The following is a 127,606-nucleotide window of genomic DNA, read 5'->3' as shown; positions in this document are numbered from 1 at the left end:
TAGACCTTTTTTTTTTAATTTAAAGCGTGAATGAATGATGCTGTGAAACAATATCAAGTCGAGAGTGCAGAACTTTAACTGATCTTAATCAAAGTCTACAAAGTCAACCAGGATAAGGTGTATGCCACATAGAGCATGACGCAGAACACACCTGGGGGCGGTACTCCCCACGAGAATAAGATTGTATGTTAAACAAGAAGGCATGATAAAGACACCTCGTTAAAACTATACTTGGTTTGTTTGAGACATTGTTTCAGAAACATTAGGCATCTAACTACAGTACAGGCCTTCTGCATGAAGAGGTTATCTTCACCATCCTTGAAATGATGGACTTAATTTTTGGCATTTCAGCTTTTGAACCATATTCAAGACCTTACCCATGGGAGTGTTTTTTACCTAATGCCTGAAACGAAGTTCTTCCAATTAACAAGGGCATCTTGTTTACTGATTAATGGACCAGATTTAGCTCTTAACAATACAAACCTGGTTAAAATTAATATTGAAGCACAAAACTGCGCTTGTCCAATTTACAATTCCCACTGGATTGGCGACAATTTTTGTGGTATACTGCATGGGGTTTACTTTTCAGTTTCAGATTTCATGAGGCCGTTAAACTTTAATATTATCTACAGCACTAAAAGTCTCTGCACAGAGTGATGTAAGCCTCATATAACATCTCAAATACCATCCAATCCGCTCCATCGAACTTCATTTTAAAGAATCAGTAGTGAGATGATCTAAGATAATAGGAAAATCCTAAGTACCACAAATATCGTCATGCACTTTCTAAAAAAAATCACAGAGAAGTGATGAAATGGCATGTAAGTATGTAGGTCCCTACATGTTTGATGTTGGTAAGCCTACAAATGTATTAGAATTATCATTGAAATAACACAGTTCCTCTTTAGAAAAAAAACTGTACTTAACATTTATATTATTATACTGCCATTTTCGGTTTATGGTTGTTAAAATTTCCAATGATTATAAAAGCACTGGTAGTGGTTCTTTAACATTATATAGGCCTGGGTCTAACGGGGAAACTGACGAATATACACAGAACACACACTGAACTGATTGTTTCAGATTATGAAATTTGGATGTGGATTGTGATTTATTTTTTTTTTTTTCCACCAATGTAATTAACCTCTGCAATTCTAATGTATAATTTTATCATATGTAGACATTACAGAGGGAGTTGCTATATTTATGTTTATTAACACAGCCCCATAGAGTTATCAGTTATTTCATGTAATGAAGAGATAAGACCATGATAATTTTATTTATTTATTTATTTATTTATTTTTTTATTTTTTGCGTTCCACACGTCTGGGTAAATGTTGCATGGTCCTTCATAATTGTAGACATCGGTCTTTCACGGTCGGGCCTCATGTCAGTATAGCGCAGAGCACAGTATAGTAGGGTAAAACTGGTACATAGTGGTTCAGGTGTTACGAGACAAACCTGACAGGTGCGTGCGCGCGACTTACTGCACATTTAGTTTGTATGCGCGCGACATACGTAGCAACGGCGACGCGCATTGGGAAATAAATAGCTGTGGGAAACTGTGTGACATATACATGCAAAAGGTATGAAGTAAATTAGAAATCGCTTAGCCTTGCATAGAAAAAGCATAATGCAAAACTGATCTGTACCGATATCAGCACTTCCCATGGCCTACTTGCATTGTGAAGTACATTTTTTTCCGTCTTGGGTCTGGAGTCGATCCGACCCGTTACTTCAAGGATCCAGCATACATAAAGCCGTCAGAAAAATTCTTGAGCGTGTCGTTTAGCACCAGTGAAATAAATAAATGCAAAACCTAGACTATACATAAATTGGGATATATCTTACCTTCTGAGTTAGACTACTGCCGCCATACTAAAGGTTATGGCTGTATATTTATAGTAATTGACACACACAAAAAAAACCCTGCGAAATTCAGAAACTAGTAAATGCCTATGGCCCAGCAGCTGGGAAATAATCCCATACAGATTAAGTAACTATGAAGGCTTATCCCACACTTTATGGACCCAATTAGTGACAGGCTTGTTCTTGTTTTGTTCGGACTCACTTTAGTGGTCAGATACTGAAAAGTTAACGAGGGCCGGATGTTACTTTTTCTGTTTTTTTTTTTGTATAAACTTTCTTCTACCACAGACTGGATAGTGGTGCTTGGAACACAGAGCCCATATGTATGTATATATACATATATATATGTTGTGACAGATCTGGCTTGTTAAAACAAAATGCTAAAAAGTAAATATAATTATTAATAAAAATAATGAAGAAAGGAATAAAACATTACCGGTATTCATAAATATTGATTTGATTAAAAATCATCACTTTATCTGATATATACGTAAATTTTATCTAAATTACTAGGATTTCTGTTATCCGTTACCTCTTAATCAGCAGTGCAGATAATGTTATGTTTTAAACACTATTTCCTTCCTCAGGTGGTAGAATCTGACTTACTTTGCTGAGGTTAAGAGCCATAATAATGTCGTATTACCAGGTAAGATTTTAGTTGTCATTTTCATTTAATATAATACTGTCCTGTTGAATAATATTTATTTATATTTTGTATTTGGCTTCATTTTTTGTGTATTTCTTTGTTGAGAGAGGGGACAGGGCCATTCATGCTTTCGGCCTAAAAACATATACAGGATTATGTGTTGGTATGTACACATATCCTGGTGTCTTCCATGCACTTTTTAAAACCTATGAACAAGGTTAAAACAGTTTTGAAATATTACAGAAAGCTTAAAGCTCAACATTAGTTTATTTTTTCATGGTGACAGTTCTATTTGTTGAGAGAGGCAAAACTTCTGTATTTGATATTATTTGTTTCAGTCTAACTATCCCAGTTACGGGTCACCATATGGAGCTCCTCCACCAAGCTCTGGTCCACCTCCACCCCCTGGGGCATACCACTGGGGTCAGCAGTGGACTGCATACAGTGTCAATCAGTATCCACAGGGACAAGCATTTGGTTACGGAGGTATATGTTCCAGTCTCTTTGTTTCTTACTTCCAACCAGAGGCCAATAATGGTGACTGAAATATTCATGCAGAAATGTACCTACCCTAATTTTTCAAGCTTTTTGCACATGAAAGAGCAACTTTTAATGCAATGTATGCACATTGTTAATTGTTTTTTGTATTTATTTATTTATTTTTTTTAGACAAAACTACACTGGTTAGATTAGACAGTTTCAGGGCTTAGCAAAAAGAATAGTTTTAGCAGTCAACACAGGATAATGCCTTCAGGATATGCTTGAACAGACTCCTTGCAAACATGCAAAAAGGTTGAAGAATTAAATAATTAATTTTGCAGACATTTCTTCAGCTTTTTATTTTTTTTTTATCCTTTTATCGGTGATGTACATGATATAATGTTGACCATTCAAACTTGACTTAAGTTTGTAATATTAAATTTAATTCTGATGTATTTTTGATACATTTTTCTGTAAGTTAAGCTGTTCTGTTGGCTATAATTGCATTGATCGCACTGATGCATGGCATATTAGTACTTAATGTTTTTGGAATGTATTCTGTGTTATAAGGTTATAATGTGCCAGCTGTACAGCAAATTCATCAACAGAATTATCCATGTGCTCAGGTAAGGACATTTTGTTGTGAAATAACCCTATTCAGTCTGATAGATTACTAGAGAAGCCACTCACAGGACTCAAAATCCAATCCTGATTTTGTCAGTTTTCCTTCAGGCATGCTTTTTTCCTCCAGATACACTGGTTTCCTCCAAATACACCAGTTTCCTTAAGGCATGTTGTTTCTCCGGACACAGTTTCCTCCGGTCACTGTTTTACCTTAGGTACTTTAGTTTCCTTCTGGCACTTTAGTTTCCTCCAGGCACTCTACTTTTCTCCAGGCACTCTAGTTTAATCTTGACACACTAGTATAAAAAAGTGCCCCCCCCCCCCCCACAAAAACAAAGACTTTTAGAGTAGGCCCTTTTTTCAGTAGTTGGTTGGGTTACCCCCAACATAGATATTTTGAATGATGGCCAGAGTGTGTTTATATGTGTAATGGAATATTGTTTATTCTAGGAGACTCCAGTCCAGCCTGTTGCCCCAATGCCTGTACCAGTGTCGCTGTCTCTGCAGGCTTATGATCAACACCTTCATCAGTATCAAATGGAGATGCAGGAACAAATGAAAATGGTGGGTTTGAGCAATTTATTTTTCATTATGTTATCCTATTCACATTTGTGCACTTACATGTATGTGTGAGTGTACCATATAAGTGGTAGACGACACTCATGTGGATGTTCAGGCAGTATGTCTGACACTTGTCACATCTGTATGTCACGTGTGGGAAAGTTTGTTAGTGACTTGCTAATTAGAGGACATTGGTTTTCTCCCCTGCCATCGTGTAAGTGAACAATTCTTCAGCATGGTGTGAAACAACAACAGTGTGTTGGAGAAATGAGGGACAGTTGATTCTTGAAAGAAAAAATTGACAAGGCATGGAGCACTGCGTCGATTCTTTTTCAAGATACAACTGTTCCAAATCGTTTTTTCTTACTTAAACGTGTTTGTGGTAATGTAGCAACTATCAATTATTTTTCAAGAATCACGCGGTGCATATAAAAAAAAATGTTACATCGCATTTAGCATCAATGAATGCTCCTTTGTGCCGACTTTGTTTTTTTCGCATTTTTTTTCGACCGCATTTTTTCGCATAGATGAACATATTATGTAGTATGGTTTATCTTTCATGACAATGTTACAAGAAGTTTTTATGTGAATCAGCATTAGAACTTTTAGCCAATGGGAGTCCAGTCTTTTGTACTATATATAGGTTACTACATGAGCATACACTGGGTGTGTAAGATTATGTAATGGAGCAAATCCCATTCTCAGTGCATGGCTTAATAATATGAGTGACCTTTGACACGCAATAAATTACAACACATCTGTTTGTCAGTGGATTTTTTTACTGTTCATAATTCTACAAAAGCTGTTTATAACATGACGTTAGACTTTATACTCTTGCCTTGTATCCATACATGCTACAGAAAAGGTAGACAACCATTCCAGATTGCAAAGCAATTAACTGAAACAATTACAGTTGGCTTACTGCCATAAGTAATGAGAAAATAGCATGTATTTCTGTTTCATGCTGTGATAGCCACAGATTCATAACCATTTTTCTCTTCTTTGTCCCTTGCAAAGACAAATGCATTATGCAGTTTGGTATCAGGTTATATCGAGACACCTTTCCCAATGCCTGCCTATTCTTGAAAAAGAAGCGGTCAGTTAGACAAAGGACTGACATCACAACAAACTTTTAAAGTCGTCTAAAAGTAGAAGATTGTATGATCTTCCCGGATAGCTCAGTTGGATATCAGAATGTTTTAGAGCCTGTTGTTCGTGGGTTGGAATCCCGCTCTGCCATACACTACGCGAAGGTGCACTCAGGTGGTACAAGTCATCGCCCTTAACCACTCACACGACTAATGCTCAAGTGGGGATTCTTGAAAAATAATCAACTGCTAAAACAATATAGCAGCAAGTGTTTAAAAATGAATAAATGGTACATTTTGGAGCTGATGATTTACTCTCTGCATTGGAACTGCTACTTAGAGATACTCCCCAAAATAATGTTAAATTTTATGGAGTTTTACGCCCTACTCAAGAATATTTCCCTTATACGATGGTGGCCAGCATTATAGTGGCCAGAGGAAATCAAGCAGAGCCCAGGGGAAAACCACCACCGTCCGCTTATCTCTGGCAGACCTTCCCATGTATAAGTCAGCATAAACTGCACCCACAGTGGCTATGTTGGTGAGAGGCTTCTGAGACATTGTAGCCTACTGTAGGCTACTAGCAGGCTAACAAACCAAGCCACGGAGGCCTCCATAACACTGAAAAACAATATGTACAGATGTTATCCCTGAGTGGTATATAGAAACAAAATATATGGTTAAGTGTTTGTTAAGTGCATTTGTAATCACTGCAGAAGATAAACTGTGGAACATTATTGGTGTATGTGATCAAATTGACCAGCACAAAATTAGTGTTTGTGATCAAATTTTTCCTGTGGTTGTGGGTTTCCACCGGGTTCTACTCGGTTTCCTCCCACCATAATGCTGGTCGCCGTCACTGTATAAGTGAAATATTCTTGAGTACGGCATAAAAAACAGAAATAAATAAATAAACAAATGTTCCTATGTATCATATGTTTTTCAGCAATTTCTTGTAATTTAATTCTTATTTTTTTTTCATTGTAGCAAGCCAGACAGCAACTTCAGCAGCAGGTCAGAAAGCATCAGTAACTTGTCCTAATCTACCTGTTACAGGCCACAATTAGTCATATTGTTTGACTGTAAATGGGCCACTTGTAGTTTCATAATGAATTTTATCACGTAACTGCAGTGTGATGTAAAGCCATGTCACATTTTCTATATGTAACCAGTTACATAACACTTTGAGTAGACATTTCATAGCTTGATTTTAATTTTGCTTGAAAACTATATGACAAAGTCAGTGGAACTTTTTTTTCTTTCTACAGAGTTGTAGAAATGGCAACCATTTTGAATGTTGGCTGTGTCATCCAGCCTGTCAATAATTACAGCCGTATAAACACTGCTCAGCAGAGAACAGTTCCTGAAATCAGCAGTTCAACTGTTATTGCAGGCCCTGTGTATGGAACAAGCTTGCAAAAAATATAATATTATGAACTTTCTTCTTTCTTATGAAATGAACACTCAGGTCCTTTAAAATAGTATTTTTTCAACCCCCAAAACCTATAAGGCATTACAAAATTACAGTTATGTCCATGCATTGCACACGTGTGTCTCATGTACAGTTTAAGCGTTGGTACATGCATTGGAGAAAATAAATTGTCTATCAAAATTTTTGTAACTGATGTGCAATTTTTGTTTCATTTTTACATATATCCAGCAAGCCGAGATTCCAGTAGATTCTTCCACTACTAAAGATGAAGTAGATAACGTGAGTATTACATGTAACTGTTCACCTGTAGATTATCCGTAACACACAGAAAATCTGAGAAAATTAGAAAATCTGGAGAGGTCTATTTTCATATCTTTTTGTGGGTGATCATTATTGTCAGACACACCATTGGGGACCCAATCTAAGTACCGGTACCAAAGTCAGAAAAAAGAAACCAACCAAGAACGAAATTATATTCCTTTGTATTGAAATATTTGAACTTCTTTTAGCTCTCTGGACCATATTGCTTGTGTAGGGTGCAGAGGAAGAAAATCACAAACTGTTGTTTTATACCCTAATTCTGTTGAGCAACTAATTATTGTCAGGATATACCGGTAGCTATTTTGTGTATATTAATAACATGCTGCAATTCACAAGAATATTTGGCAAGGTATGGAGAGTTACTATGATTGATTTAATTGGTGCCAATAAATATGTTTAAATTAATTTAATTTTTTTCAAGAATGTTTTCAAAGATATGCAAATGTATGGTTAGATAAAGTTTTCAGTTGTTTGTCAGGTTATTATGATGACCTTTGTAATCTGATTGTCTATTCCCTTAAGGTATGGTTCCGAATTATACAAACACAGGAATTATGCGCTCTAATTTTAATTTTTTGTTATATTTGTGCATGTTTCCTCTTTAAAATCATTGTATTTGTTCACTGTATTGTTGTATGTTTCTTGTTATTTATTTATTTATTTTTGGAAGGGTCAGTACAATCCTTTATTTGACAGGGAACTAATGACGAAGATATCAAGGCTCATTTGAAGAAGATATTTGTGGAGGAATTGGTCAGACGACAAGGTGTGTCAGGGACATTTGACATGACCGAGGGCACAGTGAAGGGGACACACTTTTATAGCAGTGACGACCCTGTTGTGGCCTTTTACAAGACACTGGATGGCGAGGATAAAACTGGTAAACCCTGGGACCCTGAGGCAGACTGCTGCTATCTGAAGAATGCAATGGATGGGCTGGGTAATTAAAGCAACTATTATTTTATGCTGCATATAACTATGGTAGGGGAATTCCGAGTGCTCTTGTTTATTTTTTGATCATCTGTTTTACCAGATGAAATTTTACAAATGAAATTTCCTTCCTAGTAGAAACTTTGTCTGCTCCTTTTCTCCATCATTCCTCTACTCTACTAAATAACTTTTTGTGAAACTTTTTTCACATGTCCATGTCATAATAAATTTGATCAGTATGATAAAAAAAAAATTCATTTTGGAAGAGATTCGCCAGCCCGCTGGAGGGGAGATAACTCTCCACCTCATAAAGTGTAATACTATGTTGCATTGTGCATTGCTGATATATACCATGACATGCTGTATGACTACAGCTAGTGTGAGTGTAAACGTTTTGAACATTGCTTTCTGCATGTGTTTCAGGAGCTAACGAGGATGCCATAACCCATGTGGTAGCCACTCGTAACAATTCTCAAAGACAGGAACTGAAGAAAATGTATAAAACAGCATTTGGGAAGGTTTGAGTCATTTGTAAAAACTTTGAAATTCTGTTGAAGTTTAAGATTTTCTTTATTATAAATTCATGACCCGTTACACATTATAGCATCTTTCTGAGGCATTTAGATGTTGAGAAGTCTTAGGAAACAGCAATTTTCTTGTAGAAAACAACATCTATGTGATTTCAATCCCGGCCTTAATGGACTAGGAGTTTGTAGATTCCACCGCTCAGCCTCCCACAACTTGTGGCACCTTGGTGACAGTAAGTGCAGATGATGCTTGAGTGGCCATTGAACTATGTTATGTATATCTGTACATCACATGTGGGAAGTTCATGGCATAAAGGTCAGTGGTGTGAAGCCACCGGTTTCCTCTATAAAACTCACTCTTGTAATATAATACACAAATTATTGATTTATTTTTTATTTGATTTTTTTATTTGATTGGGGATCAAGTACCCAAGAATATTTCACTTATACGATGGCGACCAGCATTATGGTGGGAGGAAACTGGGCAAAGCCTGGGAGAAACCCACAAATTATTGACTATAGCGTTAAATAATGATCAGATCAAATAAACATCTGGGGTTATTGTGTATGGTTGATAGTTTCAGGGTAAATCCTAACACAGTTTTTCAAGTCATATAAACAGTGTTCATACCCAGCCTGTACACCCAGATGGTTTTTTTTCCAAGTGCAAGATTTTTTTTTGCATGTAAATTTAACTTGTACACAAGCTCTCTAAATATATAGATTTTCCTAGATTACTAGAAAAATAAGTTAACATTTTATAGGTGGATCCAAATGAGTCTTTTTGTAAGATTTGTAAATTCATGTTAACATTTACTTTTATTTTGGTGTCACTGGTAGATTTTTAATCGTGATTTGGGGAAAAACCCATGCCCATCTGCAGGCTGCTGGTAGATCTTACCATGTTGGATTGGAGAGGAAAGTCAATTTGAGCTTGACTCACAGTGACTGCATTGGTGAAAGCTGGGGGGCTCCTGAGTGGTTACACCATGCTGTCACACTAACCACTCAGCCATGTGTTAAGTATTAATTATAAAGAAACCATCTTAATCTAAAGGATTGTTTTCATATATTGACTTACAGGATTTGATCAGGTGCCTAGAGAGTGAACTGAGTGGAGATTATAAAGAAGCCATCATGGCCTGTTTTGTCCATCCCGCTGTGTATGATGCTTGGTGTGTGAAGGAAGCCATCTATGTAAGTAGTTAAGCAGATTGTCTCCCTTGTTTTGGTCCTCAAAGGACAGATTCAATGCCACTGTCTCACAGCCAATATGAATTGATTTTGTATCCCTTTAAAACATGTTTTTGATTTTCACTAATTAGTTGTAGACAAAATGTGTTTGGTTCAAAGTGAATAGTAAATGATGCTGTTTGCAAACTTACACATGATCTAGTTTTAATTTACTGGGTAGCAGATTACTATCGCGTTTACATTTATTTGATTGGTGTTGTACTCAAGAATATTGCACTTGTACGATGGTGGCCAGCATTATGGCGGGAGAAAACTGGGCAGAGCTCGGGGGAAAACCCACGACCATCTGCGGGTTGCTAACACCTTCCCACTTACGGCTGGAGAGGAACGCAGCATGAGCTGGGCTTGAACTCCCAGCATTGACATTTGTGAGAGGTTCCTGGGGTATTGCACCATGCCAAGGAAGCCCCACGTTGGAAATGGTTTAAAAATGTGATGTTTGATCGTATATGATCAGTGGACGCATTAAACTGAGGTTGTACTCATATGTGCCCTGCAAGACATTTACTAAGCAATGGCTGTGCTGCGTAAAGCACATATACCATGATGATATACATGAATATCTGCACCATATAATATGGAATGGAAGCTAAGCCAGGCACAGTTGCCACTGCTTTGTCCCAGCTGTGTGACAATCTATACTTACCGAGGAAAAGATAGGCAAATGTGGATAGTGCATGTATAATAATATTAAATGTCACATTTCAGGGTCCGGGAACGGATGAGAAGACTCTGATAGAGATTCTGATGACGCGGACCAATGCTCAGATACAGGAGCTTAGAAATGCCTATGTGGATGGTAAGTATTATTCTGCACTTATGTTTATGTCTACTGTTGTGTTATATATTACATGCTATACTGGGGGTGACTGGGGTACCTTGGGGCGACTCCTACACTTCAGGCATAAGAACACCCGCCTTTTACAGGGAATTTGTTGAATTTCCACTCTCTCAGTCATCACACAAGGGCTTTGATATTGGTGACCGTAAGTGCTCCATGGCTCTGCTGGGGGTGTTTGTGCTGAGCCTTGTGTTTGTTGAAGACATCTTGATATTTGAGAAAGTTCATCAGTAAATTGCTAAAGGTTGGTGGTTCCTGCCCTCTCAACACTGTCATTCCAGTCAAATTCACCCTTCTCTCGACACCCATCCCCCACCCAACCAATGTGTATTTTTGAGTGTAAAATATAACAAAAATGCTCTGTTTCTTGGGGCATTGGTGACAAGAGCTTATCAATGATGTTCCTGGTGGCCAAATGCACTGTGTTACGTTTTTTGGACCACCCGTTTTCCACCAGTATTGTGTGCATATAAGTATGTCACATGTGGGAAAGTTTCCAACATAACTGCCCGTGGTTTGTGGTTTAAATTGGGCATGTTTTTTTTCCACTCATAAAATTGATTGCCACATATTGGTGAAAACCTCTTGCATGACATTAAACGACAGTTGAATAATAAAATCAACAAATAAATGCACCAATTTCGACAGTGGCCAGTCCCCACCGGAAGCAGTCACAAACCCTGATTGAGAAGGACATAGAAGATGATACCAGTGGAGATTTTAAACGGCTTCTGATTTCTGCCTCTCAGGTGAGTTCTGTGGACTGAATCTTACTGAACATCAAACACAGACATTGATAATATTCTACACGAATGTAGATCAAATCCTACACAGATGTTAATACCTACATGGATGCTGATCTTATCCTACAGTGAGGTTGATTATATCCTACATTTATTCTACATGGATGTTAATCACATCTTATCCTACATGGAAATTCATCATATCCTACACAGATGATGATCACATCCTACATGGATGTTGATACATATATGAAATTTGATCTTATCCTACATTGGTGCTGATCTTATTTTACAAGGATGTTGATCACATTCAGCAGGAATGTTGATCACATTCAGCAGGAATGTTGACCACATTGTACAGGAACACTGACCACATCCAACAGAAATGCTGATTACATCCTACAGGAATGCTAATCAGATCCTACAGGGATTGTGATTACATCCTACATGGATACATATGCTGCATTGATGTCGATCATATACAGATGCATTCACGTATATACAGGATACTGTACTGTATGATATCATAATATCATAAATATTTTTCCAGTAAAATGGGTTATCATTTCTGCCTCTCACTTGAAAATTTTACAATAAAATGTCCTCTATTTATCCCATAAATGTAACCAAGAACATGGAATAAAGGGGGCGGGATAACTATATATAATAAATATATTGCTGGAGTCTCGGAGGAAACAAATTTTTATAAACTGTCATTCAATACATTTGATGCTACATGGTCACTCATTAGAGATCTTGTACATAGTACTATTTTACTTGATATTTTATTGATTCAATTAATGTGTACATCATGCTCATTGAAGAAAGATCAGTCTACCTTGTGTAATTTGGGGTAATTGGAATAAGAAGTTTATTAATTCATCATAGCTAATAATTCATCACATTAGAAATAAATTTCTTTATGCTTTGACTTTCAATAAAACAAACTTCAGTTACACATGCCTGTTTTGCTGCCAGGGTAATCGTGCCGCAATACCTCGGGAAACTCTGGAGCAGGCCGTGGAGGAAGTCATGGCTGATGAGAAGCCTACGGGCATGTACAATGTGAACTATGTCAAGCTGTGTGATGTGGAAAAGGCCAAACGTGACGCCAACAACTTATTCAAGGCAGGAGAGGACCGATGGGGAACTGATGAAGCAATGTTTACTCGCATTTTTGCCACCAGAGACTACTATCAGCTCAGAGAAACCTGGAAACAGTACACCAAGGTAGACATGCATTTGGGCCATGACTCGGTCAGGCAGTTAAAGTGACTGTTTTTCTTATAGAAAAAAAAAACAAAATGGAAAATACTAATAATACAACTGATTCTGTAACAATGATTCATGGTCTTTCATCTGACACACACTTCATATTAGTGTTTTCTTTGACTTCAAACTAAAGAGAAAAGAGTAATAGAATTATTTCGACAAAACAGTGTTTAATGATCTTTCATCTGATACACACTTCATGTCAGTGTTTGCTTTGCCTTTTAATAGAAAATAATAGGCAAACTATTTCTGTAAACACACTTCATTTTAGTGTTTTCTCCGCTTTCAAACTAAATAGAAAATAGTAATAAAATTATTTCGGCAAAACCACTGTTTAATGATCTTTCATTAATACACTTCATTTCAGTGTTTTCTTTGCCTTTAAATAGAAAATAATAACCAAACTATTTCTGTAAACACACTTCATCTTAGTGTTTTCTTTGCCTTCAAACTAAATAGAAAATAGTAATAGAATTATTTATGTAAACAGTTTTAATGGTCTTTCATCTGACACACACTTCATCTTAGTGTATTCTTTGTCTTCAAACTAAATAGAAAATAATAATGGAAATATTTCTGTAAACAGTGTTTAATGATCTTTCATCTGATGCACACTTCATTTTAGTGTTTTCTTTGCCTTAATACACTAAGTGTCCCACATTGTTACTTTACGCCCCCCCCCCCCCCCCCCCACTACCAGATCCCTAGTCAGCCGTATAGAACTTATACATATAGTTAGCTTTGTGTAGAAAGGAAGCATGCAAATGGCTGAATTAGAGTTTTGTTACTTTCTAGTTGACACAGAGGGATATCCTCAATTCTGTTGATCGTGAAACATCTGGGGATTATAAGCAAGGTCTCCGGGCCATTGGTGAGTCAGTTATGTTTCAAGATAGAGCTGGGCATAAATTCTAAAATCTTGTTATAAGAATGGCATCTAAGAATTAAAGATAAAATATCGAGAGTTAATGAATCAAGAGTTATGAAAAGGACTCCTTAATGATAATTCCTTAATGATAAAGAAATTAAAATAAAGTGTAAAATGAGGATTTTATAATCAGGGAAATAAGAGGCTCTTGCATGTCACTGGCCACCATAAAATAAAGCTGAACAGGACTGTATTGTGATTAACAATTGCACCTTCATGGTGCAGGTTTGTTGACAGTAAATGATTGGATGAAGTAGAAATGTAACCTGTAACCAGTCACTGAAGTTTAGTTTTAGTGTCAAATGCACCAGAAACAAACATTCTTATTTTGATTTCTTTTTGCAGTAATGAACGTTCGCTGTCGGCCGCGTTACTTTGCTGAACGTCTCGTCGAGGCAATGAAGGGATTGGGGACGGATGATCGTTCCTTGATCAGGATCATCGTGTCACGCTCTGAGGTAAATCTTTCTATTGACCTGAAATCTTGTATGTAAAAATTTCACAAGCATAAAGGCCTGAAAATGGTAATTTTGATGTCAACACTTTGGTTTTTCTGCTAAGAAATTAATCAAACTTTATAAAAAAAAAACTCTTAAGGGCCCCAATAAGGTGGATGAATCAGTCAGAATGAAACAACATGTGTCATTTGAAAAAAAGCTGAAATACAGTGTTAAAGTCTTAGTTTTTAAAACCATGCACGTAACTCTAGTCTCTGCTTGTTTCTCCATCAGCAGTTGTTGAACTTCAGAGCTTACATCATCCCAAAACTGACATGTGACAAATGTCAACAATTTCTATTCCATGGTTTCAAAGATTTGCAGCTGCACGCTACAGTGTACATGACACCCAAAACGAGGGTGTCAGCGATTGTCTCATAGAGCCTGCCATGTGTACCAAAGCATTGGTACAAATTTATGTCACATTTTTTGATTGTTGGTTTTACGCTATACTCAAGAATTTTTTTTCTTTTGTAATGGCAGGGGGCCTCCATGGCTCAGTTGGTTAGTGCGCTAGCACAACATAATGACCCAGGTGTCTCTCACCAGTGCAGTCGCTGTGAGTTCAAGTTCAGCTTATGCTGGCTTCCTCTCCAGCTGTACGTGGGAAAGTCTGCCAGCAACCTGCGGAGGGTCGTGGGTTTCCCCCAAGCTCTGCCCGGTTTCCACCCACCATAATGCTGGCCGCCGTCATATAAGTGAAATATTCTTTAGTACGGCGTAAAACACCAATCAAATAAATAAATAAATCTTTGGCAGTTTTATGGGTGGATGAAACTTATTGACAAACATACCCAAATGTAATGTACAGATATTCACACCTTATTAGTGGAAGACAGGTGCTGGTTGAATGTACAAATCCCTGTTCAAGGCAAGGTTGGATTTATGTATTTATTTTTTACGCAAGAATATTGCACTTATACGACAGCAGCCAGCATTATGGTGAAAGGAAACCGGGCAGTGCCTGGGGGAATCCCACTACCATCCAAAGGTTGCTGGCAGACCTTCCTATGTATTGCCAGAGAGGAAGCCAGCATTAACTGGACTTGAACTCACAGCGACCGCATTGGTGAGAGGCTCCTGGGTCATTGCACTGTGCTAGCATGCTAACCCCCTCGGTCACGGAGGCGCCTGCAGCATGTTAACCACTCGTTCATGGCCTGCTCCCATTCAGATTTATACAAATTTGCAAACAAACATGGAGGCTTATAGGTAAAGCAAAGGGAGCAGGAAATTAGAGGATCAGTCGAGGAACCAAAAAATGGACTAAAAGACACAAACTCATTGGTCCAACTTTTGTCAATGTTGAGTACCTGGTCCTCGAGAGTCGCCCACAGGAGCAAGGAATATAGAGTTGATGTCAATTTTACAGCAAATTGCATATTTTTCATCAATGTTGTGATTGTTCCGTATGTAACTTATCAAAGCAATCAGGTAATGCTGGTGTGGGTGGACAACTGAAGCCCAAGTTTTTGCAATCTCACTGTTTGTAGGGGATACTCCTCTGTTCCGCTGTTGACAAGTGTTCCTCAATGGATATAAAACTGATCAAAACAGCCGTATGAGTGTCATTGACTGCTTATTACCTTAGACCAATATGGCTTAAGGCCTACAAGTCTGTAAATCAAATCTTAGGAGCACTCAAGTTTCCGAAATGAATAAAACTGACCTGTAGTATGGAGCTAAGCGGCAATCAAGGAATCAATCTTAGTACCATTATTGGACTTATGAGGATAAACTGGCTTGTTTTTCTTCTCAGATTGACATGGAACAGATTAAACAGTGGTTCTTGGAGCTGACCAAACAAACTTTGTGGCGTTGGCTGAAGGATGACTGCAGTGGGGATTACAAGAAACTTCTACAAGCTCTCGTTGGCAGGAATTGAAGGATGGTTTCTGTGGGGATTACAGTAAAACTTCTTCGAGTTCTTGTTGGCAGGGATTGAAGAATAAATGGGGTGGGGATAACAAGAAGCTTTTACAAGTTCTTGTGGGCAGGGATTGAAGGATAAATGGGGTGGGGATTACAAGAAGCTTTTTCAAGTTCTTGTGGGCAGGGATTGAAGAATAAATGGGGTGGGGATTACAAGAAGCTTTCACAAGTTCTTGTGGGCAGGGATTGAAGGATAAATGGGGTGGGGATTACAAGAAGCTCTTTCAAGTTCTTGTGGGCAGGGATTGAAGAATAAATGGGGTGGGGATTACAAGAAGCTTTTACAAGTTTTGTGGACAGGGATTGAAGGATAAATGGGGTGGGGATTACAAGAAACTTCCAAAAGCTCTTGTGGGCGTGGATTGTAGGGGATCTACATGCAATCTTCAATGGCAGAGATTGAAGGATGACTACAGTTAGGATTAAAAGAAACTTCCACCACATTTCAATTGCTGAGATTGAAGGATAACTGCAATGGACATTTACAAGAAACCTCTACAGTTAGGTTTAATTTGATAAGTTGTGAGAGTTTTATTTAGTGACCTGTAGAAATAGTAGTCATCTCAAGAACAGTAACGTAACAATGTGAAATAAATGCAAAGGAAATGAAAGATAGGTGTATGTATCTCTAAGTATTTGTATGCACTTCATGAAGACGAGATTCCATTATGTAAATGCATCTGTATTTGAATTCTTGTGTCACAGAATAATGCCTTACATTTAGAAATAACGGCCGCACATCTAGGTTGTTGGAAACAAAAGTGAGAGAAACATGAAGGAAGGAAAAGAAATGAAAAATAACCGTTCAAGCATGGAATTGTGAATTTTACCCTTTTTTCCCTTGATATTCCACTTATGCCATCTACACCTCTCCACATCCGCCATTTCTTGATGAGTACTTGAAAGTACTTGGATTTCATTGAAAGGTTTTTCAAAACCTTGAAAGTCCTTGAGAAAGAAATTTTTTTAGGATAAGTACTTGGAAGTACTTGATTTCTCATGTATACATTGCATGATTAAGTTTGAAATGGATCGATAAATATTAAAGCTACCAAAATAGTTTCCATTAATCTCCACATAAAGGTTTGTACTTAAACTGAATAGTCCTTAAAAGTATTGGAAATTCATTTTTTGTTCACAGGTGGAAACTTTGAGGCAACATCTTACAATTTTTTGTAGTGATTGTTTATGTAATACTTTGTTGAGGTTTAATACATAGAATAAATGTAATTTATGTTTGACAAATATTTTTGGAGTAATAACTACATACATTACAAGCTTCTTTTCTGCTGCAGTTGTGAATATTACAACCTGTGGAATCTGGTCAGTCAAGGTGGTCATTACTGGCTCATTTGGCTCAAATACTTGTTCTAACCATAGCCAATCAGCCACTGGCCAGTGAGGATGCCAGCTTGAATGCCGGCTTGAATGCACCTCTCACTACTTCAGTTCCTTGGCTTACGGTAATTGATATTTAATTTATGGGAATGTGGAATTTTTAACTTTGACAACAGCAGCCATTTAGTTAGTGTAATGTGTAACTTAGTTGACACATTGAGGGAGCGGGAAGATATATCCCCTTCATGCACTGTGATGTTGTGAGAATAACAAGATTATTTCACTTCTGTATAATAATTGATCATATCGGTGGCCTTTTGGTTAGAGCGTCCTCCTCAAAATCAGGACCGGCTCTGATAGCACAGTTGACAGAGTGTCCGCTGCGGGAGGCGGTAGATCCAGGGTCAATCCTGGGTCGAGTCACACCTAAGATCTTAAAAGAGGAAGTTGTAACTTCTTCGCTTGGCATTCAGCATGAATGGGATAGTGCAACGACTGGTTGACCCGTATCAGTACAATGGCTTGGGCAGGGCGGCTTACTTGCCTTTGGTAAGTCATCTCAGTGAAGCAGCACTAGATAAAAGAGAAGTGGAAATCTGTCCTGCAACAAGGAGGCACTTTACATTGCACTCCTTTGTCGTCATATGACTGAAGAATTATTAAGTAGGACATTAAACTCCAAGCTCTTACTCACTTGCTCAAAATCAGGAGAATTGGGATGAAAAGTCAGGCCATAACAAAGACTTTAAGAATGGTACTTAATTTTTTGGTGCTGAGCAGAGGCCGGAGCAAGAAAACGGGACTGGTTTGCCCTGTGTCAGTATGTGCATGGGTGGGGTGTCATGTCTGGTGTCTTCAGCATGATACATGTGCTTGTGTGATGAAGCAAACTAGTCTACTGTTGCATCAGTTACAAAAAATTGTCATTACTGAAACCCTTTATCTGAAGATCAATGAAAATAATGGCTTGTATGGAATTTGAACTGAATATACAGATCAAGACCAGGTAAGCATAGAAATATTAAATATCAAGGGAATAGTCCCATTATATACAAAATTTAGTTAACTTTATAATTTGTAAGGAATTTAGAAGAAAAAAATCCTGGAAACAATCATCTCTGAAAGACGAAGCTACTATATAATGGTAGATGTGCAGGAAATCTTGTAGATGTGTAGGATTTAATAGGTAGTACATGCAGACAGACAGCTTCCAAAAACCCTTCAGTTCACACAACATCTGTAGTGCAGGAGTTAATAGGCAGTACATGCAGACAGACAGCTTCCAAAAATCCTTCAGTCCAAATAACATCTGTAGTGCAGGAGTTTATAGGCAGTACATGCAGACAGACCGCTTCCAAAAACCCTTCAGTCCACACAACATCTGTAGTGCAGGAGTTAATAGGCAGTACATGTATATAGACAGCTCCCCAAAACCCTTCAGTCCACATAACATCTGTAAAAATTTTGTGCTTCAGAGCGATTACAAAAGAAAAAATGAAGGCAAAGTGAATTATTGCTGGAGCAACTTAGAGAGGACACCTATGAAAATCCAAAACACAACAAAAAAGGCAGAAGACCATTTTGTTGATCAGATTTCATTCCAGGAAGTTTATTTCATATAAAATGTTTTTTTTTTTATCCCTGATCTGTGTAATTCATAATTTGCAACAATGTAATCATACACTTTAATCATACAATATCAAAATATGTGAGACCTTTTGTCATAAACCACGGGACGCTTTGCTGTGCACACACAGATGTAAGTTTCACAGGTGAAATGCTCAGTGAAAAGCGACACTTGTCGTATTAAAGAGAACATCATACAGTATACCAGTAAATATATTTATTATCATATATATGTAGAAGAAGGAAAAACTAACTCGTATTGCATTGTACTGGAACAGGAAAAAATAACAATAAACTTCTCCCTACACAATGAGAAGGCTGATGGTGCAGAAGAAATGTATAGTATTAAAGTGGTATTGATCATTTTACAATGTGGGTGGCACAAGATGCTAAAGGCCTTACACGTATCAGTTTGGTTGAAGAGTTGGCTATAGGAATATAAACCTTGTGAACTCCTAGACATTATTGGCAACACACTCATTCTGATGGTGCCAGTCATCATAACCTATACAAACCAACCATCACAGTCTGCTGCTATGATTACCCCAAAACAAAAAAAAACAAAAAAACAAAAAAAAAACAAAACAAAAAAAAATTGTCAGGATAGAAAATTGAAGAAATTGCCTCTATAATCTAGACCAGTGACGTAATGACTGTTCTGAGGACTACATGACCGAAAAATCAGTTTGATTTTTGTACGCTCAGACCAGCTGAGTCTGCATCATATGTCACAAATTCATAACTGTCACAGTCTTCGGGTCCATGATTAAGAACTGATTCAAGTGGCTACTTCACCGTGAAAAGCAATCGACATTTAAAGTCTTCTGGTTCTGGAACACAAAAAAAAAAAAAAAGGAAAGAAAAAATCCCAAAACAAAGAAATATATCAGAGATTTCTTAAGGGGGAAAAATGAATTAAAATATTAAAAACAATATTACATTTCAGCATTAATGAGTCTTAACTCACAATAAAATATGTAAATTAATAAATTAATCCCTAAAATTCACCAGAGCAAATCCAGTATGTTTATAGGCTATAAAAGTTAATTAGTATCTACTGTCTGCCCAAGAGCCACACTGAACTAATGTTAACCTCTTTTACTTAGAATTAAAATGACTAAAATTGCACATAAATCTGTGCTCAAAACATTACAAAATTCTGTGTACAAACTACCATTGATTGCCAGGAGCTCCTTCAAAAACTGTCACTGTTAAGTCAGATTTCTGGGTATAGGCATCAAAAGGGTCATGCTATTATGGAAAATTTGCTCCCTCTCCCTTGAAAATCTACATCTAATGTAAGGCCAGAACATTTGCAAGTTAAAAAAAAAAAGCTTGTCTACAACTTCCTTAGAGTTGTCTGACCTTGTGCATATGCATCTGTTAACTATTCAAGTCTCTTTTTCTGTATAAGGAGAGACTTTAACAGCTATAAATGTACGTGTGTTAGAAAAAGACTTAATTTGAAAAGTAGTAGTAAAAGACTAAAACAGTGTGCTAGACATAGGCTGCCTCTCACCAAGGACTAGCGAGTTCCTGCTGTTGACAGCTTATAGTGAGATTCTTGATTAAGTACTATAAAACATCACAGTCAGGCTAAGTCTTTCCCAGATGAGGGGTTTCTCCACATTGCTGATGATTTTCCACACCCCCAGTGTGCCCGTGTTGTCAGTAAAAGTGAGAGGGACAGGCAGATCATCCAAGATTTCCCCAGTGGTAAAAATTGTATACAAACAACTACATACATGGTATACAAGGCCAAAGACTGACTGCATCACAAAAGTGGTGGTGGTGGTGGTAGTTAGGGATTATCTGATATGATCCAGAAAACAGCTACACATACGTCTATCAAAAAGTTACCCCTTGTAGGTACATGTAGGTCTTTCACAGATAGACATTGGTTAAAAATATGTACACCTCCAGTTTGATGGTACCTACATGTATAGCTTATGTATGGAAAGTACGCAAACCCCCAAACGAGTGAATTTTGCCTGCATATATATTGATACATATATACATTTATACATATGACATAGTCCATTATTAACATCTCTGATTAAATGTGAGAGTGAAAACAGTTCACCGCGCTGCCACATACACCCATCACAGAGCTGACATGTACTACACGAACATCATCCATTACAGACAGGGCGCATCTACCCAATGTCCATGTAACAGAATCTGCAACTCCATGTAAGAAGACACGAAACAATGTTCACAAAGTCTGCAAACAGGTGTTTTCATAGGCATTGATGCATATCACACTGAAGGCTAGGACTGGATAAAACTACAAAAGGTCAACAAAGTCAATAACTAGGCATGTATCATAAAACAATTAACCACAGAGATCAGTTTTTGAACACAGTTCCATATTTTAAAAACAGCAAGATAAACACGAGAACGCCAAAAAAAAAAAAACATATCAAAGGTGAAACACAAAATTTCCATGTTTATAACTTCAATATTACAGGAAAAAAACACCTCTGAAAATTAAGCAAGCCACCTTTGCAAAAAATATGAACAGGTTTCTGCATACTAGTATATCTTTTCCAATATTCATAAACCAAAGACAACATTCAACTTGTTTTATATATTAAGCATAAAGACCAATTCTCACTTTTATCTAAATAAAATTTTTGCTGTAGATTAATGAAGCATAATAAAATCTTGCTCATGGCATGGATTCAACATTAATCCAGACACTATATATGGCTTGCCATCAGTAAAAATGTCCTTTTTTAAGTATTGTTATCTGCACCTGTATATCTGACATGAACTGTACAATCCTCAACATTATCAGGTATAACAAGCCTTTTCTTTTGCTCCATATACATTATCCTTGATTACACCAGGTAAAAGAAGAGTGCTTAGTTTCAACAATACACTGCTAATAAATCCCACAGGCCAATAAAAAGCATTATTCGGATTCCTTCTCCTACATCTTTTTTTGCTGGATGATGCCTTAAGAGAAAGGTTTCCAGAGAATCACTTTTTAGCACAACCAAACTTCCATCTAAAAAACAAACACAACCATTATATGGATACAAGGAAACATAACTCACTGGAACAGATCTCAAAATATTGCACTATACTGTATTCACAGCTTCACATGTAAACAAAATCTAACGATAACAACATGGCATCAAAAATGTGTGACCAAAGAAAGACAGCCGGGAAATGAACGTTCACAGAGCACAAGGGGTAGCATGACTTTGTCTTTACGGCGTTAATGAATAGCAACCTATATAGTAAGCTTTAAGTGCAACTGTATACTACAAAATTAAAAATTACTGCACTGTGCATCTTTTGTATACAGGGAAAAAAATGTAACTACATGCATACAGCAATACATAGTATGCACAATAAAAAAAATATAGAAGAGCAGAAACATAAATTATAATGCAAGCAAGATCAATATAAAAAGTGAATTCTACACTTGCTTCAATAAATACCAATAAATTACAACATCCAAAAGCCAGTGAATAATTAAAAGCGTTAAAAACCGACAAAAGTTAGTATTGTCTGATGTGATCGCAGTGTTCCTGACCTTGTCCGAGCTGTTTCCAGGTGCTAAGCATTTAGCCGTACCACAACACCATCCCCTGGGGACAGTGAGGTTTTCAGTTCTAGCGTATGTAGAACGGCCGCATACATTGAACTGGTAAACAGGTGCAGGATAAACAATACCAATTGCATCGAGTAATAGTAAGGCATGTGCAGTCCAAGATATCACTGACAAATACAAACATTAAGTAACTTTTGTATCACAACTTGGGAGAGCCCCAAGACCAGCATAAACACGGCTAAATTCTAACATGGAGGTGTATTCCCATCTTTCAATAATTTTTTTTTTTGTAACACTTTTATTTTTTTCACACAATTTTTCCCGATTTTTTTTTTGCTTTTGGACAATTATTAATATCTTGTTCTACTGCCTTACTAAAAGCTTATCAAAAATAACTCTGTACAACTACAGTCACTGTACATCACCGTAAGACAAGGAGCAACTGTAGACAGGCAGAAGTAATAGTCCAGCATAGAGGCGGGAGATCACGCCTGCGTTTCTCACCACGACACTGTCGTCACACAGTACGAGACTGTTGGTCACCAATTATAAACAAGTAGAAAAAAATGCAGTCAAAACAGTGCATTGAGAACTAAGTAGACTGTACAAACCTATGTGCAAACTTGATGCAGGGCAAATGAAATGCATTGGAGAAGAAAACATGATAGTCGATCAAATTCAGACATTTCATAAACACAACTTGCCGCAATCACACACCCACCCTGTCATGGCCCAGAAATCTCACTTATCTGCCCTTAGACAGAGTTGCTCCCCTTCACCAAGGGAACTAAAGTATCTCTTGGAAATCACTTCACACATGCGTGTACTCTGTATTAGTCACTGTCTTTGGGAGTCGCACGTGACACACAGACTCAGATTCTGCCGCAGTGGATGTTTGACGTCTTGTCGTCGAGTTCTGTCTGTCACAAGACGTCTAGCGTCATAGGTATAGGTGAAGCACTGCCTAACTTGGCTGTCTCAGTGTTGAGGTGAACTGACCCTGACTGCCGGGGATCTGAAGATTCGTTGACTATGTGACACCTTGCTATAGAGGGCTGGCCATTGTCTGAGGGATGGCCCTCGTCGGAGGGCTCTGACCTGCGACACGGGTGTCCTCTGGGTGGGCAGGGTGAGCAGGTGGCTGGGTGAGCGAGCCCTGGGAGGAGCGATGGAGGAGGGGGAGGGATGTCGCTCCTCTTCCGGTGCATAGTCAGACAGTGTCGGTGCCACATCTTCCTCCTCCTCCTCCTCCCCAGTGATTTTCTTCACTTCCTCGTCACACTCTGCCTCGTCTAGCCAATCCTCGGCATCGTAGTCTGACCCCAGGTCAGCACTGTCCTGGTGGTCAAGCGCAGAGAACTGAGAGGCAGGGTAGAAGTAACAGGCATCCGTGTATCCCGGGGGCACATGCCGCTCTACCCCTGCAGCCTGACACACCACTCCAGGGAGCTCATCGGGCACAGCACCCGCTGGAACATTAAACCACTCAGAGTACCTGGGCTTTAGCGATTGGCTGCGATTTGTACAACACCCCTGTGCCTCCGCTAGCCTCAGCAGCGTCGATACTGCACGGTACACTCCGGTGTAGGAACTTCTTCCCTAAGCTGTCCGTGGATTTGAGCCGGTTTTTGTGAGCAGCCGCGTCACTGGCTAGTCGAACGCGTGGGTTTTGCAGGTACTGAGCTGCCTTCTCATCTGGTTCTTCCCTTCTAGACTGAAGAGAGGTGCTTCGCTCTGGGCCCAAGCCTGAGGTGTGGGACTCCAACAGTACATCCACGTTGGCAGGGGTGATACGATTACCTGTGAGAAACAGAATGTAAAACAACTGTACAGTAAAGAAACAATTATACTGTTAAGCAACATTCCATTTCATGTCACACTTTACTGCCAGAAGAATATTCTAAGACATGAAAATGATTGTTTGATAACCTTTTCTTTTCAGGAGAAACTGTCCAATGCAAATAAGTTTCTTCATATGCGTGTATATCTTTAAGCAACATGTAAGTCGTCCAAGCATTTTTATAATGTTAAGACAGCCTTTCTGCCTAAGGAAAACAAAACCTATTCTTACGTTAAGTACATTGCATTGATGTAATTTGACAAATACCAGATCACTTTAATATATATAATACAATATTAAACTTTTATGATCTTCAAGAGGGTGGAATGAAGATAGAGAATGAGATGGATGCTGGAACAAAGAAAAAAGTCAATCCACTGCAGGTATCATATAGGGCATCATATAGAGAATGTACTGGATGAAAAAAAAAATGTGGAAACTCTAAACATGCACAAAAAAACAACAACAATAAAAATAAATAAGTAAAAAATCACACAATACAAATAAGAGCAGAACAGCATTCCACAAGTCACAAGAAAGTTCCATTACCATTGACAGACTTTCTGGTTGTTCTTGTACCCATGCCAATGCTAAGCCTTTCTACCTCTATTACTGTGCCTTTTAATTCCAAATAGAAGTCACGGCACAGAAGTTTCACAATTATTTTTTTATTACACGTGATAAACAGCAAAATCTTTACTTTCTTAAAAAATTGAAAAAAAAAAAAAAAATTATACTTTCATACGTCTTCAATTTTGATACTTCATATAATTAAACTTTAAAAATAGAAGAACTCAGTTCTAATGAAACTTCATTTGTGACTGATATAGCTTATATGCTTTGAATTCCAGATCATGTTTTCAGTATTACAACCAACAAATTCTAAGCATATGTTTTGACTGTCTTCTGTTCATGTGTGTGTATTTGGTTGAATAACTGACTGATTGGTAATTAAGGCAAACTCATGAACGACTGAATATGACAATACTAGGAAACACAGATGACCATATATTATAAATGAAGTTTTAAATTTTTTTGAAGGAAAATTCCTTGAAAAAGTGAGTTTGCACATGTATATACACAATGTATGGGAAAACACAAAGAAGCGTACTGTTGTTTGTTGAATTTAACAGTGCTAAATCATCCACAGTGATTTATCACTGAATGAGTCATTACTTAATACTAGAATTGAGATTTAAGTCAGATCGCTTTCCACTGAGACAATTACCAACATTCCATTCTGAGGCTTTAAACCTTGGGAAACTTTCTTACATTTTTTTTTTTATAATATTCATTTACATATTTTGATTGGTATTTTATGCTTCACTCAAGAATGTTTAATTCTGCTAAAAGAAACTCCATGTATAAAAAAAGAAAAAACACAAGAACATAAAGCCGAGAAACATGTTGGAAATATAAAGATACATGTATAAAATAAAAGAAATGCATAAAGATGGACACATCAAACAATGACTAAAGATGTCCACACTAACTTCTTCCGGTAACCTTCTTCAACTTTCTTCGCTTCTCTGAAAAATGATTTGCGTTCATAAAAAAAAAAAAAAAAAAGAAAAAAAAAATGATGATCTGAGTGTTGGGCCCAGATGCTCCAAAGTGTATTAGCTAATACTGGTATTAATTCAGATTTTGAATATAAAGTTTAGCAGAAATCAGCAAACAATGTAGTTGTCCAGTGTCAAATATAACAGCAGCGGTGTAATTTTGTATTTAATACACTGTCATGCAATTTTTTTTTTTTTCACACAAAACGGTTATTAAGTCTTAAATCAGTTTTGAACAAGCAGGCCCTGGTGTTTGTGTATATGGTTACACTAGGAATCCCACAAGGTAGAATGTGCTTATTATAATAAGGAATGCTTCCACCCAATTCAAGTATCCTTAATATGGGAATTTTATCCTCTCTTTAGTGTGCTTTTCAAATTAGAGGTAGAAAAAGCTGCTAAAATATTGCTTCGCTGGGAAAATTTTACTTCCTTTCGAGTTAGCTAAAGGGTAAAGGAGGAACCCAGTAATCCTGTATTTCACCCATATTCAGGAAAAAATATACTAAACACTTTCCTTTCTGTTATGGATATTTTCCCTTCTTAAACATGCTCGTCCCAAAGCTGTCTTCATGCTCAAACTGAACAGCTGTATTTGGTTCTGCAGTAAACATCCACATACCAGTAATAGCTCGCCATGAGAACAAACATTTGTTAGCACCTACTAAATAGTACATACATATACAGGACACATTAAAAGCCAATATAAGAACTTGAGCCTAGAAAATCTATTAACTGAGACTAAAGCCAATGATCACAGAGAGACAAACACATTACACATAACATTTGTCAGCATTCAAGACTACCACGATTAGGTTCCTGTGCACTAATCAAAGCCCATGCAAGGATGTAAATGTCTGAGGCCGATTTCACAAAGTTGGCTTACTTTGACTCAAACGAAAATTTCAAATCAGAGTCCACACTTATTTCTAGCCCTCAGAAGTTGAAAATGGATACGCACAGCAAGTGGTGAATACAGACGAATATGTCCCAATTTCAAGTTTTTGGGCTATATGCTATGCACTACAATTGGCTTTAAAAACGACTGAATATGACAATCCTGGGGTCAAAAATCACTTTTTGGGATTGGCCCCTTATCCCACGACTTACTCTCATCATCCTGGTTACTGGTGGGCTCTGTACTAGGTGGGCGGATGTTAAATGTGAAATTGGGGGGCAATGAGATCTGTTTGCAGGCTGGTGTCTTCAGCAATCCATCATCGTTATCTCCCACGTGGATGCTCAACTGAAATTCAAACACATCATTGCTGTTTCACATGGGCGTTACAAACACAAGCAAGTTCCAAGGTGTATAAAAGTATATCGTTCTCTGCCCTTATGGTGGAATGCACAAATTCATAGAAAAGAACAAGAGACTACACACCGCAAATACCCACCATACAAAAATATTTTCAAATACCTTTTTCTCCTGAAAAAAAAAATCCAAAAAAATATTACAGATCATATTTGCAAATAAGTTTTGATGCTCTTTCATCTTATTTTGGCATCATTTTTCTGTTTTCTTCTTCTTTTTCAACTGTAAAGCCTAAATCAGTCACAAGATTTCAGCCCCCGCCCACCCACCCTTCCCCAAGCACCATCATGTCTTAGGTCATTAGCTGGTCACCAGGTGGTACTGGTAGATATTATTGTTTGGAGTAATCCTTTTTCAATGGATTCACAAACACTTTTCATGACTGATCAGAATACATTCTTCTCAACTGCACTTTCAATTCTGCAAACCTGATTGCCGAAATTTGAGGTTTTCCGGGCCTTTAATCACTGCCGCAGTTGACAACAACAGTTAATGCATGATCTCGCTACAGCAGATAAGCCACTGACCTACCACACTGAAGGCATAATTCCTGGTTACAGCTTTTCAGTTTGCAGTCTTTAGTTATTTTTCATCACCTGTACTGCATTAAAGGACCACCCCCCACCCACCCAAAAAAAAAAAAAAAGCATTCCTGATTTTGGCACTGTGTCAACTTAAAACTTAAAGGCTTGAGTGTCATCCCATAATTCCCAGAGGAAGCCCGTGACCATCCACAGGTTGCTGCCAGACCTTGGCCAGAGAGGAAATCAGCATGAGCTGGACTTAAACTCACAGCGACCACATTGGTTACAGGCTCCTGGGTGATGCATAGATCTCGCTGATCGGCTTGTGTTAAACATTCAGAGACCACAGACACCAACATACAATATTCAATCCTCTTTACCTCTCCATTTCGTTCTCCATCCAAATCATCATTATTAAGAATCTCGTCATCTGACTGATCAGCCTCCAGACTGGCCTGGTCTTCCTTCATCTGTTTATTTGATTCCTGAAAGTAAACCACTGGACATGATCAATCTGGCCTCCGTACAATACCTGGGCTCATCTATGGAAGACCGCACATGCCCAAACTTATCACTATATATCACCCATGGACTCATCTAAACGAGACCATTTAGGAGTATCTTTCTTACCTCACAGCTGCAATAAAGGAAAACAATAAAGCTTGTGTCAGATTGTTAATGCTTTTGGGAGTTCTTAGTTTGACACATCCTTTGAGTTCTAATGCATTTTTGCACATGAAAGGACAAAGGCAATTTATAATTTATAATCAATTTACTAATTCCTTCTTGCAACTCTTTTTTTGCACAAGAAAGTGTTGGATTTTATAATTATAATCAATTTATTAATACTGGCATATCCAATTATCCAACTGTCTTGATTTAATGTTTCTCATTATACTCCAGAATCCTGAAATCATTTGCATAGAATGTACTCTACAAGAAAACCAGAAATTGAAGCTTTAAACTAAACCTAACATTGTTAAAAGTATTGCTTGGATACACTGATTGAGACAGACATCTTAAAATTTACTGTACAATTAAAAAAAAAAAAAATTTATATTCATGCCTATTGAGACAAAAGATCACAATGCAAGTCAGTTTGTATGAATGAATGATTATAGCTTAAAGCTTACACTACAGCAATGCTTTCTATAAAGAAATTCTTGTATACGTGTACATGTACAGAGATCAAAAAGCAAGGCATCCTTGTATTTCTGTAAGGTTTTATCTGAAAACAATGGAAACGCCTTTTAACGGCGCAGGGTAAAATGTAGGACTAAATATATACATATTTAGAACATACAGTTTGATACTAGAAGAAGAATGCAATTGGTAACAAGCACATGGCTGATTATCAACAACGACGATTCATGAATGCTGCAGTACTGCACTGTACGAGTTGTAAAGTGATAATTATGTGAGAAGGCTACATGTACATGTCAATGTTTTAAGAAACCCAAATGTTTTAATAATATTCATAAACCTCAGACACTGTAGCCATAAGGGTTTTTTGTGCCAAAGGGAAATGTCTAGTTCCACCCACCCTTAAATTTTCTTGTTGGACTGTGCATATAACTACTGCTCATTAGTTTGATTTAACATTTATTTACTTTATTCTTGTATCTAAGAAATTTTTCGCTTCAAATATTGGTGGTCAGTTTTTATTCGCAAAAGAACTGTTTGAATTTATTCCTTGAAAACTTCTCACAGTTTCTGCATTGGACATTACATCAATCTGTATACTATATACATGTATACCCAAAATGGTCACTTCATGCTTTATACATGTTCATCTCAGATACGACAAAGGGAAAAAATATAACAGTACGGTTCTTTCCTGCAAATAAGCAAATAATATACATGTTTGAAATCAATGAGCTGATCTCCAAAAAGCTGAACGAACAAGCTTCCCAGAGGTAAAATTCAAGTGGTTATGATAGCCAGCTTTGCTTAAAAAAAAAAAAAAAAGAATGAAATGAACTGGTCAACAATAATATAATGTACATATTAATTAATTAAATACAATAAATCACATCAATGACAGAAGTATTTTGCCAAGACACAGCCATACGGTATTGGGGGCCTGTTGTTCAATAGTGTATTATAAGTTACAATCAAAATCAAGTTCAATACTTGGACCAACACGTGTTTCACTTTGTTTACATTAGTATATTTAGCTCTGCAGGGTTGTCTTGTTCCACAAGCATACCTTGAACGCCTCTGTACTTCCCGTGCTAGCTTTAATATACTACTGCTGGGCATCAAATAATCTGTCTGTCTGTATTCATAGTCGTTTCAGCTATCAATTCCAGGCAGATATTTCCTTGTGTCATCAATTAGTATATTTTGTTTAATCTATTCTTAAATTGTCTGAGAAATCTTTTTATTCATCAATGCTGATAATGGGTTCCCCCTACGTCATTACATTGGTGAGGCTCATCCTAACCAATTATCCAGTATGCGTGTCAAAAGGTCTAACTGGCCTAATAGTAGCAGTGATAATTGTATACATGATTCACTCCACTGTGAGGAGTATGCATTCAAACATGGCAGTTGGAGATGGAATTTATCTGGTTTCCACTAGTCTCATGCTTGTGTGGATTTATTAGTGATGACACATGGGAACATGGGGGCAATGACTATGGACAGATCAAGTATTTGGTGCACAGCAGTAGTATATTAAAGCCAGCACAGGAAGTACAGATGTGTTCAAGGTAACAAGACAGGGCTGTGATAATATACGTAATCACAGCAATACAGAGCTATAGTATACTAAATTATGTTAAAAAGCACTGTTTTTGCTACTGCTAATCTGTCCAAATGACCGATCAGGTCACTGCTTCAAATACAGTCCTGACTGGTTTGGCAGCTTCTTGGGTTTGTCGGGCAACTGACAAAAAGCAGGGGCTTACTCTGAACACTGCTTTCTTTCCGCTGACAGATGTCACACTATATTCACAGTTGAACAACCAGCCCCTGTCACACTTGTAAGACTGTTTGGGATGTCTGATCAGCTGATAATGATGTGTGATCAGCTGATAATGATGTGTGATCAACTGATAATGAAGTCTGATCAACTGATAATGATGATAATGATGAACATGATGCACTGAATCATCCTAATGAAAAGAATAGCCATATGAAATTTAATGATTGTGTTTTTAGATGAACATGCTTTTACTACTACAACATTGTTTACATTTCTACCATCTACATCATCTACTGTCTTCACTCTAACAGTTATACGTATACTAAATTATCATCTTAATACACTAAGATACATATACAATTTATTTAAAAAAATACAGTTCAACAATACAAATTTAACAACATAAATCCAAACGTTAAGATTGACTTACAAGATTGAAAATTAAGGCGCAGAGTAAAAGAATAGCACAGAAAGACAAAAAAAAAAAAAAAAAAAAAAATGAACAAGTGAGTAAAATAAAAACAAAAAAATTTTACAAGCATCAACTACTACAGTTTTAAATTTTCTGAACATGATCGGCTGATTAAGTCCCTATTATAACTGAAGTAGATGAGACCAAAAATGTCTATTGCTTGTTTTGAATCATTGAATTTGAACTTAAATTGAAAACTGAATTAAAGCTGAACTTGGACATATGCACACATTGTTTATGTCGTTAATAATGAAGAAACACAAGACTGGGATGTAGAGCACCTTTCATTATGCACCAGCAGAGACACCAAACCATGATAAATGTACATCTATTATCAATCCATACAGCAATAATGTTAATCCGGTTTATTAAACTGAAAAATTACTCAAAATTACTACAGGTATATTGCATTAAAATTAAAAAACGAAGTACAATGAACGCTAGTTTGGTAACATAAATCACTTTCACTTATGATATCACCGTTTCATCACACAAAAGAAATTTGTTGTGGTGTATACATACTGTATATATACCTTTATTTTGCCTGTCTTTTCACCAACATGAAACGAATTATAAAAATGTTCAGAGTCACACCATACATAAAAGAAAAAGGCAAAACGATGAAAACCATTTGGATGTTTTCCCGATCCATGAAATGGCCACACAAATGAATAATAGAAGTCAAAACTGAAAATCAACAAAGAAAATGAAGAGTATAAAATTAGTGATGTAATGAGCGCCTGGAACAGTGCAGGAAATGGACACACCACAGAAGTGCGATGAAGACTGTAGCAAGATTCCCATCTTTGTCCGTCTTGGATTAATACATGCCAGATTCCTGTGCTGCTAAAGACAACATCCAATATAACACACACCTAACAAACAGTACCCACTCTCCTACATCTAGCAAATAGAACAGCTCTGCACAGAAGTCACTACATAGACACATATCACACCTGGATTTCACCACGGTTTAAACCAATTACATATTTAGGGAGAGGAAGGGAAAATCAATAAAATTTTCAGAGATGTTATTTTTTTGATTATAAAAAGTAAAAAATGGAAAGATAAATCCGGGGTGCCAATGGTGTGTGTGAAATATTTTTTTTTACTTCTGCGCAGAGAATACTAGCACATAAAACCTGAGAGTACTGAAGACAAAGATGGGAGTGAGGTATAGTGCTGGCCCATGCTCAGCCATAAGAGTGCTGGAGAGGGATGTGAGAGAGGCCAGATTTCTCTCCCTTTGCTGAACTCTTCAGCTCTCACCTCCATACGCCGCCGCTTTAACACCTGCATTTCTTGGCGAATTTCTTCCTCTACCTCATCCTCCAGTTCCTTATACTTGTAAGTTTCCTGGTTGTTACGATAATTGGTAAGATGGGAGAGATGGTTAACAATGTTCAGGGTAAAATTCACTCGACAAATGCTAGAGAACAAGGGCAGGTTAGGTGCTAATGGTTAAAGGCTAAGGGTAACAGATTTACCGGCTTAACACAGCGAATCACACTTTATGCAATCACACTGGCGAACATTTGTGTATTAACACAGACATGTGGACATTCAGTTATGATTTGGTGTAAAGTGCAGGAAAATCAACATGTTGTCTACTGAGATACATGTATATTCTAATGGTTGACCAATGATGGAACAAACTAATTTGAGACTTTCAGAAGTGCTTATTAACAGTTTTGGGAACAAGTGGTAGACAGTGTATTAAGACAAGACAATGTCTTCATGAGGGGTGTGAATGGTGACTGCATGTTGTAAGACATATGGATGACATTGTGGACATTTGGAATGACCTATGACTGATTAAGAACCTTGCACGGCTTGGTGAATGGTAGTTTTGACACAATGAATAAGTGCACTTGATTTTCCAGACAATGAATGTAAAATGGAATCCGATTTCTGACACGAAAATAATTTGGGGATAATAACGCATGATTGATCTTGTTTGATGGGACATTTTACATAATGTATGTGAACCAAGTAACATGCCTTAAATTCGCAAAGAATCACCTGTTTTGCTCAATTTTATATTTGTGGTAAAAACTTCAGGAAGCTGACACGAATCAACATTACGGAGCACGCAAATTTTCACTGCTTGGAAGTGAGATTCTGTGGTTGAATTGCAGCCATAATCAACTAAACCCTTAAGGAGGGCTGCACTATTAAAAGTTAAGTGTACCGATGAGACAAAAAAACTGTTAGAAAAACAGGGTTAATAAGAGATAAAAAGAATCTTATAAATACAAAAAAATTCATGCCCAGGTGATCACTGAACATACCTCTAGGTGTTTCATGAGCACTGCCACAACCACATTGACAGAAACAAACTGGGCCATGAGCACAAAGACAACAAAGTAGACAGGTGCGATGAAATGGCTAACGCAACAGTTCCGTAAACACGCGTCAGAGGGATCACAATCTTCTCTCAGTGTTGTCCTGTTTGAAAACAGAAAAAAAAAAACACATTTTGTATTTTTCACTGATGTTTTGTACAACTCTACGGGAACTTTCTAGCTGATTTGTTTCACACATACGAGTAGTACGGAATCTCAGAGCATGGAATGTCTCTTAGAATATACTTCTCATGTAAATGAGATGAGATTCCTCTACCAGAGATCACAGATGTGTATATGAATTCAACTGTTTAAATTCAACATACCATAAAGTTTGTTCATGACTAACTTGCCCATTTCCCCCCCGATTCTGAGAGTTTCCTATTGATTTTAGAAAGGTGTTTCAAGGTTTGCTTGGAACATCTGATGATATTCTACTGGAAAATTGTAAGTTTCAGCACCAAAAATAATACTTTGTGATAGTTATTTGCATTTAAAAATGCAGTTTATGGTGGCGAAATATTAGGGTAATTTAGGGTAGTTTCACAGTTCAATGACTATCTGGTTTACCCAGACAGAAAATTAAGCATTCTCATTTTTGACATCTAGAGTATTGTCCCTTTATCTAAAGCGCGTCTGCTGCAGAGGTTTGCACTCTGGTGATATCTAGTGATATCTTACCTTCATAATGCCATTCCAATTATCACCTGTAGCCACACGGAATAAGGTTAAAAATGCATCCCAAAGTTCCTGAAGTGAGCATGTGTCCCCAACCCCTCACAGGGATGTTCCAAAGAACATTCTGAAAGTGTTCAAAAACATTGTACAAAAATGACAGGTTGAGCTTCCACCATCTTACATCTGCATACAAATAATCATTCAACTGCCCTGGACTTGCATGGAGTTACTTTCGTGTTATATATGCAGCAAATCAAAAAAATTCCAACTGCTGATTCTACATGGTGGAAGTACAATTTCAGACAAGTTTGACCATCTAGTTCCAAACATTTTGTTTTGCAAAAAAAAAAACATTTAAGTTTAGGATTTTAGCTCAGAACGGCTTCATGAAACAAAGCCTTAACTCGAGTTAGAATTTAGAATAGGATTTTATAGCATATCGTTGGGAAAATTTGATTCAGTGCTACAAAAAGTAAACAGTCGAGGGAGGTTTTAAAGTTCAACTGGAGTCAAAACTGTCACTGCTACACACCTAGCCGACCGAAGAGTTCCACTCCGAGTGCAGCAAAGATGAAGAAGAGTAAGAAGAAGAGGAGCCCCAGGTTGCCCACTTGGGGAAGGGCCTGAATCACAGTATCTAACAAGGCACGTATACCCTTAGCCATCTTCAGGAGCTTCAGCACTGCAAAGTCAAAATGCATGATATTCATGATAACATTAAATTTCTCTTGGAGATTGAAGATTTGGTGTTGCTATGTATCTGTCAAAATGATAAATGCATGTATATATCTTTGGTGTATTTATTTATCTACTTCTGGTAAATCTCAACTTTCACAACAGTCCTAATGATATATAGCAATATGTAATAAAGCCTTTGACACTGTCCAAAAAGTGACCATATTTTTTGTAAATATTTAAATCCATTATGCATTTCCTTCTGTTGGACCTTGATCAACCTTTTGCTTCAATTCAGAATATACAACTTTCCACTCAGCCAACAGATTTGCATCCATGTTTAACCTGTTAACACAAGAATTTCCTAGATTTGTGTCTTAATTTCACTTTGTTCCCTGGGCCATGAAATTCTTTTGTTAGACATCTAACATGGCCATGAGTGTAAGTAATGTACCTATCTATTAAAGAAAACATGAAAGTTCTAACACCATACCAGACACTGTGAATGTGCACAAAGAAACTTTACAAAATATAACACAAAATGATGCTCTGTGAGAGCTTTTACGTCTGTGAATGAAAGAAATTTTATGAAAACTTAAATTTTATTTATTTATTTGATTGGTGTTTTATGCCGTACTCAAGAATATTTCACTTATTCGAAGGCCGCCAGCATTATGGTGGGAGGAAACCAGGCAGAGCCCGGGGGAAACCCACGACCATCCGATGAAAACTTAAATTTTTATTGGTAACCATCATATTTTTGTTTAATTTACCCTTCAGTTTTAACAAAGCTTGATTAATTTGGGTGCCCATGTGAGCATACAACTCAGCCAATATAGCCGTGTTGTGAAGGTCTGAAGCCGGTTACATGAAGCATACTTAGTGCTAAGTACAATGTAGCCCTTGGCTAAGTGCACTTTATAACTCTCTACCATACGTCGTCATGGTATTTAAGGGCAAACTCAGCTAAGTAAGCTTCATAAAATCGTTTCTAGGCCACACTGACTGTAAATGTATTTACACAAACGTAAAAACAACACCCTGTAATTAATATTCAGCACATTTTTGTTATGCACTGATCACCTGGTTTACTGGTAGTCACAGCTGGAGGCAACCACAGGACTCTTCAATGTATCTTGTCAAATTCTCCAAACAAAACCAACCAGAGCTAAATCTGATCATGTGGTCTGATGTCCTAGAACCACATGGCTGTTTCTTGAACACGTTGTACCAGCCTTATCACAAGACTTCGCATACACGACGGAACATTTATTTATTTATTTTTTTTTGATTGGTGTTTTACGCCGTACTAAAGAATATTTCACCTATATGACGGCGGTCAGCATTAGGGTAGACGGAAACTGGGCAGAGCCCACGAGAAACCCTCGACCATACACAGGTTGCTGGCAGACCTTCTCACTTATGGCCGGAGGGGAAGCCAGCATGAGCTGGACTTGAACTCACAGCGAATGCATTGCAGAGAGGCTCCTGGGTCATTACCCTGCCCTAGCGAGCTAACCAACTGAGCCAGGGAGGCCTGTACGACGGAATAAGCCGTATTGCTACTTGTGAGCGGCGTTACGTTACAACATCTTTGAGAAACAGCTCCAAGAGGTCTACAGAGAAAGTCGATTAGTAAACAGCCTGCATATACTGACCTCTAGCTATCCTCAGTACCCTCATCACTCGGATTATGGTGGGGTTGATGGGGATAACATTGGTCTTCATCTCCTCCAGGATTATACCAATCACAGACAAAATCACAATGATCATGTCAAGCTGATTCCATCTGAAACAGGATTAAATTTATATCGATGTGCCATCACAACTGACATTCAAAACTGACTTCACAATCAAGAACAACCATCTCCAGCAAGAATTTATTTATTTATTTGATTGGTGTTTTACGTCGTACTCAAGAATATTTCACTTATACGACGGCGGCCAGCATTATGGTGGGTGGAAACTGGGCACAGCCCGGGGGAAACCCACGACCATCCGCAGGTTGCTGGAAGACCTTCCCACGTACGGCTGGAGAGGAAGCCAGCATGAGCTGGACTTGAACTCACAGCGACCACATTGGTGAGAGACTCCTGGGTCATTACGCTGCACTAGCGCGCTAACCGACTGAGCCACGGAGGCCCCTCTCCAGCAAGAACAACAACATTGTCCTTTTATAGAGAGGCTTGTCACAGCTAACAAACATATGAGATCAATACTGTACTCTTCTACGTAGTTTTATTCATGTATTTATTTGTGTGGTATTTTACACTGTACTCAAGAATATTACACTTTTATGATGACGACCGGTATCAGTAGATTAGGAAACAAGGGGAGGAACTGGCAGACCTTCCCACATACATGTATGAGTGGAAGGGAAGCCAGCAAGAGCTGGACTTGAACCCACAGGAATCACATTGGTGAGGGGTTACTGAGTCTAGCATGCTAACCTCTCAGCCACATAGGCCTGCTTCTACTTAATTTCACATGTTCGTATTATAACCTTTTCACAGACAATATACAATGTAACATACTTGTGAGTTACATCAAATCTGTTTGTAAAGCTAATTTCCTGTTATCTCTATCGAGTCCTTCAACAAATTTTTGGCAGTAAAAACACTAACAGGTAACCAAAATAACGGAAACAGTTTAGTGCGTACCTTAGCAAGGGTAATGTACTTAGATGACCTAAATGGGCTAAACTTTTGTCCATGACTAAGTTGCTCATTTTTCCATGATTCTGAGAGTTGTGTTGATTTTAGCAAGTTATTTTTAAGTTTGTTTGGAAGGTACAATGATATCCTATTGAGAAAATGTAAGTTTTATCAGCAAAAAGTGCATTTTATTGCATTTTATTTTTTATTTGCCTGTAAAAATGAACTTCTTTGGCTGAAATTTTAGGTCGTTTAAGGTGAACTGAAATATGATAATACCTGTCTTTGAAGTATCGCACTATTCCCAGAGCAATGATTTTCATAACAGCTTCCAAAATAAACACCGAAGTGAAGAAATAGTTGAATATCTTTAGAGCAAATTGCAGTTGCTGTAATAAAGAAAAAAACAAGACATGTATGTTATCATTTATCTGCTGGGACCAGAAAGTAACATTTTTTGTGCCACAAAATTCCCCAAATTAAGCTGTGGAACTTCCTTTATACAGCAAAGTTTACAATAAAGCAGGAACAAAGCTCCCCAACAAAGAAGGGAAAGTTCCTCCAATAAAGCAGGAAAATTTCCTCCAATACAGCAGGAAAATTTCCTCCAATAAGGCAGGAAAAGTTCCTCCAATAAAGCAGGAAAAGTTCCCCAATAAAGCAGGAAAAGTTCCTCCAATAAAGCAGGAAAAGTTCCCCCAATAAAGCAGGAAAAGTTCCTCCAATAAAGCAGGGAAAGTTCCCCCAACAAAGCAGGGAAATTTTCTCCAATAAAACAGGAAAAGTTCCCCCAATAAAGCAGGGAAATTTTCTCCAATAAAAGCAGGGAAATTTTCTCCAATAAAGCAGGAAAAGTCCCCCAATAAAGCAGGAAAAGTTCCTCCAATAAAGCAGGAAAAGTTCCCCCAATAAAGCAGGAAAAGTCCCACCAACAAAGCAGGGAAAGTTCCACAATAAAGCAGGAAAAGTCCCTCCAATAAAGCAGGAAAAGTTCCCCAATAAAGAAGGAAAAGTTCCTCCAATAAAGAAGGAAAAGTCCCGCCAATAAAGCAGGGAAATTTTCTCCAATAAAGCAGGAAACGTTCCCCCAATAAAGCAGGAAAAGTTCCTCCAATAAAGCTGGAAAAGTTCCCCCCAATAAAGCAGGGAAAGTTCCCCCAATAAAGCAGGGAAAGTTCCACAATAAAGCAATAAAGCAAATGGAGCACAGAAGAGGCTTTCTCACTTGGTTCTCTAACTTAAGTAGGAATAGTTCTCATATTCAAATGAAGAAAGCTTCTCAGAATATCAGGAGAATTTACACCAAATAAAGTACATGCAGGCAAGGCTTCTACGCTTAAGAAGGGAAGCTTTTTAATTTAAGCATGAAGATTTGCCATGGGGATTGTCAACTTACACTGGGCATCATATAGAACTCCATGGCCATGGTGATCACGTTGAGACCTATGACCCCAGCGATGGCCAAGTCAAAGTATTTACTATTGATGACAGTGTGTATGATGAGACGACCCCGGGAGTAGGTGGCCCAATATGGCGGCTCTCGTAACCCTACAAGTCAAAAAACTCAAAACACTCAATCCTGCAATCTACACTTATTTTGGTGGCAAAAACAAGACATTATTTACCACTGTTAGACACAGCACAGATTCCATAGCATCCACATTTTCGTGAAGGCGTAAGTTAAAATATTTGTGTCCGTTTCCCCAAACTTGTTGAAAAAGTTGAAAAAGTAAGAGGGAATGAGGATGAATTTTTGGTTGAATTCTACAGCAATTTAAACAGACTGCACTTGTCTGAATTTAATAAAGAAACTTTTAATTTCTGCTAGTCTAGACTGAGCTAACCAATGGCTTCTTGTAACCATTATAATTACTGCTGACCAAATCAGTGATGGTTGCTTGTCACTCATTGAAATTACTGATGCCTACAGATTTTACACATAAGTTAATTCTCTGCCCAAACATCAGGAATAACTTAATTTTTGTAAGGTCCAGGCATGAATGAAGCTCATAAAACCTGTGCTGTTCAAACACATAATAAATCCACCAAAAAGTAATCTACACTTTTAAATTATTGCACATTTTTCTGACAATTATTAAGCACAAAATCTTGTCCTTCATGACCAAAATTTATTACACAAATTGAAGAGATAAATTCTTACAAATTTACATGGGAAAATGAAAGCATGAAGAAGCTCAAGGGGTACACTCTTAAACTGTTAATGGAAAAATTGGAGGTTATATGATGATTAATTTGGAAAAGGGGGGGGGAGTAAGAATTAAGTCAGTTATGAGCTTCTAATGCATTCTTAATCCACACATTCATTAATAAATATGGGGAAACATTGCATACATCTCCATTACAATAATTAATCCAATTAAACTATACACATGCACAACGAGTTCCAATAGGCAATGCTACATCACATTAAATAACACATTTCAATAACGCTTCACGTTTGGACGTAATTACGCTCACAGCAACCTAACAGCGCATCCCTCTACCTGTAGTAACTAATCCTCAGCACAATAATATCTAACTAGAAGTGTTGATATTTATGCAATTCAATTCCGGAACTTTATTTGCTTAATTAGTTCACCTTGAATATGTAATTTTCTCACTTTAATGGATCATTCCAAAAACATCAAAATAGTAAAATCTTCAAACATGTCAATTTCAAAAGCAAGAGCAGCAGGCTGAATGGTTCATCTAGTGATCAGAATGTTTGCTTGGAATTAAAATTCATTGTGTTCTGATTCATTTTAATGTAATGTTTTGTAATACAGGCTTGTGATGTGCACCTCTTTAAATCGTTAAATAGTCAAGAGAAAAGAATTACTGACTTACCAGAATTTGGTTTTGTTGGATAAGGAATAAAGTTATTGAGCAAGATTGCATTTCCTTGTACAATGCTCACAGTAGACATACAGGAGAACAAACATGGTGTCATGCCATTTCTATATACAGATCAATACACTCAAAGTTTGAAATATTCAGAACTATGCTATTAACTGATAAGCAAGCCCATTTTTGCAATAGTAATTACTTTAAAATGTACAAAAACAAACAAATAAACAAAAAGACAAATGAAATATATATATGCATAGCTATAATAAGAGATAATAAAGTCAAAGATTCAAAATTGTCGAATTAAAATATTTCCAATTTTGAATATTTCAAACTTTTTCTTAACTTGGATTCACTGCAGGACCGAAAAAGGCATTCCAGGAATGAACAAGATAATGATGATGCAAGTCAAAAATAACTCAAAACTGAAATACACCGATCATTAAATGCCACTACACTGTAAAACATCATGTAAGTAGCCAGATGCTACTGTCATTCTACAGTACTGTACTGTAGCAGGCACACATACATGTACATTCATAGCTACATGTACTTTTGCTATCTCAGCACAAGCAAGTACGTTCCACACCTTGTAGTATAGGTCTACAGTACAACATCGACACCATGTTTAATACCAGTCATTCCTTTCAACCACACAGAAAGGTTTCCCAGCACATCAAAGGTCCGTTTGGCAACAGGGTAGTTATTTTCTTGTGGCACTGAATTATCATTCAAATAAAGATGACCTCCTCCTTCTGCCTTTTTAATTCCAATGCAGACAGGTGAAGTGATCATGTGTTTTAGTATGCATGTCACTTAAGAGTGCACAGGCAGGTGTTTTGCAAGTCAAAGTTAGGATACAATTAAGTTATATTCTACACAGTGGCTGAGATATGCCAAGCAACTTTAACCCAGGCCATTTCCTGAATATCCCAACATTATAACAATGGACAGAAAAAGTAGAAGTTGAAACACTGAGGAAACGCATTTTTATTTGCTTTTGTTAGTTAGAGCTACCTGGCTTCACAACTAAAGGCTTTACCGTTGGCATTCCATGCAACATTACCTTTGATGTGCGGGGAAAGTTACGGGAGGTACAAGTAACAGGTAGTACAGAACAGACTGAGGTCATCAACAGACAACATTCAAGAGCAGAGGTTTTGATCAAGGAGAGCGGAGACAGAAAATGCCACAGAGAAGAAGTCAGACGTACAGTACGGGGCTACAACAGAGAGTATAATGTACAGCATACTGAGTCTGGCTTGTGATGGATAACTAAGCTACAACAGTCAATAGTGGAAGATCTGTGCGTAATGACGTCTCTGGTGCATCAGCGGCATCTCTTAGAAAAAGGTGACTGATTTGGAGAACAGGGTGACTGATTCGGATAGAGTCAAGGAATATAGGGCATCCATATGGCATAGTACAACTGGGAGTGGCAAGCCAAGGCCTTGTAAACTGCGTTGTGAAGCAAAACCACAAACCACTGCTTGGAAAAATGCAAATGGAATGAGAATGGTGTCCGCAATTTTTTTTTTTTTTTTTTTTTTAAACTGCATACTGTATGTAAGTATAAAAAATAAGTGAGTAGTATTAAATCGCTGTTGCGCGCAATGTTGGTTTTAAACACATATGGAGTAATATTATAAAACATTTTTAACATTTTTTACTTTTAAAAAATCACAAGTAAAATTTAATAAAAAAGTGAAGAGATAAAAAAAAAGTTGTGAAGAGAACAAAATTAGTTGTATGAAAGGCAATATGAAAAATATCTAGTCTAAAAAGCTTTATTAGTCAGCAATTCAGAAATTCTAAAAAAGTGACTACATATCTTTTTCTTTTCAATTTCAACTCATTTCAAATTGATAAAAGGCTCATTTTTTCTTTTAGAAAAAAAAATTTACTTCATGCATTAATAAATTTCAAAAGTTAGTGGTCCAAAAAAAGTATAACGGCTGAGTGTGAGTACAACTATTGGCAATATAGTGTGTGTAGTAGAGCTCAGGCCAGACTCAGTAACACTATACAAACCAGAGGCTGACTGGCACTCATCCTCACTCTTTCGTTTCTTTTCCAGCTTTCTCGCTCTTTTTGCTGCTCGCCGGGCACGTTCCTCTTTTTCCTGGTTTTCACGACACTTGTGGAAGTTTTCTACTACGACGCCCACAAACATGTTGAGTACGAAGAATCCCACCAAGAGAAGGAAGGATATAAAATAGATGAGACGCCACTCATTGTAGTTCTCTACAGGCTGAAAGTCAAACAAAAACAAAAAGTTCAGAATTAAGTACATTTTTTGTTATTTCCCTACTCTGGTAAATTAAGTCTTACTTCTCAAACATGCACAGAAATGATCAGAATTGTGTCATGTGTGTTAAACAATCAGCAGAAACATTTTCTCAAGAATTAGTGAAAAAATATTAAAAAATGGAATGGAAAATACTGAAGTACATGCACATGTAACTACACGCTCTAAATGAAACAGATTACTGCTCATCTTCTACACTGCTTTTATTTTGTACATAACCCAAAACTGACAACAACCTCAATCATTTCAAGCAAGCTGTTTACCCAATGATATTCTGTAGGCATTATTCTGTGCAGGCTGATAAAATTACACGTCTTGTGAAGCCCTGAAATTTGCTAATATAGTTTTGTCTCCAAAATCAAATTAAAAATGTGCATAAATTGCACTAAAAGTTGCTCTTTCATGTGCCAAAAGGTTGAGAAATTAGGGTTCCAGTTTTTCTCAAGTGGCAATCCAAATGGTATCTAAACTATTACAGGTGATAAACTGAACCACAACCTACCTGTTGGTCCACACCCACGGCATCCAGTCCTGTGTACATGATGCTCACCCAGCCGTCTTTAGACGCCAACACAAACAAGGCCATCAGAGCCTACAAGGGCAAACCAATAAAGTAAAGTCGGTACAATGAACTTCACCTTGAATTAAAATGATCAATAGGTGTACTTTTGTTTCCACTCTACAGATTAATTTATATATTTGGCTTAATGCCATACTATGATGAAATCCTTCCCAAACATGATGTACAATGGCGAATCAGTTTTATGGGCGGAAGAACTAATGTGCCTGTAGTAACCACCACTTATTGTAGGAGTAATGGTAGAAGACTGGTTATTTTATTGGAAACTACATTTCTATTTTCTCTGAACAGTTCCAACAAGCACATGACTATCCACTTTATCAAGTAATAACAGATACAGTACAAACTCCTGTCAGAGCCTGGATATAAGGGCTAATAGGAGCCTTGGTCACAGGAATCTTTCATTTAATCATTTATCTGATTAGTGTATTGGCGGGTTGCTCCAGAATATTTCATTTCATGTTTGGAGGAAACTTGAGTTCCCGGAGTAAACACCGCCTTTACCAGGTACAGACAAACCACCTGATCTAAACCGAAGCTGAAACAGCTAGAGCTGGATTTGAACAAGCCATACCCATTCATCAATAGCCTGATAACTGCATCTGGCCAGTGCTTTAACCACCTGAGTCAGTTAAGCTAATGGAATCCCTCTACGGTTATTAAAGACTACTTTCTGTTACCTACCTGGCCAATGTTGTCGAAGTTGTACTTCTGATTGACCCATCTATTAACCTTGTAATCCTCACACTGGGTCTTATTTCTAATGTCTCTAACATCTGGACCTTTGCAGTAATAAAATGTGCCCTTGAAGAGCTGGAAGAAAATGGAGACATTTTTTCATACAACATGGACTTTCAAAAAATTAAATTTGATTAAATCCTGTCTTCAATTGAAAAGTTAGCATTTAATTTTATCAACTATTCTCTTGACATGACCCCACAGATCCTGCATTTTGATGATTTTTTCAAGTCCAGCCCAGATATGTATGGAACTCAGAGTACTAATTAGAAAAATCTGACTTTCCCGTATCGTTAAAAATCCGCAGTTTGTATAAGATACAAACACTATAAATCATGCACCGTTACATGCACGATGCCTGTGCATTGGACATTATGACCTAAAAACATTTAACATTAGAAACAGCTATAATTTACATACACATGTATATGTAGGAAAAGCTACACAGGTCTAACCCAGGTAAAATTACAACAAAAATTCTGATCACTGGTGTAAAGCATGGGTGTTAAAACAGTGGCAGAAGCATGTTTACCAGTGATGGTAAGCATTATCTAAGCATTTAGTAGTGCATAAACTCATCTACAAAAGTACACCTTACCTGAACACCTAATATACCAAAAATGAGGAAGAATGTACAACAGATGAGAACAATGTTTCCTATAGGCCGAAGTGATGAAAGTAATGTCTGTACAACAAGCTTTAGACCTGGGGCTCGGCTTATCACCCTGTGAAAAGAAATGGCACATGTTTATGGACAAAATCCAGCACTTTAATTAGTCCAATAAGTCCTCATAAACATTTTCACAAACTCTGTCATGTACACCGCAAAGAATTTGTTTCAAATTAAATTACAACAGTGAATCTAGTCAGGCTTCAGTTATATTACCAGTCTCCCCTAAATTAGCATATGCATAGCGTTCTGGTCATATGTGGAAAGGTCTGCAGCAACCTGCAGACGGTCGTGGTTCTAGGCTCTTCCCATTTTCCTCTCGCAGTAATGCTGGTGAAATATTATTGAATATGCCACAAAACATCAAATAAATAAATAAACCAATCTGAGATTTCAGGTACACCAATCCGTTATTTGCTATACATGCCTGCTCACATACCCTAAATGGCCATGAATTTCGTCCATGAGTAACTTTCCCATCCTAGGAACATATGGAATGATATTCTACTGGAAATTTGTGCTGGATTCAGCACCGAAAATCATACCTCATGACATTTATTTGCCTCTCTGCCTCTTTTGTAGGTGAAATTTTATGTCATTTAGGGTAGTACCTGTTAAACATTTATATCAATATATAATTGGTATTTCACCCAATATTCAATGAATGAAACCACTGTACCTCTTCAGGCTTTGGCAACCAGAGACACAGCAAAATGCCAGATTATATCATCAGATTTAATTGGTCTACAGCTTAACTACTCAGTCAGCCAGGGCTTCTCTTTACCTCAAAGGTCTTAGCGTCCTTAAAAGTCGGAATACACGGAGAATGCCGAATATTCGTGGACTACTGCTAGCTGATAATGATATGATGATATCAACCAATGAGATAATGACAAGGAAGCCATCCATCATGTTCCAGCCGCTTTTTAAGTACGCATGCTTCCCCACCATAAACCCTTTAGCAAGCACCTGACAACACACAAACATATACAAAAATTAGCACAGTATATATGTGTCACAGTTCAAACAAATCAACCACATTTATTGCAATATGAGATGCTGAGCATTTTAAAAACGTGTTATTTTTTACTATTTGCTACAAAATTTATTCAATATTAATTTTAAAAAAATATATATATACATATACTGAAAATTCAACAAAGTATGAGTCTTTTTTTTTTTAAATTTAAAGAATATTCTGTAAGGTCTTAATCGTGAAGAAAAGAACATTATAATTATTACAACATAGATAGTTTCATAGTTAGTTTTATCCTTAATATTTAACGTCTGTCAAACGTCGGTTGCTCAAAAGTAAGGTTGTTTCTGCTGACCACAAAATATTCAAATAAGTTTAATAAATGAAATAACATCTGAAGTCAAATTTGATTTTTACCTTTAATGACATCTCTATAGTAAATATCACAGTGAATCCATAATTAGAAAAGGTCAGAAACTGCCTCTCCTGAAATATTAAAGAAATTATTTATTATGTATACCATAATACATTACAAAATTGACACAAATGTTATGTCTGCTATGCTTTTCACTTGAACATACAGTGTTACTTTGTAAAGGGCATGGTACTGCCCAAAGATTAAAATTACTGCCGATTTGCAGCCATCTGAGTGGCTTTATGCTTTACAGAGCTTCCAAAAGTAATCCGTTCAATGAAAAACTGTTATGTCTTAACGGAAATGAGCTATTCTATTTTAGCATTACAAACAAAACATTCACATTCAAAACTCGCAATTTTTTCTCTCCATTTAAAACGATTTTAATGAGAAAATAACTCCAGAGAATACAAAATGACCCATAGAAATTTGGCATGTTAATTTTCATTCTCCAGAGAATACAAAATGACCCATTGAAATTTGGCACAAGAATTTTCATTGTCCAGAGACTACAAAATGACCCACAGAAATTTGGCACACAAATTTTACCCATTCAGAGAATGCTTTAAGATGTAGACTGACAGATATAAAAATTTTTTTTACAATCTAATTTAAATCACTGGACCAGAAAAGGTAAAGTTGAGACAAAAGTTTGAAAACGGCGAAACTTTTCAAAATGCTGGCATTTCACCAAATGAACTCACAGCACTGGTCGGTGGAATGTCAGGTCTCTCCATGGCTAGAGTGATGCAGTTTAATGCGATGAAGAACAAGATGCCATAGTCAAACCACTTTCTGGAGATCAAGTGATGACAAATTTTGCGAAACCTGAAACACAACAAAATATTACTACATACCTGGCTCATATTCAACAAAACAGTGACCTTTCAACAGTTGGCAATACACAGTTGCATGCAACAGAGTTAGGCAAGCTGGCCAATTCTTGTTGTGATGTTAATAAAATGATACTAAGGAAATACTAACAGGATTCCACTGTTACTAAAACCTTGCTTAATTCCTTGCTCAAGTGTTATAAAAATATCATAAAAGAGCCATCTCTTTAAATCTCCATCGATATACGATGACATGTAGGTTACAAAAATTCCAATTTCAAAACAACTTCTACTGCTCACAGCTGATATTACAAAACACAAGACAAATAAATGTATTTTAAACCAGTTTGTCCATTAAACATACAGTATATGGCATACAGCTGTGTCATTTTATAGTGAAAGAGGCTTCCATGCTGGTATTAAATTTGTCTAAAATTTAATAAATTAAACATATGATCTCTTTCACACATCTTACTTGTTTTGAGGAGAGAGCAAATATAAAGCATATTCTTCTCTTTCTTTGAAACAACCTTTTGGCTCTGGACACCATGAGAATGCACAATTCTGGAATATAACAATGGAGGACAGACTATACTAACTGTATATGTTATTTAGAGCAAACTTTCAATAAAGAGTTTAGTTAATTTCACGTTTACATATAGGAAAGATTGAAACATATGAAGTTCATCAAACGCACAAGTGTACCAACAGTGTAGACAGGAAAATCACATAGAAGAGCTGTGAATCTTGAAAACAGCTAAAAACACTGAGGAGCATCCTGCCTACTATCCAGGTGGCAAAATGAAGAGAGGAGAGGCTGAGCGAACAAAGTTGTCTCCCCTTGTTCAGCTTCAGAAAGAAATGGTGCACATCTCAAAGTATGAATCATCACATGAGTATTGAGAATATTCCCACAGGCATGTTGGTGATCACACGACAAGGAAGGAAAACTGAGTAGGAAGGACAGAAAGTTCTCCACTCATTATGCGAAGAATAAGGACATGGATTTGAACATCACAGTAATGATATACTATTGCTCCACATCAGTAATGCCATATAAAATATTTCATAAGTGTTTCTTTAGTTCAACCTAATATTTCATCAGATGTCTAAACAAGAAAACTGAATAGGCATAGAACGAAAGGCCATTTAAGTTACAACCATCATGAAACTACTGAAATCATGCAACTCTTACACCCGGGGTGCTGCTGAAGAAAAAGAAACTTGACAGTAAAGCTGGAGCACACTACACGATTTTAGACGCCCTTTGGCACAAATGCTGTTGCTGGAAGTAATTGTCTGTAGATTGACCTGGCAACGGTTTCAGGCCCACAACTGGCAACTACCTTAAAGTTAAGAAAATTGCTGTCGACAGATCCTGCTCACAACATGATGAGACAAGACTGGTAATTCCAACTGAACACCCTGTTTTGATACCACTGATCAGTGCGATACCAGTCATATATGTGCACAAAACTTTTGTTGCACTACTTGACTCTTGCATGATAGCCACGATGAGCGTCCAAAATCGCATAGTGTGCTATGGGCTTAACTCTTCTGATTTCCTATTTATACATTTGCACATGTATGTAAATTCACCCATTCACCTGGTGTGTTCACTGATAAATCAAGACACGTCACATGTGTCCATACAGAGAAAATATGTACCAGAATAATGGTAAAAAGTGTGAAAATGAACATGCTGTAGATAAACAGTGGTCCAATCATAAGTGTTCGAGTCAGGACAATAATGTACATGTTCGTATAGTTCCCACCTTTCTTTGGTTATGAGTAACGGTGGGCTTGGGACTAGGTGTTACCATGACAAAGTGCAGCTTTACACTTCATTGAGAGTATATAAAATCAACCAAAGCCATACATATGCTACATGGACTATTTAGAAGTGTTCAGGTCAGGAAAGTAAGGGCATTCCAATCTTTTTTGATTCCTGGTGAAGGTGGGTTTGGGAATTGGGTTTTGCCTATTCAAAGGACATTTCAGCATCTTTTGAAGCTTGAAAAATAAATCAAGAATCAAGTTAAGTTACGTTTAAATTTGTGTTGCTTGGCGGAGTAAATCTGTACTTAAAAGATCGACTTCAAGGTTACTTTTCTTTATTTTTTTTCTCCATTTATCATATTTTTCACTTTGCTTAGAAACAAATTTCTGTTCATGAAATTTATTTGGAAAAAATTCTGAATTTCAAGGAGTTCCACTCAGCAGTGCTTTCAAAGATGGGCCGAGACTCTAAAGCTGAAAGAGAGGTTGGTCATATAAAAATGACACATATAAGACCACATGTACACAGAGCAGTATGTACAGTGCATCTAAATGTACATACAGGTTTTGTTCAAGAAGAACACATGCCAAGATCCAGATGTGCAGTGGGGACAATTTGGTGCTATCTATGATACCATAGACTCATCTACATAGAGATATAACGTCTAAAAGTAGACTCCAGGTGTAGCTGGTAGCTGTATACACTCACGTAACAACCTGCCATCCAGGAGTCCTGTAACGGGGGGAAGACCACACCATTTAATGCTGCTTGCTACACATATAATTCAGTACTCTTGACATTTTCACCTACCTTGGTTTCATACATTTATTTGTTTGTTTCATTGGTGTTTTACTCTGTACTCAAGAATATTTAGTTTCATAAATGCATTTGACATGGACTTCATTCAAATAAATTACAATGCATATATCCATGTTTTTGGCTGATTTTTGACAGTAAAAGATTCAAAATGCAGACTTTTCAGTTTAAGTACAAAGCCATGTTTTATTACTTCTTGCGTATTAACTGTAGATTGTTACAGCATTACTTCAAAATAAGCCAGTTATTGATGCATTTAACAGCAACAAAAATGCTGTTTTACCATCACAATTAACTCTATATCAATACTATCAGAGCAAGGTCAAATTTTCCGACACACCTTCAATATAATGAAGTTTCCCTTTCAAGATGCGTCAGACCCGACACCCTATGTATTCACTTGCAAACTGGCGAGACAAACAGCTGAAGGTCTTTGTACTCTTTTACAAGTGGAGAAGAAAGTGTGGATTTATATATTAGCTTTCTGCCCAGAGTTGTTAGCCAAGACTAGGAAGTCAAGATTTCAATATCGGGGCTTCATTCATATTGTCCAAGATGAAGAGGAGAGTTTCTTATTCATCCCTTTTACCTCTGTAATTTGATTCCTTCGCTGGGATCTCTGCAAGAGCTAACCCTAATGCACTGCCAGTTACAAAGTGGCTAAATCGAATTGCCATCGATCTGAGGCAGCGGCAAGCTTTGGGAAGTAAAAGCAGTGTCTAGATGCTCGTCAATAAACGCCTGCTGCAAAACTGCTAGATTCACCTACTATTACCCACTCATTGATTTCAATTTGTAGGGTTTCGCAAATCTAGGCCGGCTAATGGATCAAGCAAGTTCTCATGTGAGCTCCACGTGGCGTTAAACCCAAGTAAAGGGAGATAAACTGGAAATGATGGCGGGCGGGGGAATGGTAACTTACAGCTTCATCTATAGCGTCAGGATCATCCTCTTCTAAGGCGTCCTTGTCACCTGTCACCTTAACCTCGGGAACGTCGTTCAGGTTATTTGGCTTGTAGTCTTCTTTGGGGGTGCCACTACCGGCCGAAGTCAGGGTGCGGTGGCTGTGTATCGAGTTCTGGCGACTCAGGCCAAATGTGTTACATACACTGCGGTTACTGCTCACCGAGTTGTTCCGGCTCCAGCTGTGATTGCTTTTTATGGAATTTTTCGGCGTTAAAGTTCGCCGACTTTTAATGGAATTCTGAGGGCTCAGTGTTCTTTGGTTATTCAACGGGGGATGACCGTTGCAGTCACTACAAGAGAGAAAATGAAACAAACTATGGGTTTTGTAAACGAAGTTGCCAAGGCAGATCCCCTGAGCACACATAAATAGAACAATTCAAACACAAATCTCGCATTTCAACAAATTTTGTTGTACAAGATCTGAAGGGGCTTCAGATACAGTGTGCCAGTATTTTTTTTTTTTACTAACATATGTGTGAATTCCAAATTTTATCCATTTATTTGATTGGTGTTTTTACGCTGTACTCAGGTTCCCAAATTTTACGTCAAACCTATATATTACAGCATGTAAACATAGTTACAGCATAGTTAAAAATGTTTCTGCATATGTTAAAAACTTTGGTTTAAATTTCACAGATAAGTAAAAAATCTACATAATTTTATTAAATAATACAGCTGGTGTATACATGAAAAAAAGAAAGAAGAAAAAAATGGAAAAAATATATTGAATATTGTGAATGACAATGTCCTTTTTGTTCAACATGTACATGAAATTATGAACTTGCATATTTATTTTATCTCTATGCACCCACCTACACATCTATCTAATGGCAAACTGTTAGGTTAATTCCAACTAATTACACTACCTTCATGGGGTTTTTATTAAGGTCTATTCACCTAGGCTTTAGTACATACACTATGTATTATGCAAGGCTTGACTATCAACATGACACCACCACACTGCACTTAACCCACAGATTTCTGACCACAATTCATCATTCACCACCTACTCACACACAAAGCTCAATCTATGATACTGTCACCTGAACCACATCATCCTAATACAGAAAGCATACCAAAAGCACAATACAGTTGGAGTCAGTATGTACACTATATACAAGTTGTTGTTGGCAAGACTTTTCAAATCCCCAGCAACTCTGATGTAGACTACCTATTATATATATATATTATATATATATATATATATATATATATATATATATATATATTATCAAGATTCTCAAGTTGAAATCATCAATTCTGTACAAGCAGTTAAATTATGTTCTTAACCTAACTATGTCACAGAGTAAATCTATGCGGTATCCCATGATACTTTCATTGAAAAAAAAAATAATTTGATTAATTCATTTATTTGATTGGTGTTTTATGCCGTACTCAGGGTTATTTTCACTTATACAACTGTGACCCGCATTATGGTGGGAGGAAACTGGGCTCTGGGGAATAATCATCAAAACAGTATAACAGTGAAACATTAAAAACAATGTATTATCTATAATTCATGCAATACTTTCAGTTTTAATGTTGAAAACCACTGAACACTATAGCTACACCTTGACGCAGCCCTAAGCTACCCAGGGCATTGTCTGGGATAAATCATTTCAAAGCTCTCCCCCCCCACCCCCACCCCCATCACCACCTCCCAACCCCAACAGGTTTAGCGCAGCGCACACAATCCTTTTGTGTTTCTCTTCATGCTTCAAATTCAACTTAAAAGATTGCAAACTGACAACAAAAGGCAGGTGCATGGTTAAATATCACACGTAAATTTGAAACAAAATTGGTAATAGCAAAGAGTCAATTGAATCATCAACTGAAAAGTTAATGGTTTAATGTACATCTTGAACCTGTTTAGCTACACACATGCTGAAAAACAAGCCTTCACAGTTATCTTGGTCATTCCCTTATGTACCCACATTCACATTCCTGAGGTCAATTTATATCATCGTCTGCTTTGAGAAATAAAATTTTAATACCATGCACAGCCATTACGTCAACCACAGGTATGACCTGGCCATAATGAACAGCCGATCTCATATTAATGCTGTAAATCAAATATAAAAGGAGCATGCCTCTACTGCCATGCCACAAATAAATGGCAGCATCTATGCTAATTACTACCCTGCACTTTCTCTCGTCAACTCTTCACATGTTCTTGTGGCACAGAAATGTTCCCTTGAGAATTCACGCCAAATACCATTACATTAAAAATATCAAAATAATGGAATTCCAAACTAATTGAATGAACGTTCTCTGATGATCTAAAAATGCCAATTATTGTCAAGTCGTTCTCATCTAGGAACTGAAATGTCCAGTGTTTTTTGAGACTTTGAACATTTTTTCGAAGAAATTAACAAAATTTTTTTTTATAAAATTGTCAATCCAGAGAACAGGGCAGATGAAACAGAAACGCATTTGATTTCACATCTCTGAGATCTGGATGAATGGGATTATAATAATGAAACAAATCCAAACCGTAGTAGTTTACATGTAAACATACATTTCAAACTGCACCTATGGGGAAGGCCACATTATTACATATAAGTCATTGACAAAGCAATATTTACACACCACTAAACCAGCACACATACATGGAAATAATAACTATAAAGTCACGAAAAGATCACAGCTTTACTTCCACTGCTTGGGGAGGCTTTGTTAAAAAAGCGGCTTGCACATGGGAAGAAATGATCAGGGTGAAAATGCAGGGCAGTTGCACTGTTTTGCACAATCTTGCTAATCACCCAGCACTAATGTATTGGGCCTACCTGAAGACATATGTGACAGAAAAGCTGAGGAAGTAAACACAAGTTAGAGCAGATTCAGCTACAGGCTCTTTCAGAGTATCATTCAATCAGTCAAAAATCATGCATCAAGTACTCAATAATAATAATAATACAGCTCAGCTGCTAGGAGCTGGTTATAAAATAGAGCCTAGAATAGCAGCCATGAATACAGCTTTTATCAGGGAATTGAGATTAAAGTCAAAACGAAATGCAAATTTGTGAGAACTGTCAGTATGCTGATGAACTTAAATTAGAAATGTAAATATGCTGAACATAAAGTTAACCAAGATCTGTCCTCCAAGGACAGCTCTAAACATGCCATATTTGTATTCTTTGCAAAACAAGGGTTTGTTTCCAAAAAGCACCTTGTGTTTTACTTCTGACTTTAAGCACAAGAAATGTGTACACTTTTAAACGCAGTTTCAGAATCACAGACTTTATGCCTACATCATTATTAAGTATGAATTCAGTGAATGTGGAACAAAAGTGACAATATTATACACTGATTCCGACTACCTACAGATCTAAAGCGCTAAACAACATATCCAAATGGACGTGTGGTGATTTTAGGCCTTTGGCACACTGAAGATGCATATAAAGCAAATGTATGAAAACATGTAAATGTCTACATAAAAATTCCTACAAGGAACCAAGAAAATAGTCCACCTCACTCTTGTTAATTCAGACATTTTAAGAAAGCCTAGGGTTTGCACAGATAATGGCAACATTTAAGAAACAAATGACTATATGAAAATGTCTGGCTGGACATCTTTATATTGATTCCCGCTGCATGCTGCTGTCACAAAAAATCAATCTGAATGTCAAAGAAATAGACAATCTCTCTTCTCCATTATCATATTTTCTGTCTTCCCTACCAATGGCACCACTATACCTTGGAGCACACATTGAAGGGGATCTATTTTCTCCATGACAAGCTTCTGGCAAAGTAAACTGAAAACGTCATCTTCAAAATCTGATTGCTGACAGATACATAGACTGACTCCTTCCGGTTTTATGTCCAAGTAATGGCAAAAATTTTGGCATCTAGCTATGGCACATGTATCTACAGCCTGCGTTCATTTGGGAGATATTTTATGGTTCCTAAAATACTAGGTCAGCCTGGCTAATCACATTTAGGATAATATCAAAACAAGCCTTTTCTTTGGCCATGCAACTTAGTGATGCAGCACTAGATAATACTGTGAAAGACCTAACATTTACCCATGCTAATTTTCCTTCCTTCTGGGAGTTGTATTGACTTTGTAAAGGTGTTTTGAAGTTTGTGTGGAAGGTAGGATGACTATATTCTACTAAAAAACAAAGTACGTTTAAGCACCAATATTTGCCTCTGATACATATTATATGATCTACATCATTATTTTGGGATATGACCTTCACCCAGTTGAGGAACTTAACTATCAGGTTGTCTTTGTGGCAGCAGCAGGCAGTGGGGATCAACCTTTGCCTTTGTTACCCTACACAACAGTGGACAAGCTGTACTGGGATGATGGTCATACCTGTGGTTATTAGGGGTGTTGGGCTGTGTGGAGTGCCTGGGGTGTAGGTGGAGGAGGCCGGCCTGGGGGTAGGGCAATGGCCAGAGTTGACCTCATCGTCTGCGTCATCTCCACTGTCCCACCCTGTGTCCACCATCAGGCTACTCTTGTCCCCTTCCCTCCTACGATTCTTCATCTTCCAGCTCCTTTGACTGCCGCGACTTCCATGACGCCGTAGCTTTGGGGAGAGGCGCGGTGAACTACGCACACTGAGGCTCGTCTGTACAGAATGGAGAAGCTCTAATTTAGCCATTATTTTGTTTACTTGTGTATTTGTTTGGTGTTTCATGAATTTTGTATTTTTATGATGGCAGTCAGGTCAATATTTGCTTACAATACATCTTGTGCTTACAATACATCTTGGGCATGAAGACACATTAAAATGCTGCTTGAAATAAAAAAGAAAACATGCTTTACTACCTCCGCTGATTCAGCTTATTTCGCATGTAATCTGTTCAAGACTATACCTACCAACTTTCCATAATTGCTTTTCATAATTGTAGCCGAGGTTCATTTCATGAAACCCATGGGCTTGATCTAACTATTTATCAAGATGTCTGTGAAAAGGCAAACAATATGCTTCAAGCTCATGCACTGTAAAAGGAACATTTTGTCAATTACAGATCATAACAGATTTTTTTGTCAAGTACTCCATAAAAGTGAGCTTAGTTATGATATAACAACACATACTGAAGATCTGTCAGACTCCACGGACAATGTGCTCTGAGGACTGGCTTTGATGACACTGAGCTTGTTATTGACATCTTTCATGGCAATTTCATTGGGTGATCCTTGTGGTGTTGCCATTGGCGTGGCTGCTGTATGAGTGATGATTGGTGGGTTGAGTGGTCCATCATTCACGGGGGCATTCTCTTCTTTGGTCACACTGACAGGAGGTGGTAAGGCTAGCATTTTTCTCTCTGAGGGCAAGACAACGACCACACTGGTTAGCAACAAATTGTCAAAGTAACTGCACATACAGCTGCCTGTAAGTATGAAAACATCGAAAAACATAAATAATAATGAATCGGCAAACAACCATAAGGAACTGTTTTTTTTTTAGTTCTGTTCATAAAGTTCTCTTTGAATTAACATATTTGTAATAAACCAAAAATTTGGGCCCAACTGAAAAAGCTGAAATTTGATAACTGCCAATTTGGGGATCAGGCACATTCCTTTTCATAAAATATTGTATACAAACACTTGTTTTTGGTTCCTCAACCTTTCATAACTATGTTAAGGTATCACATTTAAATGCAGTAGTAAAACAGATACATGTTGTAGTCATGGAAGAAATAATAGAAGTACAAAACACAATGTGTACATCCACAATACTGGGATAACTTCACCAGGTTCACACTGCAGGTTTCACAAATATAAAAAATACATGTACATAAACAATAGGAAAAATACATGTACAAGACTCCATAGGAGATACAATATATGTAATATGTCAATGAAACAAATTACAGATACTCAGTAATTAAATATACTTTTCATAATGTAATATCACATTACCTATCCAGGCATTCACGTAATTTGAAGAAATAAATTTCAAAAATGAATGAAATCAGTCATAAAAAGGCATTCAGTTCACAATTTATAACACTTGGTTATAAAAGATGCATGCTACTGCCTGGTAGTTAGGTTAATGTGTTACTGAACTATGATACATAAATCAGGGTATCCTTCCACTGTAGCTGCATGCAGACTTTCACTTCTCATACAACACAAATATACAATATTCTCTCCAAAAGCCAGATTCAGAATTTCCAACAAAGTTTCAAATTGTCTCCGATCAAAAGTTCTCAGCCAGGGAAAAAATGGTTTTGAGTATCACTTACTGATAGATGTAAATGCTTTTCAACCTTTGAGAAATATATGTTGATAAATGTTTGGAATTTTCTTGAACACTGACATATAGTAAGCTTAATACATGAATGTACATGCTTTGATAAATTTAATGCAATGCAGAGAAAGCATTACTCACTTAATCTTTCACTGAATTTGACAATCTCTGACCGATGCACTATTTAATACAATTCTCTTTAATACAATTTGTTAATGGCAAATATTCCGTTTTAAGTGTACCTGTAAACTTCACATCTTATCCACAAATTTATGGCCATTAATCTTCAATCTAAAAGAGCCAACGTTGTCTACCTGAGCACGCACAATGTTTAATTACTTTCTGTTTTCAGCTATACTCTTTAAATCTCTCTAGGAAACTTATTTTAATGACACATGTAACTAGAAGTTAAAATACATGTATAGCATGAATCGGATCCGCTGGAACTAGCACCTACATGCAGGCTAATATGTTTACTTGAATCTGTAGATTGTAAAAATGCACATATTGATTTATAAGTCTCCTCTTTTCAAGCAAAAATTAAAAGCTAGTCTTTTATTGGTCAAAATGCTTCACTAGTTTTTCATACTTTTCACGGGTTAAAGGGCTACTTTCACAAAATATTCTGCCACACTCGCTGTAGTTGTTGTTAGACCAATCCAAAAATGAGGTAATTATGTTAATGGAGGAATGTTTTTCTCACAGACAGACTTGCATTATCGATCACCATAGGTGTTTAATTAGAAGTGCTTCTCTTTTCTTATCATCCTCATGCGTTAGCGACAAAACAAGCGTTAGAGAAAGGAGTGTAGAGATTAAACTTGATGAATGATTTCAATGTGTGAGGCGGCGAACTGAGAACTTTTGAGGTTTGAGAGAGACAGGGAAAGTTGGCAGAGAAAAGGTCCACGAAAAGTCCAGAAGAGTTTCATCCAAGAGGCACAATGTAAAAGTACAAGGAAACTGTCACCTCTTGGAATGAAGCAAGTACCTTTTTCCTTGTTGTTCTTTTCATCCAGCTCTCCATCATCCTTTAACTTGTCCTTCTCACCTTTGAAATGTTCGTTGTTGTTGTTCTCCTTGGTCAGGCTCTCTTTTTTCTCTTTCTCGCGCTCCTTTTCTTTTTCACGCTTTTTGTCCTCATCCTTTTTATAAAAAAAAAATAATAAAACAAATGAATGTCAGAGAACTGTCACATTCTGCAATTTAACAACAATCTTAATTTGAAATCTTATTCTCTCTCTAATGAAGTACCAGTAACCAACGGCAACCTATTGCACGTGAACCCATAATCGAACACTGTCAACACAGCAAATCTTGAATTGAAATCTTTATGTGTGGAGGTGTATTTCTTAAGCATCTCTTGTTCTGCGTCTAACACTTTTACAAATTTGTTCAGTGTAGCATACAGCTGCATGCACAAACTACTGACAGATAACACCATTCTGGAAATAGTAAAGGACATGAAAACTCCAAGAGTTTTTGCTCATATTGGTAATCAGCTGGTCATAATGTCAGTCTGGAGCATACATGTAATTTTATAGCTGACCATCAGATCTCAAAGCTTAATCTTATGTTTACCAGAAACTCTTTACTTAATCTACAGCCTATTTCTCGTGCTAAGGGGTGTACAAAAGAATAACGCTCACAACTTCTTGGGCATATTTGCTACCAACACATCAGTATCAGTCAAACTTTGATGTGATAACACAATTTGAGAAGCTGGTATTTCGTGAGACCTGCGTAACTGGCAAGAACCAATAATTCTGGAATTTACTTTTCCAATCCTCCAACGTATATCTGTATGTCCGATCTCCCTGCCAGCTAACACAGTATATGCAGACAAAAGGTTAATCACTCTATACGATAAGCTAAGATGTTTAATTATTTTTTTTGATTGGTGTTTTACGCTGCACTCAAGAATATTTTACTTTACCAAGGCGGCCAGCATTTTGGTCACAGGAAACCGAGCAGAGCCCGGAGGAAACCCATGACCATTCACAAGCTGCTGGCAGACCTTTACATGTACTGCCAGAGTGAAAGCCAGCATAAGTTGGACTTTAAAAAGCTCCTGGGTTCAATGTGCCCCACAAGCACGCTAACCACCTATGCCATGTAAGCCCCCAGCTAGGATGTTTTACAAAATGACCAAGCTTTATTAAGTGCTATTAAATGCCCTAGCTTGAAGATTTGTGCTTTCAACCCTACCCAGTTTTCAAATCCATTGGCTATGAAAAGTGCAATAGGCCTATTATTAGCACAGAATCAAACACCATGACAGATAATCTATCACATTAACACAGGATTTTTGGAGAGGTGAAATAAAGTCTGTTTATTTACTAAACCTGATATATGATTTGTGAAATAGCTATGGGCGGAGATATTTGTGAGCCTAAAATGATCAATGACGATTAGTGCAGGTATATACTTGATCACCATATATACCTGTGATCAATATTCGGCGACTGCACTCTTAATTAACAAATGTGTTGCTTAAATGAAATGAAGACACCACCTTTAAATAAAGTACCCATCATATTTAAGGCCATCATGCTGAGTGCAAATATGATTTTCTGGATTTTTTTTAAACATTAGTCATAGTTAATAAAATGCAAAAAAAGACAAAAACCAAAAAACAATGGGGTTCTGTAAGAGTCCTGCTAAGAAAACTACACAATGATGTCACAGATTCTTTTGTTGCTAACCGGAAATAGAGAAATTAGAACATGTTTAGCAGCTAAAAAAATATATAGATGAAAAAATTGTGGAGACCATACTGAGAATCGGCAAGGACTGTTCTTTTAGATGATGCATACATTTACTTCATTTAAAGGTGGTCTGTTAACCAGTGCAGGAAGAGTATGAATGTTAGACTGCACTTAGATATTTCCAAATTAGCAAAATACTCTGTTTTTATGTTAGCCTGATTCTCACACATTGCCTCTCCGTCAACTTTCTTGAACCTGGCCAAGTGCCTGCATAATTTTATCGCTCATGACAGCATTATTCCCGATTAATGCGTCTAATACTGATTACCATTATATAAAAAACTGAAAAAATTATAGTGAAATTTAAGCCACTTTCCTCTAGCACTGATGAAAACATAATTACAAACTTCTGCTGAACGTTGCAACCAAGGTCACAAGAACAGTGGCGTCTCCAGAATCCATTGTATATTCTGTGAATTAAATGGTGTTCATTTTTGGGGAAAATCATTTCTGTGCACACGGAAACGCCACATTTCCTGAAGGGATAAGTATTTCTACTGGAGAAGTATTCTGTGTAGTGTGATACAATTTATAGGACAAAAAATGTTTTTTTTAAAAAAAAAAAAAAATCAATGCTCTGGAATTCTCATTCAGAGTGTCTGGGTTAGTGTGACCCAGGAGATATTCAGTGCAGGAATGTCATTATATATGCACATCTACTCACCTCAGTGGAGAAGCCTTCCACTAAGATAGCCACGAGGAGGTTGAAAAGGACATAGTTTCCAAATGTCATGAGAGCAATGAAATAAAGAGAAGCCCAGGACGATGTTTTCTCCATGCCGTTGTACAGTACTGTGTTCCAGTCTTCCTGAGTTAGCACCTAGGAGAGTGGGAAGGAGTGAGAGAGGGGAGGAGGGAGGAAAACAAAGTAGAATTAAATGTCATCACAATCTAACTGCAGATCAGACAAAAAACCTCTACAACCTGCTGATTATGTTACTCAACAAGCCTGTTCTTGGAAATTTGTTGAATGTGCTGGAATCTCCAGAACTGCACTTGATGGAATATATGTTCATGATATAGTAAATAACACAAGTTTCCAAGCAGTTTCAAGATTTCCTGATCTAAAATTTTTAAACTGGAATCATGCTAGTAAATGAGAGAAAACAAGAGCAGATCAGTCATTAGATTTACCATTTCATTAACTATTAAAAACCTGTGATCAGAGAATAAGGTATAATGTTTTGGTATAACAAAGTGAAAAACATGCCATTCATATTTGTCTGTATTCATGAAGACTATAAACCAAATTTCATAGAGAGCAACTGCTTTCAGATTTATTTCTTTTAAACTTTAAAAGATGTCAATTAGCCAGAAAATTTAAGACATGACATTTGCATACAAATACAGAAGTTCACACAATACATAATTAATAACAAGTATGACCAGTACAAGATATTCACTACAAATGTATATCAGCATGCAATATAACAACTGCTACATTATACATCATGCTATCCAAGTGAAAGTATAGCATGACATCAGCCTATGACATGTATGAAGGACCAATGGACCTCTTCCCCTTGCCTGGGTTTCTTGCTATAAGCTGGTTGGAGTACAGGGTTGAGCAGGGGAGTAATGCACACAGCAAAACATGTACACCATTTCACTCATGCTTTTCACTGGAAAAAAGACGCCTGCTTAATGACAGTCCATTAAAATATTCCGCATGTGATAAATATGCTATGTATGCCAACGGCATTATACGTGTGTTGAAATTTGAAAGGCAAAAACGACATCGGTAGAAATAACAGGTTTATCATGCATGTAAAGAGAGGAGTATTGTTTATTGACAGCAAGAGAAGGAGCGAGAGCAGATTTCTTTTTTGGTGACGACTAAAATATTTTCAAGAGAAACAACTCACAAAATGTGTTCAAGTTGCTTACATTCAAGCTGTGTATACATTACTCCATGCTTGGAGTAAACGAATATCACTGAGAGTGATGGTTAAGAAGAGGGCCAAAGGTGTGTGTACAATTTTACTTGCCACCCAATTTGAGATATGTGTTACAAAGAAACAGCAAGAGCTATATGTCAGTTTTGTAAGTCACACTGATTTTATTTCAATTCAAAAAACTGGTGATAGTGAAAAACTTGAATCAAGCAAACAGGCATCTCCAGTTGAGTATGTTGCCATGACAGTTAAAACAGGCCATTTTTATCTACATATTAATTATGTATTTGGTACATGTATTTCAGGTATTTACTGAGGTATTTTATTTTATTGTCCAATGCTGTAATATAACCTAGGACTATAAAAAACCTACATGTATAAACTTAAGTCTTGTGATATGAAGCCCTGGGATGATCGTTAGATTTTCATGCAGCTATGTCCTTAGCATATTTTATTTATTAAATTACACCTTAATGCCATACCCAATATTCTTTTTTGACTGGTGTTTTACACTGTACTCAAAAATATACATGTTCCCTTATAGACAGGTACTGGGCAGACATCATATTGTGCTTTGCACTGGTCGCCAGTATAACAGTGCTGATGTCAACATGGAAGTTAACATTCTTTTAATACAATTAACATATTTTTTACAAGTTCTACTTTTGAACTGGTTCAGAACTGCCTGAAGTCTGGTTAGGCATATCTGAAAAGACTGTGAAAACATTTTTCTTGGTTTATAACATCTCTGAGAGACATTGAGAAGTTGAGTTGGATAACATAACAAGATATATGGATAACAACAAGATCGAGTAACCCACTGATCTTCAGCTCACATCTACCATTGATCTTTTTTCTCACTGTAATCCCTTAATCCTTCGCCTCTATGTGTTGACACTAATCACTTTATGTGCTTATATAAGTAGAGTTGCTATGGCTGTTCATTATGTTTGAAAACGGTATTAGTATCTATACCGAAATGTGGCTTCCAAATAAATGGAAGTTGTTATCCATATATCTCGTTATGTTATTTTTTCTTGGTTGTTCTTTACAATCTTGAACTCACCTTTTATAGGATTTCCCTTGTCTTGTATTTTCAGTGACTTTGCATTTAATGTCACAGGCAATGATACCATGTATTTTGTAATAAATTTACACTTCTGCCTCTTGGTTTTTAATCTCAAATACAAATGATAGTTTTTCATCCTAAAAAAGTGATCTCGAAAAGCTTAATTATTCCCTATTTCGCTGGAATGCTAATTTGATGTCAATGAAAAAAAAAAAAGTTTAAAAAATAAAAACATCACAGGATACTGAAGGCTAAAACTGTCAGCAAGCCAGTCACTAAATACTGTGCACCGTTGGAAAACATGACAAGAGTGGCTGCAAGGGATCCCCAGCCAAAATGCGGGAAAGACACCAGAGGAAAAAAAAAAAAAAAGATAAAAAAAAAAAGAAGAGTGCGAGTTTGATAAAGGCTTTGGGGTTACCTGGAAAACTGTCACTAAAGACCAGATGAGCGAATCAAAATTGGCTCTTTCACACTGACAGTAGATGGAGGTGTTGCGTTGATCCGAGCAGGTACATACTGTCCCGTCCTCTTGCGTACATAATTTGCCACCAAACAAACTCATGCCCAGAATACTACATTTCACCAAATGCAACAAAAAACAACATAGTATCAGCCACAACCATATTTCTACTCTTACAATCTCCTCGGGAGATTTCTGTCCACTACTGAACAGGGTTTTCTTCGTATAAATATGGGTAATGCTACATATCTAAGTGTGTAGTGGTGCGTACATCATGCATGAATAACAGGAGCTGTGACCATATCTGTGCAAAACATTCAAGATCTGCTACTTTTTTCTTTGAGGATATGACGAAATGAGGAAAGATTAGCACATATGGCAAGTGTTACTTGTGAAGCACCCTAAATAAAGACAGATCGACGAAAGCAATGCTTGCCATTCCTTTCTTTATCAACGTACAATGTACATGAAAGTATAGTTCATCTTTTCACTGATATTCCACATGTAAGCTTTGATTGGCTTCCCAGAATTACAGTTTTGATGACTAAGAAAAATCCATACTCATAACAAGGAGTTCAAAAAGAGTCCCTGAAAGACTGAACTGTCATTGATCTTTGGTTACAATGGACTGAGTAGAAATTGTCAGCATTAGACATTGGTGACAGCTCTCGTTGAAACAAATATATGGGGGTGGTGGGTAGGGGGGGTATGGGAATAATACAGAAATCCATGCAACAGAAAAACAAAGAAACATAAAACTGAACACCAAAAAGTGATACAACAAGCAAGGGATGAAAAAGATGACTATTCTAGAACACAGTAAAGCTTTTTCCAAGAAAAATCCTTCCTTTATTTCAATTTTTCTTCTTGGGCTTCTGAACCCAATGTCCTTTCTTAATTACCAAATTATCTTTGTATTCTTGAATCCTTTGTCATCCCTCACTGTTTTTTCTGCCTAGTTTTCTAGCAGAACTCTAACCAGCCCACACATTATAGCTGCAGTGAATTTTAGCGCATCTACTGGCATGTCTGTTGTTGTTGTTAAAATACTATGTCAAAGGCAGGAGTGACTGACATTTTTTTTTTACCAAATCCTATAACTGTTGTGAATCTCCAGTCATATAGAAAGAAACAACTATTGGGGAAAGAGGTGGTAGCCGTTTCCGACTTTCTGCACTTTTGTAAATTATGAACCACCAATGTTAAGATGAATTCATACAGTTTTTGTAATTTAGAAAACAGCCATGTTTGGAAACTGCCAAATGCCACTGCAAGTGCAATGTATGGTTCCCTATGGGAGGGTCTTTTTTGGGTGGGGGGGGGGAGTGCTAGCGAGTACATGTGCTACTGAATGGCCCATTGGTAATATCATCATGCAGTAGTTGTTTAAAGTTTGTCCCAATACCTGAAATACTGTAATGATGGACCACAGAAGCGAGTCAAAGTTCTTGCGATTGCATTTATGAGTGCCGTCTTTCCTTCGCACACAGAACTTGCAGCCAAATAAGTTCATACCCAGAATGCTAGATTTGTGTGTAAAATAACATGGGTTAGAAATAATATGGTGATGGAGAAGAGTAGGGGCTGTAAAATACCCAGTAAAACTGTTTATGATGATGATACATAACCCTAGACCTGGAAGAGAACTCCCCCAAATGATGTTACAATTCAGATGCATATACAAAGATATACATATGTGTATAAAGCCATGGAGAGAGACAGGAAATTGGATGGCAATGAAGACTGGAAAATCACCTCTTTACTGAGTGGCTGTATTTATTCTGATATATTACTTATCTTCACATGTTTTCCAGGAAAAATACTTCTATGTCAGATATCCTTTGATTTCAAATAAATAAAATTTAAGACAGCATTATCAAATAGAAAATGGTTTCAATAAAATGATGCATGCCAGGTTTCATTCCAAACATTTATATCTAATTGAGACCTTTAGATTAATCAGGGGTTACATGTGTCTGGAGTGATTTTTAAAGATCTCATTACATTTAGAAACATGTGTGTTTTGGGACAATAATTCAACATTTAAACAGAACATAAAAGAAATTTTTTAAATAAAAAGTTTCATCTTCCTGAACTCTGGTTTTTAATATTCATTTTTTTTTCAGAGAGATTTTCCAATGTTCAACCCACAGGCGTGTTGATCTTGAAGACCTTGAACTAAATATAGTGTAGGACATATTAATATTAAACTAAAATTTACAATGTTCACAGTTGAAAATAATCAAAATGCATGCCAGTACATGAATGTACCAGAGGAAGTTTGTGACATGCAGACAATGGTGGGAAAAAAAAATAAAATTATACCCTTGGCATTAGATATGATGTATATGTACAAGTACATACATTTTTGACCATAAAATATGAATGTCAGTAAGCTTTGAAAATTAAACTTAGTTATGATAATATTTTTATAACATAAGAGCCTGCATTTTGATACGGAATTAATTCGTAAAAATATCTACATCAAAGTTACAGGTACCAAGCAAAGGTCAGTTCAGGCACACACAAAATATATATATATATATATTCGGTGAACTTGCTGTACATTTATAGTGAAGGGTAACATTTAAAGCATGAACCATGAGACACTTGCAGAGTTCAAATGGAAAATGGATCATTCTATTAAACGGGCTATAATGTACTGGGATGAAAGTGCAACAGGAGATTCAAACATTACCATTTTTACAACCTGAACAGATGTTTATAATTTAAATTTGTCATTCATACGGCTTTTCTTGATGTAGTGAATGATAGAAGTACATGGCGATGAGAACCGAGGGGTGTATACATACCTAAATATGAACATGAAGAGAACTAGTAGGGCAAAGAATGTGGCCACATTGTCCATCGTTCTGAGCATCACCACCAGCTGTCGTCTAAGAGCAGGTAAAAACCTCACTAACTTAAGAATTCGTAGAAGTCGGAATGTGCGCAGGACTGAGAGTCCACTGGCCCCTCCCTGGGCGAGCTCAACAATGCTGTGGATGACGAAATTCACAAAAAAGCAGTAAAACCAGATTTTATTAGACTCAAAGAATAAATAAAGGAATTTCTTTTTTTTTTTTAGCAAATCTGATACCTGAAACATTTCTAAAGAACAGTGGCAGTGTGAAGGTTTTTTATAATATTTATGTCTCACCTGAGGATGACAATGACACCATCAAAGACGTTGAAGCCATCACTAATGTAGCCAAAGATTCCATATGCAATCACCTTGAGCAGCATCTCTGTGCCAAAGAGCACACAGAAAACAATGTTACTGTACTCCAAGGCCAAGGTCAGCTCTTCAGGCTTGAATGCATAAACAAAAAGCACAAAATTAGACAAACTCTGCAGAAATGGTCAAAGTCAGGCTGGAAGGGATGTACCCCTTTATTAACTAAGATTTCAGCGCCATTAGCAAGTCAAAGACATATACACATGTAAAACCCTCCTGGTCTCTCACTGCATGGTCTGGATATCACCACCAGATGGCGCAATCACAATGCCCCCATGGGTTAAGATCAAAGGGCCCAGGAAATGAATTGGTCCAATGGGATGTAAACAGGGCCGGAGTCAAAGAATATCCCCGTGGGCAGTTCTAGTTCTCAGACTTCAAGAAAGGAAATACCAAGCATAACACAGAAAACATTGAGTTTACAGCCAAAGTGTTTTTAGTTCATGTTAGGAAAGAAGTTGCTGACAGACTGTGTCAGTCTGTGTGGTAATTAGACCTTCCAAGTGAATAACCATATACTAAATAACTCAGGTCTTCACTTTCAACGGAAATCAGATTGTCATCAACACTCCTGTATACTAAAATTATGGTAATCTAGATGGTTCAATTCCCATAAAAGAAAAAAAAAGAGTCACACAGGTAATTTTTAAAATGACTAAACGTTTTCAAATTTCTTGCTTTGAAAGTGAGAGTTATTCATATTACTTAAGTTATGAACACACACTACTCAAAATCTTTTTCATGCTATCATATGCATTAAAACTTTCAGTCGAAGCAACAGCACTGATGTACTAGATCTGGCTACATTGTTTGTAAACCATATGACTTATAACTGAAGACACCTCGCACACCGTTAAGTTAAGACACAGTCGTGCTACTACTATAATCATTTGGGCCATTCGCCATGCAACACACTGGACTTTAAAATTTTCTCTTCCATCAAAAAATGATTCTTCTTCCTCACGGAGATGCTGATAGACTGTTTACATCTTAGAATAATCCGCACTTGAAGAAATCCACAAACATGCCATGAAGAATCTTCTCATACCGTATTGAACATGACAGCTTGGAATTACCTGATCGTGGTACTCTATCCCCATACCGAGTGTATTGACGAGCATGACAGCTTTTAATTAGCTGACCGTGGTACTCTATCCCCATACTGAGTGTATTGAAGAGAATAGCAGCTTGGAATTACCTGATCGTGGTACTCTATCCCCATACTGAGTGTATTGAAGAGAATGACAGCTTGGAATTACCTGATCGTGGTACTCTATCCCCATACTGAGTGTATTGAAGAGAATGACAGCTTGGAATTACCTGATCGTGGTACTCTATCCCCATACTGAGTGTATTGAAGAGAATAGCAATCAGTATACCAGTTGAGAATACATTGCTCTCTACACAAATCTTGACACAGTGTTGGACTTTGCTAAAGCAGTCTGAAAAATAATGAAGAGTTTTAACATTAAACATGTGCGTGTATTAATGAAGGAAATACTATGGCACTTCATAAGGCCATGGATACCAATATTAATTGTTTTCAAAATATAAACATCACTTCGCAAATCTTCTAACCTGTGGAAAATGTGGACTACATAATCAGAAAGCCTAGAAAAACAGGAAACTCATAAAAAACAAGGAGATAGGATAAAATAAAAAGGTGGATTTTGGTTTCATTTTTATTTCATTTTTATATTTTTTAGAATCAGGTCACTTGTGAAAAAAAAAAAAAACAGGAAAATAAAACTGGTAAATTTTGGGACAGAATAGAAACATGGACAAAATTGCAATAACAGTTGTGACAACTCAATTCCACAGTCAGGCTTCTTTAAATGTAACTAAATAACACGTGTTAAAATTCAAAAACATAACATGTAAAAACTTTGAATGACCGACATAGTGACTTAAACTGTTTGATTGATAAAAACAGATGATTAAGCTTCATATATTTACATAAATGTGTATTTAGAGGACAAAAATGTCATAAAAAGCAGTCACTTAAAGATTTCACCTTTTCGCGAATGCACATCAAGCAATAAAAACACTTAATTGATCAGGTTATGTAAAAGGACACATATCAAAACTTTCATTTAAAATTATACAATGATTAGATTTTAACAGGTTTACAAAGTTGTGTGTGGTCATTGCTCTGGTACTAAACTGAGACGATGCTACATGTGCATGTAGATGCGCACCTGGCTGTGGTTTTGGCATGTCTTCAGTGGAATCCTTCCATCTCCTATCGCTGTCACTGTCGCTCTGGTTGCTGTCCGTCCACTCACACTCTGAGCAGTGGTACGAGTTCTCGTGTTCGCTGAGAACGCCGGAAATGTGAGGGGCTGACAGGCGCTTCTCACCTACAACATCCACAAGGAGCAGGGTGTCAGCCAGAACCCCTGAAGTACAGGAAAGAGACAGAATACAGACACCAGTGCTTACAGACAGTTGGTGAGACAGGCATGCTGGCAAAGAGACACAGGCACACCACCAACCCCACCTTTAGAATCTGCACAATATACTAATGGCCTCTCCACCCTTGGGACCCCACACAAAGCAGCTTACCGATTTCCTCCTCAGCAAATGTAGTACACAGGCAAACTGATGATGCACTGATATACAAGGATACACAATTTTCATAATGTGTAGTAAACTGGGATATGGAGGTCAGTCCTGAATAGAAAACATTGCGCGCCTAATAAAAGTCAGTCCACGCAGTGTACTCTTTCGTTCTTTTCTGTATATACATCACAATTTCTGTACAGTTCTGCTCATAAAGCACACAGGTAGTTCTGAAGCACTGCAGACTAACAGCAGAGAATGATATGTTGCTACATAGCTTTGGAAGCGACATGTTTAAGACGTGAAATGTTCCGCACTGAACCAAGCTGAAGACTGTAAAGTGGACAGTCCTAGTTCATCCTCAAAGGGCACTCTGAACAGCTAGAGGACTGCACGGCCAAGTACTGGTATTCCTAGTGTCAGTACACTATGACTGGGCGGGGTAACATATTGTAATTGTAGATATTTTAGTGAGTCAGCATTATAAATGCATAAAGTATTGAGAAAGCCTTAATGGAAGGATTGTTGGAGATAGACTATTTAAACCACAAGCATGCAAACAAACTAATAACTCACTTCCTCATGTCTTCACTAAAATGGATAACGAACGGAAACATGTCAACCACTAAAAATGAGACTTGAGACCTGCCATCAATGGCTTAAATTATGTTCCTTTTTCTTTACTGCTTAAAACAAGAACACACACTAACGAAAACAAAAGAAGCCATTTTCCTACAGAAATCCCTTTGATACAGAGACCAGGAATTAAACTGTTTCCTGCGTACATGTAAATGTTTTTGGATAACTAGCACTAGAAACCACAAATAATACTGATACATGATCACTACAATTCAATGAATTAAATTCTTCGCAATAATTAATATTTCTGTATAATTCAATTACACATGCATGTACATGTAATCAGATGTGTTATACATGTTACTTTGAGTAAAACCTTCGCAATAAGAAGAGAAAGTGTGATAGACGATGATGGTTTATGACATGTTTAGCCATTGTCAAAATTAAGTCATGTGGACATGTGCATGAAAAACAATGAGGGTAATATAATTAAAGTGAAAGATTTGTGTATGGGACCATCATGATGGTTAATAAGTCCTACCATATTGAAAGCTTTAAGAAGATATGTGATCAGGACTCATCCAACTGGATTGAAAGACAAGGGCACAAAGTGAAATAAGTGTTTATTGTGCAAATCAACAAGTTTGGCCATACAGAAAGAGCTCCATGTATGATGACAGAAGATGAGAACATGTACAGTTGTACTGAATAAAGGACACGACCAAAGTGGGACATGTGCACAGAAAAAGGTACAGCATTACCATGCTTAACCATTTTCATGGCCAAGCGCAATCAAGAAACAAAGTGAAAGCAAGTCCAGGTGTGCATAAATCGGAAGGTCAGCATGTGTACACAAGGTCAGCACGTGTACACAAGGTCAGCACGTATACATGTATTCCTTCTGCTGAAAAACAAAATGTGGGTAATGAACAGGGTATGTGAAAGCCGGAGATTATATTAGGCAAGATAGATTGGGAGGGGGTAACAATCACAGAAGTGCGTGTCTGGAGCAACACTGACAAGTCTAATGGTAAGAAGACATGTTCCATGAAAAAAAATAAAAATAATACAGAGAGGTGAGAAGATGTATTTGATGACAAATGAGGGGAGGTGAGGGGTGGGGGTGTTTTGAGTCTAGTGTTCAAAAATCCCTCTACCTTCTTAAATGAAGTTTAATTTAAGCACAAATATACATTAATTTTTTATAATCTCAAGTAAAATTTCATTGATTTTATTATGTTCACTTCATTCTTTGAAACCCTTTCAACTCACATCTCATAAAATTTCTTTTTGTCTGATCCCAAGTACATATACTTTAATAAAAATGATCTGAAAATGATCTCATAAATATGAGAAGAAATAGCATTAAAAATTAAATGCATATACTTTAGATCATCAACCTTTTCAACCACTATAGCACTTTTTCCATGGCATTTATGCATACAATTTTCATGAAAACGACACAAAAATGGATTTGTTTGTGTCATTAAACATGCAAGCTTCATAAAACTGTGCAAATTATTTCTCTAAACTCTACAGTTATATCAGAATATTTCAAAATATTTGTCGCAAAGGTGGCTGAAAGACTTGAAGAACTAGGCTAAGTACACAGTTGGTAATGGTGATGTCATAATTATGTGAGATGTATACAGTTGGAGATGTTTGATGAACATGTGCATAAAGAGAGGCTTAATTCACACTAGAGGCATAGAGGCTATGAAAAACTCTATATGCACTGTAAAGCTTCTGAGAAATATAAGAATGAAAGTATTCAAAGCACTAGCTATCTGACATGTTCAAGCATGGCACTTGTGCTGAAGAGCTTAAGCAATTGTTATGACTACCACCACCAGAAAATGTGCAAAACAAGATGCAGTTACAAGTACTTCGAGGATGGCTGTAATTTGACTTCAGTGATCAATGGATCCCAATCACTCAGACAAGGATGCCTTCCTTAGATAGGAGAGAGCCATGTTTATGACACAGAGAATGGGCCCATTGAGCCATGAAAACATCGGTGAACAGAAGAAATCAATGGTAGGATACAAATCTTCCACAGTCAATGGATAATTGAGTGGATTAAGCAGCCAATGACCAATGCAGCAGGGAACGAATCCCATTCAGATGTCAAGACACTTCTATGGTATTTTGCACGATTTCTGGACTAAGGGAACCAGGCTTTTAAAGCTGCTTACAGACTAGAAATAGCAAAGTGTAACACTTGACTTGACACACACATTGGCTGATGTAATAAAACACAGTAATAAACTTGTGCATTGTGCAATGCAGTCTCACAGTACATACATGTACACGAACATACATACAAATGAGATTTTGATTGGATGCTTATATAATGCATCTTCAGTCATGAATAATTCAAAAGTACTATAACCTATCTTTGCGATGCACTTTACTCACAATTTCAGCCCAATATTTACTTCCCTTTTTTTAAAATACTTTAACAAATAACAAATTCCGTTAACAAATAAGCTTCCCAGTTAACCATTAATTATTTGACTTTTTGAGTTTACATGTACATGTAGTATGCAACATCTTGATCTCTCTTTGGCGGATGAAGACATAAAGATCAAAGACACCATAATGTAAATGGCATGAAGTTAACATGGATTTTGTTTCAAGATAACTGCATATAAAACAATCAATACAGACTGCTACTTTACGTAAGGTAAAAAACACTGCATTTCATATACTTCAATTACTATGTCTTGTGTTTTTCTGTGCCTGCAAAACATATTACATTATTATAAATTTAGACCGCGTACAACAGCATGTGATGAAAGTACATGTAGGTATACATGTATGTATGTAGGTATGGTTGGTGTTTAATGTCGTACTTAACAATTTTTCAGTTATCTGACGACGAGGAGTCATTAGGTGTGTGTACATATACATGTACTGTGCCTTCTTGTGGCAGGGCAAGTCCATGCCAGGCCAACCAGGTGTGTTTCCTTTCTGTGACCTCTGAGTGAGTCAGATTGCACTGGATATGTTTAACACGCTGTGACTTGCCTTCGTATTGGGTTAATTTGCTGATAGTTTCCGAAGCAATTCATCTGCCATTTATGTGGTCTTTGATCCTTCTTTCGTTATCCTCGAAAAGAGGGAAGAGACTGTCACATGTTACATGTAATGAGCAAAGCAAGTCAAATAATTTCATAGCACCTATTAACTAATTCATTTGCTTCATTATCCATGTAATTGAAAAGGAAGACAAAGCCTTTGGGATGGTAGTAAATGAAGCAGAATTATTGCAGAGCAAGGTAATTGCTCCATGAAGTAATTATAATCAAGCCACGTATGTCAACACTGACCTATGTCAGTATTGATGACTTTAGTCATTATGAAAAGGTCATCAATACTGACATAGGTCAAAACTATATCGTTAATGTTTAATGATACTACTTAAGGTAAACCATTGCCAGTATAGGATTTATTTATTTATTTATTTGATTGGTGTTTTAAGCCGCACTTAAGAATATTTCACGCATACGGCGGCGGCCAGCATCATGGTGGGAAGAAACCATGCGGAGCCCGGAGGAAACCCACGACCATCCGCAGGTTGCTGAGAGACCTTCCCACACAGGGTCGGAGAGGAAGCCAGCATGAGCTGGACTTGAAATCACAGTGACTGGCCAGCATAGGAACGGTTTCTTTTAATAGTACATGTATTGAAGTCTATGGAATATTTTACTAAAAAATTCCTGATTTCAGCGAAAGTACCCATCAACTGGCCAATTCAGATTTAATTAATTTCAATCATTTTAATTAAATATCCTATTTCAGAATACAGAATACTCAGTAACATCAGGAAATGAAGTTAAAGCTTTGCTCTATTGGTTTTTACTAAAACATAATAACAATAATAATATCAGGCTATCTTTAAATCCGAGATGTTTTTGAATCTTTGTGGCTCGATCATGAAAACAATGAACATATTAGGCCTTCTTTTGCTGGAAATTTGATCAACGTTTAGGGTGGAGCATTTATAATACAGCCCTTTGCATAAAAATGCTTAACAGAGATAAAAGCCCGGATAATTAATGAACAATTCCAAATCATGCTAAAAGTATGTCAGCCCAGATCAGATTCTACCGATTGAGCATGTGATCATGTGTACCTGTTATTAGCCAACTACAACAGGTTGCAGTCTGTATTTGTCATATTTGTACACATAGGTGGCATGTTTAAAGTCGTGGCTGGTCATCAAATCCACAGATGGTAAGTCCTCAATGTGACAAGGAATGGCGGATACAGCTGAAATGAGCTGTCATAACTAGTCAAGACACCTTAATACGATAGGATATGCAGCTTGCACATGTGCAATTAAGAGGTATGAGAGCAAGAAATATTTAAAATTGTTTCAAATATTTCAAACCTCTCTTTATACACAAGGGTAGGGGAAATTCAAAACAATAAGTCAGTTTATGGACATTTGCTGATGCAGCGAACATGGTGTATTTTTGTCATGCTATATAGATATAGATGCAAAGAAATCTGCACCTGGAATTTCATCACAACCAGTTGTATTAGGAGTGATCGTAAAACAATTGTTCTATAAAGGGAGATAACCATATGTGTGCTGTAATAAAAATACCTCCTTACATTATGCTCCAACTAGAAAGCCATGAATTTGTATACATGTGCATTTGCTGTATGTGTCCAAGTGCCACAAATGTTTAAAATTGCACGTAATAAAGGACAATCTGATAGCGAGATCACAATATATGTCCATGTTTTATACATGTAACTTTATTCATGCTAGTGTGATAGGTGATCCTGAAGCTAGAGGCCATACAAGGGGACGGATATGTGTCAATTGTGACAGTATCAATGGACAATCACATAAATAAACAAACTCAATGTGACAGAAACAAGTTTTTACACATCAGGTTAGCAGCAAATGTGTACATGAAAGCATAATGGTTTAATTATGAAGTAGAATGGTGTTTGATAGGTATTTAAATCCCAGGAGACACGAGTAATAGCATGTATCTATGATATATGCTGGACTTACTGGCATGTACATGTATGAAACTATACATACATGTTTATATACATGTCCTATACTACCTTCACTGGAAAACAGAATAATCCCAAACTACAGAGTGAAGAAATTACATGAACTGGGCCTATACTCTACTGAGGGTGATGATGTCTAAAATGAAATACATGTATTAAGTGTAAGGGAAATTATGCTACTGCTAAGATGCTCTCAAACCTAGATTACACACACTACACTTCAGTGCGAAGTTAGTACAATATAAAAACCAAGGGGTTCATACCGATGCCCAAATATGGCATGCAGGATTTGAGTCCACACAGAAATGTCTTCTCAAAGCAATGTCATACATCAGCATCAGTATCAACACTATTACATAGATACATAAAAAGCATACAAGCAAAGCAGAAATGGTGAAAAAGGCTTTCACTGCCTTCACAGTAAACATTTCAACTTGTATATTGATAATAATACTTAAAGATGTACATGTAATGTTTTCAACTGATCATGGTTTCCAAATGTTTGCCCCCCCCCCCCCCCCCACCAGCCAACTCCCCACCAGTGAACTTCTCAGTTTGTTTACGCCAGCTTCTGGAAGGCCTTTTAGGATTAGTTTCAGATTGAGGTGACAATGGGTATATTGATGATTATATCTTCAAAGCATGTTGCTAATAAATAGTTATCTGTGGATGCAAATCTATAAGCACTTCATGAAACTGGTCCCCATGTCTGTGTAAGTTAAAAAAAAAAATTCAGTTCACTTCTATAACTGATTTCATCTCACATCTAGCTTCTTTCAAATCAATTAGACATGTTGATTCAAATGTTTACTGGTTGCAGTGTTCATTAATCTGCTTGGAAAAAAGTTTCAGGCCCCGTGATCACAAAGAGCTATTAGATTTAAGTCAAAATTTCAGATCAGTTTAAAATTGTAATTTCTTATGTAACAAGGTCAAAATATTGCTCAATAACGTAATGACGTTAAGTTATTCTGAAACAAATTTCAGCTAAAACAACAGAAAGGAACATGTTAAGTTTAATGATGAAAGTTTTGACTTAAGATCTCTTTGTGATCCTGGGAGCCAGAGCTGTTTACAAGAGTTTAGTAAGCAAAGGTTCAGGGGGTTAGCACTCACCTTTTGTGTTATTAGGCTGCAGCTTATTCATGTCATAATCTGCACTCAGGAGTAAATTAGAAGCAGCCAAGGCAGCACTCTTAGCACCATGTACCGCAAGCACTTCTGGCAATGAAGGCATGTTTTTACCACTATAGCCACTATTGAAGGAGGATGTCCTACTGACAGGAACGGCCGGCAAATGGTTGGGGAAGACTGGCGCGACTTAAAGATGGCCGGCGTCAAGGCCTCTGCGATGTTGCTCACAGAGTTTAGAGATTCAGATGAAGGGTTTGCGCTGAGGTTGTGACTTGGTATTGTTAGGAAATTAGGCCTCCTGGGGGACGAGATGGGGTCAATGTCCGAGGCCTCGGGGCTGGCCCGAGGGGCCTTGGGACTACACTGTCTAGTGGGTATATTATGATTGTCAGCTGTCGTTAGATGGTGGTAGTAATGATGATGGGGTATATGATGACGATGCAGGTGAACCATTTGAGTTATACCTTTCTTTTTAACTTTTTTCTTCCGTAAGGATATTGCCCTTTCCGGGTTCACTTTTCGCTGTCTTTTTCCGCGAGCCTGGTAATAAGCTTTGGTAAGTTTTCGTTTCGCTCTTCGGCACAAGTGAGCAACATATTTTAAAATCTCTGTGTAACATCCTCCTGGTTCGGAGTTGCTAGCAAGAGTGCTCGTCGACTGAAAGCGTTTGCGCTCCTGCATCATTCTCTCCGTCTCCCGCTTTTTTGTCTCAGAGAACTGAGTAGCTATCACAACAAGGCAGAGGTTTATCATGAAGAATGATCCAATCTGCAAAACAAATCAGAAAAAAAACGTGAATGAACAAGTATCCCATTACACTAGTAAATCAGATATATTATACGCAATCTAACAAAGGAATATGCAGGAATGATAAAAACAGAGAAAATCCTATTGTAATAATTTGTAACCAGTGATCACAATTCTGCCAACAGGCTGGCAGGCAATTCATCTCGGCCTGTCCTCCAACCTTTTCACACTGAGGAAAAAGTCTCCAGAAGTTTCAATGAGAACCAGGTAAATAAAAGAAAAGGTTATTCGCTTACAGGAAAAAACTCCAATAGAGCCTCCCTGGACAAATTTAGTGTTTATTAGCCTATTGTCAGAGAGAATGGCGAACGGATTCTGGAATATTTGGTTTATTCAAATATTATACAAAAGGCTTAATATTCATACGCATGTGTAGGAAAAAGTCCTTAAACAAAATTTCACGTATGCATGTGTGTTAATGTAGATACGAAAATAGACAAAATATTCAAGAAACATTTGAATGGTACAAGTTTACACACAAAAGGAAAAGCTGAAAGCTTTTGTTGTCGTTTTCTACACTATGGACAGAGCATTTCTCAAGTAGCCAACGTCTTTAAGAAACACATGCTGTGAAATATTTACAATGATTAATGCTAACATTGCGTAATGCTAACAATTATCTCCACCATTTATCAAGGCCGGTGCAGGAGGCAACGCACCATCAGCAATCAATCAAAGCCTTTATTTGTTCCTTTGTGAATTGGAAGTTTTCATTAAGGAGTCAATATACAGCTATCTGGCATCAATTCTCTGCTGGCATCCCACCCGCAATCGATCCTCGCTACATAATCAGTATTGTGGTTCAATGCCCCTGTTCCCTAGGGCTCTATGGGGAGCCTGGCCTCATGATATAACCGTGAACCAGCCCTTCTAGTGTATGATGATCGGGGTGTATGTATTATTCCACACAGCAGTACCACATAGATCAAATCACTTGTCGAACCTCAGACCAGGCTCGGCAGAAATGTTTCAGAGCTGATGTAACAGTTGGAAGCCCAAGTATGATGAAGGCAAATCCAATTAGCCTACAACGCATAGACTGACAGCAGATAAACCTATAATAAGACAGGACTTTCAACCAGTGGCCACACAGACCAAGGAAAAAAAAAAAAGGCATCACAGAAATTCAGGTGCAGGAATTCCAAAATATCTAATATATAGGATACAAAATATCTATCCTATAGCCATTCTCAATAGCTTCTGGAAGAAACTTTTTAAAGTTCTAATGAATTTTAACAGCTTTTATATTAAAAAGAAATGAAGGAAATACCAATCAGTACTTCCTGATGTCCTGATGACAGACAATATTTTATTTATTTATTTGACTGGTGTTTTAAGCCTTACTCAAGAATATTTCACTTAAACGACGACACCAGCATTATGGTGGGAGGAAACCGGGGGGAACCTACGACCATCTGCAGGTTGCTGGAAGACCTTCCCACGTTCAGCCGGAGAGGAAGCCAGCATGAGCTGGACTTGAACTCATAGTGACCGCATTGGTGAGAGGCTCCTGGGTACAGACAATATGACTGACCTGTATATAATATATGAATTAAATACATGTTCACAATATCCAGCAAATCCAAAATATAGATTTGGATCATGATCTAAATTTTACGAAACTTTTCACAGGTTTGGAGGAATTACTTCAGTCAACTGGCTGATGTGTAGAAATGCTTTGGGTATGAATGCCACACATGCTGCATTGGGGCTGCATTGTATTTATGTATTTATTCCATTGTTGTTTTACACCGTACTCAAAAATATTTCACTTAAACGGTCAGCATTATGGTGGGAGGAAACCGAGCAGAGCCTGGGGGAAACCCACGACCATCTGCAGGTTGCTTGCAGCTGCATAGCAGTGATCTTTGTCCATGCAATCACCATAAACAATGTCACAGAGTACCTGGGTTTCAAAATATATTATGAATAGCTTGTATTATTTTAAATTTGTTATACTAGGTGTTGGAGTAGATAGATATATATGCAGATCGAAATTAGCAGTCAAAGATGTCTCCTGATGGGATATTACAAACGACAGGCCTTCAAATGTGCTGTCATAACTTTAGATTCCAGTAGTTTAGATCCACTGTATCAAATAAAACTGAGAGTAACACTTACCACAATTAGTGCGACAAAATATATCCAGTCCCAGAATGAATGTGCATCTTGAACATAATACATGATATTCACCCAGCTCTCTAAACTAATAACCTGCAAAAAGACACAAAATAAACCACTGTTGAGAGACAACTGCAAATAGGTACATGTACATGTGTACTGTTTAACCATTTCCAGGCTATTTATTTATTTGATTGGTGTTTTACGCTGTACTCAAGAATATTTCACTTATATAACGGCGGCCAGCACTATGGTGGGAGGAAACCAGGCAGAGCGTGAGGGAAACCCACAACCATCTGCAGGTTGGTGCATGACCTTTCCACGTATGGCCAGAGAGGAAGCCAGCATGAGTGACAGCATCCTGGCTTTTTCCACATGATAGAAACACATGGCATACTTATATAGGCGCCTGAGTAAGCTTTGATTGTGAGATGTTCATACTACATATTGAGCCTATGCAGCGTGGACCAAAACACAAACTTCATTCACAAATTTCTTTGAATTTATGTATATATTCCCGTGATTGGTGTTATACACCAGCATTTTTGTGGAAGGAAACCAGAAGGAGACCCACAGCCCCCCGCAAGTTGGTGCCAGACCTTCCAGAACGGCGAGGAAGCCGGTCTGAGCTAAACTTAAACCCACAGCCCCTACAGTGGTGAGAGGCTCCTAAATCATTGGGCAGCACTGAAATCCTGAAAGGCCAATGAATTTCTGTGAAATCTAGGTTGTTAATATAAACACAACAGGACCATGTTCTTCACACCTTTTTATGAATTATTTTACATCAAAGCAATTGCATTTCTGCAGTTTAGGATGAAATCCTTGAATATCTCTACATCCACATGTACATGTATAATTATGCTGATGAGCAAATCATAGCAGATATTGTGTACAAATAAAATACAACTCTTCCAATCTTCTACTCACTATGAGGATAACCTTGGAAGCATGGTTTGGTGAAAGAACCATTGATCCATTCATAGACTGAAGCTATAATAATATATGTATATGTACCAGCCTGGGATTTGAGAAGCTTAATGCAAATCCTTAATTATACAAGTATTTGTAATATATATATATCTCCCAATTCACTGTAGTCATTGACTGAAGAGCTCCTGCAGTAATATCTCTGATATGCATGGAATTGGAAGGCCATTTGACACTGGACACAGGCACAGAATACTGGAGGGTTTTCTCGGCATGGCCAGCAAAATACTGTAGTACATCTGACCAGCCTGTCTTTATCTCCACAATCCTACACCTTCCATCTTATTTAATTAGCATGTGGCTGGCATTTCTATATAAGTGGCGGTACCTGGGGATCAAACAGTGTCTGCAGGATAAGAGCGCTTACAATGAACAAGTCTTGAGGTAGACACAGATGTTCCAATGATGGAAGATATCTCATATATAGATAAAGATCAAAGGGTCATGTTCCAAAGTAGGGATCTGGGCAGATGGCGGTGGACAGGATTTATATAGAAGACAACTACACATCTGGTCTCTAAATCTGCCTGCAGGAAGCAGATTTCCTCGTTAATGGCTCTGGGGATGAGATAATAACGTCACTGGAGGCCGATGGATGCGTATGAAGCTCACACCAATCAGCTCTTACTGCAGCCTCTTTTTCAGCAATCATCAACATGTCCCACTAACTGGTACACTTTTTTTCACCTGATGCTCAAATTGAAAATTTCAGTGAAACTAGCCATATGTTGTTATGTAATCAAATTGCTCTAAAAGAAATGCTCTAGAACAGGCGCAGATGAAATGTCCTTTGAAATCAAATAATGAAAATTTATAATGATGGATATACATTGTATCATGGCCAATGTAAACAGAATCGATGCAAAGCAAGATGAAGTGAATTTTTAGCCATGAATATGATTATTTATCAAGTATTACAAACAGGGGTTGCTGAAAGATTAATTTTGCTCTATTTTGTTGCTCATTCATTTGTAGAAATCTCTCAAATGGAGTACGATTACAACAGAGATAACACAGCTGCTCCTTAGCAAGCTGATGAAGACAAGAATGTACATGTATATGAACCAAATAAATACAGTATGTCAAAGATGCAATATTTTTTGGAATATGTTTGTTATGAACATGGATTTACATCTAACTGTAAAAAAAAATACGTATAACAAACTTCACAGAAAAATTGCAATACAACATTGAGGATTGTTTACTTCTGAAAATGATGTCAAGGACTTGATCAAACATGATGTCAAGTGCATGATCAAGCATGTTGTCAAGGATATGATCAAGTATGGTGTCAAGGATATGATCAAGTATGGTGTAAAGGACATGATCAAGCATGGTGTCAAGGATATGATCAAGCATGCATTTTCAAGAAAAAGTGTCATATTGTATGGACCTGAGACCTGACAAGTCAAGAAGGCCCAGTTTCACAGAGCACTGAGCGACAATTTTATATCATTCATTTGTCGTACAATATTTTGTATGTCAGTATTACCATATCATTTTCCTGTATGTGCTATCATCATACATGCACGACATCTTTGTGAAACTGGGCCCAGGAACACAATGCTACTTTATCTCTGACTCCTCTGAATATCATACATATATGGTATTTTTACAGTGAACATTCAACTACTGTGTACCACAGGGAGACATATACATGTAGATGTTCACAAGGCGGTGAACGAATAATACATATAAATGTTGTAATTAAAATCAGATGTACGAACATGTAAAACTAGGACTTCATGAAAATACGCCATACAAAAAAGCTGAAATTATTCTGGCCATTTTGAGTCACTGTTCAGATACATGTATAAACGCAACTAATTTTGTAAAAAGACTTGTCTAAAGTCTTGTAATGGTGTTAGAGGCTTATTTCCATTCCGACTGTGATTTTGCACTAAGATCTGACATTTTCAGGATTGATTTTAACTAGAGTAATGCATGAAAGCTTCATATTTGACCTTTCCAGAAGCCTATTACCATTTATTATAAACAGAAATAGTATACATACCTGGAAAATGGCCACCCAAGCCAGTCCTATATTATCAAATGAAATAGCTCCTTTGAATGGGTTTTTGTCCCCAGCCCTACAGTCCGTGTAATACTGATTCCAGTTAACACAGGAGTCATTGCTGGGAGAATTATTGCTGAATTCTCGTGCAGTTCCATTGCATTGAATGCCCTCGTAATCATAGAGGGGCAGATCTGTGCAGTACTTCATACCGGTCTCTTCCGGCATGCTGCATATATAATCTCCCTTTCTAGGTTTGTAGAAATCTGATAGATTAAACCTGCAGAGGGAAGGTAAGAAGTGGAATTTGTAGACACCATTTTAATACAACACGACTGATATTAATTAAACCTTAGATTTGCGTTAGATGATGACAAAACTTCCATCGTTGCTTTATGCTGAGCAAAACTGAACAATTATTCCCATCAATTACTAAGGTTGTGTATGTTGGGAAACTCTTTGAACACTTTACATTTAAATAGAGATTAAAATTTAAATAGAGATACAGTAAATGGCATCCACTGGGTTCAATTACCTGAAGAAAAAGAGGCTCAGCATGAAATCATGCTGGATGATCACATTTACATTTTATTCGCCCTTAAAAATATTGGGGACCAATATGCTCCCATTTAATTAGTTCAAAGCCAACAATACCGGAAATAATATGTACATGTAGAAACATAATAATCTATCTCTAAAGTTTAGAACACAGCATCCAATACTTCCTCAGGATAATGTGTTTTGGAAACCGTAGCAGGTACTAATTGCTGTCGACAATGTTTCAAGGTTTTTGTGTTAGCTACTTTTAAATAATACAAGAGTCCATCAGGAACAGATTTGGAATGAAGAGAGTTTCCCAGATCAAAAATGATTGCTTAACATAAAGGCTTCTGAAAGCCAATGATTTATGTGCAAGCGAAAGAATCCTTCTCCCAACTTGAGATCATTGGAAATGTCTTTGCACAAAGGAAATAGTGGCAGCCATTAAACATTTATGCAGCTCAAGAATCCAAAGCTCATTCATACTCACGCTGAAATATTAATATTTTCACTGATATTCAAAAAACATCTATTACGCAGAACGCCTGCCCATAGCTGCACACCGATGATTCCAAATATGAAGAAGACGAAGAAACACAAGAGAAGAACATTGCCCAACATCGGCAGGGTATCCAACAACAACGTGACTAAGATACGCATACCTGAAATGACAAAGGGAATAGTGGTCAAAAAACATAATCAGTTTTATTATGCTAATGTTGTTAAAGGAGTAGCAATAAAAAAAAATAAACATATACATACTTTTCTGAGATATAAGTACTTATTTTGTCCCTTATATGATGGGTAGTCAGTTTTATGGGTGAGGGAAACTGAAGTAAACCTCCACCCTTTGCCTAACTAACGCCCTGACTTAAAGTTGGAGCTGACTGAATGATTACAGCCTCAAATCCATGTCTAAGTGAAAAGTGGCTGCAGCTCTGTAGAGCACTGCACATCACTTATCCAGAACTAAATCTTCATATATACTATACTTATAGAAACCATTCTACTTATGCAAAAACGTGGTATGTGTATTACAAATGCACAGTAGGTACACACTGTATATTACATAATAACAGAAAGTTGACAACCAGTTTACACACTCTCAGAAAAATACAAAAAAATAAATCAACTGTAACAACTGAAAATCAATATTACATTGCCATCAGCTACATGTACATGTAGGTATACTTACTGGGAATTCGATTAATTGCTCTTAGGGGTCTTAGAACTCTAATCGTCCGGATTGCAGAGATACTGAGGTTTTCAGTATCTATCACATACTCCACAGCTCTGCAATGAAACAGATGGCAAACTCAGGTAAGTGCATGGAAAATGCTTATAAATACTGCAATGAGAGAGAAACAGGCCAATTCAAAGAAAGTCTAACCAAACCAAAACACCAAATAAAACATGTAACCAAACGTCCAAGTCAAATCATGCAACATGTCATGCAAGGGGCATGCAAAAAGGGGACACCAAGGAGAAAAAGGGGCATTGATGAGCCAGGAAGGTATAACCCTTATTAAAGAAAGTAGCAGGTTTTCCACTGGTACTACTACCATGGATGAATACAAGGCAAGAAAGATGTCTGTTGATAAAACACCTTAAAATTACTCCTGTATTCAGGTTTTCATCTTTGTGTCAATCCCGGAGCAAAATTACGTATGGGGGATGTGATCTGGCCTCATGACAATAAAACAGTGTTTCTTTCTTGCTGTTTTTATTATGTATTTGAATATTGTTTTATGGCATGCACAATACTAGTTAATTAATTTTAACGATTCTTTACTATCACAGGTACACCTGGGTGGAATACCATATAGATATGATAAAAAAAAGTAGAAGAAGAAGAAAAAGTGTGGGCAAAGAGCAGTAATACTGCTCCAGTTGCAGTGAAGGCAGCAAAATACATGCACCCTAATTATTTGACCATTTCAACCACCTGTACAACCAATGTTTTGAAACATTTTGTGAAAACTATTGGGTGTACAGAAATAATTTGCGCATCTTTAGGAAGCCTCTTCAGTGACACAGAAAAATCATTTTAGAATCATTTTCACAATGATTATATGCATAAGTTCAACTGAAAAAAATGCTTTATAAGATGAAAGGGTAGAAAACAGTACACATGAGTCTTAATGCCTACAGATATATCGGTGAAAAAAATGGCAAACTGTTTATCAGCTATCATGAAAAACAGGAGATGTCCATGAAAAAGTGCAACTATGTAATCACAAAGGATAAAAACCTTTCAAGTTAAAAGATAGCAAGACAAAATCATTGCAATCTGGTTGAGTTCCAAGGTTTTCATCAGTTCTCTCAGATTTAGCCCAAGCACCACGGCTTTCTCTAAACTGAGGAATTGGAACTATTGAACACTTTCAAGAAAAGGCAAAAAGACTTTTGTCAGCTTCCAGCTTGAGCCCCAACCTTTGTCAATGGGCTGAGCTATTGGTTTGATACCATCTCTTTCAACAAACATCCTCAGTATTTAAAAACTACACAATCTGGTCTCAGAGGTATAAATGCACCAATGTGTGTCATTACATGGAGTTTGTCTATAACCCAAATTGTAAACCTCTGAGAGCAAATATCTATGTTATTCAGCATGATGAAATTCTGTTGACTCAGGTGCAAGTAATACCAGACGTCAGGAAAGCTTTTTAGGAATCCCTTCACACCTCCCCCTACCACTGTGCAGACTGTAATTAATCCATACTGGTTTACAGACATTGCCAACACAGCTCAACATTATCACACTTCACTGCATCAATGTTAAATCTTTACACATTTATCAAGTTAAGGATTTGATAAAAGTTGGTGCACTTTACTCGCAGGTATATATGTTCATTTTTTCCCCCCTCATGTGACGACAGTTAAAGCTTAACAGATGGAGGAAATCTGTGAAATCAACGGCTCGTTCTTAGCAGCTAAGACAATGCATCATAGGCACCACTAAGCCAATATGTGCCACACATGTTTAATGACATTGCCAGGAAGAATGCATCCGTCTTCTTCACCAGCAGTACAGAGCAGGTGCAACTAGCTGTGTGTAACACAAATACCAGCGACCTTGTACGTCGTCATCGACATCATCCTTCCATTAAATGTAACAGCCCACCTGCTTAGTTTGTGGTGGTTAAACTTTAATTGCTTAACCATTTTAGTGAGCGCAACGCCAGGAGTTACACTCGAGCGTGAGTCCTGCAATATTTTACAGCTTGGTAATTCTTGCAGTAAAGATACCATGCAAACGAGGCTAATTATCCTTCAAAAGCACATGTGCAGATTAGGCAACATTTTGATTGACAAGCAGCCAGGATTATCCAAACGTTTTATTAAGTGCTGACAGCCAAAGATAATTACATGTGTCACTAAATACGGATCAAGGGTTTTTTTCCTCACCACAAGGGATAGACCATCACCTCAATCTGAACTGTCAAAAGCTTTTGTAATTATTAATACCCTGAGTTCTAGGTAAGCTCCTTTTCACAATCATCTCAAGAAAATGCATAGTTACATTGGGTTATATTTCAGAGACACTCAACTCAAAAGCTTGAATAAAAAAGCAGACATCAAAAATTTTTCAGCAAAAACCTAGATACTAATTTTATTTTCTTATTAACTTATATTCAAGTTTTTGACATTGACAAAAAAACAACCTTGTGGAACTGGCACCAGGCTTGTCTAAAAGGCTTGTTTTGTCTACTTATATTGGTACATGTATGACAGCATTGTCAGCATGCAGGGTGATCAACCAGTTAATTTAATGCCAAACTCCTATTGATCAATAGCCAAGGACTGATCATGTAACATGTGCAACAAACCTGTGTGTTTTTTGAAAATTCCTTTTAACGCGGACGACACTTTTAACATCTTGATTGTAGCAGAAGGTTTACACATAAAACAGCCAGAATATATGGATATCTGTGTATCAGGTATTATAAAAAACACCAATGTTTTTTTGTTTTTGTTTTTTGGACAATTCAGACTAGACTCTGGACAACATTGATTTTTTTTAAATACTAAATTAGCCTCTTCCATCCATGCAGTAAGGCAAAACCAAAGACTGATGGATATGACATTTTGTCTGAGGCCTGGAAGCACAATTTCTTTGGTTTCACTTCAGAGTTGGGTTGCCATGGAAAGCAATTCTTTCCCTAAGTGGAAACTTCCTGCAGGGTTACAACAACAGTATGACCACATCAAATTAAAGAATTCACATCAGCAAGTTCAACTTAAGCTTCCAAAGATACAGTAGTTTATTAAGTATTTTGGGTTTATCCCCTATTTATGTTACACTTGTATACAGTCATTCTGACATGAAATTTATTGGTTACCTATTCAGGAAACTTGGCCATAACAATTACATGATAATTGTGGTTCCACAGAAGCAAAAAACTGATACATTTTTTTCATCTTTTGATAAGAGTAACCATTCATGTTCAATATTTCTGCTCTTTCCCACAGGCATTGATGTTTAACTCTTCTTAATGAAGTTTATCACTCTTTGATTTTTTTTTTTTCAAAAGCTTTGTTTTGTGTTTTTTGAAAGGTTGCCACAGGGCCATGTCAAGAATCATTTAAATTCTGGAAAATCTTTGGACTCCCAAACTTTTGGCTGCCTACACTAAACAAGCTGCATGCATTAAAACAAGTAAAAATCTGATGGTTTATCAAGAAAAAGTTACGTTTTCATACAAATTTCTTTCATTCACAGACTTAAAACGCGTTTAGAAAGCAGCATTTTGAGATGCATTTTTAAAATTTCTTTACATACAGTCAGAATACCACCATTAAAGTTTGGGATCAGAATCTTGTAATTTTTTTTTCTAGATATGGCTCTGTGTTATTAGCCTGATTTGTTCATCATCCTGACATTCCCTTAATTTTATATGCCGTGTCCACTTACATGGAGTGAGTGAGTGCTTGGGGTTTAACGTCGTACTTAACAATTTTCCAGTCATATGACGACGAAGGAATCCTTTGGGTGTATGTGATGTGCCTCCTTTTTGCAGGACGGATTTCCACCGCTCTTTTATCTAATGCTGCTTCACTGAGACGACTTACTGAAGGCAAGGAAGTCGCCCCGCCCGAACCATTATACTGATATGGGTCAACCAGTCCTTGCACTATCCCCTTCATGCTGAACTCCAAGGGAGGAAGTTACAATTTCCTCTTTTTTAAAGTCTTAGGTGTGACACGACCCTTACATGGAAATAAGTGAAAGAGAAAGTGAACATAAACCTATTCACATTCAGGATAGAAAAATTTATGCATCCAATTATTAAGGCAACTGTTTTGGGGCATAATTAATTTTTTCAGCCACATTTATCATATTGCCATGATTACTGATCAAGTAGTTTCCTGAAGTTATTCATAGTTTGGCAGTGATGTCATAGCTCCTCTGAGCCAATCATCAGCAATCTTTGGTCACATGACTAAAGTACTGGTGGACAAAATAAAGCAAATTAAATCCAGGCATTGAAGAAGATTTGAGCATAAAAAAGCAAAAAAACCTAGCTTTTGATTACCACATTCTTTTCTGGAATAGTAATCAGTATGTGTCTAGGTTTTTTAACTTCATGAATCGGCAAAAATCTGCATTTTTGTCCACATTGCTTGTTACCACCTCTGGCTTCTTATGCCACTAACCTACATGTAGTTGCTTGAAGCTATGAATTAAACACTGTATGCATGCAGTTAGGGGAACTATGTTCTCTTTTCCAGTGTTTTTCAAAGGGTGCTGGATGTTTCAGTCTTTATATGGAGATTATCTGGAAGTGCAAATAGGATTTTTATCTTCAAAAATTGGTGGATAGGCAATTGCAAGGCTATTCAACAAATAGGATCAAGTCAAACAAAATCCAAAAAGCATTACAAGGTCTGACAACTGGAAGTACTCATTCATGAAAACTTTCATCAAAGAAAAAAACAAATATGTGATATTTTGTGTGAAACTAAGATGATGGAGAGAACACCAGTGGATTTTGGCGATAAACATGGCGCCCCATTGAGAACACTGGTTTGTTATGGAACTTTTAATGAGCAGCAACTACATTAATTTAGATGACAAATTTTTTTTAGAGGTTTTTGATTTCTGTTCATCCTTGTGGTTGCTTTCACAAGCTACCTGTGACAGATGGCTCAGGCCATGGTTAAAAAAAAGAAAAGAAAAACATACCCAGGATCTTTTTGTCTGTCACAGTTTTCTTCTCAATGACGGATAAAAAAATCAATATGGTTGGGAGGTTTCCCATGAGGAAGTTTTCCACTTTCTCAACTTACTCAACAGTGGTGTAATTTGTAGAGTTTATCGTGTGAGCGTGATGTGTGAACACAATGTTCCATCAGTATAATACAACATTACTATCAGTTTTTTCATAAAACCAGGATATGAGGTATATGTTGCTTTGAAATAAGTTACAAATCAAATGAAGCATTAAAGAACTTTAGAAATAATGATTATGTTGAGACATTGTTCTTGATTTTAGACTGGAATTTTCAACTCTTCACACATTTACCAGTCTAAAATCAACAACAATGACTCGATAATGATAAAGTCATTATTTTTATTCTTTTATACCTACTTTAAACTTTTACATAATTATTTGACGCAAAATGACTCAAACGCAGGGCAAATTGCACAGCCTTCCTCCCCTTTTTTGTTGCTGTCTCTAATACGCTGTCAACAAGCATCATGAAAAGGACCATGCACACACACAAAGCAGAGGGGTGAAGCTATTAGCATGAGTTTGCTGTCATCTGTGTTAATGAATTTAATGAATTTGTGGCCTGAACACCTGTGAAAATCTCCTACTTTTATTGTGTTCTTGAATTTGTGCCAAAAACATCTGTAATAACCCCCTACTTTGAAATGGTGTCATAAAAATTTCGTGATGCGAGTCGTGACGTGGGTATGTTCCGAAGCGTGCGTCTATGACTTTAGACCCACTGACATTCAACATTGCATGTAGTAGGAAAATCCAAAGTATAACAGAATGTCAGTATTCTGCAAAGTAAGTTCTGGAGAAAGGGCCTTTTTGGGGCTGAAACACGCACTAAAATGAGACAATTAATTTGTGACCAGAATTGGTAGTATTGTGCATGATCATAAAGCATGCAATGCATCAAATTAAACTATTTGACCTACAAAAAGAAAAGAATTAAAAAAAAAAGCTAAAAAAAAAGGGACAATATGCAAATTGGGTATAAAATGAGCCAATAATAAAGTAAACTGTAAATACAATTTAAAAAGGAAAATAAAACAAAATTGCCCCTAAATACCTGAAAATGGAAAATAAAACATCTCCTTGAACAAATATTAGTAAGTTATAAACTGACTTAATATGTGATAATATAATGTCAGTCCTATTTTGTTAGCATGTCCCTTCTGTCCGACCAAATATGACAAAGCCATTTCTGTACAATGCGAATGGGCAATCTGATTTGTAAACTTATTGTTTTCATATCTTGTGTATTGTCTATGAAGAGGTATTATCTTCTATTTACTTTCTTTAGGCCATTTGGTTGAATTTGATACTTAACACACCCATCTACACTGGTGTCTATACATGTATGTACATGTATGCCCAACTCTTTTTGAGATGGCCACAGACAGATTTTCTTCTTCAGCATTTATCCTCCGCCCTTCCAAGACACAATTTTGGTAAACACATTTCTATTCTGATGCTGTATTGACTGCTTCGTCCCAACTGCTGATATGAAATGTTGTTTCAGTGTTGCTTCACATTCCACAAATTAGTTTTGTTCTTTCCTGCATGTTTACGTGATTCACAATACACAATATACGGTCCCTTTGTGGCTTTCCATCAGCACTTTTCCCAGCAATATGAAGACAGAAACAAACCATTCCTGTGGGGTTGGAAATTTACCCACTGATCATTACGGCACCTGAAACTAAATTTGCATATATGCAACTGTTGGACATTTCTTCATACTCTTGCAATACATGTATTTATTGCACATTTGTGAAAGCATGAAAGGGGAAAATGAATTAAAATACCTTTCGGCTCATCAATCGAGTTGAAAATGCACAGGTTGATACAAGAAGGGTTTAACATAAATAAGAACATGGAAAGTCACAAGGAATTTAAGAACTTTTCACAGTTTATCAAATATGCAAATTCAATTCTACGTGTAGAGCAGAATATTTTAAGCAAGCACTTCGGTTTAGCCATGGTAAGCTTTGCCAACTACAATGCAATTAACATACAACGAAGACAAAAGAAACAGTTATACATATTAGAAATAATATTTTCAAACATGTTACAAATTATCAGTATATAAATGTCAATGTGTTGTGGAAAAAATGTTAAAATCCTACTGTAATAAAGTATACACAAAGCTGTTAACATTATCAAGTCCTGTAAAACTGCAAAACAATCATCAGAAATGGTTAGGTGAGGTGGCATATACTTTGCATAAAAATAAAACTGGATACATGTATCTGTCTTTATATTTGTGTTAAAACAAATCCGTTGGTTTGCATAAAACGCAGTGCTTTACAGTGAAGTCAAGTGATTTTTTTTTTTTTTTTTTGGACACAGTCAACTCTGCAGCAACAGAAAGCAACACGACAACTGAGATTCAAGCGTACTTCAGTGTGACCTGTGACAGCAAACATATGCATGATAGATGCCCACACCCCAAAAAACACATACCGGTACAAGTAGCTTGTGCAGAGAGTGGGTAAAAGTGGTGCTGGAACCAATAGTGATCACAACACAAAACCCATGTACACTCTTGTGCATCATGCTCTTCACCCTGCATGAATGCCTTGACCGCTTTTGGCAGCGTGCAAAATCACTATCATTCTTTAAAGCAATATTCCTTGCTGGAAGGTTTAATAAAGCATTATTTATTCCAGTTTGTACCAGTATCCTAGAGCCCTGGTAAATAATCTGATTTATTCCAAAAGACAAAGAAGCAAACTGCAGCCAGCATGCCGTATGATCTAAATGCAATGCTTGAGAAAGTGTTGGCTCTATCTTTTTCTCACAATTATTCCGTAGCTAAGACCAAAAATTGCCTGAGAGGCATTTATGTTTGATGCATGAAAGAACATGGCCTTTCACCAACAGGAAATTACAAAGGTATGCATTAGATTGCCTCCAAACAAGCTTCATTTACCCCCAAAATGAATGTTTGCCAGTAGAGACCACCAGAATTTGAGCAGTCAAGGCATGACATGCAATTAACAGTTAAATCAAATCTAAAAATCAGAAAAAATAGGCAAAACTCTTACTTGTTTACAACATACTCTGCAATGCTTTTTATTCGGAAAGGAAAAAAAAAAAGATAACAAACATGACAAAAAAGAAGAGATAACAGGTTAATTACATATGTAAAGATAACAGAAGAAAATGAAATTACTTGACTAGTCTAGAAACAAGTCGAACCGAAGGTAACAGATACCCTTGCTGCAGAGATGTGTGGGGTTAAACATGATGATGTACATTACATGGATATATTAACAGTGTTCTTCAAACAATACTTTTTTTTTTAAAACTGCACTATAAGAAAAAAAAATATATTAGCTCATTTGCACTGTGAACGAGCTGTGTAAAATTCAGGATCAAGCTGCCATCGGGTAAGAACTACGGTACCTTAGTTCACTCAACAGACGATCGTTACATTTACAGCAACAGGATTTTGCAACTTAATGATCAGTATATAAAAATAGAAACACTGACGTAAAAGCACAGAGCGATCAATTAATATGGGAGGAAGGGTTTGTCCTTGCTCTGAACAACAACCAGCCTGATGGCTAAGTGCATACGTGTGTGTGGACACCTTAACAAAACAGTGTCTACTATACACGTATGTCCCAAAAACCTTTCAATAGTCAAGCAATCATCTTCAGAAGGTAATACTAGTAACAAAACAGCTCCAACTCAAAATAATAAAAAAAGACAGAATGAAGGAAACAAATATGATGAAAAACATAGCTGTCACAGAGGCAGAATGTAACAGAGGGAAAAGTGAGAGGAGATATAAAGGCTACTGGAGTGTATAGAGAACAGACCAAGAGTTAAAGCACAGCAGGAAAACATAGCCTTCCAGTGAGAAAAAAAAAACAAAAAAACATAAATCAATAAAAAGTAATGAAACAAGTAAAACTTTTGCCTTTCTTTGATTTCACATATGACTATAAATACCATATGCATGAAGCCGAAGCCAAAGCCAAATACATGTACTTCTAGCATACATACAAAGCCCTCCACCATGTGAAAGTGCACGTAAAACACATCAAACAAAAACATATACACTGTAACAAAAAAAACCACAAGGGTGTATAGCCATAACCATATACATGTATGCTACACATATTTCAATTTCAATAATATAAACAAAGGTGAAATGAAAAATGCCTCCTTGACACACGATTAAAATATGTTGTCTTTTATTGTAAGCTAATTTTCACATGTTATTATTAATGAGACTAACTAATTTATTTGTGGTCGCTGTGAGTTCAAGTCCAGCTCATGCTGGCTTCCTCTTCAGCCGTACAGGAAAGGTTTGCCAGGTTTGCTAGCAACCTGCGGATGGTGGTGGGTTTCCCCCAGGCTCTGCCCGGTTTCCATCCACCATAATGCTGGCCGCCGTCATGTAAGTGAAATGTTCCTGAGTATGGTGTAAAACACCAATCAAATAAATAAATAAATGAACTAGTTTATTGTCTATGCAACATACAGGTGAATGAACACCATGTGTTTTAAGTACTGAAAGGTCATCCCCAAAACAGGTATTCACATACTGTATCTATAATTACAGCTGTACATGTGTAAAGGCTAAATACTGATTAAGGGGAAAATAACAAAAAGTGATTAAATTTACACGGCTTTATGAGCATCAACACAAGAGTACTCTGAATAGATGAATTTCAAAACTAAAATATCTGCACATTTTCTTTTGAATAACTTGGTTTTAAATTTTCCACTGACAGTCGCAGGACAATCACGTGTATGTATGTAGTTCCCATACAGATGTTTCAATATTACACACCATGTTCTCCATAAGCATGGGTGATTATCACCTTCACATTAAAGTTGAACCTCTGGGAACATCCTGATGTTTTGTAAGGCATGCACTATGAAGTCGAGAAGAATTAAAGCACAAAGAAACACAAAACATGTGGTGCAGACATTGAAGAAAGTAGAACTGAAAATTGCCAATATGTTTGCAAAATATGCAAAGAAATGTGCTGGTATTAAAAAATACTGTTCAACACAATGAAATGTTTACATTCCTGACAACTGCTGAAAACTTTCAAACTTTGAACATAGATGTGAAATTAATTTTGTTTTAACATAGTATGTATGTCATATAAAACCTTAAAATCGCAGTGAATAATCTTCATGAACATCCAAGTACACCCATATACCATATAAAACAGGCCTGGTCCCAGGATCACAGAGATGTCATATACTTAAGTCAGACTTTATTAAGATTTTAACTTAAATCTCAATTTCCAATTTCCAATAAAATAAAAAATTTTGGCTACAATTCTAACAATTTCAGTATCCATGCAGTTCTGAAGTGATCCTGGGCCCTTGTTCTTGTCTCCTATTGGTTAGCAACTGTTTCATTTTCATGTCCCTGGTGAGGTGTTCAGCTCACAATCTTGTACAGGTCCTAAACATGACTCCATGCAGGCTCCATTCAACCAACCACCCATTCATACTCCATCAGGCCAATCCTTGCTATTTTACACCTGTTCACAAATTCACTCTTCACTATCTGGAATACGTGTCATCTTGATCGTAATCCATATTGCTGAAATGACGTGGTCTTCACCGAGTGTTGAACCACACGACCACCTTACCTCTCTGGCCGTCACTGAGGCCTCGCAATCAGTGAGACCGGGTGAATCTGCAAACTCACTAAACAATACTGAGTTTGAACCTGTACCTGATGCATTTAAGCCATTCTAAGCGAAGCGCCTCTAACCACGAGACCAAATCCTGTTTTCCACATGATAACTGGTGTCCCAGTAACACCAGATATAATCCACAATTAAATCTACATATCAATGATTAGATCTCCACAATATAAACATGGGAGTTAAGCCTCCAGTCAATCCACTTTGCATTGTTTTAGGTCAATGATATATGAACACTAACAAATGGAGATTCATGTAGGTTCAAGCACAAATGCCTCAGATGCTACAACACCCAAAAGAGGCACAATCCTGAACCCGATTGTTCAAAAGTGCATCCGCCAATTCCGATATTAAAACCCATTACAGCTTTAAGATTTCAACAAAATCCAGCACAGCTGTACAGAGGCCAAATGAAACAGCAGCAGATTTAATTCATATTTCATATGCTGTTACATAATTATTTTTGGGGAATGTGTAAAACAGTAACTTAGCTTAAAGTTAAATCTGGTATTAAGTCTTGACTGTTTTGAACAACTGAGACCAGCATTGCCTGTCCATATTAAATGCACCCAACATTTTGAGTTGGCATCCACATTCAAATCATTAGTTTAGCCTAGAATTGTCTTAGTATAATTGAGATACCTTAATATTCTGACAAAATTAAGATTGGAGAGATTGGAAAAATAAGAGAAAATTGGGAATGAGACACACTGGTTTTAACATCTGGTTAGCAACATGCCTCAAATTTATTATCCTGTCATGAAGTCACACTACAATATTCCCGATCAAACCATGATTCTTTTACCTTCAGAAAATACATTTGTATCTATCTGTATTTTTTTTGGCTATTTCACAAACTACACTAAAGGTTCGTCAACCTCGATGATGAATTGTTTTGCTGCAACTGTTGTGAAGGTATTTGTTGTTGTCAGTTGGCATGGAGACACAAACTCAGGTATGCACTCTGCTTTAGTCTCCAGACTGGATGCTAATGGTTTACATTACACATTTATTTACTTATACTTTTGATTAGTGTTTTCACTGTATCCACGAATATTTCACTTACATCATGGTAATCAGCTGAGGAAAGAATCTGCCGCACCTGGAGAAGTGCCTGATTAACCCATGACATTAAGCTGCTACTCGAAGCCAGCGAGAGCTTGATTCTAACACAGGATCTTTCTGGTCAATGTTTTCCCCGACTACAGCCATTGCATGCCTAAAGCCAATAACCCAACCAGAACACTTTTACAAAGCATTCATATTTCATGCTTTTACATATGAACGGCATGTCTATCCACCAAAACTATTTACCATGTTTGCAGTCTACACTCTTAACAAGAAAAACACATCAAAAGAACATAAATTATTGAGAAAACACCCCTCTTTATAAGATACCGGTAATCAATGGACAGTGGTACTTCAACTGCACCGATGTAAACTTTTCCTTTGTGGAAAAGATGTTCAAATCTCAATTATGTACAAAATTTTAGGCTAACATTTTTAATTCACAGTATGTAAACAATTCATATTACAATGCACATGTATCTATGTTAAATGATTGGCTAAATTTGAATCAAGATACGTGTGCATCATTAGATGATTATGCGTATACTACAAATTCCATTTACATGTAGGAGTACATGTACATGTTTGTTGAATTTATTTGCTGTCCAACAAACCACATATTCATCTACATGTAAGTTCCATCACTTTTATGCCATTTCCATGCAGTTTATATGTACTTGGAGTCGTTTTAGAAATATGAACTGGACGGTACTTTTCCATTTCACAAAATAACAGTCATAACAGTCATTTGTGTCTCCTTTCAAGAGAGTGCATGTTAATATGTTCCTTTTACCTGTGGAATTATATTTGCATGTATCTAAAATTTTAGATACATGCAAATATAGTTCCACACGTTCATCAATCACTATGACATTATAGGGTGTAAATACCCCACATCAACAGGACTAAAGGTGTCGAAAATTTAATCACAGCTGACCTTGCAGGGCGATACATTGTTATACAACCGCGGGAACATTAGTACACAACACCAACACCCTGAGAAAACACATACATGTACACACACAAGGTCCATTAGGCTACCCAGGTGCCCAGAGCCTTTGCTTACGTCAATACGTTCATTGCCAGGCGACACCCATGTCCGCTATGGCACGTTGGCATGGCAACCAGGTGTGCAAAGGAGCAGATGTACATCTTCTGGCCATCACTTTAATGAGATGACAGTAAATATGTACAGTTCTATATACACACTACGGCAGGGTGCATTAGTGATCAACTTTATAGATCAGTGAATTAAAGTTAGTGCTTTATTAATTTCCAGCCACCACATAGTCTTGGTAGTCTAAAGTGTAAACATTTTGGTAACTAGGAGCATTGTTCATACATTTTCGCATGGTACATGCAGATCGAACACACAAATTCTGTCCAATAGCATGCAGTACCTTTGTTAGCCTGCTCTTACGTCAAACAGGCTTTCCTTTTCATGTTTCAGTGTTCAAACAATCACACCCTGGGCTAGCTCCTCTGGCTCCCACAGCAGTGCAGCTACCCGACAATACAAATCTTATTTAAATAGATTCAGTAAATCAAAAACAAGAGTGAATGGGAGGAGATTATTGAACCTGGCAGAGATTGTGCAGGTATTTAACAACGGCATGCAGTCTTAGGTTGTACATACTAAGGCCACTAGTCTGGGGAAATGTGTTTTACGTAGTCCCAATAGCATCAAACATCCAGGTGTCCAGCCACATTGTGTGAATGTGTCATTTCACATTTAATACGTCATGAAAAAACAAACATATACATAAATCTTGCAAACAAGAAAATATATTTCAGACACACTGTTTACAGATGTATTTCAAAACTATGCTAATGGTGATCTGTAGTCTTGGGCATCAGAGTATTTAACTTCTGTCACCAACAGATACGTTAACATAGATACATATAGAGAGTTCCAGGTAAGCTTTCACTAACAATGAAACTGTCCCCAGATATAGCCACGAATATCACCAACAAAATCATACAAGCTTAAAAGTGTATAAGACACAAAAAACACACGGCCTACACATAAAAGATGAAGTATAATGTTCTCAACCTCTGGTTTAAAAGTTTTTTCTTCTTTTTTGAGGAAGAAATACAATTTGTTAACAGACCCATGAGAGAGATTAGTGCTTCATTCTGCAATCTGAGCCATCGGCCATTTACACTTGTGAATCCCTTCAGGAAGTAATGTTGTCACTGACAAAAACAACAGAGTACAAAGGATTTCATATGCATCAATTTTTGATCCTCTTGTTTCTGATAATGTCATATACCTCATCCCCTAGAGCAAAACTACTTTTCTTTACCCTGCAATAAGTGCTATACAGATACAGACCATTGGAATCTATGAAAGTTTTACATATAGATTTTCATTTTATACACCATTTTATAATACAAACATGTATGTACAATGTATATAGTTTTACCCAGCTCTATACAGCTGTAATTACATGTATACTGTAATTCTTCAACCTTTTCCCATGTTTGCAAGGTGTTTATTCAAGTATATTTTGAAGGCATTATTCTGGGTAGACTGATAAAACGATACTTTTCTTGAAGCCCTGAAATTGGCCAATCTAACCAATACAGTTGTCCCCACAATCAAATTAAGCATGTGCATAAATTAAATAGAAAGTTGCTCTTTTATATGCGCAAAGGTTGACGAATTAAGGTATACTAAAATAAACAAAACCATACACGCTGAGTTAATTCATCTACAAGGCTTCATGCAGAGGCCCTAGTTTTACACATGTATCTCAATAAAAAAAAGGAGGCTTTCCGAATTTAATATAAATGTTTAATAAACCTAGATGCTCACAATTACATGTGCAACATAATTCTTCAACTTTTTTTAAAATTAAGACTATAGTGTACATGTAGGTGCAATTAATATGGTATCTTCACTTAGTATCAAAATGAAAACTGATCGCAATAACCATTTCAGGGCATAAGTTACACAAGTATAGCAAAAAACAAATTTTCAATTTTTTTCATCATCACATGCACCTGCTTGCACCTGCTATAAATACATGAGTCAATTCTAGACTCACATTTGTTAACTTTTCCATGACAGTGTTCATGTTAAAGAAGGATTATTAAAGACAACATATGGTTTTTATTTCTTACTATAAAGCAGTTCAGGGTTTGTCCTTATATTCAAACCCCTTCTCAGAATTGTTCTTTAAAACAGTGGGTCTTCTTACTTAAGGCTCCATCAATCAGTAAGGAAATTAAGAAGCCTCCGGTCAAAACAATTTTGCTGAGGAAGAGCTTGAACCACTGACAACATTTCCAAAATGTTCGGCAATTAGCAGAAAATATGTACAAAATAGTGTGGTAATTAAATAAAATATGCCCCAAAAATGAAAAAAAAAAAATTCCGACTTATTTTTTTACTCCTTTGGCATAATTGTTTATGTTTGCACATAATCATCACTTTTAACAGGTCACTTACTTATTACGAATACTCTGAATTTGGATGCATATACATTGTGAATAAATGCCACTCAGATCTCGTACAATTAAGCTAAGGCATCTTTCACAAATATTGATCTTAAAATGAACATAAAATGCGTTCATGGCGTATAACGAGAGTAAGGAGAATAAGGAACAGTGATTTAGCATTTCCTGAAAAACCTTAAATAATTATAGACCATCTTACAATAACCTTATTTTTTATAGTATTAGCGGGACAAAAAAAAAATAAAAAGAAAAAACAAACTGAAATTTGTTTCAAATTATAAGTACAAGAAACCTGAATTCAGTTAAAAAACATGAAAATTAACATCACTGGAGGAAACAGGGACATGAACATCTGTCGATGGAGGCCTCTGTGTACATCATCTGGAAATCTCTAGAATCCGCTACATGTACATAAAACTCCCCAGTAATCATGATACTGGTTTGACCAGAACAGCCTCCCCAGACAGAATAAAACCTATCTTAGGGGGAGATTGTAGGGATCACCATCCAACTCCCCTGAATGAATTATCTAGTCTATTGTTGTGGGATCAATGTAGGTTGTGATAAGTACCCGTTGATTAGCGTGTAGGGACTGGAGACATTCCCTTCCCACCTGCAACAATGTACCTCCCTCCTTTCTGTTCGAGGGCTGGCTAATTACACCATACAGTATTTCCCTCAAGGCCAAACTCCTTACCACTCTGGTTTCAACATTGTTGAAAGTAACGAACATTACCCAAGCCGGTTTTACCGACAACCGAGAACAATTTATCCTGTCTGGACCACATTTTAGTTCTGAATTACTTGATACCCAGCAGCCTACATTTTCCCAAATTCTTGGGGAAAATTTAAATGTATGTACGCTGTATAAAACTTAGATGTCAAAAGCTTTCAAACAATATGCCAGACCTTTTTCAAGTTTGAATATTTGAGCGCTCTTGTACCAGCATTCAAGGAATCTTGATCAATTTGTATATTACGTTATATTACGTAAGGCCTGACCTTTTACACACACTGGTCAAGCAAGACCACTAAAATATCACAAAAATCCTTCCAAAATGTTCGGAAGCCAAACATTCAGGTGTGGAACATTACCGTTAACTGCATCATTAAATATCAAGGCTGACAATTTTTGAGACAGACATTCTGAATATTCTGGCTCCATCTATTTTCAATACACATGCACAAGTCAGAGAGATCCAATCTTCACAATACTCTACAAGCTTATCTACAGGACATGGCTCTGCCAGGCTAAACCAACAGAAAAACAACTCTGAAAACTCAAGAATTCCATACTTGATACGCTTAATATTTGAACGCTTATCCATCACCAGGAACACAACTAAAATATATAGAACAATGCACTAAAAGCCAACAACATGTGACAGAGTTTTTTGTACCTTGTATATACATATATAACAATTTTACTTTAGTCTCCTGATGTTAGATGAATAAATGCTAAAACATGGCCATAACTTCCTGTGTTTAATTTGTTACAAAATGTGCTGAACATTTAATATCTGATAAATGAATTGATCTAATAAATGAATTGGCAAGCTTTAAGATAATATCTGATGAGCACATGAACTGGAATACTTTTGTAATATCTCATGAATCCACAGACTGGTACCCTGAATTTTACACATTACTAATATCTGATAATGCTACAGGAGTTTGAGTTCTATAAAATCAACTCTTCCACATATGTTGTACTAAAATGAACAAAGAGTAGATAAAAAAATATTATTTGTATGCTACTCTACCTACTTCAAAGCTCCATACATATATTTATGAGACATTAAATGTGAGTAAATATAATACAAAACAAACAACCTTCTACGGCTCTTGTCTTAGCCACTGTCAACAATTGTGCTAACCTCTACGAAAGACCAAGAAATTCCACTCAAAGCAGTGAGGCGAAACGTGTTGGCAGTAACTCAGTTTTTGTAGACTTATTTCGCAAATTTCTCATTAGTCTTCAAATAAATTTTGTCTGTCTATGCCATGTTGTCTCATTTATTTATTTGTTTGACTTTACTGTCTTCAGCAATGATGAATTTGATTGAAGAGTAAGATTGACATCTATGACAATCCCCTTCTATAAAGTAAAGTAAAAGAAAGCTAAAATATGAAGTAATGTTCATCATACAGATACCTGAAAACTATGTGTAAAAATACTTTCATTTATTTTTTTTACATTTCTTTAAGAGTGTTGAAAGGCATTGATCATGTGACGAATTCAGTAATCGGTGTATTTCCACAGTTTTCAAGATAAAGAACTGATTTTTTGCACCCTTCATTTTCCCCAACATGCTCTCTCTGTATTTTAAATTTCAGCTTAATTGCATAACACTTTCTAAAAAAATGACACCTAAACGCTTTCTATCAACCGCAATATGGCGGCAAAAGTAGGTTAATTGAATGGTGTCTGTGCATTGCTAAAAAGCAAATATTCTTCGTAACCATCAATATAATGTATGTACACTGCATAATATGTACATAAAGATGTGCCAAATGTAGTCAATCGACCTGTGGACAATATCTGAAGGTGTGCATATCCTTTGTTTTTCCACACAGCTCAAGGATTTTCAGCATACATGTAGTACATGCATAGCCATTATTACAGTTATTTTCAGCTTAACAACTACAACAGTTTTCTGTCACATGACCTGCAATTATTGAGAAAATTGCCTTTTTCACAGTTTAATCACAATTTACGACAAAAGTATACACATCAGGAAAAGAAATAAGACCGGACTGGTGATCAGGACATCAAACTACATCGGGTGGCATACTTACAAATTTCTACATTCATTCCAGACACGAACAGATTATATATGCATTATATAACACGTACATGTACTTGTAAATGGGAAAAAATATAGTAAATCAGCCTTTTTCAAATTTTGAAGCCCTGTACATCCTGCATTTATTAAGATAACTCAAAGACTTTCAGCATAAATACAGTACATATATAGTCCCTTCCACTCAGCAAGTTTGAACTTTACAGCTGTATCAGTTTTCTGTTTTTGGTGACCTACAAATACAGGTGAAAAATTGCTTTTTTTCGAATTTTGATCGCAATTTGCAACATAAGTACACTTTACAAGGCAAAAATAAAACCAGATTCATCAAACTTCTTCAGACAGCATATTTAAAACAAAAAAATTCTGAGGTATCAAATAAAACCTAATATGCATAAACATTCCATTCCTTCTTCAAACAGTGTCCAGGGAACTCTTTGTGACGTGCTAAATTTCAAGTCAATCAGAAATTGGGTTTTTTAGAAGATAAAGGTTTTAACTTTAACCCAAAATGGCCACCAGGTCACGTGACTGAGGGCACCCAAATCTTTACTTGTAAGAGCCTATCTCCGGGTCTATCACGTACCTAAGCTTCACCCATTTCTGTTGAACCTATTTAGCTGTAAAAGTTCTTCAATTTTAAAAAATAGGGTTTTATTTTTGGCATGTACTTATACTTCTGGCTTGCTGACGTAACTTCTGGTCATGTAAAAGTTGTCGGCTAGCCTTGGGATGATGTTAGGCCTTAAAATTACATCTCCAGCTTCACTGGTTAAAGGAGATATACACACTTCCGGGTTTGATGTCACTTCAGGTTTTGCAAAAATTGTGTTTTCAGAATCAGTCCAAAACTGCATCAGACAGGACTATTTGCAGGCTATCATCTCTTGAAGTGTAGAAATTATTACCAATACATGAAATTTGGGGTCACATGACATCTTCACCCAATATCAAACTCATGCAATTTTCAACGGAGGAAGTACGCAAACACACTCTGAATGTACCTAGGCTTTGTGCAACTGCAGTTAAAATTTAAGCTCGATCACATCAGCCGTTCTGGAGAAGATTTTTTTAGGTTTGGCACAAATCCAATATGGTCACCAAGTCATGCGAATGAATGTTTCCAAGATATAAAAAAACACAATTTCAGATCCTTTCCTAAAACATACTGAACTTTCAGTTATGTACCATTTATCTTCTTCTCATAAAACATATCACAAAATTGTCGAGAATAATAATAATAATCCAAATGATTTCAATAGGTGTCCCAGCACAGAATGCTTGGCCACCTAATAATCCAAATGATTTCAATAGGTGTCCCTGCACAGAATGCTTGGCCACCTAATAATCCAAATGATTTCAATAGGTGTCCCTGCACAGAATGCTTGGCCACCTAATAATCCAAATGATTTCAATAGGTGTCCCAGCACAGAATGCTTGGCCACCTAATAATCCAAATGATTTCAATAGGTGTCCCAGCACAGAATGCTTGACCACCTAATAATCCAAATGATTTCAATAGGTGTCCCAGCACAGAATGCTTGGCCACCTAATAATCCAAATGATTTCAATAGGTGTCCCTGCACAGAATGCTTGGCCACCTAATAATCCAAATGATTTCAATAGGTGTCCCAGCACAGAATGCTTGGCCACCTAATAATCCAAATGATTTCAATAGGTGTCCCAGCACAGAATGCTTGGCCACCTAAATAATCCAAATGATTTCAATAGGTGTCCCTGCACAGAATGCTTGGCCACCTAATAATCCAAATGATTTCAATAGGTGTCCCAGCACAGAATGCTTGGCCACCTAATAATCCAAATGATTTCAATAGGTGTTCCAGCACAGAATGCTTGACCACCTAATAATCCAAATGATTTCAATAGGTGTCCCTGCACAGAATGCTTGGCCACCTAATAATCCAAATGATTTCAATAGGTGTCCCAGCACAGAATGCTTGGCCACCTAATAATCCAAATGATTTCAATAGGTGTCCCTGCACAGAATGCTTGGCCACCTAATAATCCAAATGATTTCAATAGGTGTTCCAGCACAGAATGCTTGGCCACCTAATAATCCAAATGATTTCAATAGGTGTCCCAGCACAGAATGCTTGGCCACCTAATAAGTGGAAGTATATCTATGCATGGTTTTAAGTTGTCTGTATGATGAACCTTACTTCATATTTTAGCTTTCTTTACTTTAACTTTCTTTACACAGAATTGTTCCTCACTGGCTATTGTGAGAGAGAGGCTAGTCAAGGGTATGCCTTTCCTGCTCTGAATTTTAGGTATGATTTATTTATGCTTGACCATGGCTGCAAGATTTAACCCAGGAAACCCTATCTCCACTGTCAGCCAATCAGCATGGATTCTGCATCCCTTTAAAATGACGTAGCCAAAGGTTGAGTACTGTGATTATGTTCCGAAGTGTGTGCCTCTATTTATTTTTTCAACTTATATACATATATATATATATAATATTTATTGTATATATAATATGTACAATAAAATCCAAAGAACAGCAAAATTTCACTTTGGGCATTTTCCCTCCTCATGTAATCTCAGTAAAATTAATTCAAATGGGAGAATTCTTAAACTTCAGTGAATTTTCAAACAGGTAAACTTTGATAACCTTTATTTTGAATGATCAATCAGTTTGGGATAATTCTGGAACCCACTTTCAGGTTTACATCAAATCCTGTCTTGTCATTGCCTGACACCTATATCAGTATTTCCACCTATTTGGCCCAAGATTAATGATCTGTTAATACTTTTCCAAAACCCTGCTAAAACACTTCACATACATTCTGGCAGGATGTGGTAATTCTGCTGTGATGATTCCTTTTGAATCTCCTGAAGACATCGAGGCTGAGTTGACAAGCACATGTAGAATTCATCAGTCCAGCTGTCCATTCTAGCCAGTCTCTCTTCATCTTCTGACAGCATATTAAGTGTATGATCAAGGGGGGAGTAGGTGCCGATGAAAGATCAGGAACAACCATCTTGAAACCACAGCTAAATCATCCAAAAACCTTTATTTGTCTGGTTATTATGCCCTATAGAAAGTGGTCGAGGGAAGTGCAGAAACCATGACAGACGGCAATGGTTCTTAACCTCTGTCATTTGTCAGCAGCCACGCTTTGGGCACTAAATGTCATGCACAAGATTGATTGTCTTCACTGAGTGTACACATGTTTATGATGGAGGCAAAAATGATGAATCTTCAACAAAAAGTGTGGAGACTGCCAAAGGACTAATCAGGGACAGCCTCAATAACATCGCAATTTACTGTTTCTGTTATTCTCTGTGAAGGATGTCAATCAAATGTACATAATGGCTTGCTTTTGTTTCCTTTTAAGTAAAATAAAACATGCAAAAACTAATCAAGAACATTTATCAGTTGTTATTCCATGTGATTACAGTACACATCACATCTTTCTGAAAATTAGTTTTGTAGGGACATGTAAAATAGAACAGAACCAAAGAATTTTTTTAAAAGTAAAGGAACCCCAGAGAACATTCATATTTAATAAAATGTAAGTACAATTTAAGCAAGCTTGCCAAGAACAAGATGTGTTAATTACGACATGAAACATGCAAACGATTCCATTCTCAATGATCTTAAAGCTGCTTTGTTACAATCTGTTTCAGTACACCTGCTCTAACCTTGAGAAATCTGGTGTACAGTGTAACATTTTTCGCCTCAATCAGTGGCCCTATTTACATATACGGCTCCGGAATCGTGTGGGGGGGTCCTGTAGTCACTTTCATTCCGGTAAACATGTCGAATCAAAAGCTTTTCTACCTCCCATCATTTGGAACTAAGGCTCTACTTAAGATGCTGCAAGGTTTACACATAGATTTGCAGTAAAACTTGAAAGAAGTTCACAATCTCTGCAGGAGAGGGCTTTTTTTTCTTTGCATTTTTTTCTTCACCAGCCTGCCACTGTCTATCGGCTAAGTTGAGCTAATTGCTCACTATCTTACAGATAGTCTGACATATACATATACACTCTGCGGTTCAGGGAGAAAATCACCTCAGCCAATTTATAGCACTGACAAGAATTTTTGTTTACTGCATACCTTTATTAAACCTCAGTTCACACACACACAACTTCCATGCAATGCACATGTACACACACCATAAAACTGTTTAGAGCTGTAAACCCTTTATTTTGAACAGGTACCTTCCAGAAAGGACTTAAACAGCTTTAGCAAATTATCAGGGGATATCTTCTGACATCCACATTGCTGCTGGCACTAATGTCTGGGCTTGATCTGTACTTGGCTTCACGAAGTCTCTCCTATCAATGTTATTTCTTCTGGGTATGACCTACTAGGCTGAGTATATATATGTATACACATGCATGTAAATGTCTCTATCTTCTGTTTCATATTAAACGCCATATCTACGAACACCTGTCACTTTGCATACATCTGTGTTAGACTATATTCTTAAAGGTTTTTCCAGATATTCTCCTCTCAAGCTTCAGGCCATGCAGACTAACAATTCACGGTATTGAAGTAGACACTTTATGATCATTAACATTTGTGAGACTCCAAAAATATCTGCTCTTTGTTCTTAACATTTACTGAAGCTGATTTTGGCATCAAATTCCTTGCAAAAAGCTGAAAATCTTGAAATAAAACAAAAGCAGTAATTTGTAATCTTCAAACTTATACCTCTAAAAATTACAAAATTGTATCTTTTATGTATTGTTTAGTTTACTTACTTGTCATAAAACCTTCAAAATCAATCAATTTTGAAAAGAACCATTTGATAATTCCATTCTGTCAAAACTAACATTTTTTTTTTATTCCCTTAAAAAATGAAACGTCAAGATGTTTTTCATCCGTTTCTTCCTTTTTAGCTCTAGGATAAGAGCTGGAGATGGGTTGGTGTGCTGAGGCCCAGACTAATGTCTACTTTATCTACTCAAGTAAATTCACGGCATATTTCCCAACAGCCTATGCATCATTTTTCCTTGCCCTGCTAGGTAGGGATTTGCCGGCTATCCCTCATGTATTAGTAATAAAGGACTTAAGCGGCGAGCACTGTTTCCACAGCACGGTTGACACAGGTCTGTGGTCTGGCCTTGCTTTCTAGTTCCCTTCAGGAGTCATACTTAACACTGCTATTGATTTCCCAACCCAAGACTTTGATCCCCCACCGTGAGGTGGTTGTCTAGCTTCTACCTGCCCTCCTTTAGTATTCTCCAAGACGAAGTACCAATGACGGTTTCCACAGTCTTCTCAGAGGGCCTAATCAATATTACAGGTACATACCATTGTTCATTTGAAATTCTGGTGCACCTACTATGTCTGGGAAGAGGTTCTCCTGCTTCTGTGATCGGGTACTTTGTACATATACATGTATACATATACAAATCCTCTACCACCCTACATAACTTTACATCTTCATCCTGATTCTAGTTGCTCTTTGACCCCCACCCCCACCGACCCCCACCCAACTGCAAGATCCTGTTAAATGATATATTCCTATGCAGATGTTCATGTAAAAATATGAATGTGTAACATTCTTGCCTAAAACAAATATAGACTACAAAATGTAAATCCTTGTAAAAGATATTAAACATTAATTACTATGTGTTTGACACATGCAACTTTTGTGCTATACCACCAAGAAGAAAAGATGTTATTGCTATACATAAGTACATTTGATTGAAAAGACATGATAAAATGTACTTTTTCCAACAGTGAAAAATCATCATGCATAAATTTACAAATGTCTTACGTACACACATGCTTGCTATCCTCTAAAATCAATCATCTCAAAAATCAAACACCCCCTGTCTTCACTCAACTCCTAAATGACGAGTGTTTTAAAAAAGGAAAAAGACGTGTAATTTTCTTGCAGGTAACTTAACATCAGCAGCAAAAGCAGTCAATAATTAGCTCAAAGTAGTCCCTGAAGCCGTCTTAGCTGCAGAGAAGCCCAACAACTCCTGGGGGTGTTTTTCGCAGTGTCTTGGTAACTGTTCCATGATTACTCAGCCTGATGTTTAGCAAGTGTTCCCTGGCTGGACCCCCGAGATAAGCCTAAGTATTTATCACTTCCCTTCTTTGGTTTGTAAACAGTGAAGGACCTTTGCGATTTGATGAATCCCGTGTCTAAACTGACGCATGTTCATGATGAAATTGCTAATTACACCCAGAACGCGAGGTACATGGAGTGATGCTTAACTACACATACATGTACAAGTACGTTTAAACAAGTGTCCTGCAACATTTGTGAAGTATTATCGCTGTGGTTATACAGGCACATTGAAACACAGAATAGATAAATCAGCTGCAGCAAATGGCACTCAAATACACATCACGATGGCTCCTGCACGTGTTGTGAATTTGTGCTCTGAATCCAGAATTCCATTTGCAGGATCTATCCTCAGCAATTACACACACACACACACACACACACACACACACACACACAAACACACATATATATATATACATATATATGAATATCAATTAAAATAAACCCTATGACATGTAGGTCTTTGACATAAACAGATATTTTTGATAGTAAAGTTAAGAATACGTATAATATGGGTGCGCATACAAATGAACAAAGAAAACAGAAATGCTGTCACTGATTACCCACAAGATAATACGGGAAATTGTCTTGGACAATAAAGTTTCATTTTTTCATTTAGTATGCTGTTAATGACCGAAAATCTCGTCCATAGCTAAGCTGCTGATTTCTCTTCATAATGCCAGTTCAATTGATCTTAGAAAGGTGTTTAGAGGAAGACGGGCTGATATCCTACTGCAATGGACAAATGAAAGTTTCTGCACAAAATGTAATATTTGATGGCTTTTATTTGCCCGTAAAAATGCACTTTCTAGGGAGCAAAAAGTTAGGCCATTTACAGAACACTAATTCCCACAATATTGGTGCAGCTGCTCTGAAATACTCCACTGTCTAATTCAGAGGCTCTCAAATCAGCATACAAGTGCTGCATGTATTAGTACAGCCAAATGGTAACAAAGCGTGATTTGTTAACAAGATGTCTACTGTTTCACATGGCTGCCGGTTTTTAATTCAAACAAGAAAAGAAACCAGCCTGGGCCTTGTGAAAACAACAGTTTTCACGTTGCTTTAATAGCTTACTAAATAAATAAAAAAGAAGCATGTATATTGCACACTGCACACGAAAGACATGAAACTTCTTGTCCCAAACAGTTACCCAAGACACAGGCACAAGTTATGTAAATGACAATGAGTAATACAAACCACACACAAATAGGACATTGACCTGCTGTTAAATGTTAAGTTACAACTGTAAAATTCACAGCAAACGAATGTTCATGTATTAATTTAAAATTATAAATTTAACACATCAAAATTTGTCAGTACATGTATTCTGCCAGTAAATACATATGTATCCATATAAATATATACATACACTAAATATTTCTGACTGTCAGGGAATGCTATATGAGATAATCTACAGAGAAGGGGAAAGGAAAGGGATAGGGAGAAAAAAGCAACAAAAAGCATCTAATAGGAACACAGGAACAGAGCACAAAATAAACGAAATAATATTGAAGGAAGACATAGTCACAGGTCATATACAGTCACGCCTGACATAATGGAAACAATCATAGTGTTTTAACACTTGCAATGTACACAGGGCCAGCCTCTCCCCATTGTGGACAACTCATCCATTTGATTAATTTAACTTACATATACAACCATTTCAGCTTATTTTTCCTCCTCATTATTTTCAATTTTGAAAAACTTATTTTGTCAATAACCATTCTAGGCTTTTTTAAAATACAAAAAAAACTTCTATCTTGAAGGCTGCTATTAAAAGTGATATTAAAATTATTAATTTGCTGGCTTGGAATATACATTTTTTTTAAAATGCCAAAACTGCGAATTTAATTTTTCATACAGGTACCAGAAATTGCAAGTATTAAGACAAATTCCATGTAGTCTATTAAAGCTGTTATCACAATTTCTATGGTATATGGTATGTTAAAAAAAAACAAAAAAAAAAAAAACAACATTCCTGAAAATGAAAATAAAAAAAAAACAAAACAATTTACTAGTATCGATCACCAAACCTATGTGGGCTTTAATTTGGACAATAGCAGGAATCTAGCCTCCAATAGGCATGAAGATATAAGTATTCTTACCATCAAAATGAAAAAAAATAAAAAAAATAAAAAGAATAAGGAGGTGAAAAGACTTACCCAGCCACAACAATAAAACAGTCCAATCTGTTCCAGGAATCCCCAAGGTAGGTTAGTTTTCCCCCAACGCCCATTGCGATCATCTTCACTACCATCTCAAGTGCAAAGAATGCGAATATGAAATGGTCGAATCCTTCTAGCACCGTGCATCTAGTGGACGTACACACTGCGTCGCTACACGGCTGGTACATCCCCAGTGTGATACAGTTTAACAGTATCACCAGCATGCTGATCCGTTCAAACCAAGTAAGCAGGGTTAAGGAAAATACACTTGGAAGAAATCATTTTAAACAGAATTATCATCGTGCTAATTATTAGCATAATGTTTTACTGTTAGAGAGCTGTAGGGAAGAGCAATATGTATTTGACTGAGTAACCCTTGGTAAATAAAGTTATTATAATTATATTAAAATCACCTATCGTGCATACATATATATGTATACAGAACAAAATACCGTCTTTAATGGAACTGTTACTACATGTATTTATTTATTTTTATTTGATTGGTGTTTTACACCATACTCAAGAATATTTCACTTATATGACAGCAGCCAGCTTTGTGGTGGGTGGAAACTTGGCAGAGCCCGGGGGAACCCACGACTATCCGCAGGTTGCTGACAGACCTTTCCACGGACGGTTACTACATGTAATAACATGTTCAACTATTATTTGCATAATAGACATGAATGACAAAAAGTATGAGTATCAGTTTCAGAGCAAAAATGCATGCAAATTACACACACATACATTCACACGTGTTTCAGTGAATGTTATCTTTACAGATGGAGAAGGTATTTCTTTATGCAAAATGAGACAGACCATCAAATAAAAAAGGATCAAGTACATGTAAGGTGTAACCACAGGTCTCATCTTATTCACCAGAACATAGTGTTATGTGACAAGATTTTCTATCACGGAAAAGAACCTTCTAGTAATGAATGAATTGTGGGACAAAAACTGTGGGAGTAACCCGGCAACAGTCATAGGAGTGGAGAGGAAAATCGCCAGACAAAGCGTCGGGGAGTCGTTAAATACCTCGGGGACTCTTAGTGATGAATAGAGAGCTCTGACCAGAACAAATTTATGCACTTGTTTAGTGCCTTCCAGTCCTCCAACGCCATCAAAAGCCGCGCGAGCCTTGTGTGAATATACAACAGTTGCTGGCAGGTAACTTGAGATATTAGCAGTGCTGATGTGATTTTTCACGCATTCTACTGTGGTCAATGTAACATGGTGGTCAGTAAATGATGTATTGCCTTGGGAACAATGAACACTGGTCTGCTGTCAGATTCATTTAATATACATGTACTCCTTGCCTCTCTGGAATTACAGCGAGAAGACCAGAGTAAGTGTTCTAACAGGGTGTCGACTCCTACACACGTACTTGGCCATTATTATAAAAGTGATCAAATTTGGCATAGAATTATTGTGTACAATACAGTCTGCTGAAAAGGTCTGGGTGGGTGGTGGGTGGTGGGTGGCAAAGGGGGCTTCAGTGTCTAGAGGGAAGCCGTTTTGGTTATAATGGACAGGCCCTTTCACCCTTACCTACATTTGTGACCTACTGTGTGACATTTCCCATCCATTTTGGAAATGGTTATGATGCCCTATTTAATAATATTTTATATATTGTGAATGTATAGTAAGGATATTATACATGTACATAAATCATACAAATGCATACATTACTTCTTAAATGGATTAAAGCTTAAAGTTTCCGTGCATATGCACTTACATGCAGATATGGCGCAATAAATGCACACTGTCGAAACCAATCGCCAGATTTAACTGATGAAAAGTCATCTTACTGTGCATGCGATTGAAAAAATTTTCCCTAATATACTCAATTCAGCTGGCGACATAAAGAATTTTCCATATATACAACTTGTCTGGAGACAGAAAAAAATGTCATTAGACACATTTTTCAGGAGAATGAAAGAATTTTCATTGTATAAAATTCATGACAGACCAAATCCAGCTTGCAATCAGATGTTCACTCAAAATTGTTAAAATTGGCATATAGAAATATCCACCTTTAGCACCAATCCATCTGTTTACCAGAAGCAACCGACAGAGGCAATCATACCAGTGAATAGATGCCGACTTGTGATACTGTATATACATGCACCAGATTTTTAAGATGTACGATCCAGATACATGCACATAAAAGATCTTCGTTTCTGTTTCACTTTATGTTCAAAAGGACGCTTTTTCAATTAGTTCCTGAAAGAAGACAAGAGTGATTGAAAGCAAACACGTTCTGCTGTTGCCAGAGATAAAATTTCTCATGCAGTTTATGGACTTTGCAAGCTGCTTTAATATTGAAATGGTTGAAAGGTAATATACACGGAGACTTCAAATGACCGAGGCAACAAATTTAAAAGTTGGAAATCAGTCAATAATCTAACGGCCTGCCATACCATCTGGATTTCCCACATCTCTGTTATCTTAATTGTTGACAGCCTAGGAGCATGCTAATACCCAGCAAAAAATAGGTCAATCATTCCCTTTATCAGGTTGGCTGTTTGGGTCAAAAACACCTGGGTGATCTAAACTGCAGACTGTTACCTATATTGATTGTGAAGTGGCCAGGGTTGTCATTACAAGATCTGATGTGTTTTCCAGACCAGGGAAAATCAAGGCCTGCAAATCTCAGAGATGACCTAAAGGGAAAAAATGAGACAATTCAGTTGTCCAAGTTACCACCCATTGTTATGGCAACAACAGAACAGCATTCCAGCATTTCCAACATCCTGGCATCATCTGACAGGGAAGCCAATCAATTCCCTGCTCGATGTGAAAGGTGTCAAAATCTTGGTCAGGTCAATACACCAACCATTACCATTTTCCGTCAACAGCCACAAAATGAACACTTTTTTCCCCCAAAGGAGAGTTCTGCAGCATGTTTTCAAATGTCACACACTTTCAGACACCTGCAGATCTTGCATTATGCTCAACTGTGACAAGTTATGACAAGAACTAATTTTGTTCAGGCAGTAAGCTGCTCAAACTATGTGCTCAAGAGGTCTTGGTCCAGCTGGCCATGCAAGCGTAGATATCATTGGTAATTGTCGACAATTACAGCCCCAGCTGACTGGCACAGTCCCAAGCTGGGAAAGATAAACTCTGCCATTGTGAGCCAACATTCCTGTCTAAAGGCTTGGAATGCCATCAATGTATACAGCCTTCAAGAAAACTTGTGAGAATTTCCCGCAATCTGTAACAAGTCTCAGTTAGGGAGTCAAAAATATCACCTTTGCACAAGCGAAAAAGCAAACCAAATTTTGATTCGCCCGCTTTAGCTGTCATTCTGGACCTAAACATTTCAACATTTGATGCGGCTAGAGTTTTACGAGTAGATAACAGCAATGGTTCAAAAGACAAGGTGAAAAATAGTGGCTATGGCCCACTTGCCTCATTAGGTATATGTAGATACAGATAGTGCCAGCCACTTATCAGTGGTCTTGAGGAATATGGATCGGGTTTTGGCCAGACAGACAAACACTTCCACTTGTGTTTCTTAAGGTACAGCTTGAAACCCAGTGTACAAATCACTGGTGGGATGTGCAAACCTTACCGACAAATAAAGCCTACTGTTTATTCTTTCTGCCCATCGTAAAGATATACATGTACTTTATGACGTCATTTAAGTGCAATAAGAAGCTGAAAAGTTATAATGCTTATGCCGTGGAGAAGGTTTATCAATATCTCTGGTGCACATTTATACAACAATACTCATTTAGTACTAGGTAATATAAAAATGGCTACCACTATTACAAGGCTTCAAGATCAAACTTTACTCCTCAGATAAATTACTAACTTCATCACCATACATATGTATTACGGAGCAAAAAAAAAATTAATTTTGCCTACATGTAGATAAACTTTTCATTTATATTATATATAAGACACATATATTATCCTTATACTGAATGACAAATTGGCTGGGATACAACAGATCTGTATAAACCTGTATGTATTTTGATTTGAAAATGAATCATTCGCTTTGTTCCTAGGCATCCTCAGATGTCCAAGAGTAATGCAAAATATGTTGCTTTCTGGCTTTTTGCATGTGGTGCAGCCCATCAATGATTATGTGTTGACCACACTTGCCAAGACTCAGCCAGATGACCTTCTCACTCTATGGCTTCCAAACCATGTTTCTGTTGCAGGAATCCATCGTTTTTCAGGACATTGATCTGATAAACAAACATCATTAATTAGGTTTTCTGGTTAAACATTCTGCTGTTTGCAGAGAGCCAACTATATGTTTCAGACAGACATCTGTGTTTGATTTCTTTCCCTTGTTTCTGTTTTTATTTAAACGTGTATGACAGCAGTCCTTCTTATGGGTGGAGAAAATTGGACACAGCCTGGAGTAAACAACTGCCTTTAACTCACCAGGTATCAAAATCCTGGTTTAGATCCTGGAATATGTGTCTGGATCCTTATTTGAAAAACAAAAAAACAAAAAAACAAAAAACAAAGATGCCTACTGTCCAGAGATCTAACGTTTTCACGTTTTTCATTTGGTATTTGTGAAAACTTTCAATAACATGTTCAGAGATGCTGTCAGGCCTAACACTACAAACCTATTGATTGCAACCCACATTAATAATTCTTATATATTATACACCTATATATTTGATTGACTACCAGTCAAAAAAAAGGAGCCGTCCGAATATGGGCTCACTGATATACATCTATATGTACATATGGATGTTGGACACTCTGGATCTTCAATCTTAATCAGAAGCCATCAACGGTATGAATGTCATGATGACAATCATGCCGACATTAGGAACGCGCACCAAATCTAAACTGATCACCCCACTAGCTGACTCACTCCCCCTACGCCAGAATTACACATATACACCTAGACCATGTATTGCCAAATCTAATTAAATGGAAGTGCCCTGCCGCAGATTTACATGGTATCTGTGCCAGAGCTAAAGCGGTCAATCAGTTCATCAATGAGGCTTCCATTACATAAGGTTTACATTTGTCCTGCTGCGTGCTCCACTCCTGTAGTCATGCCTGGACCAAGATTTATGGCGACAATAGCATTTTGATATAGGCTTGCAGGGTTATCCCACATTTTTACTGCTTGCCATCCTCTTAGAGGCAAGCATGTTAAAATGTCAAGGGATCATTAATAGAATCCGATGCCAGGATGCTTGCCTGCCATAGCAGAATACAGGACTGTGGTTTTATTTCTCTCCTCATCTAACGGACAGACTGAAAGACTCTGATATGAATAGAAAATCTCACAACACACATTCTAACAATCATGCAGTCGGTAGCAGAACAGCTGCAGCTAATCATTAAATGCTGTTATTTTAAAACTGATTGCCTCTAATTCCTACTTAACATTACCACTTATCACTTTCCAAACTGACAATGTAAGTTATGTATGCATGTATGCATGTAAACTGAATACACCTTTATAGTATACCAGCTGCAAGCTACACATGCATGCACAATATGGATTAATTAATTTAGAATTTAAGTATACACATGCTTTATTCATCATTATTGTTTTAGGTGTCCGTCTACTAAAAAGGAACGATTGTTTGAAACTGTGACAAAATATTGCCATACCATTTAGTCACAGATATGGTTCCTCCATAAGAAAACAATGCTAGCTGGTGTGACACAATTTATACTGGGTGCTGTGAATAGGTGTCAATACATTCCAAAAGCTTCAACAAGGATATCTTTTCATAAATATAGTTTTAAATTCCATTACAGGGAGTAATTTAACATTTTTAAAAATCCCTTGAGAGTTGCAAGTACTAACTTGTCTCAAAGATATACATGTAACTTTCACATAAATTTCTGAACTGGTGAAGTGTCAATTTTTTGCAACTGGAAATCAGACATTTAATGAAACATGAACTCCTTTAACTTATACAGGCTTAACACATCTGCATGAATACTGTCAGGAAAACTTGCACAAGAGAAGTCATTACGGCGCCATTTCACAAGTACAACAGGTGCTTTATCACAATGGGAGTTTATATCCTGCTGATTAAGTAACACACGTATCATGTACTCTAAATGTGCTGATGAAAAGCAGTATGTCCAGTATGACTTGCATGCAAAGGTATCTTATACTCTAAATGTGATGATGAAAAGCAGTATGTCCAGTATGACTTGCACGTACACATGTCAATCCCCTTTGTCAGTTCCAGTTCTCTTAAAAGTTACACTGCATGGACATTAATTTGTGATCGCATTTTGTATTGTATAGCTTGTCTTATTATTACTGTAAATCACTGTTCTTTAAAAGCATTATTCGCTAAAAAGAGAAGTATAAACACGTACAAATGTACAGTACATTCCAATAGATCAACTGTTAACAACCTGTATGCTGACAACACATTTCTTATTTATATTGGAAACACTTTTAACATTTTTGAGTGCAAAATCAAAACAGCACTGGTTTTTCACTTTCTGGTCAAGAAATTTTATAGATTAATATTGTAGATTGTAATATTATGATAGATTATTGGCTTCATTCATATTTTAAAATGCTACTGTATACATGGACTGTTTCTATTTCATTCATGTTCTGTTTATTATATACATATAGATGGCATTTGAAAGAGCAAACTGTGCAATCTGACAGTGTTACAAGTACCGTCTTTAAACTTATTCATTCATTCATTCCAAATGTTACTTATGTATAACTCTCATCTCGTCACTAAGTGCAGACACCAAAAAATGCAAGCTTTGCTTAAACACATGTCTAAAACAATACACTGGCCATTTGGTTGGAGTTCAGAAGGAACCAGAAAAACAAGCCTTACACAATGATGTAGGAGTAGGTTGCTTAATGGAATTGCAAAACAACAAAAACCTATGCAGAGACATGGATTCTGCTTTACACAGTTAACCAGTTCAGAGAGATCCACATGAAGTCTTGGGCTGCTGAGGAGCCCCATAGCACTTCACACAGTTAAAATATGCAAGTTCAACAAACAAACCCCAGTATGCCGTCCACTGTTTTTGTTGTACATCCATCAATGTCCTTTTCACAGTATGTTTTACCACACCATTAGCAGTTTTACCGCAAGATCAATAAATGAAAACAGGGATTTCACATTAAATACTGTACTATCTTTTTAGAATTAGTGCCCGAATAATAACCACAACAGAACAGAACCTGTTAAAAAATAGGACTCTTAAAGTAAAAACTAAATTAGTGCACAGAACTCCATATCTACACATAGCTAGTTTATCAATTACACAAATAGTTTACGTTGTTAAAAATGAAAGAACTTTTATATCAATATACTTTACCCACACAGAAAGTCTTACACGTAAATGTTAATTTATCAACAACAAGGAAGTACCTTTAAAAACGCTATATGTACCAACTACTTTTTCTTGTCACTACCAAGTTTCCCAGTTTCCTAGATGACATGCTGTGCTTTGTAACATGTTAAAATGCACAGTGTAGATGTAGGAAATGTTTATGTAGGGATCCTCCTGGATGCATTGTATGTTATCCAACCAATCATTCTTTTTGTCATGAACCAATCAAAGAAAAGAAAGTAAGAATTACAATAATAATAATAATTGCACAAGGAAAATTCTTGAAACCAATGAAATCAGATGTTTTTCTTAGAACTACATTGTTCCGCCAAAAGGTGATCTATGAAGCAGGTGTGCAGGTTTGGGCATGAATTTCTATGCACCTTCCTGTTAGTTAATCGATACCGGATTACCATGGAAACTGGAACTAAAATAACAGGCTACTATAATTTTCCTCATGAAATTTGCTATTCACCGAGCTGCGCTTAATGAAAAACTATTGTGATTGGGCACTAATTGATTAAAGGGAATATCATGCGCAAGAATATACCGATAGCAGAGTGCTGGTATTAGGTACACCATGCATTTAACAGTGAAAGATTCTTCTCCTTCCATTTTAGCCAAGCAGATGTGTACAAATCTAATACATGTATGTCTGTCATTAAGGTACATCCATATCTACATCCTGAAATCTACAGTCAGTGCATACATGTACACCTAGTCTTTCAGCCAATTCAAGTATTATTAATGAACACGTGCACTAACTGTATAGCTTCAGACAGAGTGCAGTATGATCAGCAGGGTAAACTGTGTGCACCATCCATCCAGAGCGTGGCATAGAAAATGAGCAGCTGTACAAATCTATTGATCATCAATCAGGGCTTATACAGATGAGCATTGTACATGTACATGTGCCAAAGGTAGTCGTCGAACACTGGGCTGAAGCATGTTGACCACTGACAAGTGCTTGGTACAGAGGGAGGGAGGGAGGGAAGGAGGGAGGGTTTGTCGAAACAATGACGCACGTCTCATATCATATGGGGTAACCATGGCAAACGGGCCATGCGAGCAGGTATAACGTCAAGTCTGCGAACACGGCGCACTAAATTATATTTCCATATGACAACTTAGCCCGCATGTAGAATCACATCATCTTTTGCCCTGGCAGCACCACTTTATTAAGTACCAAAATGTAAGGTTACAGTCCTGCAGCCGATCCCTATATTTTAATATTCCCAAGGCCATTATCAGGCATGCTAAGGCTCAAGTGCTTGGCTCATCATAACTATGATAGTGTTAACCTGACTCTGTACACGTACTTTCATGCACATTGTACATTTTATGGACTGGTTGCCCTTCACCATATAAATTCATAAAATATGTACATACACATGCACTGTACACACTATATTTTATCAAATATATATATATATATATATATATATATATATATATATATATATATATATATGTACTTGCTGTGTCATTTTCATACCAGGTAAACCTGACAAAATAAATACTGATAGATATACACACCTACATATCAATTTCAACACAAAAATGCATGAATATTTTTCCTGAAATTTCGTATCACAGAAGCAGTAAGCTGTACATTACAATGACAACAGACTAAGAGAGATTCTAGCAACTAGCAACTGTAAAAGTATTTGAAAATCAGCAATATATAAAGATGCGCAAATATATAATTTGGACTACCAGTCCTTCAACAGTACTAATTTTGAATTGGAGAATATTGGATCTTGATTGAGTCTCTCACAATCATGGGAGGGGATTTGTAACCTTTCAGGGCAGAAAATAGCAAGTGCAGATTTGATTTGAGAGAATGAAAGCTGAAATAAAATTTTAGCCTTTGGAAACCCTTGAATAACTTCAGAACCAAAAAATGGACATCCATACAAAGTCAATGTGCATGTACATGTATATATAAGAAATGAACTTTTAACCTTGGAAACCTGTTGAATGAACAGAATCACAACCTGGTCATCCAGTTTAACATCTCAGCATTATTAAGCTGCCTGAACCTGGGCTAACCCATCAGCCGCCTGAACAGCAGTGATTAACAGTTACCCAGTCTTCTATTTGCACACCGTGGGAGCACTTCTGAACAGATCAGCATATTGCCCTGTCAAGCCAATTGCAATTGTTACCAGCACTGCTGAGATTTTGTACTTGATATGCATTAGAATTTCCGCTGTCGGCTGGTTTTCCAGCTACATGGGCTGTCTTCCTTGATTGTACATGTTAAGCACGGAGAATAATTTATTGACTTACCACAGCCCACTCTTTCGGACATTTTTCATAACAATATGCATGTACAGTACACTTGTATTTGAATTTTAAAAGCAAACTACATGTCACAATACAGAAATAGAAACAGATAAAAGAAGCTTTACTTTTACACACTCCCCTCCCCACCATGCCATCAGCTTGTTCAAATCAACTTTTGTTGCTGTTTTATAAGGAAGTTACTTGCTTCATGAAAGTATAAGTTGTATTTTATACATATTAATATCAAGTGTGCATGAACAGTAGATGTACAATATTTACAGGCTTATTTACAGAAGCAAGTCATATACATCTTAGAAACTACAAGTCTACATACATGGAACAAGACAGCGATTACACACATATTTCATGAAAAGTACTCGTGAATAAACCCATAAGATAACATATAGATGCAGTGTGAGGATTGTGAATGTCCAATAAACAGAGATCAAGTCACAAGGAATAGCTGTGGATGGAGATGCATATACATGTGTATATATATATATATATACAGCTTCAGGTTGTATTTGGCAGCATGAGAGAAGATTCCTGTATCTATTGCATTATAGTGCCTGCCTGCAGGCCAGATGGACACCCCTTCCTGGCATCAATAAACAGGTGCCACACCCACTTTTCAGACCTATATTAACACCTTTTACTATCACCTCCCACTGTAACTTTAAACCGGCATCTTTGCTGGACCTGCCAGAGTGATAAGTAAAATGATAGATGTGTATTTTGTTAGGCCTGGCTTTCCAGCAGAAATTCTGAGCGGAAAAAGACAAGACTACTGTAAGCAGCTTCTAGGATCAGTTTAACAGCTGACTTGTCAGGAACTTGTTTTGATTAAGCCTTCAAAGATATGAGTGCTCCTGTCATGTTTATACTCATGTACATTCAAAACATCTCTAAATTCTTCAATATTTACCTTTAAAAAGTTATGTTTGCATGCAATTTACACATTTTGATCCCATGTTTTAACATGGGTCATTCACTTAGCAAGGGGCCTACATGCCAGACCACATTAACTTCTTGACATCAAAGTTTATTGCTATTGCTAATTTTTACATGTTCATTTCCAAATTGTGAAAAAACTGAACAATCTGCCTTCCATGCAACCACTACATTAGACCTACATGTAAATGGCATCATGTGCCATGTGTATTTGAAAATACTTTAAGCTAATAACAGGTGTCCACAGCAGATTTATAACTGCACCATCTAACACATCACCATATGGCTGAAATTTTTGTTTTCAACTTAATCATTTATCAATAAACCCTTCTCAGCTGACCTAATAAATCAAAATTCAAATAAACTAAAATAAACTGATACATTTTCAACGAATGTTTTGAACAAGAAAAAAGTGAAAACTGTTGAAAGTGCGTTTATTTGTCTTCACTTGTAACTCTAGGTTTTAGGTATATGCACTGATACGTGTTTATGTGACAGAATTCAAGCACTTAACAGCACTGTCTAAAACAACTAAATAAATATGTTTTGGATATAGTTTTCAGTGGACTTTCTACAATTACTTATTTTTGGGGTATTCTTACAAGCTGGCCATCTTGTGAACTACATGCACACACTGCCCAATATTAAATGTTCACAGTTGATTTCCTCCTGATGTTGTTAATGCCATGTTGGGGGTATCAGTACTAGTGAACAATAAGCTTCACTACTGTGCTATACATGTACATGTATAGTATCAGTGATCAGAGACAGTGAAGATCTCTGGTCAGGAACTGGAAAAATTGTCTTCTGTAGGTTAAACAAATGAAGCACTTGTAAGGAGAACACCTCCAAGGCCTCTCCCACCTGCGCACAGTAGTCATCTATATTTCAGGTAGTCATGAATCTTTCTGTCCGAGTGTCGGGTACGGGTATAGGTGAAAGTGCTGCCCTCATGTCTGGGAATACCAGTCAACCATTCTTTAGCCAGACAAACACTCCAAAAAATCAATACTGTTCCAATCACCTTCATATCAAATGCCATACACATGGAGCCAGTCCAAGTTGAGGGAGAAAGTAACGATTTCACTAATTACGTGCATAAATAAATAACTACATGTACCTGCTCCAAAGCTAGCTGCTACAATAACTTCCCTGGAATCTCTTATTATCAGTAGGGAGGCGTTTTAACATTGTAAAATTGCTTGACCCTACTTCAGAATTAATGCTGATACTTGTGAGAGATTGGAACAAAATGCATTTAGATGATTTTCAGATTATCACCCAGGGACGTAGTCCAGGTCTCTGGTCAGGAGTTATCACATATTTGGTTGACCTTACACATATTTTCTTGAAGTCCATGTATGCCTGGCTAATGTAAACAGTTTTGGTTATGCAATCAACATGAATGTTTCAACACAGTCCTATCATTCCAATAACATTAAGTATAAGTACAATAATTAACAGTTCATAAATGTACTTTCAGTAAAAGCAAATCTCCAATTATTCTGTACAAAACCCCTTCATTTTGTTACTGCTTTTTACAGTGCTTCACACTGTAAGACTTTTTGTATGGTCACATATCCATGTATATCTGAAATTTTTATTTCTCACATAAGGGATAATTTCCTACAACAGCCAAGAATTCTTCTCAAACTGAAACATAACTTCTTCCTTCTTGTAAATTACATAAACTTGAGGTCACTTGAAAGTACACAGTACATCAATGTAGCCGAAAAAAGTCTGACTTCGACAATTGTGCTACTCTACAGAACACAAGCAGGGTAATTATGTGTTTAGTAAACTGCATCATGCCTGCAGAGAAGAGGTGCTCACAGATCTGATACACTGTATACATATACATCTGCTCTACAATGTATGTGCCTGCAGTGCAGCAGAAGCTTGGGGCCTGATATATGTATTTACCTAGCTTGCACTCCATTCCACCACATGTGCAAAGGTACGTGTTCTGTGTTCTGCCTCCTTTAAGAACAACTTCTCTGTAGTTCCATTTGGCATCTAACATCCCAGACCTAGAAATCTCAGACAGGCTCAGTCCTTAAGGGCACTTTAAGAACTGACTTTATTACATGTAAAAACACTCATCTCAAAAATCCAATATGTCCGGTTTGATCTTGATAAATACTCTGCACAAACTAGATAGTCTTTCACATGTAATCACCGTTTAATTTGTCTCCAAGGAAAGCCTTTGAGGTCTTTTATTACGTTTTGCAGTTCATATGTTTTCCCTGACATGTTTGCCAAGCTCAGTGTTTCTTTTAAGTTTTTTTTTCCTTTTTTTTTTCCTCTTCCACTGAGCATTTAGTCAACTTGTAGAAAACATGGCTACCTTAACAACATCCACTTAAATGATCATTATTATTCAACAACAACATCCATTAATGTGAATGGTCTTTATACACTCATCAGCAGCAGTGGAAAGCAGCTGCCCAGAAACACGAACATCTCAGACTGCATCACCATCAAGTGGCTCACCAGGGGACTTTATACACAAGAACAGGCAAGAAACACTTCACTCCTTCCTTAATCATTTGCATTCCCCTAAGGCAGGTCATAGTAACCAATGCTGATGGTGATGTCACTAATTTGCTATGAGAGCTTATAGTCCAGATTTTCTTCCATCTTATTTCATTAAAAAAAAAAAAAAACCCTTAATATATAGATAATTAATACCAAACCAGAAAACAGCACATTAAGCACATCACTGTTTTAACTAGCCAATTAGACCAGAATCCTTGGATAAAGTTAGTTTCATGTCACAATATAATGCATTTTACAACTGTTTCATGTTCACCAATGTACTAAGTTATTGAACTATTTGAATATGAATACATATGGTTATATGCTTCACCCACTGAATTTTTCACAAATGGTCATATTTTAATTTTTACGAATCTGAAAGTTTATAATTGTATCCAATCCATTAAGCATACATTTAGATAATAAAATAGTCTTTTATATGTTGCTTCAAAACAGCTTTACAAATATTTTGCTAGCAAACACTGACCGACAATTTGTCATTTTGTCATATATTCATTGGAAGGTACTGGGCAAGCAGCTGACTTGACTGTAAATTCATTTGTAAATTCTACTTCCTTTGCACAATGAAAAACTACTGACCAGCAATATGAATCAAAAATAAAATGGCTCAATAATGTGGGTGGGGTGGGGGCCTGGGATGTGCATGTGTGGAATTGGGATCTGCTAAGTGCATGTATCTGTGTGGCTTAAATAATTTGTGAACATCACCATAATCAACGCACACAATGCAGGCCAGCTCAGGCTCAGCATGAAAACACTATCTGGAAAAGGAGTTTCAAGGCTATTTTTTTGGCTGGGTGAAGGTGAAGAGAGATGTTTTCTTGGATGATCCTCGAATATCCTTTTAGATTTTTGTGGTTTACCCTGTATTAAAACATGTACAATGATGTGAAATTATAAACAAAATGATGCATTTCTGCCTAAATATTTAGCCCAACAAGGATGTTCACACATTATGTAAATGTACATTGGGTTAAACACTATAATCTATATTTGTACAAATACCAGTTTTGGTGACAAATAAATTTATGCTGCATAAGCTTTTGTGCAAAATTAAAAAAAAAAAAAATCTTACATTTTCAGTACAGACATGTGACATTAGGTATGACAACAAAATGTACATGCACTCCAGGGCATATTTTGTCCGCTGCAACTGGTGATTTTGCAATCAAAAATTTCCACTTCATGGTAAAACTTTGAACTGATCCAAATGACTGTGCTAAATGTGACTGCAAACCCTTGTCAACTACATGGAAAAGGTTGGCTGGTGCCAACGGGTGTTCCTGTCTTCAAGATCAGGTGTGCGAGACATGTGACAGCTCGAGGCCTACATTTCATGTTCATGAAGGTGCAATATCACATGTATGGTTGCCGAGAGTCAGTAAAGACGAAGCGCTAATTAACAGGGTTTTACACTTCATACACACGCTTCATGGTTTGTGCATATTAATCACAGCTCTCTGACATGGCAACCAAACTGTCTGAGACAAATAGGCAGAGAGCAGATGGTGTAGTCTGTTGTTACATGGGGAGCTCCACAGTTCCTGCCACATCTGGTAGCTGAAGTTGGTCTGTTACACCCATCAACAAGTAAACAATGCTGCCGTAACCATGTAAAAACACAACATTATCTCCTAGATGTTGGTAAACAAATGAAAGGAGATGCCAAAATTATTTCCAACTGGAAGTCACCACCTAAAACTGCACATGTACATATTAATAATATAAATGCTTTATTTCAAAAGCCAAAGGATTTTACATTCCTGTTGGGCCATACCTTGAGCTGTTTTAGTTCCACAAAAATTTTGGGCTGCCAAACTCTTTGGCACCCAAATAAATCACGCTGTTTTTAAAACCATGTGAAACAAATAATATGAACAAAAATAGGATGGTTTAATTAGTAAATAAAAGGTTTAGTTTTCTCACAAAGTTTCTTCATTCACCGACATAAATAAAAGGTTCTCAGATAACATGATTTTGATTTGCATTTTATCAAATTTCTTTCTGCACTGTCATGATGCCACCTTCAAAGATTGGTATCAAACCTTTTTTTATACATATAGCCTCGTCTAGTCCACATAATTGTTTGAGCATACAGTTGTTACATATATCTGAGTTTTGATTTGTGTTGGAAACATCAGTTATTCGCAAGATTATCTTGCTTACAATAATAAAGATGACTTAAGCATAAGGGTGAGAACTAAGAAATGTTCTATTCGAATTGCTTTGCAGAGAGCTGCGTAATAGATCCGTCTGCTGGAAACTTGCTCAAATCGTTCTTGGGGCTCAATCAGTAATTAAGCCCTGCAATACTTCCAATAGAGTGCTAAAACAGCAGTGTCAGAATAACAGTATTTCTTTCATCCTGCAGCATACATTTCGACTGTGTGTCTGCCAGCAGATGACCATGAGAGCACTATGTATGGGTGGTCAGTAGCACAATGACTGACTGCCAGCCAATACCCACAAGCCAATCAGGGTATGGACCCTAGACATCTGCCTGAAAGCAATGACACTGGATGAGAAGTCAGACACTGAACAGTCACTGACTCTGATCTATTTGTCATTAATCTGCTTCAAACCAAAGCATTTGATATATGCTAAAATATGAACATTAAAACACACATTTTGCAATAAAATTTAACGAAAATTTGTTATGTGCAAGTTTTTTAAACTACACATTCATCGCTAACCACTTGAAAAATGGTGGCAATTACATATACCTTGGATGAATTTTGGTTTACTACATCATTATGACACATCAAATCTAACCCAATTAATGTAGAAATGATGAACTTATACAAAGACATCAATGGATGCCTTGGTTTAATGAAAAAGTTCTGAATTGGCTCATCTAAGTGCAATGATTTAACTTTCTGGATGAACTTATGCACATATCTATCATGCATTCAGTCAGAAATACGTGCCAATTTAGCTTCTCTCGCATATTTACTTTCTAACTTCCATGTCTGCTCTTTTTCTGCAGTGCCCAACCCTTAATAAATCAACATACCAGCCTGTTTTGTAACAATGCACCAAACCGACATTTCCCCAACCAAACCCTGTGGTATTTACCAGCATTACTGCTGTGTGAGTTGTGTGCAAAACAGGTTAAGTGTGACTGTGATACAAGTCTGCTTTACCCCCTGGAGTTATGGAATTATGACTGCGTTGTATCTATTTAAGACGGCCCATGCTTTCAAAAGAAAGAGATAACATTAAAAAACATTCTGTAACCTAACGATGAATGAATAGGCGTACATTTGCATACATGTTTGGCTAGAGCATGTATCAAGTTATAAACGTTATATCTGCGTGGGCAAAGTGATTGCCATGCAGGCAACCCATCCCGCGCACTACATTACAACACAATACAGATGTACGTGGGATTGGTGGAGTTTGCTATCTAATCCACACATTTATGTATAATAACGTATCAGAGAATTCAGATGGTATACATTTTCTTCCTGAAATATAACAGCCTAATATGCCAACCATCTTCTGCAGAAAGCTGAGCTCTTATTGGTGTGCTGGGAGCAGCGACCATGAAGGCTGCACATGATGCTGTCAGAACTACGTACATGTCACTTCGTGATTGATTTCCAGAGTAAACAGTGACATATGTAAGAATACCCACGAGACTCAGCCCCACAGAGTTTTAACAGAGTAAGGGACAAATATACACAAGACATAAATGTACACACATAATATTAAATACAATTGTACAAGATGCATAATAAATTTGCATCTGAAAAATTATAATAACATTATTACTTTTATAAATTAAATCTGGCTGATTACAGAATATAAATACTCACGGCTCAAAGATGCAAATGATCAATCACAGTGACACCAAAAGATGAAATAAAATCCAATTTAATTTGCATTTAAAGTAGTACTACCATAAAAAAGGATATGGCCATGTGATCAGTTTTAGACACCAAAACCGCACAATGTTGGTCTGTTTGAGGAAGATGAAAGACTTTGGTACAAATCCCGGGAATAGCAAGTCCTCTTCGTCATCGTCGTCTCCTTGCCTATCCGGGCTCTTGTTCACCTCTTTACATTCCGAACTGCCCGTCTCTGCCCCTGTCGTTTCCCCTTTCACACTCACCTTTGACAGATCTTCGCCATTTTCACCCGCCGATTTCCGTGAGGCTGAAGCCGCGCTGGAGCTAGTACATGTAGAACTGTCGTTTCGTCCACTTGATTCTTCGGCCATATTTTTCACTAACGCCGCCAGCAGCTCATGGCTGGTATAAAACTCGTAAACTGCACTTCCTACAGTTCATCCTAGTATCAACTGAACATAAATCCATACAAATCCACAACACGGTATGAGCAGTAGCGCTCCACGGGTACTGGCTTCTTACCATTGCGGTCGGCCGAGGCACTCGGACTGACTGGTACTAGATGAGAACTGCAGCCCATCAGTTTCACATCCTACTACTTCGTTCATCCAGGATACAGAAAGGCTCGGCTAGCTCCTATGGTAGTAGCTGAAGAGTCCGACAGAATAAGACAAACCTAGACAAAAATTTCACAGCTGTTTAAAACTAAAAAACGCCCTGAAATTGACGTGGGCTGTGAAGAACGTTCTTCGGGTCGGTCGCCAGGCTAGGCTCGTCAGGAGCAGACTACAGAGCTAGACAAGGGCGATCACCTATCACCGTGAAACGATTACTGTAGGGGCCTTACCTATGGCCACTGAATAATCGAAGCAACCTCGGCGGAGAAAATCCAACTGCAACTCGCTTGTCCGCTTGCCGTCTAAAATCACATACCCAGCAACGCATGATTATTCCCTATTTTTTCCATAAAAATCCGACTGTTTCACCAGCCCAGTCAGTATCCGATGGCGATAAACGATCCGGGTACTAGCATTGCCTATAGGGCGATAGAGTATCTATTAATTTTCGCGGAGAAATGCCTCCTATTTCAGTCTTGACACATCCATTGATGCCAAGCTGACACTCCGCAGATCGCCTTTGTCACGTGACTCGATGCTTCTGGGATACAGGGGGCGCAATACCATTGCTGATGGGGGATCCTTCCACACACATCGCTCGGCACTGGAATTCTGCTGGGAATTACGACTCATCCTAGCGCAAGCAGCATTGTGGAAATATATCTTGTAGACATTTTGGATCCACCGTCCATATGGGAATAATGATAATAACAGCTAAGACATAC

The 127,606-nt window shown here is 37.1% G+C and overlaps 2 protein-coding genes across 3 annotated transcripts; one reads left to right on the top strand and one right to left on the bottom strand.

The window, feature by feature from the left end:
* The first annotated feature begins 1,541 nt into the window (after nucleotides 1-1,541).
* On the top strand, nucleotides 1,542-16,006 carry LOC135481858 (annexin A7-like). 2 transcript variants are annotated; one of them, XM_064761602.1, is made up of 17 exons: nucleotides 1,542-1,586; nucleotides 2,158-2,192; nucleotides 2,457-2,515; nucleotides 2,854-3,001; nucleotides 3,566-3,621; nucleotides 4,070-4,183; nucleotides 6,256-6,282; nucleotides 6,929-6,979; nucleotides 7,718-7,961; nucleotides 8,375-8,469; nucleotides 9,562-9,675; nucleotides 10,441-10,531; nucleotides 11,222-11,322; nucleotides 12,295-12,546; nucleotides 13,384-13,459; nucleotides 13,862-13,974; nucleotides 15,773-16,006. In XM_064761602.1, exons 3-17 carry the CDS (start codon nucleotides 2,501-2,503, stop codon nucleotides 15,896-15,898), a joined length of 1,623 nt encoding a protein of 540 aa, XP_064617672.1. In that variant the 5' UTR covers nucleotides 1,542-1,586; nucleotides 2,158-2,192; nucleotides 2,457-2,500; the 3' UTR covers nucleotides 15,899-16,006. The 2 variants fall into 2 exon arrangements, with proteins under 2 accessions (XP_064617672.1, XP_064617670.1); XM_064761600.1 differs by lacking the exon at nucleotides 2,158-2,192.
* A 7,446-nt stretch (nucleotides 16,007-23,452) lies between these two features.
* LOC135461393 (voltage-dependent T-type calcium channel subunit alpha-1I-like) lies at nucleotides 23,453-126,635 on the bottom strand. The gene is given in 41 exon segments (XM_064738464.1): nucleotides 23,453-24,058; nucleotides 24,090-24,274; nucleotides 26,987-27,122; nucleotides 28,096-28,200; nucleotides 32,386-32,472; nucleotides 33,408-33,558; nucleotides 34,138-34,198; nucleotides 34,201-34,263; nucleotides 34,672-34,821; nucleotides 36,473-36,603; nucleotides 37,748-37,857; nucleotides 38,865-39,016; nucleotides 42,374-42,566; nucleotides 43,126-43,215; nucleotides 43,888-44,016; nucleotides 44,540-44,666; nucleotides 45,396-45,580; nucleotides 46,005-46,073; nucleotides 46,707-46,830; nucleotides 47,311-47,399; nucleotides 50,354-50,687; nucleotides 53,184-53,207; nucleotides 54,719-54,735; nucleotides 54,738-54,977; nucleotides 55,448-55,677; nucleotides 57,598-57,751; nucleotides 60,039-60,194; nucleotides 62,760-62,913; nucleotides 65,615-65,800; nucleotides 65,962-66,113; nucleotides 67,360-67,481; nucleotides 68,238-68,399; nucleotides 75,337-75,528; nucleotides 75,531-76,122; nucleotides 78,283-78,375; nucleotides 81,287-81,566; nucleotides 82,317-82,488; nucleotides 83,022-83,119; nucleotides 91,098-91,121; nucleotides 109,295-109,540; nucleotides 126,331-126,635. Coding segments are annotated over 41 exon segments (6,876 nt in total).
* Nucleotides 126,636-127,606: the final 971 nt, after the last annotated feature.

This window comes from Liolophura sinensis, chromosome 1 (assembly GCF_032854445.1).
Source record: "Liolophura sinensis isolate JHLJ2023 chromosome 1, CUHK_Ljap_v2, whole genome shotgun sequence".
Classification (NCBI taxonomy): Eukaryota; Metazoa; Mollusca; class Polyplacophora; order Chitonida; family Chitonidae; genus Liolophura; species Liolophura sinensis.
Note: the sequence above shows the minus strand (reverse complement) of the source record. Positions and strands in the feature narration are given on the sequence as shown.

What these genes read in the sequence shown, in the direction of transcription:
- LOC135481858 (XM_064761600.1), top strand. An exon ending in TGCAGGAACAAATGAAAATG is followed by an intron (nt 4,184 to 6,255) that starts GTGGGTTTGAGC and finishes TTTTCATTGTAG; the next exon opens with CAAGCCAGACAGCAACTTCA. An exon ending in GACAGCAACTTCAGCAGCAG is followed by an intron (nt 6,283 to 6,928) that starts GTCAGAAAGCAT and finishes ACATATATCCAG; the next exon opens with CAAGCCGAGATTCCAGTAGA.